Source organism: Danio rerio, chromosome 8 (genome assembly GCF_052040795.2).
Source record: "Danio rerio strain M-AB ecotype USA chromosome 8, GRCz13ab, whole genome shotgun sequence".
NCBI lineage: Eukaryota > Metazoa > Chordata > Actinopteri > Cypriniformes > Danionidae > Danio > Danio rerio.
Window position 1 is genome coordinate 717,501 of NC_141028.1, and position 127,500 is coordinate 845,000.

Genomic DNA, 127,500 nt, shown 5'->3' on the forward strand with positions numbered 1-127,500 from the left:
CTTTTCGTGGGCTGCTGGCTGTAACTGTGATCATTTTTTTGTTGAAAAAAAAACAAAACAAATGATGTGTGCTGGTCTATAAAGAATTTACTGTTTAAAAATGCGACGCAAAACTAGAAAATTACTGTTGCGCTGGTCTGAAAATAGCAACACATCGCGCCATGTACATCTTGCTCCTTAATGCGCAGAGTGTATGATAAGGCCCTCTGTGTGTTTGTGTGTTTCAGGCCGTATCAGTGTGGTCACTCAGTGTGTGTGTGTATATGTGTGTTTCAGGCCGTATCAGTGTGGTCACTCAGTGTGTGTGTGTATATGTGTGTTTCAGGCCGTATCAGTGTGGTCACTCAGTGTGTGTGTGTATATGTGTGTTTCAGGCCGTATCAGTGTGGTCACTCAGTGTGTGTGTGTATATGTGTGTTTCAGGCCGTATCAGTGTGGTCACTCAGTGTGTGTGTGTATATGTGTGTTTCAGGCCGTATCAGTGTGGTCACTGCTCTCAGTCGTTCTCCCAGCCGTCGGAGCTGCGGAATCACGTGGTCACACACTCCAGCGATCGGCCGTTCAAATGTGGATACTGCGGCCGTGCTTTCGCCGGTGCCACCACACTCAACAACCACATCCGCACACACACCGGGGAGAAGCCTTTCAAGTAAGTACAGTGAGTACCCGCCCTTCACTTCTGCATCACAGCGCACTGGACACACACACACACACGCATGCACACACACACACACACACATTCATTTATTTACATTATATATATATACACACACACACATAAACACAAATGTTTCTATCATAAATATTATTGTATATGTTTTATTATGGGCAATGCAGTGGCGCAGTAGGTAGTGCTGTCGCCTCACAGCAAGAAGGTCGCTGGTTCAAGCCTCGGCTGGGTCAGTTGGTGTTTCTGTGTGGAGTTTGCATGTTCTCCCCGTGTTGCCGCGGGTTTCCTCCGGGTGCTTCGGTTTCCCCCACAGTCCAATCACGTGGTATAATGGAATCGGGTAGGCAAAAATTGACCGTAGTGTATGAGTGTGTGTGTGTGTGTGTGTGTGTGTGTGTGTGAATGAGTGTGTATTGGTGTTTCCCAGTTATGGGTTGCAGCTGGAAGGGCATCCGCTGCGTAAAACATGTGCTGGATAAGTTGGCGGTTCATTCCGCTGTGGCGAGTCCTGATTGATAAAGGGACTAAGCTGAATATAAAATGAATGAATGTTTTATTATTATTATGAATGTTTTATCATTGTAAATATAATAGTAAATGTTTTAATTATGCTTAATTATTAGAAATAATTTATTATTAATAATTGGATTAAATGTTTTATTGTTAGAAACACTTTTTAAAAGATTTTATTATTATAAATTTTTTCCCTTACTTTATTAAGACTGTCAGTGGTCAGACTCTGCTTCATCCACAGCTCAGAGTGCGTGCGTGTGTGTGTGTGTGTGTGTGTGTGATTATGTTTGTGTAATAATTGAAGGCGCTCATCGATGCATTCTAACAGTCTGAACACACACACACACACACACACACACACACACACACCTGAGCAGCTCCAGAAGTGTGTTTTAACACTGCCAACAAATCAAGCATCTAATGAGCGATCAGAGAAACACAATAGTGTCATCAGCGTTTCACAAACACAATCATCAGAACACTGAGAGATCAATAGCGGATCAATAACTCACTTCTACTGATCGAGCGGACGAGCCTGACAGAGTTCAGTCCTCCGTCAGCAAAAACACACACATTTACATTCACACGACACACACTTCAGCGCAGAAACTCTCTTCTTCACTCGTTCTCAAGTATTTCACAGATGATGTTTAACACCCGCAGCACGCTGGCTCAGTGGTTGGCACTGTGGCCTCACAAGCAAGGTCGCTGGTTTCGAGTTTCTTCTGGATCAGTTGGTGTTTCTCTGTGGAGTTTGCATGTTCTCCCCATGTTGGCGTGGGTTTCCTCAAGGGTGCTCCAGTTTCCCCTACAGTTTAATCACATGCGCTATAGGTTGTTCACATGACATCACTGAAATTCAGATGGAGGACATCATTTAAGAATATGAAAGGTCTGGTTTGGTTTGATCATATCTGTGAACATTGGGATATAATAAGGGATATGCCCACCATAATGAGGAATTATCCCCCCCCAACCCCAAAAAAATTCCCAAATCACTAAATATATTCGTCGGGAAGTGTTTCGCTGTAAATAAGCAGTTAAATGGTCAGTAATATGTGTTATTATTATTCTTTACAAAAGAAAAATAAATATATATATATATATTAGCAGCAAATACATTAGCGAACAATTCAGCTTATTAAAATTAATAGCTATTTTAAAGAAATAGATTCAAGTTATCAAACCTCATTAGCCGTTTCTTCACTGTATAACTCACACATTCTGTTTAACCCTTTCAGACCTGAATTATGTTCCAAATTTCAGAAAAATGGGCTGTCATGTGATGTCCACTGTAATGGACGCAGGGTCTGAAGGGTTTAAAGAGAAGCGAATGAATCTCTTATTTATTTAGATTCTTCGTTTGATTACATTAAATAACAGGTGTCATCAGGGCCTCTATGGATGCGCTGGCCTTGGGTGTCACTTTAAAGATGCATACATCTAACGTTGTAATAAAGGCATTTGACTGCTTTCCTAACTCTTTATGCTCATTTAGAACAAAATTAGTTAGTTTAAAAAAAACCTCACTAAGATCAACATCTTTAGATATTATTATTATTAATTATGTGCATATGTGTGTTCAAACACTCACCCAAAACCCAGACTTTTGCTCCGCTTCAAATGGCATGTACAGAATCCGTTTGGGAAACAGTGTATATTGATCACTACGGAGCGGGTCAGCTGACAGTCACGCACCGCTATGTGACTGTTTGAGGATTGCACAGGAGGGGAGACGATACCTGTAACGAAAAGGAAGGGAATCCTGCCGTTTTTATAATTATTTCAAAGTGTTTTCATGCCTAAATAACACTAAAGCACAGCACAGACTCACATTTAAGAGCAAGGGGTGTCTCCTGGTGGCTCGGCGGTATGGGTTGCTTATAGAGAGGATCGGCTCTTTATTGCCGCTCTTCAGAGAAAGACTGAAAATATGGGAGAAATACAGGAAAACACCTTTACGGGATGATAGCGGGATAGAACTGTAAAATACAGGATAATCCCGGGAAAAACAGGAGGGTTGACAGGTTTAATTTTGATAGATATTGCTGAGCAACAGTTATTTATTAATTTGCAAAAAGATACTCATTAGAGTAAAGCATTACAAAATCCATGTCTACATTAAATCATACCTGTCAACATTGTGATGTGAAAATAAGGGATATGCCTACCATAATAAGGGATTCCCCCCATCCCCCTTCTTAAAATAATCCCTAAAGTACTAAATATGTTCATTTGCAGCTGTTTCATTGTAAATAAACAGTTAAATGGTCAGTAAAATGTTTTAAAATTATTATTAACAAAAGAAAAATAAATATATACATCAGCAGCAAATACATTAGCAAACAGTTCAGCTCATTACAATTAATAGCTATTATAATGAAACAGAATCAAACTATCAAATCTCATTAGCCGTTTCTCCACTGTAACTTACACATTCTGATTAAAGAGCAACGAATGAGTCTCCTATTTAATAAGATTTTTTTTATTACATTAAATAACAGCTGTCACTTTAAAAATGCACACATCTAACGTTATAATGAAAGCATTCGACTGCTTTCCTGACTTTTTATGCTCATTTAAGACGAAATTAGTTGTGTTTGGGAAAAAAAAAACCCATCAAGATCGACATCCTTAGATGTTATTATTATTAATTATGTGTGTATGTCTGTTTAAACACGCACCCAAAGGCCAGACTTTCTCTCCGCTTTAAATGGCGAGTACAGAATCTGTTTAGGAAGCAGCGTCTGTTTCTCAGTATGGAGCGCGTCAGCTGACAGTCACGCACCGCTATATGACTGTTTTGAGGATTGTATAGGATGGGCGACGGCACCTGTAATCAAAAGGAATCGCGCCATTTTTAATATTTATTTATAAGTGTTTTCATTCCTAAACAAAGCAAAATCACAGAAGACTCACATTTTAGAGCAAGGGGCGACCCCTGGTGGTTTGGCAGTATGGGTTGCGTATAGGGAGGCTCGACTGTTCAAACACCGAAAATATAGGAGAAATACGGTAAATACCTTTACGGGATGATAGCGGGATAGAACAGTAAAATACGGGAGAATCCCGGGAAAAACGGGAGGGTTGACAGGTATGACATTAAATATATATGTATATATATATACACACACGCACTAAAACTCATCAGTCAACTTTATCGAATGAAATGAGTGTAGTTAACTCAAAATTGACTGAAAGTTATTTCTACTCATTTGAAAAGAGTTTTGAGTGTTGGAGGTAAGGAGTTAATTACACTGTAAAAAGTGATTAGTCATTTAAAGCGAATAAAGCAATTGCCTGAAAAGCAACAGGTTGACTTCACAATAATAATGTAAGTAAACCCATTTTAATTAGTCAACTTAATTTTCATGATTATGCTAATTGTACTCACCTTTTTAAAGTTAACTTGTCCCTTTTTACAGTGTCAGACTTTTTTTGCACACCTGTTTTCAAATAATTACTGTAATTATCACAATATTACATATTTGGTGCGTCATAAAGTCTATAAAATCTAAACGTAGAGCCTGTATTGAATTTAGAGGACACACTGGAGTCTGGAAGAGCAGATTTATTTTAGTTACGGTCATTGTGATAGATCCAGAAAAGCTTAAAAATATACATGATAAATGTGTATTGGAGAAGTGTTTACTTTTATTTAGAAAAGTGAGTACAATTAGCATAATTATAAAAATTCAGTCAACTTGACAGTTTCAAGTTACACTGGGTTTGGCCAACTCTCACATGCTCGCCCACTGAAGCTAAGCAGGGCTGCGCCCGGTCAGTACCTGAATGGGAGACTACATGGGAAAGCTGGGTTGCTGTTTCAAGTGGTGTTAGTGAGGTCAGCAGGGGGCGCTCAACCTGCAGTCTGTCTGGGTCCTAATGCCCCAGTATAGTGACGAGGACTATATACTGCTCTAAGCATCGTCTTTCTGATGAGACGTTAAACTGAGGTCCTGACTCTCTGTGCTCATTAAAAATCCTAGGATGTCCTTCGAAAAATAGTAGGGGTTTCACCCCGGCATCCTGGCCAATTCTGCACTCTCTCCATCATGGCCTCCTCTCCGTCCCCATATCATGATTGGCTTCATCACTCTGTCTCCTCTCCACCAGCTAGTGTGTGGTGTGCGGTCTGGTGCAATATGGCTGCCGTCGCGTCATCCAGGTGGATGCTGCACACTGGAGGTGGATGTGGAGATTTCCCCCTATGTGTAAAGCGCTTTGAGTGGCCAGAAAAGTGCTATATAAGGGTGCTTTCACACCTGTGAATCGATTCTCTTGTTCTGAAACAGGGATTAAAATTGTTACCGCTCTTGGAGAGGTTCGCTTTCACACTGCAAAGTTTTCTAAATGGACCAAAATAGCTAAAACAAGTCACGTGTGAGTAAACTCTCCTCACATTGCTCAGAGTTTCAGGGTTTATTTTGCAGAGTCCCGCTCAGCTGTCAGGGGGATGGTGGTGGTTTGGTGGTGATTGACAGGGTGCGCGCGACGTGTCTGAAGGAGGGATGCGGTGGAGAGGGGTGAAAAGGGTGCGCGACAAATTTGAGGACCAGGAGGGAGACGTGCAATTACCGGGAGATTATCACTCGTTTGCGGGCATCCGGGAGTCTCTGTGCATTTGCCGGAGACTCCCGAAACTTCTAGGAGACTTGGGATGTCTGTTGAATGACCTCCTGCCCTTCTCATAATTGTCTCTTCATATAGCCGTATGCCTATACATATCCATAAAACACTGATATAACCAGGCTCAAATCGTTTGCTTTCTCACTTCTCCGGAGTTTGTTTCAATCGAGCCGAGACCATCTCATTCAAGCGATCTCAGACTGATTGTTTTGGCACGGATTGCTGGATTCACATATGCCAAACAAATCGCGCTAACTGGGCAAACAAGACAGGTTCCCAAACTAAAGTCTAGGTGTGAAAGCAGCCTAAATGTACAGAATTATTATTATTATTTACATTATTATTGTAAAGTCATCTAGTTGCTTTTAAGGCAGTTGGTTTACTCGCTTTAAATGACTAATCACTTTTTACAGTGTAAATACCTCACTACTCATAACTTAAATGGAGTGAGTTCACAGTACAAATATAGATTAGTTTTTGTTTTTTAACTTAAACGGTTTGAGTTGCCTTAACCTATTGGGTTGTACAGTACTCAGTTGGTTTGAGTTCATCTATCAGGTTTTACTGTGCTCAAATGGATTAAGGTAACAGTACTCACTCAGATTAGTTTTTGAACCTAAATGTTTTTTTTTTGTGATGGGTTTTCTCAAATGGTTTGAGTTACCTCAACTTATTGGGTTTCACATATATAGACTGTAAAACTCAACAGTCAACTTTATCAGGTAAAATGAGTGTAGGTAACTCAAAATTGACTGGAAGTTAATTCTACTCATTTGAAAAGAGTTTTGAACCTAGTTTTGAAGGTAATGAGTTTATTAAATATCTCATTACTTAAATGGAGTAAGTTCACAGTACTGACATAGATTAGTTTTTGAACCTAAATGGTTTCCTCAAACGGTTTGAGTTACCTTAACTTATTGGGTTTCACAGTGTGTATATATATATATAAAAGAGGTTGGCGACGCAGTGGGTAGCACGTTCGCCTCACAGCAAGAAGGTCGCTGGGTCGCTGGTTCGAGCCTCGGCTCAGTTGGTGTTTCTGTGTGGAGTTTGCATGTTCTCCCTGCGTTTGTGTGGGTTTCCTCCGGGTGCTCCGGTTTCCCCCACAGTCCAAAGACATGCAGTACAGGTGAATTGGGTGGGCTCAATTGTCTGTAGTGTATGAGTGTGTGTGTGATTGTGTGTGTGGATGTTTCTCAGAGATGGGTTGCGGCTGGAAGGGCATCCGGTGCGTAAAAAACTTGCTGGATAAGTTGTTGGTTCATTCCGCTGTGGCGACCCCGGATTAATAAAGGGACTAAGCCAACAAGAAAATGAATGAAATATAAGAGGTTAAATTCAAATTAAATACCAGAAAATGGACAGAAAAAGATTGTGTGTGTGTGTGTGTGTGTGTGTGTATGAAGGATTGTGGAGCTGTAACAAGGAGGAGGAACCCAAAAAGATAATAATCTCTCTCTCTCTCTCTCTCTCTCTCTCTCTCTGTGTGTGTGTGCAGGTGTGAGCGGTGCGAGCGCAGCTTCACTCAGGCAACTCAGCTCAGTCGACACCAGCGGATGCCCAACGAGTGTAAACCCATCAGCGAGAGCAGCGAGTCAATCGAGGTGGATTAACTGAGGATGCAGTATCAGGAAATAAACACACATTCACTGATGATGCAGGATCATGAGTCAACATCACGGACACTTCAGCAAAACCAAAGAAACACTCAAACACACACAGACAGCCACACGCAGCAGTCAAACCAGGCAGAGACTGAGCACTGAGGGGCGGAGCCGGGGGCGGGGATTAAGATGCAGGAGATTATTTATTTATGAGCACAGCAGAAACTCACACTCGCTCCGTGATGGTCTCGCTCTCCAGTATAAATCAGCTTTCTTTTAAAGTCCACATGAACCGGAAGCTGCTATCGTTGTTTTTTTTTTCATCTTGTGACACAGTTCCCAGAGAAACAGAATATTAGATAAGCAGTGGGCGTGGCTTGTTTTTTTCTACTGCAAGCTGATTGGATGAAGTAAAGTAGGCGTTTCTTTCAGAAAGATTGGGTAAAAGAGATTGGGGAGAGTTGTTACAAGCTAACAGACTCCTCCTCCTCACTATTTCTGTTTGAAGGGGCGTGGTTAAGTGTGTTAGCCCCACCCCATACCTCAGACAGACCTAAGCTGAGAATTTAACTGAAAACAAACACTGCATTTGCAGATTTAAAGATTACAAGAGGAAACTATTTTATTAATGACAAGCACAGATGAATTCTTCAGCACTAAATTAGCAGTGTGAGCTAACAACACCAATATGGTTAGTTTTGATTTCATGTGGACATTAGTTTATTAACACAGAGGAGATACCACTCAGATTTATTAAAGCGTATCAGCATCATATAAATGATGAAATATTGTTTTAGATGTGTATGTAAACATGCTTTAGATGTATTTGAATCATTTCAAATCATGTAAGTAAAATGAACAGATTATGAAGCTTTATTAAAATATCTGAACTCTCTTAAATCAAGATATATTTACCTGAGATTGACATATATAGATGCATGTAGGATTTAGGAGGTAGAGACAGTTAAAAATGTCTTATAATGGCACCTATTATGCAGAAATGACCTTTATGCAAGGTTTAAACCCAGTTGTGTGTCAGCAGTGTGTGGATATCTCCAGCAGTCTCTAATGCTCAACATGAGTGAATTGTGTTTGTTCTAATCAGACTTGCTGAATGAAACACTTTGATTGACATTCTCCCTTTGTACGTGTCATCAGAGGGGGAAAGCCCCGCCCACTAGTGCCCATCTCTCCATCTCATTAGCATAAACAGCAGCCCTGAGTGAGAAGCAGCCGTCTGTCCATTAGCCATTAGAGTGTTTGAGCTGCTGAAGATGGTCAGCATAGACTAAGAGGATTACAGATGTGATGAACAGCGACAGGAGCGACATAGACTGACAGACTCACACGGAAGCACACCTGACCAGCACTGCTGTTTTACATCTGCCACCATGCTGATGCATTAGCATTTGTAGCCCCGCCCTCTTTCAAAAAGAGCACAATCTCATTTGCATTTAAAGCGACAGTCACCAAAACACCACAAGTAGAATCAAATCCTGAAAGGGTGAGTTTCAGAGAGCTGGAGAACACTATCTGTGTGTTACTCTCAGCTCAAACTAACACACACACACACACACCCGAGGCTTATTTTAGACCAGCGCAAGACAAAATGTCCCTAAATACACAATTAAAGATTATTTTTAGAGATAACATATATCTGTTTGTACTGGAGAGCGAGGTGAGCAGTGGGTCATCATCAGTGAGTGTTTAGTCTCTGCTGGTTCTTCTTCAGGTGTAAATCACAGTATTATTCAGACTAGGCATGATTCACAGGGGTAGCTTCACCAAAAATGACTTTACTTTGTACAAAATGTAAATTCTGAATATTATATTTCTCCCATATCATGCTGAATGGCACTTTTGACAATTATTACGATGATGATTAATATTATTGTTATTTAATATGTGGACTCGGCAGCGTGTAGAGAATCACCGCTGAATGAACGTGGGTTTCATAAAACACCTTTACTTTCTTACTGGTGGAAGATCTTTATATCCGGAGCTTTATGATGATCACACACTCTTTACACGTGTCTGGAGGACAGTTTGGTCTTGTTTGTAATCTAAACATTACTAATTCTGAAGTCAAGGAGCATTTTCTGGACAAGTCAAAATCTAGTCTCCTTGGTAGAGCACCCGACTCCCATGTGGAAGGTTGCCGGTTCGATACCAGCTTGGAGCGGGTTGGGTGGTGTTGAACCGGCGGGGCTACATTGGTGCCGTGACCCGGACGGGAGTGAGGTTTAGGGGAGTGAGTGTAACAGAGGCCAGCTAGTGAGTGCTGTGCAGGTAAACCTCACTCCTCTGACCTCTAAAGGTGCTCTAGCGACAGACACTAGAGGCTATGGTCTTTAGCCTCCTTGGTAGAGCGACCGACTCCCATGCGGAAGGCCGGCAGGGTTACATTTTCACAAAATATAGAGAGTTTCTTATTAAAACAAGCACAATTATCAGACAATGGAGGAGTGAACAAATCTTGTTTCCAGTTTGAGATAACATTTTATTTCCCGCACTGACTGCTTATTTAGTTCGTATTAAGGAAAAACTCTCTTCATCTTGAATATTTTTTAATACAAAACAATAGGTCTCATTCACTAGCCATGCGTGCGCACAAATGTATGCATGAACTATGACGTTTTCAATAATAAATCATGATTCATCAAAACTTTCGTACTAAAATTGATTCTAAATGTAAGAAAAAATGAACGAACAACTTTTTCAATAACCCACGTACGCAATAATCATGTATGCTGTTATGATCACCAGTGATCTAGCGGCTGCAGATTGCTGGAAAACACGCGGTTTGCTGGTGAACTACAAATCTGCCACATTTTGGACTACAATTCCATACATGCACTTCGCACACACACACACAACTGTTCCACTTTTGGTTTATTACACACACACACAGCCAGAGGATGATTATAAATGGATTACAAGGACTATTTATACAGCGCGCACACACACACTTCATGGCTGAGATGTTTCATGGCTTCTGAAATGTGAAGTGGACGCTGACAACAGAGTGCAGATCCAAATGCAGAGTTCATTAGGAGAACAGTTAGGCAAGCCACGGTCAACACAGGGGCAAACAGATGTGTACAGGTGAATCCAGAGTTGTGGTCATACAACATGGCCAAAAGGCAAGCAGCAGACAGGGTACAACAAACAAAACAAAGCAAGGGTCAAACACGGAGGGCAAGGAAAATGTGATGTAACGTTCAGAAACAGCACAACAGGACTCGGCTGCTTCTGTGTGTTTGTGTGCTGTGTCCAGTAATCAGTCCATGAGCAGCTTCAGCTGTGGGAGAGTAATCTGTGGACACTTGGAGCAGGTGTGTGTATGTGTTGCATGACTGGAACTTGTAGTCCATATACCAGCAGATTTGTAGTCTGCTCTTACGTGTTTAAGTTATTAAATTGGATGAGGCGTAACATTCAGTGAGTCTCTAATGGTGCTGGGTGTAAATGAGAACACACAACCGATGATAAGTGAAACAAAAGAATTAAGTATTTATGAAACAGAGCATGTCAAACAATGAATAAAGGAAATTACAATGTAATTTTAAATAACCGAATCAAACGAAATACAGGAGTGTTGCCAAAACAAAGAAATGAATATAACAAAATGATCTAATTAAACCTCAACCCACTAAACTAACTAACCAAAGAGGAATCCAGAAACAAGACCGTAATTTTAAGCGCGACACTTAACTAAACTTCATAACTATTCCAAGCACATACATACAAATGTGGCAACACCTCCATAAACTACAAGAAGAATACTATGCTGCTCAAAAGACTAGATTTCTCATGAACACTGTTAGCCATTAGCAAAACAAGAGCTCTGATGATCCAATTCCCATAAAGATCGTTCAACTTCTCAATAACTTCGCCAGCTTGCCTAAAAAATAGATCACTTAATCGAGAGAAACTAAACACAACAGCAGTAAAACTACACATACACAAATGAACAGGCCAGTCGGCGCAAGTGAGGAGTTTGGCGGTGGGCCAAGCGCTCCTGCTGAACAGCGCAAGCGCACGCCTTTTATACTTGGCGGACCAGCTCCTGATTGGTGCACCGATTGCGTCATGATGGTGATTGACAGCTTTCTCAACCAATGGTTGCACACCTAGAACAGGACAGAGTACGCACTGAAGTGAGAGGAGAACGCAAAACAGAAAAGAAACAACAAAACACCACAAAACGTAACATCTGCATTAAGGTTCGTACACTCCGGGACGCTTTTCGTTTGTGTTTATCGTTAGCATTTTACGAGACGTTTTTCCGCATTTAAACCCAAGCGATATTCACCGGCGTCAAGCAGAAGAGGATGCAAAATCACTGCTTGACGATAGATGGCGCTACACAACTTTAAGCTTCCAACACCCGCTTGTAACACGGAAGAAGAGGAAGAGGGAAAGTTTTTACGCTTATTGTTAAGGTTACTGGTGACTCGAACAAGCATGGATGGTTCAAGCAGCAGTTCCAGCTCTAGCAATGAAGAAATGATGATTGTTCACAGAGCAATAAGCAGCTCCCTGTTCATATCGACCCTGGGCAGCTTCTTCAATGTGCGCTCGCATTGATAGTTTTGCACTTGAGCGCCTCCAACTGTTTACGGTAACTTCTGCAGCTCTGTGCACGTGAACAAATGTGCCAAGCTGATTGGCGGAGAAGGTTTTAGCGCGGTGCGTCAAAACAAAAAAACAAGCATGACGTTGACGCTGACGCACATTGACGCACTTTATATAGTCACGAGGTGTTAAACGTTGACAGAAAACGCAAGCAAAAAACGTCTCGGTGTGCACAGGCCTTTATAAACATTTAAAAGAGCCTAACATTAGATATGCAGTGAATGAAAAGTAACTACAGATTAAAAATATGTATATATATATATATATATATATATATATATATATACACACAGTTGAATTCAGAATTATTCGCCCCGTTTATTTTTTTTCCCCAATTTCTGTTTAACAGAGCAGATTTCTCCAGCATTTCTAATCATAATAGTGTTAATAACTCATCTCTAATTACTGATTTATTTCCTCTTTGCCATGATGACAGTAAATAATATTAGACTAGATATTCTTCAAGACACTTCTATACAGCTTAAAGTCACATTTAAAGGCTTCACTAGGGTAATTAGGCAAGTCATTGTATAATGATGGTTTGTTCTGGAGACTATAGAGAAAAAAAAATAATGCTTAAAGGGGCTAAGAATATTGACCTTAAAATGGTGTTTAAAAAATTAAAAACTGCTTTTATTCTAGCTGAAATAAAACAAATAAAACTTTCTCCTGAAGAAAAAATATTATCAGACACACTGTGAAAATTTCCTCAATCTGTTCAACATCATTTGGGAAATATTTAAAAAAGAAAAAAAAATCAAAGGGGGCGAATAATTCTGACTTCAACTATATATATATATATATATATAGGAAATGTGCAAAAAAATTATTGCAGTATTTGTATACCACCAAAAAGTGCCAGAAATGCAAGCCTGTTCCACATCTAACACCAAAACCTTTATTACAGTTAAAGATATTTTGCTTTTGTTTCGTCTCTTCTCAACTCATTTGACTTATTATTATTTTCTCTGGACGAGTGCCACTTTGAAGAGAGCCCTTACGGTGTTCAGCGTAATTGAGCACACCCCATTATTAAAATGAATATTGTCCTCCATTTCTCAGTGAATATGGGCAGTGCATTTAAACAAAACAGATATATTTATTAAAATAAGCATTTAGTCACCAAACATATTCAGAAATAGAAAGATAATACAATTAAATTCAAGAAGAAAAAATACAACCTACAAAAATGTTTCATTTTTTTGCTTCTCTTGATTTTTCTTCTTTTTTAAATTTGTATTTGATATTTTTCTACTAGTTTTTGCAGCATTATCGTACGTCATTTTGTTAGATCAGCTCCAGATTTGGCTTCAGTACTGAATAATCTAATGTATATGCACAAATATAATATTGTAGAGCATCTTATTAAAATATTAATTTAAAGAGAGATTTGTGAGGCGTGTACTTATATATGCTGAGCACTGTCTATGGAGCTGCTGTGGGCGTGTCTTATGCAAATTACTGCACGAGGACACCCCCTCAGAACTAATCAAATTCACTAACAGAAGAAGTGTTGTGAAGATGGCGGACAGTTTTTGTGAGGTTCAAATGTGCATATAAATATGAAAAACATATGCAATTATTAGTGGATGAAACCCAGTGTCTCAATTACTAAACGTGTGTGAAATATGCGCACGGATGTTTTCACAAATAAATCATGATTCATCAAAACTTCTGTGCTAAATTTATTTTAAATCTGAGGAAAAAAAATTCAAAACTTTTAATAACACGAAAATATATGCAATAATCATGTGTAATCTTATAAATACCAACAAAACGTGACATATAATTAGATATTTTATTTACAGGGTCAATGAAAAGTACACAGATAATTTATATTAAAGAGTAATTCATTACAGTCTATATAGCAGCGAATTTTCTCTGGACGAGTGCTGCTTTGAGGAGAACTCTTATATGGCGCCGTGTGGGCGTGTATTATGCAAATGACTACTCCTCATGCATATGCTAATTTAGAACACTAATAGAAGAACAAGTTTAAATACAAAGTGATGTGCGTACGCATGTTTTCATTATCATGCGGAAAGTTCAAATGTGCATATAAATCTGAAACACGTACGCGATTATGAGTCAATGACAGCCAATATTTTTGACTTGTCCAGAAAATGCTGCTCGACTTCAGAATCTGTGGATATGTGGACTATAAACAAGAGTAAGTCTCTGAGTCTTCAGTGTTTTGTGGTCTTCTTCAATCCTCTTCTGTCTGCATGAGTTCAACACTTTTGTACATAAAGCATAAAAAGGCCAAAAGATGTTGTTGTGAATAAAGTCATGACCGAACTTTCATTAACACGCAGTGGATATCTTGATTTCAGTGCAGTCTGGGAAACTCATCTGGAGACAAATGAAGATGATTATAATCTCTCAGTTCTTCATTGTTGATTCTGTGCAAAATATGTAAATACTCTGGTAAACTTCTGAAGAAGTAAACACTTGTTTAATGAAACCATTTCAATAATACATTTTTAAAACTAAAGAAAAAGTACTTTTTTATTGGAAAATGAGGTCATTTTTATTTTATTTTTTAAACAAAATAAAATTTGATTTTTTTAATGAGCTTATTAAGTTTTTTATTAGTTTGAAGCAGAGAGTGATACTTAATGTCAAGATTTTATTTAACCAATTATGTTTTCTATTGGAAAACAGTTTCCAGTAAAGAATGTTAGTTGTGTGTAGGAGTTTGTGTTCCAAAAGAAAATTTATTTTATGCAAAAAAAAAAAAAAAAAAATGTATATATATATATATATATATATATATATATATATATATATATATATATATATATATATATATATATATATATATATATATATATATATATATATATATGTATATATCAGAGGTCGTGTTAGACTTTCTCATTGTCTGTCATTTTGACGGAGAGGGTTGTAAAAATTCTGTCATAACCTATCACTGCCCGTCCTTTAATTTGCATATTTTTTAATCATTTTTTTCATTCATACTTTAATAATGAACTTGCACGATGAGCATATAGGCTAAACTATTCATTTACTTTTTTGACAAATGAACAAAAACTCTAACTCTAATTTATTGTTCAACAATATGTTTTTTTTTTTTTTTTTGCACTGACAGCAGAGGGATTTAAAACACGACCATTTGTGCCTGAACACAGGCAGATATAAACAACAAAATACAGTTGAAGTCAGAATTATTAGCCCCCCTGAATTATTAATGCCCGTTTATTTTTTTCCCCCCAAATTCTGTTTAACGGAGAGCAGATTTCCCCAACACATCTCTAATCATAATAGTGTTAATTACTCATCTCTAATAACTGATCTATTTTCTCTTTGTCATGATGACAGTAAATAATATTAGACTAGATATTCTTCAAGACACTTCTATACAGCTTAAAGTCACATTTAAAGGCTTCACTAGGGTAATTAGGGTAACTAGGCAGATTAGGGTAATTAGGCAAGTTATTGTATAACAGTAGTTTGTTCTGTAGACAGTCGAAAAAAAAAAGGCTTAAAAGGGCTAATAATATTTTTTTTCTCCCTAAAATGGCTTTTAAAAAAAATTAAAAACTGCTTTTATTCTAGCCGAAATAAACAAATTTTCTCCAAAAGAACAAATATTATCAGACATACTGTGAACATTTCAGTGCTCTGTTAAACATCATTTGGGAGATATTTCAAAGGGTTGCTAATATATATATATATATATATATATATATATATATATATATATATATATATATATATATATATATGGCAACAAGTTGACGCAGTGGGTAGCATTCTGACCGTACATCAAGAATTGTTTTATTCTGAATAGACATTTCACAATTTCAAAATAAAAAAGCATTATGGGCGGCACGCTGGTTTTTACTTTGGCCTCAGAACAAGAAGGTCGCTGGTTCCAGTCCTGGCTGTGTCAGTTGGCGTTTCTGTGTGGAGTTTGCATGTTCTCCCCGTGTTGGCGTGGGTTTCCTCCGGGTGCTCTGGTTTCCCCCAAAGTCCAAACACATGCGCTATAGGGGAACTGATCAACTAAACTGGCCATAGTGTATGTGTGTGTGTGTGAATGAGTGATTATGGGTGTTTCCCAGTACTGAATTGCAGCTGGAAGGGCATCCACTGTGTAATACATATGCTAGAATAGTTGACGGTTCATTCCGCTGTTGCGACCCCTGATGAATAAAGGCACTAAGCCGAAGGAAGATGAAAGTAAGTATATATTTTTATTTATTTTACTGGTAGACGGATCTGTAAAAGTACATTATTTTATTGAAAAACTATAAAAAAATGCAGGACTTTTACTTAAAAACAAACATTTTTGTGCTGTAAAACAAGGAAAAAAATTTCAATGAAAACAGAGACAAAAGTTAAAAAATACTCTTTTTTTTAAAAAAGGAAAATAACTAAAGTACTTGCATACTTACAAAAAAAAAAAAAAAAAAACAGCCAGAAGTACATTTTTATTAGAAATCCAAACACAATTATATATATTATATATTATATATATTTGTGTGTGCATTTCTTTGTGTAAATTTGTGTGTATATCTATGTGTGTCTGTGTCTAAATGTCTATATGTACTGTAAGTCTGTATAAGTGTGTGTGTGTGTATCAGGTGCTCCTTAGATCTCGTCCCTCAGCATCTGTGCTGGGTCACTCCTCTGGGTCACCAGAGGCGCTGTGATTGATGGTTGGGTCGGCTGCTCCTGGATCAGCTCTTCATGTGGATCATCAACCTTATTATTCCTGTGTGTGTGTGTGTGTGTGTGTTTGCGTTGGCGGTTCGCTCTGCTCTTCACATACTCATTCTGTAGGCTTTGGACTCACCGCTGCTTTTCTTACCACAATTACACACATATTACTGGAGGTCAAGGCTCTGCGGTGACCAGAGCGACTGTATTACTGTATTTCTGACAGATCAACTGCAATGACCTGCTGATTTATATTCACACTCGTGAGAAACTGTGCTCAGATCAGTGTGACACCACTTCACTGGATTATTTCTGTCTGGAATTTGCTGGAAGTTTGACTCTGAGGTCATCACTGCGTTGCTATCTGAACACAGTTACGGTGCTTCTCTGTCACTGTTGTTTAAACCCACTGTTGGGTTAAAATTTGGCTATACGTTTAATGTCTGAAAACAAATTAAAAACAAACAAAGCACTTTTACTGGAAAACTAGACAAGAATAAGTTTTTACTGGAACACCAGACAAAAGTACTGTTATTTTTACAAGATCACCAGACAAAAGTAGTTTTTTACTATATCACTAAAAAAGGTACTAATTTTTAGAAGATCCCCAGACAAAAGTAGTTTTGTTACTAGATCACCAGACAAAAGTACATTTTTTTTACTAGATCACCAGACAAAAGTACATTTTTTTTACTAGATCACCAGACAAAAGTACAGTTTTTTAAAAAGATCACCAGAAAAAGTACTGTTTTTTAAATATATCACCAGACAAAAGTGCTGTATTTTTACCAGATCACCAGACAAAAGTAGTTTTTCACTAGATCACCAGACAAAAGTACTGTTTTTTTACTCTATCACCAGACAAATGTACTGTGTTTTTACTAGATCACCAGACAAAAGTACTGTTATTACTAGAACGACAAACAAAAGTACTGTTTTTAGTAGATCATCAGACAAAAGTAGTTTTTTTTACTAGATCACCAAACAAAAGTACAGTTTTTTAGCAGATCCCCAGACAAAAGTAGTTTTTTTACTAGATCACAAAAAAGTAGTTTTTTACTAAATCACCAAAAAAGTAGTTTTTTACTTGATCCCCAGACAAAAGTACTGTTTTTTACAAGATCACCAAACAAAAGTACTGTGTTTTACTAGATCACCAGACAAAAGTACTGTTTTTTTTTACGAGATCACCAGACAAAAGTACTGTTTTTTTTACTAGATCACCAGACAAAAGTACAGTGTTATTACTAGATCACCAGACAAAAGTAGTTTTTTACTAGATCACCAGACAAAAGTACTGTTTTTTTAATTGATCACCAGACAAAAGTACTGTATTTTTACTAGATCACCAGAAAAATCAGTTTTTTTTAATAGATCACCAGACAAAAGTACTGTATTTTTACCAGATCACCAGACAAGTATTTTTTTGTACTAGATCACCAAAAAGGTAGTTTTTTAGCAGATCCCCAGACAAAAGTACTGTGTTATTACTAGATCACCAGACAAAAGTACTGTTTTTTTTACTAGATCACCAGACAAAAGTACTGTGTTATTACTAGATCACCAGACAAAAGTACTAATTTTTATTAGATCACCAGACAAAAGTACTGTTTTTTTTACTAGATCACCAGACAAAAGTACTGTTTTTTTACTAGATCACCAGACAAAAGTACTGTGTTATTACTAGATCACCAGACAAAAGTACTAATTTTTACTAGATCACCAGACAAAAGTACGTTTTTTTTACTAGATCACCAGACAAAAGTAGTTTTTTACTAGATCACCAGACAAAAGTACTGTGTTATTACTAGATCACCAGACAAAAGTACTAATTTTTACTAGATCACCAGACAAAAGTACGTTTTTTTACTAGATCACCAGACAAAAGTAGTTTTTTACTAGATCACCAGACAAAAGTACCGTTTTACTTAAAATTAAATTAAATGATACTTCTCTCACTTTTTAGATTATGTATATACAGTATATTGAAAGTGTTTTACTATAGTATGGTGCAAAAACACAATATTATTTACTATAATACTTCATACAGGTTTAAGAAGCACAGGTTACATGACTAAAAACAGAAAACTTTTTCCTTTCCCATATTAAAAACTACTGTAGTAATTTATAGTAAAGATAGTATTTTTGAACCATACTAGAGTACTTCAATTAATCTGTTAATGTAATTCTACAATAGCCATGGTAACACAACTATAGTAATTGATCTGCTGTGGTGATTCTACAGTTGCTATGGTAACACAACTATAGTAATTGATCTGCTGTGGTGATTCTACAGTTGCTATGGTAACACAACTATAGTAATTGATCTGCTGTGGTGATTCTACAGTTGCTATGGTAACACAACTATAGTAATTGATCTGCTGTGGTGATTCTACAGTTGCTATGGTAACACAACTATAGTAATTGATCTGCTGTGGTGATTCTACAGTTGCTATGGTAACACAACTATAGTAATTGATCTGCTCTGGTGATTCTACAGTTGCTATGGCAACATCTAAGTAATAAAGCCATGAGCCAATACTGTAATTTTCTACAACTTTAGGGAATATTATACTACAATACACCACAGTTTACTGTAGTAAAATCTAAAGTATAGTACAGTAGTTTATTAGTTAATACTACAGTATGCTGGAGCATTCATTAAGAGTAGTAAATACAATAATATAGAGTATAATACTATAGTGTGGTTCAGATAATGTACACACTGAAGTTCTCAGTGTGTGTGTGTGTGTGTGACGTGAAGAGAGAAAAGGAGCTCCACCTGTTTTTTCTAGCTCAACACTTTTAATAATTCTTCAGACAGCCGAGTTTTCCCAGTTCTTCAATATTGTTCCCAGCGGAGCGTCGTACATTTGTAAAGCAAATAATGTAGATTGTGTGCATCAATCACAGCCCTGCAAAATCAAGATCGTCTGCAAACATACATGAGAAAACAGCCTGAGGAATTTCCTGCTTAGAGACCCACTGTCACAAGCAATCAGCACATCCAGCTGAAAACCTGCTGAAAACAGAACAAGCAGAAGAGCTGGACTACATAACATGGATTATCTCGTCAGATTACAAAAATCGAGTACCTGTAATTAAACTAATCAGATTACAGTTACTTTCATGGATTACCTCATAATTATATATTATCGACAAAGTTCACAATTCACTTTTCTCGCAATAGGAATGGATTTTGTTATCTGGATTATGTCAGACTCCAAAAATCAATTACTTGTAATTAAACTACTTTTTAAAATACTCGTAATCAGACTACAGTTACTTTTATGGATTATATCAAGATGACATATTATTGGAAAAAAATGACAGTAAATTATACACAGTGCATTGATTCTACAGTTCAAAAGTAATCTAAACATAATCCAAAAGTAGTCAGATTACATTACTTTACATGTGTAATCTAAGAGATTGTATTACTGACCAAAAACATTGTCATGTAATCTGTAATAAATCATTGAGGACAGTTCAAAAGTAATCCAAATGTAATCCAAAAGTAGTCAGATTACCATAAATGTGTAATCTAAGAGAATATATTATCGATCAAAAATCTTGTCATGTAACCTGTAATCAGTAAAGGAGTACAGTTCAAAAGTAATCTAAAAGTAATCCAAAAGTAGTCAGATTACCATAAATGTGTAATCTAAGAGATCATATTACAGACCAAAATCTAATGTAATTTGTAACCAGTAACTTAGTATTGTTCAAAAGTAATCTAAATGTAATCCAAAAGTAGTCACATTACATTACCATAAATGTGCAATCTAAGAGCATATATTACTGAACTGGTTGCAATGTAACCTGTAATCAATCGAGGAGTTCAAATGTAATCCAAAAGTAATCCAAAAGAAGTCAGACAGTTCAAAAGTAACCCAAAAGTAGTCAGATTACAATGAATGTGTAATTTAGGAGAATATATTACAGACCAAAATCTAATGTAATCTGTAACCAGTAACTTAGTATAGTTCAAAAGTAATCTAAATGTAATCCAAAAGTAGTCAGATTACATTACCATAAATGTGTAATCTAAGAGAATATATTACTGAACTAAAGTTGCAACCTAATCTGTAATCAATCATTTAGGACAGTTCAAAAATAATATAGTCAGATAACCATAAATGTGTAATCTAAGAGAATATATTACCGACCAAAAATCAAATATAATCTGTAATCAGTAACAGAGTACAGTTTAAAAGTAATCTAAATTTATTCCAAAAGTAGTCAGAGTACATTACTGTAAGTGTGTAATCTGATAGACTATATTACTGACCAAAAATCTTGTCTTGTAATCAGTAACTTTACAGTTTAAAAGTAATCCAAATGCAATCCAAAAGTAGTCAGACAGTTTAAAAGTAATCCAAAAGTAGTCAGTTTACCATAAATATGCAATCTAAGAGATTATATTACTGACCAAAAGTTGTCATGTAATCTGTAATAAATCATTGAGGAGAGTTCCAAAGTAATCTAAATGTAATCCAAAAGTAGTCTTACAGTTCAAAAGTAACCCAAAAGTAGTCAGGATACCATAAATGTGTAATTTAGGAGAATAATTAATTTAGTACAGTTCAAAAGTAATCTAAATATAATCCAAAAGTAGTCAGATTACATTACCATAAATGTGCAATCTATTATATTACTGACCAAAAACCTTGTCATGTAATCAGTAACTTTGCAGTTCAAAAGTAATCCAAATGTAATCCAATAGTAGTCAGGTTACAGTAGAGGTTTTGTAAACAGTGAGCAGTTGATCAGTAATGCGGTGTGTGTGTGTGTGTGCGTGTTCACTGCCGTTAGCGAACAGGAGTTCAGAAGTTCAGAATAACAGCAGATCTGTGTGTGTTTCTGGAGGCCGATGATGAACCACATGAAATACTCAGACTGTCAGCGTCTGCGTGTTATTCTACATTTCTCTGTACTCGAGCCCTTTTTTAAATCACTTGCAATAATATTAGTTCATCAAACACTGCAGCGAGTAAGAAACGTCCACAGAGAGCAACACGATGATGATTTGTTTTGGGCTTTTGAACTGAAAAACACACACAGACGTTTCCATTTACAGCTTTCTGCAGCTCTTGAAAACATGTAATTCATAATAAAAGCATTCCACTATCATTAAAAAAATACCATAATCATTATAATTCAGTCTGACGCTCAGTAAGCTGAAGGATTTTCACTAGTAATCAATAAAACAGCAATAATGCAGCCCTTTATGAGCTCTCCTGACAGACAGGTTTCCCTAAATGTGACGCTTCAGTGCTTTTTTTAAATTCTAAATTACTTTATAATTTGTTAAATTAATAATAACCACATTCAGGACATTCTTCAGCACAATATGAAGAAAAGAATGTAAACCTTTACTCATTGTGTCAAACTAAACATAATATGAATAGTTTCATATTCATTCATTCATTCATTCGGTTTCTTTTGGCTTTAATCAGGGGTCACTACAGCGGAATGAACTGCCAAACTTATCCAGCATGATATACGTAGCGATTACCCTTCCAGCTGCAACCCCGGTACCGGGAAACACCCATACACTCCCGCATTCACACTCATACACAACAACCAGTTTAGTTGATCAGTTCCCCTATAGCGCATGTGTTTAGACTGTGGGGGAACCCGCAGCACCCGGAGGAAACCCATGCCAATATGGGGAGAACATGCAAACTCCACACAGAAACACCAACTGACCCAGCTGGGACTCGAACCAGTGACCTTCTTGCTGTGAGGTGACTGTGCTACCCACTGCGCCACCATGCCACCTTCACCTACAGTTTTTAAGTGTACATTAAAAATTTAAGCAGCACTGCGGCCTCACAGTAAGGTCACTAAATCGAGTCCCGGCTGGGTCAGTTTGTGTTTCTGTGTGGAGTTTGCATGTTCTCCCCGTGTTGGTGTGGGTTTCCTCCAGGTGCTCCGGTTTCCCCCACAGTCCAAACACATGCACTATAGGGGAACTGATCAACTACACTGGCCGCTGTGTATGAGTGTGTGTATAAGTGAGTGTGTATGGGTGTTTTCCAGTACTAGGTTGCCGCTGGAAGGGCATCCGCTGTGTAAAACATATGCTGGAATCATACACATTTTCATCACTAAAATTCCATGACCTCATGTTTCATGCAATGTCTACATTCATTCATTCAATTTCTTGTCGGCTTAGTCCCTTTATTAATCCGGGGTCGCCACAGCGGAATGAACCGCCAACTTATCCAGCAAGTTTTTACGCAGCGGATGCCCTTCCAGCCGCAACCCATCTCTGGCAAAGCAATGTCTACATATGCATGGTAAAAGAAAAACAATGTGTTCATATTTATAACAGCATATCAGAAAACACACAGAAATCTATTCAGTTTCAATTTATATTCATATCAATGTATAAGTGATTTACATAATGATTACACCACTAATAATGTTAAAGTATGTGATTGGCCAAGGACAGAATAGAATTTAAACAAGTAAACCTATATTCAAGTATACAGATCTCTGTTTTCCATGACTTTTCCAAACGTTTTCCACGTTTTTCCAAATGAACCCTGTGGAATAGTTGGTGGTTCATTCCGCTGTGGTGACCCCTGATAAATAAGGGACTAAGCCGAAAAGAAAATGAATGAATGAATAAACGAATTCTAAATTTGGTGTCGACCATTTTAATTTGGTGAAGTTGATTCATTTTGTAAGTGGACTCCATAATAAAGCCACACAAAATAAAGTGTCAGACGATGATGAACGGCAGGAAAATATTTATTAAGCATATTCATAAATGAAGTAAAAACACTAAGAAACACTATAAATAAAGTCAGATATGAAGCCCTGATGAGGAGTCTGTAATAAAGTGACCTGTTGAGAAACAGCGCCCCCTGCTGAACACACACACACACACACTCGGATTTGAGGAAGAGTGTGTATATGCACATCTGTGTGTGAGTTCATGTATGTGGGCACGTATGTGTGAGTGAGTGTGTGCATGTACATATATGTGTGTATGCATGTCAATGCGAGTGTGTGTGTATATGAGTGTATGAGTATGATTGTGAGTGTGCATGTGTGTGCATATGTGTTCAGGAGGGCTTGATGGCCTGTTGGATCTGCCGGTCCAGCTCAGCGATGATGCGGTCGTGGTGTGTGTATACGCCGGTGCGCAGCAGTGTGTCTCTCTCCTCCAGCAGACGCGTCACGTGTTCATCTGCGCCCTCCGTCACACACACCTGTGCTGCGTCTGTCCAACCATGCGGCGGATCCTCCTGCTGCTTCAGCCTGGATCAATCAATCAATCAATCAATCAATCAATCAATCAAAAAAAAATCAATGTTAGTGCATGTGTGTGTGAGAGGGTGCATTAGTATTAGTGTGTGTATGCATGAGTGTGTGTGTGTGACCTGTTGAGCTGGTTGCGTATGTCCTGCAGCTCTTGTTTGTCGCTCTTCACCGTCTCCTTCTCTTCAGCGGCCAGAAAGCGCAGACGCATCTGATCCAGCTCCTGCTGCTGCTTCTTCAGACGACACAGAGCGCTCTCCTGCTCACGCTGAACACACACACACATGCACACCTATTAGTTTGACTTGATGATGTTCACAGATTTTCATTGTAATGAGATAGAAACGAGACTCCTGTTCCTCCAGCAAACGCATCATCGATCTGGGATGTTTGGATATTTGTGCTGCTCATAACGTAAAGATGATGACGATGATGATGATTTCTGGATGCTCTCAGACGCACGTTTACATGCCAGTGATCAGAGACTGTGGTAAACTGGTGGTGGTGTGGAGAGACCCCCCTCATGATGCCGAAGCACTTTGGGTGTATGGCCATACATGCGCTACATAAATACACATTACATTACATGTCATCTGCAGTCTTTCACAGAGAAACACACACAGATATCCTGCAGACTGGAGGAGTCTGCTTCTGTCTCCTTAACACACACACACAATCTGCTTGTGTGTGACCAGCAGATGACCCACAGACACACTGCAGATGAGGAAGACTCCACAGTGAGCGGAGAGAAACATCTGCACTCATTCTGCTGATTTACATTATAGAGAAACTGCAGAAACTCTCTCATCTCTCAGAAAAAATAAAATAAAATCACAGTGAGAACGCAGAGTTACATGAGGAAAAACCCGGAATATAGAGGAGTGAAGACAAAGATGAAAAAAAGTAATTAAATCAGAAAAAAATTAACTAAAATGGGGAGATTAAAATACTTACATTTAAACAAATAAACTCAAAATCAGGAGATTAAAGTGGAAAAATAATATTTAATTAAATATTTAATATTTGATAAGTGGTAAAAATCTTCTCAAGACTGGATGCATTACAGCTGCTAGGATGATACCACGTAATGGAAGTGTGCCAGAATGCCAGAAATGAAAGAGTGGATTAATGGGATGATTGAAATTGCATCATATGCTGGGGAGATTGAACAATGAAGGAGAAGTACAGGTATATGTATGTGATGTATGTGAGTATATGAGTATGTACATTCACACCACAACCTTAATTTCCATATACAGTTGAAGTCAGAATTATTAGCCCCCCTGAATTATTAGCCTGCTTGTTTATTTTTTTCCCAATTTCTGTTTAGCGGAGAGCAGATTTCTCCAGCACATTTCTAATCATAACAGTGTTAATAACTCATCTCTAATAACTGATTTATTTTCTCTTTGTCATGATGACAGTAAATAATATTAGACTAGATATTCTTCAAGACACTTCTATACAGCTTAAAGTGACATGTAAAGGCTTCACTAGGGTAATTAGGGTAAAGTTAGGGTAATTAGGCAAGTTATTGTATAATGATGGTTTGTTCTGTAGATTTTCAAGAAAAAATATATCTTAAAGAGGCTAATAATATTGACCTTAAAATGAGGTTTAAAAAATTAAAAACTGCTTTTATTCTAGCCGAAATAAAACAAATAATAGTTTTCCCAGAAGAACAAATATTATCAGACACACTGTGAACATTTCCTGAATCTGTTCAACATCATTTGGGAAATATTTAAAAAAGAAGAAAAAAATTTGAAGGGGGTCGAATAATTCTGACTTCAGCTGTATGTTTGCTAAACGTTGTTTTCCTTGTTCAGCCACCTGTCACACCAAAAAAAAAAACATGTAACATGTATCATATGTATGTGTAGTGTGACGTGTGTTCTTTGTTCTTGGCTGTTGAACAATAAAAAAAAAGTTGAACTATAAAAAAAATTAAAAATCAAAATTTTGAAAATAATTGTGACTTTTCAATTCAGCCCTTAAATAATTCTATATGTACACTCAGAATCAGGAGAAAGACATCAATATTGAGTATTAAAGTCCTGCTAGAGAAAAATACTAGTACTAAAAAATACTAAAAAAAACTGAATTCTGTGTGGAGAAAGAAACTAAATATATAATAATAATAATAATAATAATAATAATAATAATAATAACAATAATAATAATAATACATTTATATATTTTGTAAATCTGAATTTTGAAAAGGCACTGTGTCCTCAGGTTCGATTTCCAGCTGGGTCAGTTAGTGTTTCTGTGTGGAGTTTGCATGTTCTCCCCGTGGGTTTCCCCAACAGTCCAAACACATGTGCTGTAGGGGAATTGATTAACTAAATTGGCTGTAGTGTATGAGTGTGTGTTTGTGAATGGGTGTTTCCCAGTACTGGGTTGCAGCTGGAAGGGCATCTGCTGTGTAAAACATTTGCTGGAATAGTTAGCATTTCGTTCCGCTGTAGCAACCCCCTGATGAATAAAGGGACTAAGCCAAAGGAAAATTAATGAACGATTTGTGAAAAAGAAATTGTGAAATGTCAATTCAGAATTTAAGAAAAATTCTCTAGATGCACACTCAGAATAAGGAGAAAATGAACTCAAAATTGAGACATGAACATTCAGAATTTTTGCTGGGAGAAAAAACTCAGAATTCTATTGAAAAATAAAAAAATATGAATAAAAAAAATCAAAACTTTGTGAAAAAAAACACCCTGAAAGATAAAAATTAAGAAAACAAATCTGAATTTGATTTGTGAAATGTCAATGCAGCCTTTAAAATATTCAAACAACTGAATTTTGATAAATAAATGTAAAATAAATTAATTAATAACAAATAAATGTAAAACTGAGAGATGAAACGTCAGAAAAGTTTAAAAAGGAAACTTTTGTTAAAAAAATAAAAATTCTCTTAAAAAAATAAATAAAAATTAATTTGAAACGTTTCTTTTTAATACTTTGATTAAATAAATTGTGAAACGTCAATTCATAAGTAAAAAAAATCATTCTAGATATACACACATTCAAGAGAAAAAATAAAAGAGATAAAGACAAATTTAAGAGAGAAAAAATCTGTGTGAAAAAACCCTTTAAAAATAAACATTAATTAAACAATCGAAACTTTGAAAAGATTTGTAAAATGTCAACTAAGCCTTTAAAACATCTAGACGAACACAGAATCAGGAGCGGAAAAAATAATTTTGAATATAAACGCAAACTCAAAATTAAGAGATGAAAAGTCAGAACTCCTGGTGGGAGAAAAACAAGATAAAAAAATCTGAATTCTATAATAATAATAATAATAATAATAATAATAATAATAATAATAATAATAATAATAATGATTCATTAATTTACCTTTGGCTTAGTCCCTTATTAACCAGGGGTTGCTACAGCCTAAAGAACCAACAGCTACAACCCAGTACTGGGAAACACACACACACACACACACTCATACACTACAGCCAGTGTAGTTGATCAGTTCGCCTATAGCGCATGTGTTTGGACTGTGGGGGAAACCGGAGCACCCGGAGAAAACCCACGCCAACACAGGGAGAACATGCAAACTCCACACAGAAACACCAACTGACCCAGCCGGGACTCAAACCAGAGACCTTCTTGCTGTAAGGCCACAGTGATAACCCCTGCGCCACCGTAATGCCCCTAATATTTCTCATAATTTTGAAAAGAATTATAAAATGTCAATGCAGAATAAATAAACAAAATCTAGATGTACAGTTAGATTTAAGAGAAAAAAAAAGAATTTTGACAAATAATCTCCAAATTGAGAGGTCAAAACTCCTGAAGGAAGAGAAAAAGAATTACAATTTGAAAAAAATCTGAATTTTGTAAAAAATAAAAAACAAAATAAGATAAATAAATAAATAAATATACTTAAAAAAACTGAATTTTGTGGACATAAAGACAAAAAAATGTTAATTAAAATAATTAAGATTTCTAAAATTCTAGATGTCCACTCAAAATCAGGAGAGAAAACATTATAATTTTGACAAATAAAAGTAAACTTGACAGATGAAAAGTCAAAACTCCGGGTGAGAGAAAAAAACAAGTTGAAAAAAATCTAAAAGATGTAAAATAAAATACTAATACACATTTAAAATGGTTTGTTTTAATAGTTTTTATAATATATTTAGAATTTTTAAAAGAATTGTAAATTTCTGTAAAAATCCAGACGTGCTTGGAAAAACTGAGGAGAACATCAGTGTGGGAAACAGTCTGAAGCTTTGATAAAAACGCGACGTGAAAAAGTATCCACTTAAAGATGTTTCAGCAGGCCGGGCTGATATTCAGATGTTTAATGTTAAACATAATACAGCGCTGATTTACAGCTCAATATCAGATCTGTGTTCTGCAGAGCCGAGCTCATAAATCATCGTCTGCGAGAAGAGAAAAGCAGCTGCTCTACGTCTGCAACAGTTATTAGCACACCATAAAACTGTTTATCCTCACAAACTGCAGCTTTTACATCATTACAGATCTACAGGCGGACTTTTCAAGCGGAACTATTCTGCAAAAATCACTTCTATAAGAGCTTTAAACCCAGTTGTGTGTCAGCAGTGTGTGAATATCTCCCGCCACTAATGCTCAACATGAATTCCTTGGGTTTGTTAGAATCAGACTTGATGCAGAAACACTTTGATTGACATTCTCCCTTTGTATGTGTCATCAGAGGGGGAAAGCCCCGCCCACTAGTGCTCATCTCATTAGCATAAACAGCAGCCCTGAGTGAGAAGCAGCCGTCTGTTCATTAGCCATTAGAGTGTTTGAGCTGCTGAAGATGATGTCAGCATAGACTGTTTAACTGCATTTTCTAGACAGTTTAGGAAAAATTAAGTTTTATTTTATACTATGGAATTTAAACTTTTTAAAAACCCCTTGTGCAAAAACTAACAATAAACAACTTCAAAAATAAAAATAAATACTGTATGCGTGAATGTGTTGTTCATTGTTCATTCATGAAAGTAATTACATTAATTAACAATAACTAATATAATCTTACTGTTAAAGGTGCCATGAATGATTTTATCAATGTAATCTCTTTACTAAAACATGAAGAGAAGGCGGGGCATAAAGCAGCTCCTCCCCTTCAAAAAAACAAAACAAGCCTTAAATAGCATCAAATGTATGCAAATGACAAAAAGAGGGTGGGGCATGTGAGAAACTGAAGTATGAGGAGAATTTAATCTGATTGTCTGGCTGGTGTCCTGCAGATTTTAGCTCCAACACACCTGTAGGATGTTTCTAGAAAGCGTAGCTAGAGTTTGATTATCTGATTGGGGTTGGAACTAAACTTTGCAGGACACCGGTCCTCCAGGACTGAGTTTAGGCGGACATGAAAAAGGGGGATTTTTATATGTTTATATACGCTGCATGTGAATTTTGGCTCTGTTTTGGACACACTGGATTATAGATATCATTCAGACTAACACACTCATTCCAACATCTAAACAACTTTATTTTAATTTTACAAAAACTTTAAGAATGACCAAACTTCTAAGTTAATATATATATATATATATATATATATATATATATATATATATATATATATATATATATATATATATATATATATATATATATATATATTATTCTGCTAAATATATAAATGAATTTACAAGTACTCTTCTTTTGTGAACTGATTTACACAGAACAGTTTAACTTATTCACAGTATTTAAAGCAAGTACAAGTAACTGTTCCTAAATGCTCTATAAATGAATAATAATCCCTTACTGTACTTTTTTCAGCATATCAGAGATTGAATAATAAAACAGTAACGTCTGACCTGTTTGAATCTGGCCAGCTCCTTCAGCGCTCGCCCCCACTGCTGCTTATAGTGCAGCTTAGATTTAGTGGCCGACTCCAGCTTACGCTCCAGCTCCACCTGCACAAACAAACAAACAAACAAACAAACAAACAAACAAACAGTGAGTGAGTGAATGAAAGAGTCAGTGAATAAAAAGGTCAATGAATGAAAGAGTAAATGAGTAAGTGAATGAGTCAGCAAATGAATGTGTGAGTGAATGTGTAAATGAGTGAATGCATGGCTGACTAAATGAACGAGTGAATGAACGAATGAGTGAATAAGTGAATGAATGAATCAGTGAATAAATGAATTGATGCTGAATGAGAGTGAATTAATGAGTAAATAAATGAAAAATGAGTCAGTGAAAGAAAGAGTGAGTGAATAAATGAATAAGTGAATCAGTGAGTCAACGAGTGAATAAATGAGTGAATAAATGAATGAGAGAGTGAATGAATGAGTCAACAAGTGAGTAAATGAATGAGTGAATGAGTCAGTGAATGAATAAAAAAGAGTGAATGAGTGAATGAATGAATGAATGAAGTAAATAAATGAATTAATGAATGAATAAATAACTAAATGAGTGAAGGAATGGGTGAATGAATGAATAAACGAGTCAGTGAAGGAATTATTGAATGAGTGAGGGAATTAATGAGTGAGTCAACAAGTGAGTGAGTAAATGAATGAGTGAATCAACGAGTAAGTAAATAAATTAATTAGTGAATGAATGAGTAAAAAAACTGAATGAGTGAATGAATGGGAGAATAAATTAATAAATAAGTCAGGGAATGAATTAATGAATGAGAGAATTAATGGGTGAGTGAAATTAGTGAAAGAAAGCGAGTGATTAAATGAATGAGTGTACTAGTGAGTTAACGAGTGAGTAAATAAACAAGTGAATGAGTGAATAAATTGAGCGAGTGAATTAATGAGTGAGTCAATAAGTGAATGAGTGAACGAATGAGTAAATGAGTCAGTGAGTGAATGAAAAAGTGAATGAGTGAGTAAATAAATGAATTAGTGAATGCATGGGTGAAAGAATGAATAAATGAGTCAGTCAATGAATGAATGAGTGAAACAACGAGTAAGTAAATAAAGGAATTAGTTAATGAATGAGTGAATAACTGAATGAATGAATGAGTAAATAAATGAATGAGTCAGTGATTAAATGAATGAATGAGTGAACTAATGAGTGAGTGAAATTAGCGGAAGAAAAAGCAAGTGAGTCAACAAGTGAGTAAATATAAAATTAATGAGCGAATCAACAAGTGAACGAGTAAATGAATGAGTGAGTGAAAGAGTAAATAAATGAATTAGTAAATGAATGGGTGAATGAATGAATAAATTAGTCAGTAAATGAATGAGTGAATGAATTAATGAAAAAATGAGTGTGTGAATGAATGAGTGAATGAATTAATGAATAAATGAGTGAGTGAATTAATGAACAAGTGAAATTAGTGAAAGAGTGAGCGAATAAATTAATGGGTGAATCAGTGAGTCAACGAGTGAGTAAATAAACGAGTGAATGAATGAGTGAGTGAAACAACGAGCAAGTAAATAAAGAAATTAGTTAAAGATTGAGTGAATAACTGAATGAGTGAATGAATGAGTGAATGGAGTGAGTGAATGATCATCATCTCAGGATCATTAAGCTGTTGTCTGACCTTCTCCAGGGTCAGCAGGTTAATCTCGGACTGCAGTCGGGCCTCTGGACGGACACTCTGCTGATCCCGGAACTGCTGGAACTCTTTCTCCAGATGACGGTGTTTACTCTCAGCCTCCTGCGTCTGCACGGACACACAGAGTTAATGGTTATACATCACCATTATTCATTTATTTAATTGATGTAAAAGAAAATCTATAAACAATAAAACAACGGACAAGCGAAGAAAACATGTGGAATAATCAGACTTTCTTCCTACTGTTCACTACACTAAAGATCAGGGTGCATGTACTGAAGGTGTGTGTGTGTGTGTGTGTGTGCAGCTCTTCCAACAGCTCTGCTAGTCCTGTAACTCCTCAACAGTGTCAGACAGCAGTGTTCAGTCCTGCTAAACTCCTCCAGCTCTCCATCTCAGTGTGTGTGTGTGTGTGCGTGTCTCCATCCCCTGACAGAAAGCAGATGCGCTGAAACCTGACACGCGCAAACCAGAAGAAAGCAGCAGAAGAAGACGGCGGGAGGACGGCGCTGGATAAACCGGTCAGAGTGTGTGTCGGCATGGGACAGATGTATGTTTACATGATCCTGACACACACACACACACACACACACGCATCACGGCCGCTCTCTCTTCACATGTCAGAAACCTACTTTGCTTGATTTGTTAGCATGGCGGCGGCGGCCAGATGTTTTCTGGGAAGAAATGAGACGACAGACTGAAGTATTTCAGTAGGTGGGCTGTCTGAGATCTTCAACACAAAACACACACGCTGCAGAAAACACACTCACTTCTTCCTGATTCACTACATCAGTGTGATAATGAGAGATTGAATACACAGAAATACACCAATCACTTAAAGTCAGGATCTTTATATTTACATATATACTTAAAGCTGCGTAGTAACGAATTACATAATTATAGTTCAAAAATTAAGTGCTTGGAAACTATAAGAGGAGCTACTAATAAAGATACTATAAAACTGACTACAGTTACTTCTATGGATTACATCATGATTACATATTATTATTATTTCTGACAATGTCAGACAGTTGTTCATATGGGTAGTAATGGACTCTATGTAATCTGTAATCAGATTACAAACACAAAGTAATTGTAATGAGAGTAAACTGCTTTTGAAAATACTCATACACAGATTACAGTTACTGTTACATCAGGATTACATCAGGATTACATAGTATTGTTAACATGATGACAGTAAGTTGTTCACAATCAATTAATTAATTCTCATAATTTTTCTTGCCATTCATATATAATTATATTACATATGAATGGAGTAGGGCCAGACCGATTCTGCGAATGTTTTTTGCCATTTCTGCAGAGAATTTTGGTAAAAGTCTGGGGATTTCTGCTGAATTATTTTGGGAGTATCATAACTAAAACCCTAATATGTAAAATAAAAATGAATACATTTTAAACTTTTATTTAATGTTTAAAATGCAAATGCAATTACATTCACTTTATTTGGGAAATAAAGCAAGTTTGTTATATAATATATCTAGTAAAAAATAAAAAATATGACTGTACAAACTGCATTGTGCATAAATCAGATGAACATTTTCATATTAGTCAATAATATTACTGAAAATAATAAAAAAAACTGAATAAATATAGATTTACACATTTACTCAAGTAAACAAACAGAATTAATGATGGGCTAAAATTCTGTGGAAATCCGCGTAATTCTGCGCGCGCAGATTTCGGGTGGGCCTAGTCATGACATATGAATTACTGTTTCTGGGTCCAAGCCACTACTCATTAGATTTGATAAAATATTTGTTTTTGACCACTTTTTGGTCGCATCACACATTAAAATGAATTTTATATTAAATAATGGGCTACTTAACAGTCTCTGGACATCAATATTTTAACAATAAAAAATAAATAAACCACTTTCTGGTCACTGCACTGAAAAAAATTATTCAAGGATGATTCCTTGGATTTACTCAATTTTTTACGTTAAGTGGTTGTAAACCCTTTAATTGTGTTGAATTTAAACAAAAAATTAAGTTGAACATTATTCAATTTAATTTGTTTGTTTAAATTCAACACAAATAAATTGTTTGCAACAGTTCTGCATGCAACACTTTTTTTTAGTGTGGGTATTAGGCAGGTTATATATATATATATATATATATATATATATATATATATATATATATATATATATATATATACTGCGATTGTGATTTTCGAAATTATTACAGCGCTTTGCAACTGTTTATTATAACCATTTGATGAGTCTCCCCATGCAGTTTGATAGTAATGGATTATATGTGACCTGGATTATGTAATCAGATTACAAAAATCAAGTACTTGCAATCAGAGAAATCAACTTTAAAATACTATTAATCAGATTACAGTTACTATTTATGGATTACATCATAATTAGATATTATTATTGATATGATTTCTAATGCTTATATATTTTTCCTAATAAATCTCCCTCTTATAAACGTTCATCATTCTTCATGTTCTTTCAGAAGAGAAGGGTTATATGACGTGAATTCTGTCATCTGCACTTCTAGCATTTGTAGATAAAATATTTGATGATATTGCTGCTGTGAAATTATCAATCAATAATAATATAATGTGAAGAAAATGTGCATTTTATTACCCTTTTATTATTTACTGTTACTCTTATCAAACACTTACAGTGAGATATATTGGTGTGAGTATTGTAAAGTATCAACTGTCCATCATTGCACTTTAAACAATCTAATGTAATCGAAATGTAATCCAAAAGTAGTCAGATTACATTACTGTAAATGTGTAATCTAAGAGGTTATATAACTGACCAAATATTGTCATGTAATCTGTAATCCGTAACATGTTACAGTCCAAAAGTAATCTAAATGTAATCCATGAGTAATCATTACATTACTATAAATGTGCAATTCAGGAGATTATATCGTCACAGAATTATAAGGCTCTATCTGACATTTTTGTCAAAATTGAGTTATTGGCATTTTTATTAAATGACAATTTATTTACATTATGGGATTTTTTTATAAGTTGTTTACATTAAGACTTTTTATTGATCTTAATTTTTATTTATTACTTTTGGATTACATTTGGATTTTAATTAATCTAAATGTAATCCAAAAGTAGTCAGATTACATTATTGTAAATTTGTAATTTAAGAGATTATATTACTGACCAAATATTGTCGTGTAATCTGTAATCAGTAACATGTTACAGTCCAAAAGTAATCTAAATGTAACCCAAAAGTAACCATTACATTACTATAAATGTGCAATTCAGGAGATTATATCGTCACCTTAGAATTATAAGGCTCTATCTGACATTTTTGTCAAAATTGAGTTATTGATATTTTTATTAAATGACAACTTATTTGCATTATGGGATGTTTTCTAAGTTGTTCACATTTTAAGACTTTTTATTTAAAATTGCTATATGTAATGCAAAAACTTTGAAGCTTAATATCTTAAAATCATCCAGAACGTATAGAACCTTATAATTCCAAGGTGACGATATTACTGACCAGAAATCTCATGATGTAATCTGTAATTAGTCCGAAATTAATCTAAATGTAATCCAAAAGTAGTCAGATTACATTATTGTAAATTTGTAATTTAAGAGGTTATATTACTGACCAAATATTGTCAAGTAATCTGTAATCAGTAACATGTTACAGTCCAAAGGTAATCTAAATTTTATATCGAGATTATATCGTCACCTTAGAATTAAAAGGCTCTAGTTATTGACATTTTTATTAAAAAACAACTTATTTACATTATGGGATATTTTTATAATAGACTTTTTTTTTTATTGCTATATGGAATGCAAAAACTTTGAAGCTAAATATCTCGAAATAATTTAGAATGCAGATAAAACCTTATAATTTCAAGGTGATGATATTACTGACCAAAAATCTCATCATGTTATCTGTAATTAGTCCAAAATTAATCTAAATGTAATCCAAAAGTAGTCAGATTACATTACTGTAACTGTGTAATCTAAGAGATTATATTACTGACCAAATATTGTCATGTCATCTGTAATCAGTAACCGAGTACAGACCGAAAGTAATCTAAATTTATTCCAAAAGTAGCCAGATTACATCCCAATGAATGCGTAATCTAAGAGATTATATAACAGATCAAATATTTTCATGTAATCTGCAATTGATTACAGTTCAAAAGTAATCTAAATGTAATTTAAAAGTAGTCAGATTACATTATCATAAACGTGTAATCTAAGAGAATATTTAATTGACTACACATTTCATCAAGCAATCTGTTGTCAGTAACGGAGTATAGTTAGTAATAGTCAGTAATAGAGTATAATTAGTAATCCTCCAGCTCTAGTGGAAAGAAATTAAAGTGGATCTTTCATCAGTGCATCACATTCATCAAAATCAATCAAAAAATGCATTAAAAAACCTGATGATGCAACAAGAGCTGATCTAAGTGTGTTACTGCAATCGACAAGATTCACAAAAAAAGTTCCTTCATTCTGGACATGTTTTTAACTCTTATCTTGAATTTTGATATTTGTGTTGACTTTGGAGGTATTTTTGGCTCAAGCCCTGACCCAAATAAAAGCTCGTCTTCAAAAACAGACAGCAGAGGAAAAGCAGATGCTCCAACATAAACACTGGCAGACGCTTCAAACAGAGAATCACTGAGAAACGCTCAACACCAGGAATACTGCTGTTGATGGATGTGTGTAAAACCAGGCGTGAGTGCAGTCATGTCAGCAGGAGTATAAGTGCTGAAATTACACCAGCAGTGAGAAATTACACACGTTTTTTCCTCATTTTTCTTTACAAACTGACTTTAAGGGACTGATCACCCAGACATCCAAATTCTGTCAATTCTGTAAAACTACTCTGATTCTGAGCATGTTTTTTTTTTTTTTTTGCTTGATCTTTTATTTCAGTATAAGAAATTAATGTAAAATAGAGTACAGAGCATGTTAAAGTGTTATTAATAATCAACAGAAATCAAACCGCAACACTGATGAGAAACATTTGTTCTGTTGAACACAAAAGAAGATTTTTTGAAGAATGTTGAAAACCTGTAACCATCGACTTCCACAGTATTTGTTTTCCTACAATGGAAGTCAATGGTTACAGATTTTCAGCATTCTTCAAAATATTTTCTTTTGTGTTTAACAGAACAAACTTTTTTCACCAGTGTTGCAGTTTTATTATTAATAACACTCAAATTCACTGATTTACATTTAGTCATTTAGCAGATGCTTTTATCCAAAGCGACTTACAAATGAGGACAAGGAAGCAATTTACACAACTAAGAGCAACAGTGAAGAAGTGCTGTAGGCGAGTTTCAGGTGTGTAAAGTGGAAGAAGCAAAACATTAGTATTTTTTTTCTGTAGTACAGTTAGCGGTGGAGCCAGAGAGGCAATTGCAGATTAGGAAGTGAAGTGGAGACTAAATAGTTGAGTTTTTAGTGGTTTCTTGAAGACAGCGAGTGACTCTGCTGTTCTGATGCAGTTAGGGAGTTCATTCCACCAACTGGGCAGATTGAATGCGAGAGTTCAGGAAAGTGATTTCTTCCCTCTTTGGGATGGAACCACGAGGCGACGTTCATTCACAGAACGCAAGTTTCTGGAGGACACATACATCTGCAGAAGTGAGAGCAGATAAGAAGGAGCAAAGCCAGAAGTCGCTTTATAAGCAAACATCAGAGCTTTGAATTTGATGCGAGCAGCAACTGGCAGCCAGTGCAAACGGATGAGCAGCGGAGTGACATGTGCTCTTTTAGGTTCATTAAAGACCACTCGTGCTGCTGTGTTCTGGAGCAGATGAAGAGGCTTGATAGAGTTAGCTGGGAGCCCGGCTAGTAGAGAGTTGCAGTACTCCAGTCTGGAGAGAACAAGAGCTTGAACAAGGAGTTGAGCTGCATGTTCAGATAGGAAGGGTCGGACCTTTCTGATTTAACATATGCATTTCATTTATTCACAGTTTTAATACACTTTGTGCTGTACTTTTATTTCTTAAAGTGAGAGATCATCAAGAAAAAAAAATTAGGCTAAAAATCAGCAGTTTTCTTACGAAAAATATGCTTTAAAAACTATAATACTGTAATAAAACGCAAAATATTCAGAGTTCCATATACACTATATATATATATATATATATATATTTATATACACATACATGGAGAACCTTTAAACTATTGTTAAAGTGAGGAAGAGAATTAAACCATACAGGTAAATAGAGTAAACAAATAGAATGTTTATTGAGCTGTATTGTTGGATGCGTGTTTGAAATGCGTTATTTTTACTGTTGATCATCAGTTGTCAGCATTAACCCTTTAGATATGCCTGTGCTGAAGAGTTTCTGGTTTTTATAGACCTTTTTCTTGGAACACAAAATTACCCATGATGCTTTGCGTGTATGCGCAAGGAGAATGCGAAGAACTTCCGGTCGGCAGCTGATGCGTGTAAACAGTCACATTTGGACAGCTTTGAAACGATAGTTTTACTCTATTTTACCTGCTTTTATCCTCTTTATCTAATACTGTTGTCCATCAGCAGCATCTCCTGGACTGATCATTTACAGAAATGTGATCTAATAGGATGGAAAACAGCTGCTGTGAGGCGTTTCCCCCTCGGTGTCAGACGGCATCTTCTGCTGTTTAAATGAAGCCTCGTCATCGCTAAAGTCAACATTTTCTCTTTATTTCAAATATATAACCAGCCCAAACACATGTCATTCAGCAAAATGTTTGACACACACACGTAGCCTGTACTGTGCCACTGACACACTGATTTAATAACTGTGACAAAGTGAAATTACAGGCGAGTGTCATTTCGAAATGACAGAAAAACACAAACCGTGGTGAAAACAACACACCAAATAAAACACAAACGGCTCGAGATTACATTGAACAGCAAATCAGCAGCAGAGGATCAATAACAGACTTTTATTGCTCATTTTTGTAAATTGCACGACTTTCATACCTGTTAAGTTTCATGCCAGTACTCTGGTTTGCTCTCTCTCTCTATCTGTGTGTGTGTGTGTGTGTGTGTGTGTGTGTGTGTGTGTGTTAGGCCGGGAACACACACACACTGTATTTCTGACGGCAGACACGTGAACTAGGAGAACGTTTTTCTCGTATTTCTGACGCTCTTGAACCACATGTGACAGATTATAACGGCTTTAACAGACACATTTCTAAGTTGTGTCACAAAAACACTCTGTTATCCATTAAAAACGTCATTGAAACCCATTTTCGGAGCGCAAATTACCAGTTGTACACGCTGTAAACGGAAGTTTTTAGCATTCTACCGGAAGACGCTGGTCGCTATGGCGCCCTCCATGCAGCAGCCATGAAAAAGCTCTATATGGAGTTCAGTGGAGTAAAACAGCAGATTATAGATTACACACACACACACACACACACACACACACACTTTTAATTCTTCATGTTCGATAATTGGTGACATTTTTTCCTCGCCGCTGTCGCCTTTAGCTTGCATGGTTTGGGATCTGTAGAGCTGCGCATTGATAGGTTTGCTCTTCAGTGTTTGGACTCTCAGTAGTGATTATTAAACCACACTGAACTGAACTGAACTGAACTACACTGTTTACATTTACTATGATCTTCTATGTGAAGCTGCTTTGACACAATCTACACTGTAAAAGCGCTGTACTAATAAAGCTGACCTGAATTGAATTGAACTATTGCGGATGCAAACACTGCAGTATTGATGCTGAAACCATATATTGTGCAGCCCTAAAAGAAACTATGATCGACAGTAAAACTTACACATTGCTCAACAGGGAATCCAGCAGCAATCAAGCATGCATGATTATCTGCTGTCATGGCTTTGCCATCAGTAAATGTGATCATAATGGAAGTCAATGGAGCAGAAACAGCACCAACAGCACCAAAGGGGAGTCAATCTGAACAGAGTGTATAGTTGGAAAAGTTTCAAAGCTTTTTCCCAAAATATGTGCTAAAATAAGATTTGTCAGCACAAATCATCACATTTGAGCGTGGCTGAATTAGCCCTCAAAATCAGCCCCGAGTAGATGAGAATGACCCAACAGCACACAAGACGTAAATCTAGAGCCCTGACACTAGCCCATCAGGATGTGAGTGTGTGACTTCTGTATTAGAGAGTATAGACAGCCGTCACTGACCCCTGACCTCGTGACCCCGGGGTCGTGTTCAGTGTGTTCACCTGCTGTCGCTGTCGGGTCAGCTGATCCTCCAGCTGCGTGACCTTTGCCCTCTGCAGCTCCAGCTGATGTTGGCAGTCCTCTCGCAGACGCCGGCCGCTGTCCTGCAGCTCCCGCAGACTCAACTCATGCTCACAGCGCAGCTCTCTCTGCAGCCGCTGCGTCTGGAGGACACACACACACACACACACATCACGTCAGCGGCAATACAAAACACAAGGAAAAAAATCTATGCAACTTTCTCTCAGCACACTGCCCATCACACTACTATATTTAACTGTATACCTTGACTGTACAATTACCGATCTAATCATATTGATCTGCAAAATATGTTCATAATGTTCTGCTATAGTGTACATCCATGCTCAATGCATCTGTATACTAGATCTTATCATGCTTGTATAATATTAGCAGCTATCAACAGACCTTATTCAGGGTATAGACAGGAATCAGTATAATTTGATATATACAATGCAATTCAATACCATTTTAAGACTCTTTCCATACATCTTAAGACCTTATCGCCTCTGTAGGTTCCAACTGGTAACATTATACAAACATAGATATTTAAGTGTATGTGTGTGTATATATATATATATATATATATATATATATATATATATATATATATATATATATATATATATATATATATATATATACACACACAAATATTATTATATAGAGATGAACAAACATTCTTAAACATGTGCATGCGTGTATTTACATGTACATACTAAATATACACTCTACACACACTTGAATTACATCAACACTGACTTTTATTTCGGATGTGGTTAATCACGATTAATTTTTGCCCAGCACTAATTTTATTAAATGAGGAGGTCAAATTGAAAATGACAAACAATGTCCTGACTTTCCATGACTTTGAAAAAACCAATATAAAAAACCCCTGACTCTCAATGTCTTTCAAACACTTTCAAAGTGTTTTACTGTTAAATAAATAAAGATTTATAAAAAAATATATATTAAAAAAATTTAAAATAAATAAATATTAAAAATTAAATAAAAATATAAAAATAATGAAAAATTAAAAACAAGTAAATATAACAAATAAATTAATTAATTAAATAAAAATATTAAAAAATATTTTTCGAACCAGCGACCTTCTTGCTGTGAAGCTATTGTGCTACCCACTTTGTCACCGTGACGCCTCAATAAATAAATCCATATATAAAAAATGTATAAATAAAAAAAATAAATAAATAAAAATAAAATAGAATAAATAAAATAAAAAAATTAAATAAACAATAAAATAAAGAATAAATAAATAATAAAAATAAATAATAAAAAAATCTATAAATAAAAAATTTAAATAAAAAAATAATATTAATAATATAATATTTTATATTATATATAAAATAATAATATTATTTTATATTTTATATATATATATATATATATATATATATATATATATATATATATATATATATATATATATATAAAAATATATATATATATATAAAAAAAAAAAAAAATATATATATATATATATATATATATATATATATATATATATATATATATATATATATATATATATATATATATATATATATATATAAAAAAATGGATGGATGGAAGATGCCTGACCTCCATCTCGGCGTGGGCCAGGGCTTTCTCTCGGAGCTCCAGATCGGCCAGTGTTTTCTGCAGCTGCTCCTCCAGCAGACTGAACTCCAGCTCCTGACACAAACACACAACAGGTAAAATAACCAGCATTAACAATTAATATAATAAATAAACCTGTGAGCCAGTCATAAATCATTAAATGATCAATAATAAAATTATTATCCGAAATATTAATTAATAAATAAACGTGCGATTCAATCACCACTCATCAAATAAAAAAAATATACAGCTCATACTATGCTGAGTGTGTGTTGAATGGTTATGAGTGAGTGTATTTGTATATGTATGTGTGTGTGTTGAGTGTTAGTGTGTGTGTATGTATGTATATATGTATGCATGTATGTGTTCAGTGTGCATGTGCGTTAAGAGTTTATGCTGAGTGTGATAAGTGCATGTCTCTGTGTTCGTCTTTGAGTGTGCATATGTGTGTTTGTGTGTGTGAAGAGTATGTGTATAAATGTGTGTGTGTTTTGACCTTCTTCTTGATGAGCGCCTCCCGCTGGTGATCTCTCTTCCTCCACTCCTCCGCCAGCGCCTGCATGTGGTTCAGCTCCTTCTGCTTCAGCTGAACACGCACACGCACGCAAAATTCACAAGATTATTGTTAATTAGCAAATAATAAAAATATGTGACCCTGAATGACAAAACCAGTCATGAGCATCAATTTTTGGAGATTGAGATTTAAACATTGCTCGAACGCTGAATAAACAAGCTTTCCATTGATATCTTGTTTGCTAACCTTTAATCGAGAAACAACAAACAAATTAATTGTTAAAAAATAAAAAAATAAAATGGACGCAGAGAAAATCTAATTCTATTGTCAGCAATCCATATTACTTAGATAATAGTATTATATATATATATATATATATATATATATATATATATATATATATGAGCATTATCACACGAGTAGCAGTGTGCTATGGCTGTATATCAGCACTGGTGGGAGGCGTGCGTTGGCACGAGGCCGCAGGTGTATAAACGCAATATCACACTGCTACGAGTGTGATATTGCTTTTATACAACAGTTCGACGGCACAATCTTGAATATAAAACAGAAAATCCAACACAGAGAGTCTAAAACCCTTTTGTATGAGGAACTACTTTTTTCCGCCATTCATTCACATCTGCAGCTGACGTCAGAACAGCAGAAACCGTTACTACTTCACCAATGCCACTTTAGAGCTGGTGTTTGAATGATTCTCTATAGCGTAATGTGAAGCAGCGCTTCTGGTGTGTGACCCCCTTAAGGTGATGACAGAAAACAGAAAATTTTGCTCACATTTTAAGATTATAAGGCTGAACGTGACATGAAATGCCATCAGTCTACAGAGATTTCTCACCAGACTGCTGTTGTGTTTGCGATAAGGAGGGACAAGGCTGAATCCTGCTTCTTATTCACTGCTTCTTATTGACTCTATCCGGTCCACCTTAAAAACCATGAGGCCTTCGTTTTTCAGCTTTTTAATTCACGCTCAAGAAAACACACTGAGCAAGGGCTTATTATGCGGTTCTGGCACCATCTTGTGGATAGACAACGTCAACTGTCTAAAGCCGTCGATGAGCTTTCTCAGAAATTGTCAATATTTTAAAATAGGCACTATTCTTACAAATAAACTGCAGTTGCAATCTAAACAACTACATTCTCCACTAAACAAAGCCTTAAAAGTACATTTTGCTGTCGAACAGCAGTAATATTTGTCAAACTGTAGCCTGCTTGTTGCTTGCTGTATGTGGGCGGAGTAATACACAGAGGTGAAGAGGCCTTGTGTGATGTTACTGGCAAAATAGATTCAAGAACCAGATAAAACTGTTGTTTATATATATATATATATATTAATATCCATATATATACTTAATAAAAATGAATAAATATAAGATTTTGTTTTACGGAAAGAAATTTACAAAATGTCTTCATGGGATATAATCTTTAGTTGCATTTCATCCAAACAAACACTCTTGCACACACAAACACACAAACCTGGTTATCGAACAGGTCCTCCTGCATCTCCTTCCACATCTCTAGCTCCAGCGCTGCCTTGTACTCAACGGTCTCTCGGGGTCGAGTGAGAGTCTCACTGGGGCCCTCAGGAGGAGCCGCTGCTGCTGATGGCCCCTGACACACACACACACACACACATGCACACGCACACACACGACATCTGTTCATCAAGAAAATTAATGGCGTTGGGTGCAACTCAATCAGCACCCTTGTTTACTAGTCAGTGCACTGATCAGGGCGTCAGATATTTTTAGTGCTGTCTCAATAACAAAATTACTTCAGTGAAACGAATCGCTTCCACCCTGAAATGTCCCACAATGCAACATGAAAATCAGGGCGCAGTGATACACACTACTGCATGTGCCCTTATATTATACAGAAGTGCAAAATATGAATGTCGTGACCAAAATCATCAAACGTAACGAGAATCGAGAGATGTTTTCTAAAATAAACTTGTTCCTTATTTATTTTTCACACAAACACACAGAGCTAGATACATCCTATTAAACATTTATAATAGTTTAATGATTGAAATGTTTCTGGTTTATGAAACACATTACATTATTCAGCTGTAATGTGCTTTTAATATATATATTATACATTACATTAATATATGAACATGATTAGAACTACTGTTGTCTATAAACTCCAGTTTGATGATGAACAATGAGGATGTGCTCATGTCACGCTCAGTGTAGTGAACCGAGATCATTATTAGTGCACATGACCTGCTGATGAATGACCTCAGGAGCTAGGGTGATTGAGACGCAGCCCTTATTCTTAAAGGAATCTTGTTCGCTTGCATTGTTTTCAGAGGTTAAAGACAGCTTGTTCTGCTGTTGATGCTGCAAACTGATATTTTCCTATTATATTATTCTACGTTTTATGTATAGTCATGAACACACTTGTTTGTAGAGCAAGTAGTTTGACCGTTTTTTACCATTTATTATTCCTAGTGATAGAAAACTGAATAAAATTTTCTCAAACAAACCAGAAAAACAGAACAGCACAGTGGGAAGCACAATCACCTTACAATAGGAAGGTCGCTGGTTCGAGCCCCTGGAGAGTTAGTTGGCATTTCAGTGTGGAGTTTGCATGTTCTCCCCATGTTGGCGCGGGTTTCCTCCGGGTGCTCCAGTTTCCCCCACAGTCCAGACATGCGGTGAACGGGGTAAGCTAAATTGCCCGTAGTGTATGTGTGTGAATGAGAGTGTATGGATGTTTCCCAGTGATGGGTTGCATCCGCTGTGTGAAACATATGCTGGATAAGTTGGCTAATCCTGGCTATCCTAAGCTGGATAGGTTCATTCCGATGTGGCGACCCCAGATTAATAAAGAGACTAAGCCGAAAAGAAAACGAATGAATCAGAAAACCAGCGCACTTCTGCATTCCAGAGTAAGGTCAAAAACAGCTTTGCTTTTTAAAAAATGAGTCTTATTTCTAAGCTATTTTTAAGTTTGCTGTACACTTCAGTTTAGTGTTGGTTTGTTTCATTAATGGCTTTGTTTATTTATTATTTATTTATTGCCACATCAGCAACTTGTGGCAATGTCAGGGAAAAATGAATATGAATAAAATATTACACGAAAAAATTAATTTTCTTGTCGGCTTAGTCCCTTTATTAATCCGGGGTCGCCACAGCGGAATGAGCCGCCAACTTATCCAGCAAGTTTTTACCCAGTGGATGCCCTTCCAGCCGCAACCCATCTCTGAGAAACATCCACACACACCTGTACCACATGTGTTTGGACTGTGGGGGAAACCGGAGCACCTGGAGGAAACCCACGCGAAGGCAGGGAGAACATGCAAACTCCACACAGAAACACCAACTGAGCCGAGGTTTGAACCAGCGACCCTCTTGCTGTGAGGCGACAGCACTACCTACTGCGCCAGTGCAGTGCAGTTAGACAAACATGTAAAATATAAATACATAAAATTCACCCAAAAATATACTCATAGTTGAATATGATTTATCAGGTATGCCTTTTCATAATTTAATATTCTGGTTCTGGAGTGTGCCAATTTGGGTTCAGTTCAAAACACAATTCAGATTTTTTAGTTATAATGTGTAACTGTATAATGCTGTTTGTGTGTTAAAGTGTCTTCATCTGCTGGTTTCTCTAAACAGTTCAGATTACAGTTGAAGTCAGAATTATTAGCCCCCCTGAACTGTTAGAGCGCTTGTTTATTTTTTATTAGATGAGAGAAGACTTTTTCAACACATTTCTAATCATAATAGTGTTAATAACTCATCTCTAATAACTGATTTATTTCCTCTTCATCATGATGACAGTAAATAATATTAGACTAGATATTCTTCAAGACACTTCTATACAGCTTAAAGTGACATTTACAGGCTTCACTAGGGTAATTAGGGTAACTAGGCAGGTTAGGGTAATTAGGCAAGTTATTGTATAATGATGGTTTGTTCTGTAGATTATCGATAAAAAATTTAGCTTACAGAGGCTAATAATTTTGTGCCTAAAATGATGTTCAAATGATGTTCAAATGATGTTTCTCCAGAAGAACAAATATTATCAGACATACTGTGAACATTTCCTGAGTCTGTTCAACATCATTTGGGAGATATTTAAAAAAAGGGGGCGAATAATTTTGACTTCAACTGTATACAACACAGTGATTATTAATTCTAAAAAATATTGTTTATTAAACAATAAATAAGTTGTATTCGTTATTATTTTATTTAGTTTTTCAGTGACTGTTCGTAGTTTTTAACATATTGTGAATATTTAATTTTATGACAGTGAATTAAAATGTTTTTAAGCGATAGTTTTAGCGTTCGTCTTCTAGAATAAGCTGTTCAGTGCAGAGTCGAGACGCACCTGTGAGGATTCAGAGACGAGGATGTTTTGAGTTTTCACGAAGCCCAGATCTTCAAGAACGGCCACATAACAGAGCTCAGCCAGCTTCTCAGACCTGCACATGCACACACATTTGTTTTTGTGAAAAGTGGGGACATTACATAGGTTTCCATTCATTTTATACAGTCCAAACCGTATATTATATTGCCCTCACCCTACCCCTAAACCCAACCATCACAAGAGACTGTGCAGCTTTACTCTCTGATTAAACTCATCCTGTAGGATTTATAGGCATTTTGAGAAACGAGGACGTCACCAATGTCCTCATATTTCACCTGCTTTTTGTGATACCTGTGTCATACCCATGTCATTATACAGATTTGTGTCCTGATATGTCACAAAAACATGTACACACACACACACACACACACACACACACACACACACACACACACAGAAGTAATGCTCCCTACAATAATCATCCATCAAAATGATTCTCATATACCAAAATTTATATATCAAGAAATAAGATCCATTAGTAGTGATCTATAGTGTCCAGAGAGATGCACTCTCTTTAGATCCGCATCAGATTCACATTTCCTCATTGTGTGTTTTGTGCTGCCATCTGCAGGTCAGATCAGTGTAGTGCTGGCCTCTACATCAACTACACTGGAAAAAGTGAACTATGATACTGTCCAGCTGAGGGATACACTCTACATACTGTGCAGTGTGTGTGTGTGTGTGTGTGTATGTGTACCCGTCTGCTGTCCTGATGGGGACTCTCTCTGTGCAGCTCCTCCTCCAGTGCTGTCGGCCGGACGCGTCCAGGAATCGAGTTTTCTCTGAGCTCAGCAGCCGAGACAGAAGAATACTGACTGAACCCAGCAGAACATCCCCAGAACCCGGCTCTCGGTGCCACATCTCCACCAGCAGAGGAACCCTGAACACACAAACACACACACATTAGGTGTTCATGTTTTATGGTCTTTCCTCACAGCTGTAGTGATGTGTGTGTGCTGTACAGACTGTATTTTCTCCCTCACACACACTCTCTGCTCTTCTCCATCTCCACACTCCTTCATTCTGTCTGATTTATCAACCCTTTTTCTCATAGAAACCACAACAATCAACACACAACATCAACATTTACTGCTGCTGCTGGGGACGTTTGGTGCCCAGAACACCATGAATACCAGCCCCACTTACACACACAAAGGTTTGGAACCACTTGAGGGAGAATAAACAGTGATAAAATCTGTATTATTGGGTCTCCTTAAAGCCTTTAGAAATGCAGGCATGATATCTGACGTGGTCTGACCTGAGGAAAGTGTCCTGCAGCTGATTGGGCAGCGCTGCGAAGTCGAAAGCGCAGTAAGACTCTGGTAAAAACACCTCCGTGCTCTTCTTCACCTCCACCGCCGGGCTGGTCATGATGGGAGCTGCACTGCCGAAGAACTGATATGCATATCTGACAACAGAAAACCGGGTTACAACACCAGCAGGAACACTGTCATTAGGTATTTCTACATTTAATTAAACATTTGTCCTGAAGTTCTAAATAAAGTGAGAAATATGAGTCACACTTTACAATAAGGTTCATTAGTTAATGTTAATTAATGCATTTACTAACATGAACAAACAATAAACCATACATTTACTACTGTATTTGTTCATGTTAGTTAACGTTAGTTAATGAAAATACAGTAGTTCAGTGTTAGTTCATGTTAACTCATGGTGCATTAACTAATGTTAACAAGCATGAGTTTGGATGTTAATAATGCATTAGTAAATGTTCAGTTATGATTAATAAATGCTCTACATGTGTTGTTCATGATTAGATCATGTTAGTAAATGCATTAACTAATGAACCTTATTGTAAAGTGTTAGCGAAATATGATTATATATACTTTAGAACAGTGGTTCTCAAAGTATTTTCACCAAGTACCACTTCAGAAAACATAGTCTCTCCAAGGCAAGGCAAGTTTATTTATATAGCACATTTCATACACAGTGGCAATTCAAAGTGCTTTACATAAACAAGAATAAAAAAGACAAGTTTAGGACATAAAATGCAGACAATAAACATGATTAAAAACAGATAAAAACAAATTAAAATGTGTTAAAATAGGTTATAAAAGAATGAAAAAGAAAACGAAAAAAAATAATAGTGCGATCTGTCGGACGCAGCACAGTGCTCATTCAGTAAAGGCACAGCTAAACAGATGAGTTTTCAGTCTGGATTTGAACCACGTGAGTAGGGGGAGGCTGCAGACTTGGATCCAGACAGATCTACGGCCCAAGCAGTTTTACGGCCCTGTTGTTCCTGTTGTGTCCAGTAGAGGGAGGCAGTACAGTATTATTTTAAGCCTCCAGAACTTTATCACACCCAACCAAACGCAACACCATGAAGAGGTATCTATGTTAAATACGTGTTTAAAACATTAGCAAACATGAAACTTAAACCTTTTTTATTAGATTAAGGTCGATATGAGTGTATGTCAACACAAACAAATTGGTGTAGTATAACAGCAGTGTGTTAGTTTGACTCAATTTTAGCTAACTATGTGCAGGCCAGCTACATGTTTTACATCAACAAAAGAGTAAAAGAACATTAAGCTACATAAGAAAGTGTGTTATGTAGGCGAATTTTCTTTTACCTTTTTGTCTCAGCAAGGGAGTAATTATTATATATTTTATAATTATTTAAAGATATATATTTTCCTCATAGATTAGAAAATACACTTGCATGGTCTGGGTTGTCAGCCAAATCTACACTTCAACAACACTACATTATTCCTACAAATTTGACTTTCTTAAATATTGAAATAAATCGAAACAGATCTGAAAATTTAATTGATTTTATTTTAAATTTTAAAATTGCATTGCTTTCAATTACAATCAATATAATACAATCCTGTTCTAGTTTAAACAATTAAACTATCCTTTATCTATAAATGTATATAGAAACTCACAATTATAAATGGTCTACTCATTTTTGTTCATATAGCTATAAAGTACATTTTATATATTACCAATGAAGTTTGCATTGTACATGCAATCATATTGTTTATCCCTTATTTTTTCATAATATTTATTGTAACAATACCTCTTCATTCTTATTAAAGCATATCATTACTCCATATTACACTGTATTGTTTGGTTATCATTTTGTTATTTTCAAAATGCAAATTTACATAGAAACAATACAACAAATGCATATCTCTAAATGAAAACCTATTGCTAGGCTACAATTAACCATTACAGTATCCAACAACTTGTGTTTTTAATTTTTTAAATTAAATTAATCTAAATTAATTTGCAATAGAGCTTTTGCAAATCTGGAATTATTTGGTAAGTGTATCAATTCTGCATGTTTTATAGTAAGTTTATAACTCACTTTATGATACATTAATCTAGCGTTCATATTTAGCGTAATCTAATTAAAATTATATATATTTATTACCAGGACATTTAATAATCTGGGAGCGTTGACTTCAAATGTATTATGTGGTCATGTATCTTTCATCCCCCCCCCTACTGAACACATTAGGAACAACAGGGGCGTAAAGCTGTGGGGCGTAAAACTGCCTGGATCCATGTCTGCAGACGCCCCATACAGAGCCTGCGTTTGAGTGAAGGTCTTGGCCGTTAGATCGCCCCCTGGGGGCTGGCTGCAGTACAAGTCATAAAGCCCGCCTCCTCCGTGTTAATGAAGGAGACTTGAGCCCAAATAAAAAAATGTATTACACTTGCAATAAAATGTCCCGAAAGATGGTTCTGGTGGATTAAGGCACTGGTTATTGTGCTGAAATAGGTGCAGATCTTCATTTGTGTAAACAGTTTGTTTTTAGCAGTAATTTAATGCTGGGCGTGTCATCGTGATTGACAGCTGTGATTGACAGATTCTCAAAGCGCGGCGTCTGAGCTTCAGCAGGAGACTGAAGGGTTATTATTCGATTTCTGTGTTATTTTACCATGACAAAATGAGTTCAGCAGTAAACTACAGTTTCTGACATACATGATCCTGGTGGAACACTGTTTATTCGCTAAGGTCAGGGCTTTTTTCGGGCTTTATTAGTTTGCTGATACACGCCTAGCCACCCAGATAGCAAAATACTCTCGGGCCAGTTCCAGCTAGATTCTCGCCTGTCGGAGATTTACCCCTCAGAGCTCAGACTGACTACCTCTGCTGGACCTACTCCGGATGCCTGTACTCACTCCAGTCAATCGAGGCAGATGCGGCGGCCGAGCGAGCCGGCGCTGCCGCATGCGAGCCGGAATTAGCCCGCGACGCCACGAGTAGGTTATGCTCTGCGGCCCGGAGCTGGCGAGATTGAATATATAAAACCCTCATATTTGTTAACGTTATTACATCTATTTGTGTTGATATGACAGCAAACGCATGCTGAGAAGTTCGGGGGGCGTGGTTGATTTTACATAAAGCGTTTGGTTGGAAGCTCGACTCCGCTCATTTTCGCGGCTCCTCCTCTGGCTCCATCAGACAGTCCTTCTGCGCATGTCAAGGCTTTAGTTTCAGCAGTCTTTTGCGACAGTTTGTGCCCGTCAAGCAGGCGTTTTGCCCTCAAGGCGTTCAATAGGAAAAGGGGCTGTCGCGTCGTCCATATTTTTTACAGTCATTGATTTGAACATGCCTAATGTTGGAGCACATCTGATCATTTCTGGAAGCTGATTCCAGCAGCGGGGGGCGCTGTTAGTGGCTGAAGGCAGATTCACCCTGCTTTGACTGAACTCTTGGAACTTCTAGTTTATTTGATCCTAAAGATCTGAGTGATCTGTTAGGTTTGTATTCAGTGAGCATATCTGTAATGTATTGAGGTCCAAGGCCATTTAGTGATTTATAGACCAGTAATAATACTTTAAACTCTATTCTGAATGTAACTGGGAGCCAGTGTAGAGACCTGAGGACAGGTGTGATGTGCTCTGATTTTCTGCTTCTGGTCAGAATCCTGGCAGCAGTGTTCTGGATGAGCTGTAACTGTCTGACTGTCTTTTTAGGAAGACCAGTGAGGAGTCCATTACAGTAATCCACCCTGCTGCTGATAAAAGCATGAACAAGTTTCTCTAAGTCTTCACTGGAAACAAGTACCACCATAATCAACAGTATTGAAATAAAGTAGCACAGTTGGCAAAATTAAGCAGCTACGTCTCTGCACAGTTAGAAAACAAGATAGAGTCATATTCATTCAACGAAATTATATTCCATACAAAACAGGGCTCGAAATTAACTTTTTTATTTGGTAGCGCCGGTGCTCCCAACTTCAAAAATTTAATAGCACCAGAAAAAATTTAGAAGCACCCACCAAAAATGATTGAGCACCGCTGCAAATTGTATTTTAAGGGACTTATTGTATTTTAAAACAACATTAATTAGGACTAACAAAAACCAGAAACAACTATCTAATGCTGAGATGACATTGATATTTGTGTGCAATAATTCCAAAATGTGTATGTATTATAATTCTAGAATATTAATGATGATGAAAATGACAATAATAGTAACAATGAATTACATTTCTCATCATCATGCTGCCTTCAATGTGCTTGAATGCAAGTTATCTGCTATAAAAAGTTTGTTACTTTATGAAAAATAAATGTATAGTTTGCATCAAACAAAAATGAAGCATTGCAGTAAGAAATATTTATTTTGTACTGCTAAACAGCATATATATGCATGTCAGTTTAATAAATAATATTTCTGCTGCAAAACAAACAAAAGATTATAATAAAATATTAAATTCAAGACTGAAAGCTGCAAAACAGTCATCAGTAGCCTAACTAAATAAAAAAAATAATATACACCTCAAGAAAGAATAGGCAAAAGAAAGTAAGTAAAGTCTCACTTCTATCACTCTTTAAAAATTTTGGTTTCAGTTTGTGTCAATTTAAATGTTCCGTCGGAGCTGATTTTCATTTTTCTGTGTTTGTGGAAAAGCAGGCGAGTCAGCCGACCCAATTTATGAGCAGGTTGAGCATCGGCGCAATACCGCTGTTTGTTATGAGTCGCAGTTTCAGTGTAAACTTAGTAAAGGCGAGCTTCTTTGGCGATGATACAGTATTAGATTTGACTTTTAGCGGACATTTGCGCTGAACACGCAGTGAATGCAACGCATGATGATTCGGGCACCTTCTCCAAGAAGCGCGTACTCGATTGATCTCAGCAGGCGGATCAATATTCACCACGTGTCATGATCGCTCTCATCTGCGCCTCAACTTTAGGTGGGGTTTGCACTTTGCAAACCTGCGTGCGTTTTAGTTTTAAAGCGCATAAGTTTGGCTACGGTTACGCCATCCGTCCACCTACGCCGCAGTTTTCGTGCGCCGAAAACAGAGCATTTTGGAAACGCCAAAGACGCCGTTTTCATTCTAAAACGCTGCTGCTCTGTGTCAGTGTGGTTGAGGGAAAACATCCAATAAAGCAGCAGATTTCAAAGCCTCACCTGAGGTAGCAGTTAACAGGTGAGCTGGTCCTCAGGTCTCGGATGCTGCGCAGGTCCAGAGAGAAGCAGAAGTGATGAGCGGAGGCTGGGATGGAGATCTTTGGGGCAGAAACAGAGACGGAAGAGTCTGCGGCGTCAGCTTCAGTTCGTACGAGCACATCGGGAACATCTGAAAACACACACACATTTACTTAGTACTGGCTGTGGATAAAAAAGAAACACACAGCAGAAAGAGCAGTGGATGAATTCCCATCATCAGAAACGTCAACATTCAATTATTCACTGCTATTCTGAGGAACTGAAATAAACTGCGCAATTGACCAACTAACAGCTGCTCTAAAGTCCAGCAGAGCGTGTTAGTTATGTGTCTTAAACACTTACACACAGCTGAATACACACAGGATGATCAGCAACACACAGATATCTTTAAAGATGAACAATTAAAGGATTAAAATGACCCAGAAATGAGGATTTCCTCCATCAATATAAACAGCACTGCCTCCATGCCTTCTTCAGTTTATTGATGACGGTCTGCATCTGTATAATGAGATTATTATGATCAGTATTATTGATTATCTGCACATTTATAATAAACACAAGTGTAGATGTGTCCAGCTGTGGGGTTTTGGAGACGTCTGCATCAGCATATGAGGATAAGAACAGGACGTGTGTTTGGATATCACTCAGTTTTCTGAGCACACTTCATTATTATTGTTCATTTATTCCTCTGCTGGAGATTAGAACTGAATTTAGACATAATTTTGAAGCAAATCTTTGAGCTTATCAAAGGAGATTAAACATGTGGGCTAATGGATGTGTTTAGTGGAGAGAGTTTCCACCGCGAAGTGAGGAAGGGGGGAGGTAGGGGGGCTGCACCAAGTGAAGAGCGGTAGGGGGGGGATGTTGCATGTTGGTCTCGGTGCCCATGGGGACTGGACTGTACCAAAAAGCTGAGGAGCAGGGGGGGTGGGGGTTGGGCTGGTATTCCGGGAGTTTTCTGGGAGACAGAACAATAGGGGAGATGGCCAGGAGCTGGGTCTGAAATACGGGAGACTCCCGGGAAGTGTTGGCAGGTATGCAGTAGAGGTCTGCATTCCCGCGGGCGCCGCAGGACCAGACCAGATTTCTGCTGTGCGGGAATAAATTTCCGAATAAATCGCGGGAGCGGTCGGTATCGGGTTTAATTTGGGACGGGAGCGGGCTGTCTAGCAATATCGCGGATATTGCAATGTGAATGAGAGAGAGAGAGCTTTGCCTGTGTGTGTGCTTGGTGCTTGTGTGTGTGTGTGTGTGTGTGTTAGTGCGAGCCCGAGAGTAATGTGCGCTGCGGCCCGGAGCTGGCGCGACTCAGTATTTATATACCTTTATATAAAACTTTTTGGTATTACACTGGTACTTGATACATGGTATTACAAGCCTTTGAGTTGATATAACAGCAAACGCCTGTGTGTCTGCTTGGTGCTTGTGTGTGTGTTAGTGCGCGCGCATGCGTATGAGAGAGAGAGAGAGAGAGAGAGAGAGAGAGAGAGAGAGAGAGAGAGAGAGAGAGAGAGAGAGAGAGAGAGAGAGAGAGAGAGAGAGAGAGACAACAAATTCTTAATATAAGCGGGAGCGGTCGGGTTCGGGCTAAAACCTGGCGGGTGCGGGATTCAAAATTTAGTCCTGCGCAGATCTTTAGTATGCAGCAAAGTAAAGAAAAGTAAAGAGAAAGTAAAGAGGCTGAATGGAGGAGGCTGGTTCTTTATCCTCGTGCTGCAGATGCTCTGTTTAACAGTTTTCTCGCCAGTGAAGCGTTCAGTTTTTACACTTACAGAGTCGCCATGTAAATAGCAAATACACCATAGAGCGACACAACTGACTCTTAAAGGGAGTGAGAGACGAGACTCTGATTGGTTTAATGCAGGTTATGCTCAAAACACACCCAGAACTCATGAAGAGAATCAGCACAGCCCTGTTAGAGCATGCGCCGGGCCCAGAGCGGATTTATCCATCCTCACAATAGCAAAAGCGGATTCAGACACGGCCTTAATGCTTTTGTGCCATGAGCTGCAGACTTAATGATCTAGACTGCATCTAGATTGTTAAAATAGTGCCTATAGTGAGATCCAGGACACTTCAAAATACTTTGAGTAGCTATTTATTATTAATCTTTTAAAGTGATTTCTAAAAATATCCAGACTGTTTTCAGACTGTTCAGCATTGAATGCTTGGAGACTTAATTGGTCAATTACCGTAATAGTTCAAAGACGAACATTTCCATTTAAATCTGGACATGCTGAAAAACTGATCAAATTATTTGACTATTTACATTGGTTTTGTACATTAACACTCCAATAATTAACACCACCTAATCTACCTACATTCACCTTGAAAGCTTATTAATATTACAGGTGATGCTAATTTCTTTGCCTAATTGCCTAATAATAATAGCTAATACAATTCAGTTGTACTTTTTAACTATTAGCAACGGAGTAGCTGTAATAAATCTAGCTTTGTTACTGTTGGATTTAATTCATAAACTAACATTAACTAATGAGACTTTATTGTAAACTGTTACTAACTGAGTGGCGCAGTGGGTAGCACGATCGCCTCACAGCAAGGACGCTGGTTTGAGCCACAGCTGGGCCAGTTGGCATTTCTGTGTGGAGTTTGCATGTTCTCCTCGTGTTGGCATGGATTTCCTTTGGGGGCTCCAGTTTCCAACACAAGTCCAAACACATGCGCTATAGGGGAATTGATTAACTAAATTGTCCTTACTGTATGAGTGTGAATGCAAAGGTGTATGGGTGTTTCCCAGTGTTGGGTTGCGGCTGGAAGGACATCCGCTGCATAAAACATATGTTGGAATAATTCATATGTTGGCGGTTCATTCCGCTGTGGTGATCCCTGATGAATAAAGGGACTAAGCCGAAAAGAAAATGAAGGAAACTGAGTAACAAAAGGGGAAACGCTTCGAGATTTATAAATCAATACATTAAGTATTTTTATTATCACTCCTGTTAAATAATAATGTTAGTGTTTTTTTGCAGCTTGGGTCAATTTCCTAATGCTGAGTAATACTGAGTGATGTAATGATAAAAACTTCAGCAATAAATCAAAGAAAAAAAGATCTGAAACCATCATAAAGCAAATAAACACTTAACACTTGCCATGTGTTGTGGGCGGAGCCAGCCTGTCATCTGATATGGGTGGAGCCAGTCTTTCATGTGTTGAGGGCAGGGAATGTCTGTCATGCAATGTGGGCGAGGCCTGCCGGTGATGGGCTGTGGGCGGGGCCTGTGTGACATCACCTGACAGACTCTCGGCTTCGCTCTCAGAGTGCCGTTGTTCAGGTGAAGTGTGTGGAGACCTGTGAGGAGGATCTGGAGATCTGCTGAGCGCTGACGGGCTCCGCAGGGAAACACACTCCTCCTGACGGCCGGCTGGAACACGGCCTTTCTTCACTGGAGTTTTAAGGCCATTCTCAGTGGGCATGTCTAGCTGTTTACACAAAGATCCTTGTTAAAAACACTGAAGGCTGTCCACAGAATTACATCCCATAGACAACTAGATCAGGAACGCAACAGATTAAACAAATTATCAACAGACATTAGGCAATACATATTAAAAAGCAGCGTTTTTAAAATAAATGCACATGTAAAACTCAAGCACACCTGATTATTGACGTCTTCAGGTCTCAGTGTTACTGAAATGCCCACTGTGGGTTGCAGCTCTGCCGGGACCGTCTGCAGGCTGGGTTTGGAGCGGTTCGGAGGCTGCAGGATGAACGCGCCCTCAATAGTGCACGAGTGTTTGTTCAGATCAGAACTGCTCTTTATTAAACCCGCCAGACTGATGTCAGTGCTGCCCAGAGACTGATTTCCACAGCAGAGATGAATCTGAGTGTGAGAGACAAGCAACATCACATTCTGTACCTCACAGCTGTCAAACTCAGTTCCAAAAGGGTCGCAGCTCTGCACAGTTAAGTTCCAACCCTAATAAAACACACCTGAATTAACTAACTGAGTCCTTCAGGCTTGTTTGAAACCTACAGGTAAGTGTGTTGGAGCAGGGTTGGAGCTAAACTGTGCAGGGCTTCGGCCCTCCAGGAATTGAGTTTGACACCCCTGCTGTACATACAGTTGAAGTCAGAATTATTCGCCCCCCTTTGAATTTTTTTTTCTCTTTTAAATATTTCCCAAATGATGTTTAACAGAGCGATGAAATCTTCACAGTATGTCTGATAATATTTTTCCTTCTGGAGAAAGTCTTATTTGTTTTATTTCAGCAAGATAAAAGCAGTTTTTAATTTTTTAAACACCATTTAAGGTCAATATTATTAGCCTCTTTAAGCTGTTTTTTTCCGATAGTCTCCAGAACAAACCATCATTATACAATAACTTGCCTAATTACCCTAACCTGCCTATTTACCCTAATTACCCTAGTGAAGCCTTTAAATGTCACTTTAAGCTGTATAGAAGTGTCTTGAAGAATATCTAGTCTAATATTATTTACTGTCATCATGACAAAGAGGAAATAAATCAGTTATTAGAGATGAGTTTTTAAAATTATTATGATTAGAAATGTGTTAAAGCAGTGGTTCTCAAACACAGAGGAATCTAATATGTCATATGTACATGCAACATATATTTCAAAATTTATAAAATGGATTCAAATGTGAATATTAGGACATATAGCCAATATTTATGGGGTCCAAGCAACATTTCCAGGTTTTGATGAACAGAATATTATAGATTAACACTTTACATTTAAAGTGTTCGACTCGCATTCGACCTCGGTTCCAGCTCGCATCTCAGCCTGCCTGTTGGATATTTCACACTGGATAAAAGATCATCATCTTCAGCTGAACCTCGCAAAAACGGAAATGCTTGTAGTTTCTGCCAACCCAACTCTACACCATAACTTTTCAATCCAGATGGATGGGGCAACCATTACTGCATCCAAAATGGTGAAAAGCCTTGGAGTAACGATTGATGACCAACTAAACTTCTCTGACCACATCTCTAGAACTGCTCGATCGTGCAGATTCACACTCTATAACATCAGAAAGATCCGACCCTTCTTATCTGAACATGCAGCTCAACTCCTTGTTCAAGCTCTTGTTCTCTCCAAACTGGATTACTGTAACTCTCTACTAGCTGGGCTTCCAGCTAACTCTATCAAGCCTCTTCAGCTGCTCCAGAACGCAGCAGCACGAGTGGTCTTCAATGAACCTAAACGAGCACATGTCACTCCGCTGCTAGTCCGTTTGCACTGGCTGCCAGTTGCTGCTCGCATCAAATTCAAAGCTCTGATGTTTGCTTACAAAGTGACTTCTGGCTTTGCTCCTTCTTATCTGCTCTCACTTCTGCAGATCTATGTGCCCTCCAGAAACTTGCGTTCTGTGAATGAACGTCACCTCGTGGTTCCATCCCAAAGAGGGAAGAAATCACTTTCCCGAACTCTCGCGTTCAATCTGCCCAGTTGGTGGAATGAACTCCCTAACTGCATCAGAACAGCAGAGTCACTCGCTGTCTTCAAGAAACCACTAAAAACTCAACTATTTAGTCTCCACTTCACTTCCTTATCTGCAATTGCCTCTCTGAATATCACACTAACTGTACCAAAAAAAAAAAAAAAAACTAATACTACTAATACTTCCCTTCTTAGACTTTACAGACCTGAAACTCGCCTACAGCACTTCTTCATTGTTGCTCTTATAGTTGTGTAAATTGCTTCCTTGTCCTCATTTGTAAGTCGCTTTGGATAAAAGCGTCTGCTAAATGACTAAATGTAAATGTAAATACAGGAGGTTTTTTTTTTTACTTTTTAAGAACAGTAGCCTACCATTTTTAATCAACTTTTAAAAGCACATTTTAATTTAAACATTGATATTTTATTTTGTTTGTTAGTTTTTTGCATAAGCACAGTACAGTGTTAATGTTCAAACTATTTATAATGTTTAAAGTGGCTGATACTAAAAATGTTCTTAATAATAGTAGTTAATCTGCCACATTTTTAAACTGTGCAGTGCTGTAGCTGCTTTACTCGGCCTACTACGCTACTGTACTTCAATACCGGTCATTATGGTGGTACTTGAAAGGACACTTTTTTTTTTGAGGTGGTACTTGATGAAAAAAAGTTTGAGAACCCCTGTGTTAAAGAAATCTGCTCTCCGTTAAACAGAAATTGGGGGGAAAAATTAACAGGGGGGTGAATAATTCTGACTTCTGATATATTTATCCTCATGTTCTGCTTGGGGTAAACAGCATCTTAAGCCTCACCTGTGTCGCTGCTTTGTTACGGTTAATGTAAACTTTATTGCACCCTTTTGGGGCGATTTGTTTTGCATTGCATTAGATTAACATATATATATATATATACACACCAAACCACACACTTCAGACAAACACCAAGCAACATTAATAGACTCAGACTCAACACTGACTCCTCCCATTAAATTCAGCAAATCAGTAGCACAAGGAACAAATGAGAATTTAAGTCTGTTGGTCCTTGCCAAAAAGAGCAAGTCGCAAGATCCTGAAGGAAGGGGTTGAAATCAATCAAAAAGAGGATGGGAGATGTCAGATGAAATCTGATGAGCTTTCTTTAATACCTGAATTTCATACAAATTGGATGACCCCGGCGCTCCCACCCCTGATACTTTACCGCAGGTGTTTAAAACCTTAGACAGTGAACTCTTCTGTTTTACTGTTAAAAAGTAAACCAACAAATCAGTAAAAATAAGCCTGATAAAACAGAACCATCAGATTCCTATCAATGTTAAACTTCACTAATTTGCTTTGACGCACTCTACATTGTAAAAGTGTTATATAGAGATGAAGATGAATGGAAGTTAACCTGTAGGCAGGGCTGCTGGCTGAAGAAGAGCCTCAACACTGGCTCAGAGCTGCGGATGCGGACCGACGCTCGCTCCGGCTCAAAGTTTGGACTCAGCAGGTTCTGGAACGGTTCACTGGTGACGTCGTTTCCCAGCAAAGTGTAGTAGAAGAAGAACTCGGAGCCCTCGCTGGACAGCTTAGCGGAGCTGGAGATCAGCTGCACACGCAGACGGTTGAACACAACATTAGAAGCCCTCCGGAGATTTTCTTTTTTTCAATTAATTGTATAATTCATTTGATAAAAACTATAGTTAAAATATTTTAAACGCTTATTTTTTATTTATTATTGGAATATATATACACATCAGAAGGAGGTATGTTTACACATATGAGGAATTTGTTCTCGTAACCGAAGTTTCCACAGTGCAACAGAATGACAGTGGCAGGACAAAGACAGATAATAGAGGAATAAAAATAAAATTATACAATTTGACTTTACTATATACAATATAGTAGCTTGACACCAGAGCTGTATAGGCTGTGTGTAAACCTATCGTGTTTGGTGGTAATAACGCATATCGTGTTTGCTGGTAAAGGCTTTTCACATTTTCACTTGGACTTTCTTTTTGATGATTTGTTTGTTTATCTTTATCAATCCCTTACCCAAAGCCAGCACATGAATCACCCCTAAAGCACTTTGAGTTTGAGTCCAGATTAAAATACAGTATGTTTGCAGCTCTTCTACCTGCTCCAGTTTGGTGGCAAACGCGACCGTCACCGACAGCACGAACATCTCAGCGCAGACGTCTGCAGGACCGATCTGATGAAAACCTTCCTCCTCATTCAGAACCGCTCTGAGTTTATCAGCGTCCAGCGGAAGCAGAGCTGGAGAACCTGAAGGATTACAGAGACATCAACAACACTATCCTCAAAACAACACTCACAACACGTCTATCAGCTTCAGCGCATTACACAGCATCTGGAATACTTGATTCTGATTGGTCAATCATGACATTGCATGGTATGTTCTTCCCAGATATATGGCTGAACGATCTAGGAAAAATCTGACATTGCGATATTTCGTTTTGCAACATTATAATTAACATTGACTTACAAGATTCATTTATTCATTTTCTTTTCGGTTCAGTCCCTTTATTGATCAGGGGTCGCCACAGCGGAACAAACCATGTGTTTTATGCAGTGGATGCCCTTCCAGCTGCAACCCATCACTGGGAAACACCCAAACTCTTCCATTCACACCCATACACTACGGGCAATTTAGCTTACCCAATTCCTCCTATAGCGCATGTGTTTGGACTGTGGGGGCAAGCGGAGCAGCCGTAGGAAACCCACACTAACATGGGGAAAACATGCAAACTCCACACAAAAACGCCACCTGACCCAGCCGAGGCTGTAATACAGTGACTGTTTTCTGCCGTTTATTATTCCCAGTCTTGTCTCCCGTAGGAAACTGAATAGGAAACAGAAGTTCTAAAACACAAACCCAGGCACGCTTCTTCACAGTAGAATAAGGTGAAGTAGAGCTGTACACCAACATAGCAGGACTGTTCTGATGTGGTCCTGTACCTGGTCTCGGTGGAGCTTTCTTGGCTTTGAAGGTTTCTGCTGTTTGTTTGTTGTCGTTCTCTAAGATCATGCCGATCAGCAGCGCGGGCTTCAGTTTGGTGTATTTACTGCTGAGCAGAGGATGCCATTTAGGAGCCTGAAAAACACAAATGAAATGATCGAATCAGTCAGAGCAGACAGAACATAAGCTTTAGGTACTAATAAACAACCAATATCTTAATAATAGGCAGGTAATACAATATTAGTTAATAGTGACAAATAGTACTTAAAGTTTGCATGAACCTAAAGATGCATAGGTTTTTTTTTCCCGTATTGTGACGCAGTTCCTAAAGAAACTAAATATTAAATAAGAAAACAGTGGGCGTGGCTTGTTTTTTTACTGTGAGCTGATTGGATGTAGTAAAGTTAATGGTAATAAGTCTTATTTATTGTAAAAAATCTGTTTGTGTGTGTGTGCTGCTTCTCCTTTTTACACAAGTAATATTTAAATAATAATGCATTATTCATGTTTTCTCATTACATTATTCATCAATTCATTTTTAAAAAATCCCTTTTGATATTTTTACAGTGAGAAATGTACTAAATAAATGAATTGAACACAATCTTAACTTAATACAAAATTAAATCATTTTGACCCATTTAGTGTTTTGTTGGCTCTTGCCACAAATATACCCCTGCAACATAAGATATTTCGGACCTGCTTGATCTCCTGCACTGATCTCAGGTCCAGGACGATGTATCCCACACTCTCTCTGGCAGACGTGCTGGAGTCCACGGCGTAGCACTGCAGTTTGATTGGTGTCCTCTGGAGTCTGAGGGAAACAGGACACTGAGCGACAGTGGAGGATTATGGGTAGCGACCGATGCTTTACAACCACTGCTTCATGAAACTTCGAAACCTTTATGAATCTTTTGTTTCAAATCCGTGGTTTAGAGTGCGTTTGAAATTGCCAAGATCAGGTGATCACAGTACATGAGCCTTCGTTACGTTTTTATTGTCAGGGCGATCAGTGTGTACCATAAAATCCAATAAAGCATGCGGGTCCACTCAGATCACCCCCGAGTGGCGAATCACTATACAGGTTTCATAGTTTTTACCTGATCTCAGCTCAGTTTTATGAGTTTGTAGATGCTTTTAAGACATTCGCAAAAGAAAAAGAACTAATAATAGTCAATAGTCTCTGTCTGGCCGGTTTAGCAGAGCCTACTGTGGAATAAACAGCATGTAAGCCTAAAAAGCTAACTATGCATACTCTAAATATGTTATAATATTAGATGATTTCCACTTCACTTCCTAATCTGCAATTGCCTCTTTGAATATCACACTAACTGTACAAAAAAAAAAAAAAAAAAAAAAAAACTACTAACACTTCCCTTCTTAGACTTTACAGACCTGAAACTTGCCTTTAGTACTTCTTCACTGTTGCTCTTAGTTGTGTAAATTGCTTCCTTGTCCTCATTTGTAAGTCGCTTTGGATAAAAGCGTCTGCTAAATGACTAAATGTAAATGTAAATGTAGATGATGAGATGAGTGTATTTATAGGTTATACTTTCAATTTAAAGTTTGCAATATACTTGAAAAAGTCATTTGTAATGCATGTTTTGCCTGCGATTTTGATGCATTTGCATGGATTTGACCACCAGGTGTCTAATGCACTTGCTGTTTTCGAACACTTGGAAATAGTGAATCATTTTGACAAGCAATTGGTTCAAAGCTACTAATTATGAGTAATTATGAGGGGTATGAGACAGACACACACACACACACACACACACACACACACACACATGCCCACACAAGCACACACACCTGTGCTGGTGAAGGGTCTTGCGGTCCAGCTCCCAGGCCAGCTCAGTGCAGAACTGAGGCTGTTCCTTGTGCTCCACGGGGTCTGTGGACAGAGTCTCTCCATCAAAACGAGCTTCCACCACCAGAGAGAGCCGCGGACTTCTGGGAAACTGACGACCTGAAGAAATACAACAAAGCGACTCAGTTTGAACATCAAAATAATACTCCGATTACTTTATTACACCTTATTGCGCCAGGTGTATGATAGGGGCCTAGAAGTGCAGATGACAGTGATAATCACATATAACCCCTCTCTGCAAAAAACAAAATAACATACAAATGGTTTAATATAAAAAAATAAACATTGAAAAAATAGAAAATTGGGAAGAATCAATGAATTGTGAACAACTGACTGCCATAGTGTAAATAATAAGTAATCAAGATGTAATCCATTAAAGTGACTGTATTCTGATCAGAGGTTTTTTTCTGATTATTATTATTATCTGATTACTTAACTTAGATTACACAATCCATTATTACACAGTTCAAAGTGGAATACATCTTTAACATTTCTCAATAAAAAAAAAAATTACTATAATGCATACCAAAAATGACCAGAATACAGACATTAAATGAGCTAACAGGAGATTCAGTGTCCAAAATTTTCTTTAGTAAAATTGATCTATTTGTTTTTGTGCCTTATCAGCAGCACTGGCTATATTTATGGAAATACTAAGTACACAATATATCATTTACAGATCATAACAGTTTCTAAATAGTCAATGTACAAAAAATAACATACAATAAACAACAACAATGCTAATAAAGTCATAGAAGTTACTTCAGTTTGACCAATAATAAATATTCAAAAATTCCTTTAAACATTGAATATCCTGAATAACAACGATCTCTAATATCACTTAAAAATGTACATTTTAACTAAATATGTTTTCTCGTCAGTTATATTTGGAGCAAAAATCATTTGCTGACATATTAAAATACTATTTAATAAAGTATTCTTCGTCACTTTCCTTTAAACCAGCAGATTTCAGACATTTGACAACAAGAAGACTTTCATTACTTCAAACACATACACATTGAGCATGATAGGTTCATATATATATATATATATATATATATATATATATATATATATATATATATATATATATATATATATATATATATATATATATATATATATATATATATCTCAATATAATAATGTAACAACTAGGGCTGGACCATATATCATTTGAGCATCGACATCACAATGTGTGTATCCAGAAGTCGCATCACAGGAGTATTTATTCATTCATTCATTCATTTTCTTGTCGGCTTAGTCCCTTTATTAATCCGGGGTCGCCACAGCGGAATGAACCGCCAACTTATCCAGCAAGTTTTTTATGCAGCGGATGCCCTTCCAGCCGCAACCCATCTCTGGGAAACATCCACACACACACACATTCACACACACACACACACACACACAAACTCATACACTACGGACAATTTAGCCTACCCAATTCATATGCTGTTTAAAACAAATGCTGGATAAGTTGGCGGTTCATTCCACTGTGGCGACCCCTGATTAATAAAGGGATTAAGCCAAAAAGAAAATAAATGAATGAACCATTATTTCATATTTTCGTAATGTCATATTTTTCCAATATCATATAGCCGTAATATTACAGTTTTTCTCAGTGGCTTTGGTGCATTTCTCACAACACTATTTACATGTATAAGTCTTACGTAAAAACGAATAGACGAATGATGTACGTGGTAACGGGGTGGGAAGATAGTAAGCTTGTGCTTCATCCCGCTTCATTTTCGGACCATGTCGAAATGTATTTTTTGTTAATGATATTTAATGTATGATATTTTTGCTCGAAAATAAATAAATCAAATCAAAGGAAGTGTATGTTTGTTGTAAATAAGGCTGTGTTTATTATTTTGCACAATGCTGTGAATAAATTAGAATTTTAAAGAGCAAATGCAGTAAACATGTGACACACACATTTTCAGTGTCTTGTACACAGATACCTCCCTAAATGCAGTGATGTCTGACTTTACTGTAGTCTTCAAATGGCTGTGCTAATAGTATATAGTGCTGTCTTGAGCATTTTCAGGAAGAGTCACCGAAATCTCATATTTTGGCGTTGGAAAAAATGTGGAGTATAATAACTGTCATAATGAAGACATGACAAAGCCTTTTGACTATCTTCATAAACAGATAGTTCATAACAATGGTGTCAGGACTCTTCATCTTGTTGACACTGACACTTTCATTGACATCAGTACTTGCTCTGAGGAATGAGCTATCCATTTTGAGCAGCTAGGCTTTGCAGTTTGAACTAATTGCCTTAAATGCATGAATTGTTGTGCAAATGTAAAAAGTGATGTGAGAAATGCACCAAAGCCACCGAGAAAAACTGTAGCATTATATTAATACATAGTACAGTTACCTTTTTTTCATTATAGTGAAGTTATTTCTCCTTTATGGCTCCTACACTCTGGAATAGCCTTCCTGATAACGTCCGAGGCTCTGACACACTCTCTCAGTTCAAAACTAGATTAAAGACCTATCTGTTTATTAAAGCATACACTCAGTGCATCACTTAGCGGGTTTCCACACAAGTTTCTACAGCTTGTTTATATACACTATGAACAGCAGCTACGCTAATTATTCTCTTTATTCTCCATTTCCACCTGGAGATGCTCATCCCGAGGCCCTCAGATTATGCGGAGTCACTAATTCGACCCAAGACCAGCGACGAGATGATCCCAAGGTGTCCATAATCCTGGACCAGGCCATATCCTGAGCTGCTGCTGCGCTGTTGGTCATGAGGGAGTGGAGAGCATGAGACTGATTCCTGTGATGCTCCAGGGAGTCTTTGCTGAGGCCAGCTTCCAGCCTCCACCGCTGAGACTGCAGCTCTGCACAAGACTTTGGCCAGCGGAGAAATTAAAATGGTCATGCCCAACTGAGTCTGGTTCCCTCTCCGCTGTCGCCACTGGCTTGCATGGTTCAGAATCTGAAAAGCTACTCATCGATGAATTTGCTCTTCAGTGTTTGAACTCTCAGTAATGATTAAACCACACTGAACTGAGCTAAACTGAACTGAACTTAAACACTAAAAACTGAACTACACTGATCCAGTTACTATGACCATTTAAGTGAAGCTGCTTTGACACAATCTACATTGTAAAAGCGCTGTACAAATAAAGCTGAATTTAATTGAATTATTCAAATCATTAAAAAACAGAAGTTGGTTTTATATTCGCACATTGGTTCATTTAGCAGTCTACACATTGTTTACCATGTTACTTTGGATATTTGATCGGAATGAGCATGCCAGTATGACTTGTTAACAACATTAATGTCAATGTCAATTTTATTTATATAGCACTATTAAACACAACCTAATGTTGACCAATGTGCTGAACAATAAATCACAAAGAACAAGTGTAAAATTATAGCTAAAACAAACAATTCTCACAAATAGTTAATATAGGTAAAAACAACCAAATCTCACTAATAGTTATTGTAGCTAAAAACAAACAATTCTCACTGATAAAATATCAAAAAGGTAAGTTTTCAACCTAGATTTAAAAACAGACAGTGATGATATAGACCTAATACAGAGGGGCAGAGCATTCCACAAAGTAGGAGCAGCTACTGTGAAAGCCCGCTCACCCCTGCATTTCAGCCTCCACTTTGGAATGTATAAAAGTCTCTGGTTTGATGACCGAAGAGACCGACCAGGCCAGGGCCGGATTAACCAATGGGCCTTATGGGCACGGGCCCAGGGGCCCATGCGCACTAGGGGCCCCTGCGAGGAGGGAGAAAAAAAGACAATTTCAGAGTGTCTTTTTTGGCTAATTGCAAATAGCGCATCTAGATGGAATAAGCTATAAGGGTTTTCGCCCATCGATGCCTGATTGATAGAGACAACATGAGTAAAGAGCAGTTAATCATTACAGCCGCAGTGGCGCACCTTGTAAGGCGCACAGTATCATCTTTTGACGCGTTAATCATAAACTTGGTTCGAATCCACCATCAGCTGAACTCGTGCTACGTTTTTTCTCCCCATTACATATCAGATTGGAAATATATTTATTTTTAACAGGAAGGAAACATTTTTTAAAAATAATGCAAATGTGATATAAAGTCACAAGTGTCTCGTGGGTATTTAATAAAGTTTAGCCTTATTATAGGCGCCTCCCTCTCTGCAAAAACTATATTGCTCAGACAACTGTATTTCCTCTGAGCAAAAAAAAAATCGCGATCACATATTAATATTATTATTATATTTAAACTGCCTTTTTTCGTTAACTAAACAGAATGCTGTAATTGGTCAAGCGCGGAAACGTCAGTTTTGTAATAACCCGCACTAAACTGAGCGGACTGTAGTGTAACGTTATATCTGTCATAGATCAAAAATAAGTGGACAAGTGGATTTAGCAAACTCGAGAGAAAGAGGAGAGGAGGCATCTTTATTGAGGCATTTTCCATACACACCATCTTTAAACAGACCCATGATCAGGAGAATGAGGGTACAGAAGAAGATGTTATGGTAACTTTAAATGATGAGAAGCTAGCATTATCCAGGCGGAGGAGGCTAACGGCAGCGCAGCGCAGACTGGATTCATCGTGTGAGAGACAGACTGAAAAGGAGAGAGAGAGAGAAAGGCCCAGAAGAGGAGAGAGACGGGAGAGAAGAGGTATAGTGTGTGTGATTTCGGATACTTTTAGGTTTATAATCAAGTCTTCATCACGAGAAGAGTAGAGAAAATACAGGGAGAGGAGGAGAGAGACAGTAAATCAGTGTTTGTATTTTATTAGTATTTTTATTCAATGCTTTAAAAAATAAGTTAAATCTTTGTAGACTATAAATACATATGTACTATATATCATTTATTTAAATGTGTGGGCAACAAATTATAGATTCATTTTATTTAAATATTCAACTATATAGGGGTGCGGCCAGGTAGGGGGCCTTACAAGACAATGTGCCCAGGGGCCCCTGGGTTCTTAATCCGGGCCTGGACCAGGCTGATGTTCAGTCAACAGGTCTGACAGGTAGGAAGGAGCTAAGCCATTTAGAGATTTAAAAACCAGGAGAATAATTTTAAAAGTGACACGATAGTGCACAGGCAACCAGTGCAAAGAGCGCAGAGAACACTGTCTAATTGACTGTGAACCATGCTGTACTTTGATAGTCATTTGCTGCTAATATGATTTCCCTAACTAGAATTTGCAAAGATTAATTTTCTGACATTAAGGAGAATATCTGAATATCCCAATATAACACCAACTTTACCTCTATCATTAAAATACAGCAACTTAACGTTACTGATGCTGTCAGTGAAGGGAGAAGTTAGGTCAGCACAGTATATTTTGGGACTCTTTTATTAGCAAAATATCTGTACGATACATATTATAATTAAGTTTTAGAATCACTGAGAGTGTCATAACTGTGCAAACACATCTGATGTAAACTCGCTGTCATTAATATGACACTGTATTCGCTTTGATTCAAATGTTTGGAGTCTTAAATCTCTAATTCTCACTCTTACCTTCAAGAATGGAGACGACGATCAGCAGCTGCTCTGACTTTGAGGCCATGTCATCATTTCTCTGCGTTATTTACTGAAGATCATGATGATTTGAGGATGCTGTTCTGCTTGTGTTTGTGTTTAGCGCGTCTGTTGTGTTTAAACGACGGTAACTGTCACTCGGTGGCACTTCCTCCGGAAATAACAGAGGCATGTGTTTGAGGCGCGCGCGCTCCCCCTGCAGGAAGGAAGAGCGCGCTACACGTCTCTCTTTAATCATACATCTATTGTTTTATAGAAAATAGACTGTAGCTGAGGAGAGTCACTGAATGTACTTTAATCAGAAGTATTAGCTTAAAGGCCAGGGATTTAGTCATTCTGCAGTGTTACCGTGAACTGCTTTGAATCGCTTTTGATATAGTTAACGTTACCATGGTAACGTTAACTGCCGCCAAAAATATGCTAAATACTAAGTGTTTGCTAATTTACAGCGAAAATATCACGGTATTCATTGAAATATAGACTACTTTAGTACTTTGAAAATCATTCATAGGCTACCATCAGACATCAAAATACCATCCCTGCTGAAAAATCCAGCTTAAACCAGCCTAGGCTGGTTGGCTGGTTTTAGCTGGTTGACCAGCCTGGTTTTAGAGGGGTTTTGGCCATTTTCAGGCTGGTTTCCAGCCATTTCTAGCCTGGTCTTAGCTGGTCAAAAACGTTTGAGAGTACATTTCATAACCATAACAAAACGTAAACATAACCAGGTGTAACCATAACATAACATACAAGTTTTAAAACAATAAAGCACAAGTTCGGCACCTTATTCTTTAAAACAAAAGTTCTATTAACGTAACTAAAAAATGTTTTGAGAATACTTTTCGAAACAATAACATAATGTAACCATAACCAGGCAAAACCATTACAGAATGTACAAGGTTTAAAACAAAAGCACACAAATATGGCACCTTATTCTCTGAACAAATGTTCTATTAACGTTGCTAGTAAAATGTTTGAGAGTACATATCGTAACTATAACCACGTGTAACTATAACAAAACTTAAAAATTTTAAAAGGAAAACGCACAAGTACGGCACCATAATCTCTGAACAAATTGTCTATTATAACTAAAAAAATGTTTTGAGATTACATTTCGTAACCATAACAAACCGTGCAAGTTTTAAAGAAAAATGCACAAGTACGGTACCTTATTCACTTAACAAATGTTCTATTAACGAACGTTACTAGAAAAACGTTTGAAAGTACATTCCATAATCATAACAAAACGTAAACATAACCAGGTGTAACCATAACATAACATACAAGTTTTAAAACAATAAAGCACAAGTTCGGCACCTTATTCTTTAAAACAAAAGTTCTATTAACGTAACTAAAAAACGTTTTGAGAATACATTTCGAAACAATAACATAATGTAACCATAACCAGGCAAAACCATTACAGAACGTACTAGGTTTAAAACAAAAGCACACAAATATGGCACCTTATTCTCTGAACAAATGTTCTATTAACGTTGCTAGAAAAATGTTTGAGAGTACATTTCGTAACTATAACCACGTGTAACTATAACAAAACTTAAAAACTTTAAAAGGAAAACGCACAAGTACGGTACCATAATCTCTGAACAAATTGTCTATTATAACTAAAAAAATGTTTTGAGATTACATTTCGTAACCATAACAAACCGTGCAAGTTTTAAAGAAAAATGCACAAGTACGGCACCTTATTCTTTGAACAAATTATCTATAAAATGTAAAAAAATATATGTTTTGAGATTAAATTTCATAACATAACAAACCGTACAAGTTTTAAATAAAAATGCACAAGTACTGCACCTTATTCACTTAACAAATGTTCTATTAACGAACGTTACTAGAAAAACGTTTGAGAGTACATTCCATAACCATAACCAAACGTAAACATAACTAGGTGTAACCATAACATAACATACAAGTTTTAAATCAATAAAGCACAAGTACGGCACCTTATTCTTTAAAACAAAAGTTCTATTAACATAACTAAAAAACGTTTTGAGAATACATTTCGAAACAATAACATAATGTAACCATAACCAGGCAAAACCATTACAAAACGTACTAGGTTTAAAACAAAAGCACACAAGTTGGCACCTTATTCTCTGAACAAATGTTCTATTAACGTTGCTAGAAAAATACAAACAAAACTTCTGCCGAAACGCGTAGGTTTTTAGAGATTTAGCCATGTGAATAAAGGCTTTTTAATTTTTTCACTTTACTCGAGTGCCTTGGACTGATTCTTGTTGTTGCTAGAAAAATGTTTGAGAGTAAATTTCGTAACTATAACCACGTGTAACTATAACAAAACTTAAAATTTTTATAATGAAAACGCACAAGTAGGCACCAAAATCTCTGAACAAATTGTCTATTAACGTAACTAAAAAAAAAATTTGAGATTACATTTTGTAACCATAACAAACCGTGCAAGTTTTAAATAAAAATGCACAAGTACGGCACCTTATTCTCTTAACAAATGTTCTATTAACGAACGTTACTAGAAAAACGTTTGAGAGTACATTCCATAACCATAACAAAACGTAAACCAGGTGTAACCATAACAAAACGTACAAGTTTTAAAAGGAAAAATCACAAGTACGGCACTTTATTCTCTGAACAAATGTTCCATTAATATAACTACAAAAACATTTTAAGAATATTAAGAATATTAAGAATACATTTCGAAACGATAAAACAAAATGTAACCATAACGCCACATTCAAAGGTATTCCCATTAAGAGGCAGCAGTTGGCATGTAAAAACAACCTTGTCTTTTTATTTGGATTGCCAAACATGTTAAGGCAGAGACAGTATAAAAAGCAACTGCAGATTGATGATATAGCAGACATCAAGAAAAAAACCTAATGACGCGACTCGACCGACCGACACCACTGACCTCTGTCCAGAACACCACTTGTAAACATATTTAATTATGCATTACTACTGAAGTAACGAAGGGCTACGTCTGCCGTGTCGGTGAGGTGGTAGACAACCATACATTGCACTGAGTCAATACAAAGGTACATAAGCTAATTATAGTCGCCATTGAGCTTCGTTAAAGTATGTACAGCTATATACATCACGATAATACAGTATGGCACTGAGATGAACTGTTGATTAACATCCACTTTATACGATACAATAGATTAATGGCTGTTAATAACAGTGTATTCATGTTAATAAGTCAGAGCGAGCCACTTTAGAGTCACTTATAATCTATTGCAAACCGTCCTTTACCACAGAGGTGATGAAATAGCAAATACATTCAATAGTATGGTTACACAACGATATAAGTGCATACAAACAGCTAGATGTAGCCATTTACAGGCAAAGTCCAACGATTTACAGGGACCGAATGTTTATCATCAGGCTTCTCTCTGATTGGTCCTCCTCGATTAGTACATTCATTGGTTTAAAATGAAATTAGTCGCTGCCTCCATATGGAGGCGATGAGAAACACCATGGAATTGATGTCTGTGAATCCTTGTGAAGCGTCTCACATCTTCCCGTCATTTTCTGCAGAGATTAAACAGAGATTATTAAACACTCGCAGCATTACGTGCCGATTCAATCAAACGAGGCTGCAATGCCAACATCCCTGATAAAAGTGTTCGAGTCAGTTTGTTTACTATTTTAATCATTCATTCATTCATTTTCTTTTCGGCTTAGTCCCTTTATTAATCTGGAGTCACCACAGCGGAATGAACCGCCAACTATTCCAGAATATGTTTTACGCAGCGGATGCCTTTCCAGCTGCAACCCATCACTGGGAAACATCATATTCACACTCATACACTACGGGCGATTTAGCTTAGCCAGTTCCCCTAAAGCGCATGTGTTTGGACTGTGGGGGAAATCGGAGCACCCGGAGGAAACCCATGCCAACACGAGGAGAACAAGCAAACTCCACACAGAAATAATAACTGATCCAGTCAAGATTGTAAAACCATGATACTGTGATATTCTTTCTCCAAGGTTATCATATCGTTGGACACTTATACTGGTACTACTCAAGGCCCCACGCCCTGTCTTCGTGTTTTTGTTGAGATTATGTCAAACATCCAATGAAAAAAACACACTTCAAAATTTCTCAGGGACCTTAAAGTCAAGTCAGCACGAGGTCTGGTCATGCATTCTCTGGGAATCAAACCTACAGTATAACATTGGCTTTGCTGGCACCATATTCTGCTGTCCTGAGCTACAGGAGTTAATTTAATGGCAGTGCTAATTGCACTGGTTTTCTCACCACTGGAGCAGGTCTGTGTTGTCGTCACTTGCTGGTTTCCAACCAGTGCCGCAGAACTCAAACCTTGAGGATCACAGATTACACAACATTACAATCAGCTCCTACAGCACCCTAACTATTCTTCTGTCTTCACTGGAAATGCATCCGTATTTGTGTAATGTTGTTTTCTACAGTAAGTCTTAAAGGAGTCTTAAGAATTTATTGGGGCAAATTGTAAGTGTAAATTAAGCATTAGTGTGTAAAATAGACCCTGCTAAAAGCAGTTTTTAAATTAAAATATATTTAAGGTCAATAGTTCTATTATCGCGCTTTAGAATATATTTTTTAACTTTTAAATTGCAGTTGCTAATACTAGTGTCTTGTAAAATAACTAGAAAAAATATTTCGTACTCTCATCATGGCGAAGACAAAATTTAGTTATTAGAAATTAGGAAAATATTTGTACATATAAATGTGGAAAAATTAGTATAACAACCACTTTTCATGAATGATTTACGCACAACTTTGTTTTGCTGATTTAATAAATAAAACACATTAAACTCATGCTTTACATGATCATGCAATATGATAAGTCAGAATTATTAACCCTCCTGTAATTTTTTGATTCCAAATATTTCCTGTATGATGTTGAACAGATTCAGGAATTGTTCACAGTGTTTCCTCTAAGGTTTGTTCTTCTGGAGAAAGTCTTATTTGTTTTATTTCAGCTAGAATAAACAGTTTGTTTGTTTTAAAGCCATTTTAAGGTCAATATTATTCGCCCTCTTCAGCAATATTAGTGTTGGATTGTCTCCAGAACAAACCACTGTTATACAATGACTTGCCTAATTACCCTAACTTTACCCTAATTACCCTAGTGAAGCCTTTACATGTCACTTTAAGCTGAACACTAGTGTCTTGAAGAATATCCAGTCTAATATAATGTGCTGTCATCATGGCAAAGAGAAAATAAATCAGTTATATAAAATGAGTCATGAACACTTTTATGTTTAGAAATGTGTGGAAGAAAATCTTCTCTCCGTTAAACAGAAATTGGCAAAAAACTATACAGGAGGGTGTATAATTGTGACTTCAACTGTATGTGTACTTTAATAGAGGCTGTATTGAGTAGTGTAGTGTATTTCAGCTGATTTTGACCTTTTCACCTTGGAAGGGGTCGTATTGTCCGGACACCAGCGTGTAGCTCATGCCCAGGTGTGTCAGGTGATGTGCCTGAAGATGTCGCCCGAACGGCGCTGATTCTCTCTCCCGCTCAGACTCGCGCTCCTGTTCTGGAGATCCTCTTTCTCCAGGCTGAAGTAGAGAAACATAATATCCGTAAGCACCACTGTGAAGACCATGCGCGTGTCTTTGACAGCACACTGTAAAAATGTACATGACTTTCACGCTTGCCCTTGACTTTGAATGGGTGTTGTCAGGCGTTGCCGAACTGCATTGTGGATCCGTCGGCGCCGCTTCAGAAGCGTTGCTCGCTGCAGAAGTTGGGACTAGTTCAACTTTTCAAGCGCCGACGAAAGCGTTAGCCAATCAGATCGCTGTATGCAAATACACCAGCTAGACAGTGGCCTATTGCTGACTGAATTTCATTGGCTGATGCTGATATGACGATCGCTTCAGCCCCAACTTCAGACACGCCTTCAGTCAAGCGTTGACAATGGCGCAGCACACAGACGTCAGACGCTTTTACCTGCTCATATCCGCCTGCGTTTATTGACTCTCTGTCTCTCTGAAACAGTAAATGTGTGACTGTGCTAATCAAAACAACAGCTCCTGTAAACATTCCCTGTGTGCTGAAGAGAGGCGATACAGAGCATCTACACACTCACATTCATCTTTAATAAAGCTGCAAAACCAATGCGACACTTTGTTGTCCATGTTAGCTGGATTGGTCACATGACCGGCAGCTCGCTCTCTGCAACTCTCTCATAGTCGCGCACTGAAGCTAAGCAGGGCTGCCCCTGTTCAGTACCTGGATGGGAGACCACATGGGAACACTAGGTTGCTGCCGGAAGTGATGTTAGTGAGGCCAGCAGGGGGCGCCCAACCTTCGGTTTGTGTGGGTCCTAATGCCCCAGTATAGTGACGGGGACTCTATACTGCTCAGTGAGCTCCGTCCTTCGGATGAGACGTTAAACCGAAGACCCGACTCTGTGGTCATTAAAAATCCCAGGATGTCCTTCAAAAAAAAGAGTAGGGGTTTCACCCCGGCATCCTGGCCAAATCTCCCATTGGCCTCTGTCCATCATAGCCTACTAGCCATCCCCATATCATAATTGGCTTCATCACTTTGTCTACTCTCCACCAATCAGCTGGTGTGTTGTCTGGCACAATATGGCTGCCGTCACGTCATCCAGGTGGATGCTGCACACTAGTGGTGGATGAGGAGATTCCCTTTATCTTTTGAGTGTCTAGGAATTATTAATATTATGACTAAACTGCCTCATCGTTTTCCAAAAAATGTTTCCACATTTATCCACTTAAGACAGTGTTTTCAAAAAGATATGCATTAGTTTCCGTCTCAGTGTAGACAGAAGGCTGAAACTGAGAAACAAATCTGTGTGGACATGCTTAAAGTCTGAGTGAACCATAAGTTGCTGAGACTTTTATTTCAGTATGTTGAAGCACTTAACTAACTAAAACAGAATTTTAAGTATGGGGTGGGGAAAAACAAAAAGGGTGTGGCTAAGAATATTGTGGCTGAAGTGTCAAAGACATCAACAGAGAAGGAACCAATCCGAACACAGAAGCAGGTGCTCAAGATTACCAAAACAAACCAATTAATTGTTCATGTTAAGACAAGGGTGTCCAAACAGGCCGGTGTCCTGCTGAACTTAACTCCAACTTGTTTCAACACACCAGCCAGGAAAATTCTAGTATGTCTAGTAAGAGCTTGAATAGCTGGTTCAGGTGTGTTTGATTAGGGTTGGAGCTAAACTCTCCAGGACACCAGGGCTGCGTCTGAAACCACATACTTCCATACTATATAGTACACTAAAATCAGTATGCGAGCTGAGTAGTATATCCGAATTCATAGAATTCGAAAATCAGTATGCGAGAAGTACCCAGATGACTTACTACTTCCGGCGAGATTCTAGAGTGCGCATCCCATGCACGCTGCGCTATCTCCCATGATGCACCGTGAGCAAATTTATGAATGGGAGTAAAGCGACGCAATTGACGCAGGTAGGTCACGTGACCATTACAAAATGGCGGATGTAGTACGTCCGAATACCATTTATACTTTTCACGTTCATACTGTATAGAACGCACTTTTCTAACGGCCGAGTAGCACGTTTAAATTCAAATGCAGTACCTACTGAGTGGTAGGCGGTTTCGGATGCAGCCCAGCCCTCCAGGACCGAGTTTGGACACCCACCCCTGCGTTAAGAGTAACAATGTGCACTAACGAAATAAACGTTGCAATATTTGGCTTTATTATATTGATAGACTATGCAAGTAATTCTATGCAAGATGTTTTACTTTCATTTTCCATCTAATGAAATTCAGTTCGAAGATTTCAGACAATTTTATTTAGTGTGATTGAGCTATGACAACCATTAAACCAGCAACCAATAGGAGCACAGAAGCTGATGTCGCAATTAGAGCTTAAACTTCAAATTGCCATGGGGAAATGTTTAAATAGTTTTTTTTAATTATTATTCTCAAGGCATATCATTAGCAAGATTGTTTATGTTCGCTATTAGCACTCATGTCAGAACGCGGGTTACTTAGTGTTAAACTGCAAAACTGCGGAAAATATTAACGTTATGTTCATGATTTTTTTTATATTTGAAAGAAAGAGCAGAGCAGTGCAGTCCAAAATACACACAATTCATTCCCAACACATATATGTAAGAATTAATTATATATATTGTAATATTTGTGACCATGCATGGACCAGAAAACCAGTCATAACTGTCTAAAAACTAAATAAATAAGCTTTTCAATAATGCATAGGTGTTTTATCATAAGACAATATTTGGCTGAGATACAAACAATTTCAAAATCTAGAATCCGAGGGTTCAAAACATCTAAAAAAAAAGTATTTTATTGCCTTTAAAATTGCTCAGATTAAGTTGTTAGCTGATCAAATTAGGTTTTGATATATTTACAGTAATAAATGTACAAAATATTGTCATAGAACATAGATCCTTACTGGCATTAAAGTAAAAGCAGTCATTGTGACCCATACAACAATTTCAAATCCACATTAAACTCACTTGTGCAGCATAAGACTGGTTTTGTGCTCCAGGGTCATCATTATTATTATTAAAATCGTCATTTATTTGTAGTGAGATACATACAACAGGAGATTTGCCGTGATAAGGCAGGAGTGGATGTGACAGAAGCTCTAATGCTGTCGAATCTGTCACCGGTTTACTGCTTTGAGCCCCTTCTGAATCCTCCCTCCCTGCTGTTTTTCCATACAAAGGGTAATGGAAACCTAGAATGGAAAACACACAGCTTACTCTTTACAAGCAGTTTCTCATACAAGACCTCTGGTGTCATGTTTACGCGGTACAGAAGATGATTACCTGGGTAATTGTGCACCAGAGCTGGAGACATCACTCTGTATGCGTTGCTGCCCGTCTCGCACAGGTGTAAATACGGATAGGAGTGTTGATACTGGAGGAAGGACGGTTGGGGCGATGCTGCGGCGGTTCTTGCGGAGTCTTCAGACGTCTCGCCTGATGTTTCGTCGCCCTCCGCCCGGGTGTTTTCTTCAGAACCGTCAGCAATCGTCTCACACTTTAGTTCAGCCTCCAGCCGGGACTCAGGCTCTATGTGCCAGTCTTTCCCCTTTTCTGGACTGAGACTCAATTCCTCAGAGATCTTGTTGACCTCGTGATTTTGCTGCTTCACATATTTGGACTGATAAGAGTGGCTCCAGGACTGAGATTCTGAAGCCTAAACCCAGAGGAACATCTACCGTCAAACTTGGGTCTGACAACCAAGGAAATTAAACACCTTACAGGGAAGCCCTTATGAAACAGTAGCCCTGCGAAATTAAGCGTTTAATATGCGGAAAATCTTTAGAAATCAGTATGATCTCAATCAATCATCAAAAAATCCTGGCATACTCGATCGTTTGATGATTAAGGACCATATTCCCCCCAAACAATCAAGCATGCGTTTGGGTTGTTATCCCACCATAATCAAGGACATTTCTAGAAGTCTGTTAATGTCTTTTACTAGAACATTTCCTCAGTAAATGATAAGTAACATCAGTAACTTACATTCAGAAATGTTACATTTGTGTCCACATTTGATTTTGAGTTTGAACTCTCCAAACTGAGGTCTTCAGACTCCTTGAGGACCGCTTGCTCTTTTGGCCGCCCCTGCTGCTGAAACGACATCTGCTTGTCCAACTCCACATAGATGAAGCCAGGTTTCGCACAGTTAATCTTAACAGAGTTCGCCGCCTTGTGACTCGCCTGAGGAGAGCCTATAAATTGCTTTTGCTCTTCCTTTGTTCGGTCCTTTTGCTCAGATCCGCGTCTAACCTGACCTCGGCTTTGTTTACTGTACTGCATTTCCTCGCAGCATGCTTCAGTGAGCGGTCTGTGGGAGTCGGGCATCATCAACACCTTCTGGTTCATGGAGACATTGCGACTGTACTGTCCGTAGTACAAGGATTGAGCCAGCGCGGTGTGTGTTTCAGCGTACTGAAGCTGGCTAGAAGATTCTGGGCTTTTTATATCCTCATCTAAATCTCTCAACTCATCCTTTGTCCGACTGTAAGGTGAAGCCACCTTGTGGAACGAAGTAGAACTGGCTTGGCTAGAGTGCATGAATCCGGGTATGCAATGAGATTCGTAGGCATGAGCATGAGATTGGACGTCTTTACCTGGGGTCACTGTTGGTGCAGTGCTTATTAATGGTATTTTGGGATTGCCGTTTGATTCTTGCGTTGAGTTCCGTCTAGATCTCGAGTTAGATCCACCGTCCTCTGTGGCATCAGATATGTCAGAGTATGCAGGGCTGTTTGTTTTAGTAGTCGCTCCATCTCCGTTAGTTAGAGTGCCGCAGTCTATTCGCGCAGAACTCCCGATTGACGGACTCGGGGCGTTGTCTGAAAACGTGTACACCTTGTCGGCTTCAGCTCGGATACTCGCCATGCGGCTTTCTTGAGTTTCACTCGGACCATTCAGAACATCTTGCTTGCTCAAGTGCTCCTTCAAGAGGCTCACAGGAAAGTCCTTACTGATGCTTTTTGTGTCCTCCATTTTTTGGTATGTCGGATCACTTTTGGGACTCCGTGGATCTTTGCCATTTCTGTCCTTTAACCTGTGCTTCTCTTTTCTCTTACTGTCTTTGCTCAGGACTACGGTAGTGTTGGACATGTTGACTTGTGCAATTACATCCAGCTTTGGCTTAATGGGTTTCAGCGTGAGGTTCTTGGCTTTTGTGAGGGAAACAGTCGGAGACGCCTGATGAGAAGAAACTTCAGTGATTTTAGTTGAGAACGCAGCCGGTGGGATGGCGGTCAGCTTCGGAGGAGCAGGAGCAGCATTGACGAGTCTGTTGTTTCTAGACTTTCCCGAACATCTCTCAGTAAACCCACTTTCCTTTTTAATTTTGCTACAGACGTCTCTTTTATCAATCGCACCTTCAGCCTCAAGTTTAGGCATTTCCACGGATGTGTTACGATCCGTCATGAGGCAGTTCTCAAGGACAACAGACATGTTGGAAATGAGCGGGAGGTTGCTTAGATCATCTATGGATGCGTCTTTATTTACCACATTCTGCCGTAGTTTTGCATTGGCTACAGAACTGCTATCATTGCTAATCAACGCTTTCCTGCTCTTCGGAGAACCGGCTGCATTGAGTTTATACATGCCTCTGGGCTTCTTAGACACAATGTTCTCGGAGGATTCGAAAGGTACAGAGTTGATCGCTTCATCAAAATCTGAAAGTCTGTCCTCGCTCTCCACCTCGAACTCCTGTTTGCTGTCGTTGTTCAGATGAGCGTGTGATTGGTGGTAACGGAGCCCGTTGATGTGTTTGTACTTCTTGTTGCAGTTCGGATGTGGGCAGTCTATTAGCATTGGAGATGCACACACTTGATCAAGAAACACCGGGTCGGATTTACCCTGAGGTGTGGAAGGAGCGCTCCTAGATTTGGCTCGTATCCTTTTCCCGTTCCCATTCCTAATGTCCTCCGAGACCAGGCTTAAATCCAGATCGGCAGGGGCTTTGCTTTTTCTCTTCCCACATATAAGTGGACTGGATTTGATGTCCTCTACGGCGTAGTATCCTGGTGTCCTGCAGCCACTGAGGTTCAGGCTCCCTCGTCTGCCTTTGTTGCCGATTCCCACGCCACGCCTCTTGTGGGTTAATCCTCGCATCTTGGAGAGACTTGGCTCAGCGTTGGGTTGATCTGGAATGGCCAGTCGCATCCGTTTACCACGTCCACGCGCACAAGGCATTTCAGAGTCACTCACTGGGGATTCACAAAACCTGGGTGAAAAAACAGAGTCAAGAGCTTATGTGAATAAATAAACCTGATAAATAAACCAGACAATCATATATGCTGCTGAAGTCAATACTATTAGCCCTCCAAGAAAAAATAATAATATTTTTAATATATCGGTTAACAAGGGCGACGCGGTGGTGCAGTAGGTAGTGCTGTCGCCTCACTGCAAGTTCGCTAGTTAAGCCTCAGCTCGGTCAGTTGGCTTTTCTGTGTGGAGTTTGCATGTTCTCCCTGTGTTGGCGTGGGTTTCCTCCAGGTGCTCTGGTTTTCCCTACAGTCCAAACACATGCGCTATATGTGAATTGGGTTGGCTACATTGTCTGTACTGTATGAGTGTGAATGAGAGTGTGTGAGTGTTTTCCAGAGGTGGGTTGCAGCTGGAAGGGCATCCGCTGCGTAAAACATGTGCTGGATAAGTTGGTGGTTCATTCCGCTGTGGCGACCTCAGATTAATAAAGGGACTAAGCAGTGGCGTAGCGGACAGGCCCGCAGGGCACGCACCGCTGGGGGGGCCCCGCGTGATTAGGGGGCCCCACGTCGTCGCGATTTTCAATAATTGAAAATCCTGGAACCGCAATAATCAAACTCTTGGGAACAACTGTGGTCGGAACCAAAGTTCACAGGTCTGTGTTCTCTGAACTCCTCTCAAGCGGTGGACTACTTCATTCTGATTGCTTGCCGCCGAACCGCATCATAGCCAATGAAGACTGTTCATTGGCTGTTTCTCGCCGCCAGTTCTCGTTAAAAAATGAATGACTTCTGTCTACTTTGATGAATAACGTTTAACAGAGCAAGGAAATTTTTATAGTAATTCCTATTATATATTTTCTTCTAGAGAAAGTCTTATTTCTTTTAGCTTGGCTAGAATAAAAGCAGTTTGTAAATGTTTAAAAACATTTTTATATTATATGTTAATATTATTAGTCACCTTTAGAAAATGTTTTTCAATTGTCTCCAGAACAAACCACAGTTTAAAATGTGTATTTTAATTCCCCTCAGTGATATTTTAAACCCAGAAGATGGAAGATGGTCTTAATTAATGTTCAAAAATGTTAAAATCTCAGAAAATATAGTCCAGGGTTTCATGACTCTCAGTGGCGTAGTGCAAAATGCGGAGGTCCCCCTGCCATTTAACTGGGGGCCCCGTCAGTGATCCCTGCAGGGGGGCCTCCGCATCCCTGCAGGGGGGGGGGGGGGTCAACGCAGGGGAGCGATCACAAATTGAGGAGCGGGGAAAGGCGGCGGGATGGAGCGACAACGCGTAGAAGCCTTCACAAACTGAGGAGCGATCACAAACCGAAAGCGGCGAGAGCGTCAAAGTAACCAGAAGTCATTCATTTATAACGAGAACCGGCGGCGAGAAACAGAGGCGCTTCTTCTTCTGTGTGGGCGTCGAGGAGAGTTGAAATCAAGTCAACTTTATGGTATGAGCTATGACGCAGTTCAGCGGCAAACAATCAGAATGAAGTAGTCCACCGCTTGAGAGGAGTTCAGAGAACACAGACCTGTGAACTTTGGTTCCGACCACAGTTGTTCCCAAGAGTTTGATTATTGCGATTGCGACGACGTGGGGCCCCCTAATCACGCGGGGCCCCCCCTGCGGTGCGTGCCCTGCGGGCCTGTCCGCTTCGTCACTGATGACTTTTTAGATTTCACAGGAGGGCTCATAATTTTGACTTGTGTTATGCACATTACCTTGGTGGAGCCCAGTCATGCTTGGTACAGTCCAAAAGCGTGCCCACATAGGTCCGTTTCCTCCATGTGACGTTCACAACCAGAACCCCTGAAATCAAACACAATCATGAGTCCCTCAGCAATATCATGCAGAGGTTGAAAACATGTTGCACAATGATCAAACTTAAAAACGTTGAATTTTTAGCCATGCATAGATTGATGCGACCCGCTCATTCAAGTCGTGACAAAGAAAAGAGATCAAACACAAAAACATAATTAATACAAATTATTTATAATAAACAAAACTAATATAGCAACAATAAGTCAGAGCAAGGCAACACGGTGGCACAGTAGGTAGTGATGTCGCCTCCCAGCAAGAAGGTCGCTGGTTTGAGTCTCGGCTGGGTCAGTTGCTGTTTCTGTGTGGAGTTTGCATGTTCTCCCTGTGTTGGCATGGCCAAACACATGCAGTACTGGTGACTTAGGTAGGCTAAATTGTCTGTAGTGAATGAGTGTATATGGATGTTTCCCAGAGATGGGCTGCAGCTGGAAGGGCATCCGCTGGGTAAAACATATGCTCGATAAGTTGGCGGTTCATTCCGCTGTGGCGACCCCAGATTAATAAAGGGACTAAGTAAAAAAGAAAGTGAATGAATGAATGAATGTCAAAGCAACAGGATAGAAAAACTGAGAGTCAATTTTTCTTCTCAGGATAATAAATAAACTAAGATGTAATTGCAGTAAACGTTAACTACATGACATAAAGATTGCAAATAAAGTTACTTCTGAGTAACTAGACAAGCGACATATACCCTACACTGAAAGAGGTGAAACTTCTGTGTCTTTCATTTAAAGCACATGTTTCATATAGGATTAGGTAATTGAAGTAATAAATTTGCCTTAAAGCACAGGTCTCAAACTGGATTCCTGGAGTGCCGCAGCTCTGCACAGTTTTGCTCCAAACCCTAATCAAACACAGCTGATTACGAACTAATCAAGCCAACACGGGGAGAACATGCAAACTCCACACAGAAACACCAACTGACCCAGCCGAGACTCGAACCAGCGACCTTCTTGCTGTGAGGCCACAGAGCTGACCATTGAGCCACTGATCTTTTTTTATTGGAAACTTTTTGTAAATTAATCAAATTAAAAAGCATACATTTTTCAGCCATATGCAAGTATTTTTTAATATTATTGGATTCATTGTGTGCTTGATCTCAGTGATGGAAGTTAAGATGGTGGTCTGCAATTTTAATTTGCTCAATCAATATGCATCCAGTGTCTCCTCCTGCTTCCAATGATTCAGTCTCACAGCTGCTTTGAAAACGCAGTCCTGTGGAGCTCATGACAAAACTCGCCCTTCAACCCACATCACATTTACAAGCAAAATCCCTTCCAATAGACACATTCATAACATGCTGAAGAAGAAAAGGAGATGCAGTACGCTGACTCAAGCCAGAGCCTTCATTCAAACATGTATTTCACAGCACACTAACAAATGATTCACTCTTGCTTGTTCAAACTCATTCATTCCTTTCCGTATTTATCAGAGGTCGCCACAGTGGAATGAACCGCCAACTTTTTCAGCATGTGTTTTACGCAGTTCGTAATAATGACCAAAAAAAATACTAATTTGTGGATCTCCTTACTTCCAGGTTCTGTAAAACTGCTGTTGTAGATGGTGTATTCGGGGAAATGTTCTTAGCCCTTGGTTTTCGAGTGTGGTCCTGAAAAACCTTCGTTCAAAAGGCTGTTCACCCGTTCCCCTTAGCCCTACGCCTTCAAGCTAAAGAGAATTGGGACGACACTACCCCTTAATGTGAATGTGCAAAACAAGGGGTAGGGGTAAGGGGAAGTGCTAAGGGGTAGAATTGGGATTGAGCGTTGGTCTGTATGATTATGCAAACACTTGTTTGGCCATTTTCTGCAGTTTATTATTCCTTCATTTCTCCTATAGGCGACTGAATTGGAAGTTTTAAAACAATCGCAAAAACGAAGTGCACATCCACATTAAAGAATAAGCTTATGATTTACTTTCTAAAATCTACCTTTAGATCTGATTATAATCTTGCTTACTCTGTAAAAAATGCAGAGCTCCACACAATTCATTCATGTTGTCCCAACACAAATCGATTGTCACATAACCAGCAATCTGTTCCCGAAAGATCGCTGGCATACTACACATGTCATTCATGAACTACATATCCCAGTGTCACCGACTCGGTCCCAGTCACTCCCCTCGCTGGCCAGCAGAGGCCACCATCTCCGGACTTCTAAGCATTACATCATCCACTTACACTGATCCAGCACACCTGAACTGAATCAAGCTAACGACCCACGTACCCTTTATAAGCTGCACTCAAACACTCAGTCTTTGCGAAGTCTTGTTCAGCCCCGGCCAGCATTACTGAGCGTTCTATCCTGCCTGATCTCCTGTGTATTACTCCAGCCCGTCTCTGACTCTGCTTTGCCTTCTGCCTGCACACGACTTAAGCCTATTACACTGACTCTGATACTCGCTGCCTGCCCTCGACCCAAGCCTGTTATACGGACTCTGATACTCGCTGCCTGCCCTCGACCCAAGCCTGTTATACGGACTCTGATACTCGCTGCCTGCCCTCGACCCAAGCCTGTTATACGGACTCTGATACTCGCTGCCTGCCCTCAACCCAAGCCTGTTATACGGACTCTGATACTCGCTGCCTGCCCTCAACCCAAGCCTGTTATACGGACTCTGATACTCGCTGCCTGCCCTCGACCCAAGCCTGTTATACGGACTCTGATACTCGCTGCCTGCCCTCAACCCAAGCCTGTTATACGGACTCTGATACTCGCTGCCTGCCCTCGACCCAAGCCTGTTATACGGACTCTGATACTCGCTGCCTGCCCTCGACCCAAGCCTGTTATACGGACTCTGATACTCGCTGCCTGCCCTTGACCTAAGCCTGTTATACACTCTCAGAAAAAAAGGTACAATGAGGGTACAATTTTGTTCCTAGAGGGAACAAAATATAAAATTGTACCTTTAAAGGTCCCATATTGGTCCTTAGGGTACAATTTTGTACCCAAATGGGCTATAAAGGTACAAATGTCCAGATTTAGGTTTGAAAGGTACATTTTTGTACCTTTTATAGCACATTTGGATACAAAATTGTACCGTAAAGGACCAATTTGGCACCTTTAAAGGTCAGTTATATATTTTGTTTCCCTATAGGAACAAAATTGTACCCTCAGCTCATGATAAGATCAAGACACTATATAACACTAATTTAAATGTATTAATACTAAACATTAATACTAAAATACATAATTTAAAAATATAATAAATAAATAAATTGATTGAATTAAATATTTTAATAATAAATTTTTTTCATGTATTTAAAATACATTTTTTTTCAAAAATGTTAATAATTTAATTTATAATTAAATGTAATTTTAATCATTAAAAACGTAAATACTGGTCTTTGCTTACTGTTTAAGTCCTTATAGTATATATGGGATGTAGAATAAGAACCATGCAGAGGGACAGCATCTTCATACAGGTGGTGATGTTGCTGTCTCTTTAAGAATTTGGCTTGTTGAGACGTTATAGTAGTGTTTGTTACTGAGGCGGTCGGTCGAGTATGCTGGCTGTTTACACAGAACTTCACACGCTTTTCAAAGAAAAGTCTATTTTGGAGTCCACACTTTTCAGGTAAGAATGTATTAAAGATATATTTTCAGTCTCATTTTTACATGTGAAGCCGTGTTCTGTTGATTTTGTCTGACTCTCTGGTCTCGGCTTTCCCCCGCTTTGTGCTCCGCGCTGGCTGGTGTACGTTGGCCTGCAGGATGGAGTTTGCTAAGATGTCTGCAGCTTATTAAAGAAGTTAATACAACGTGATATCGAAGTCACCGAGGGACATAACGTTATAGAAGGTAAGTACTATATGCTGTTAGTTTTCTCGGTGTAAAAGTTCCCTTTATCGCCTACGTTACGTATTCGCGCCTTATATGTTACGTTACGTTACTGCTTTATTAATAAGTGTTGCCACGGCGGAATATAATCGCAACCCAGATAGCAAAATACACTTGGGCCAGTTGCGGCTAGATTCTCGCCTGCCTGAGTCCGTCTGCTGTATCGTTACTCGGGCCAGATGCGGCGGCAGAAGCGAGCCGACGCTGCCGTAACCGTGCACCGGAATCGGGCCGTGAGTAATGTGCGGTGTGGCCCGGAGCTGGCGCGACTGAAGTCTTCATATACCTTGATATAAAACCTTTTGTTATTAATACTGGAATTTGTAATTATCGATAATGTTTTACATTTTGAGGCCATTTTCTAGCCACGGTTGACCGCGGAAATGTAATTTTAGACGGTTATATACACCGCCATTTTGTGAAGAAAAATCACAACTTTGTCACCGGCAAAGCGACTGATTATGTAAACGTGGCTAGTTACAAACGTGGCGTGTGTATGCTTGTACATATCTTCGTTTCAGTGTCTAACGTTAAGTTACATTAATGTTGAGGAGTGTCCACAAACTCTCATGTCCAGAATTGTTGGTGCTTTACTATCGTTTAACGTTATACTTATATATAAATAAAATACTATAAATAAATAGTTATTGCTTTATCTTATTGCTATCCTGAAGTTTATGAAGTTTCCAATTGTATTTCAGGACAAGATTGAACAACATAATGCAGGCTAACAGCATCAGAGCAATGAAGGCATGTCATATGAAAGCATGGCTCAGTTACAAGATGTAAGTATGTCTCATTATCTATACCATGGTTTTAATGGCTTACATACTATTTTAAATTTGTAGGTTTTTACTTACAAACAACAATAAATGTACACCCACGTTTAAAATTATTTTCTAGGTTTTCATCGAAAGATGAGAGATCAACTGAAGAATGCTAAGGACCTGACTTTAAGGTACTCTTTCTAAACTTTCTCCACTTGATTAATATTATTAAATTCTAGCTTTGGATGGATTCCTTCATATTTGTTTGTATGCCACATCTTATGTTCCAGGAATTGATTTTACAGCAGCACTTCTCATGTTGCCAGCCTTGTTAAGCGAGACACTTCAACATTTCGTTGTGCTCAGGTGCGTATGTTGTTTTCTGTTCAGTATATGCTGTGATAAATGCATTTTATAATGCTTGATATTCTTTATATTAGGATGATGCAGTGGGTAGTGCTGTCACCTTACAGCAAGAAGGTCGCTGGTTCGAGCCTCGGCTGGGTCAGTTGGCATTTGTGTGAGGAGTTTGCATATTCTTCCAGTGTTCGTGAAGGTTTCCTCCAAGTGCTCCGGTTTCCCCACAAGTCCAAAGACATGCGCTATAGCTGAATTTGGTAAGCTTATTTGTCTGTAGTGTATAAATGTGTGTGTGAATAAGTGTGTCTGGATGTTTCGTAATACTGGGTTGCAGCTGGAAGGGCATCTGCTGCATAAAACATATGCTGGATAAGTTGGTGGTTCATTCCACTGTGGCGACCCCAGATTAATAAAGGGACTAAGCCAAAAAGAAATTGAATGAATGAATGAAATTTATATTAGTCTTTTAATCTGTGATACTTTTTTTTTTAAATCGGTGAATATTAATTATTTGACTTTCTATGCATGTTGATTTTCTCTTCATCAGTGATAGAGTGACTGATATTAAAGTAATTATTGCTTTGTCATTTACAGTGAATCATCTTCACCACATCCAACAGTTCAAGTACAGGAGGAGGCCACCGACTGGACAACTGTGTTAACAAGACGAGTCACGGCAGTCTTCAGAGTTGATGGGATTGTGATTGGCCGGGCTAATGGTGTGGATGAATATACATTTTTGACATATCCATCTTATTAGAAGATCACCTTGATGTTTCTGCAGTGGAATGTTTTGAATGAACGGTGGACGGTGACAAGCCTCGATCTACTCCAGTTACCAGAGTGATCTACCTTGTTTTTTGTTTCTCTACATGCTCTTGGGATAATCACAATCAAGTTAATCCAGCACACTGCTATCATTCATGCATAAAGCAAATTTTTAAATAACTTGTGGTCCTAATGACTATCAAAGAACATTTTCCAGATATGAGTGCCTTACATGTCATGTTTATCAAAAGCATAAACACATATTGTGTTACAACAAATTAAAACTCCACTTGAGGATGATGAGGAGTAATCTACTGGTGTTGAGGAAGAGGCTACTGATGTATTTGGTTTTCTGCACTGTTGAAGCAATTTATAGAGAAACATTGCCTTCATTCTGAAATACAGAGAAAATTTTGATGACAAATTATTTATTATGACTGGGTATTCTGACTAAAGACAAATACTTTGGACTTTATAAAGTGAAGTACTTGATGTAGCCTGTGTAATGTGTTTATAAATCTTAAACAGTATTCTTGTGGTCTTTGTATTAAGGGTAGATTATATACTGTACAGTGAGTGAACAATTTTTATTTGTTTTCTAAATTGTTCTTTTTACTGTTTTACATGTCTGCTTTATATTTACTGTGTAATTTTATTTCTTGACACATTCAGTTGTGAGTTGTAATGAAATATTTCTACATTAATAAATAAAAATGGACATCTGCGAACCAAAATATTTTATTTATTTATTTGTGCATGCAGTCACCAAAGGATCAAAATGCCTGGGTCAGTACCCTGAAAATGCTATATAATATAAAAAGGTACATTTTTGTACCTTCGGTGGGGGTACAAAATTGTCCCTTAAAGGGTACAAATGTAGAAGGTACAATTTTGTACCTTAAAATAGAGGTACAAATTTGTACCCTTAAGGGTACCACCCCAGTGACGGGCCATTTGTACCCTAAAAGGTACAATTTTGTACCTTTTTTTCTGAGAGTGTACGGACTCTGATACTCGCTGCCTGCCCTCAACCCAAGCCTGTTATACGGACTCTGATACTCGCTGCCTGCCCTCGACCCAAGCCTGTTATACGGACTCTGATACTCGCTGCCTGCCCTCAACCCAAGCCTGTTATACGGACTCTGATACTCGCTGCCTGCCCTCGACCCAAGCCTGTTATACGGACTCTGATACTCGCTGCCTGCCCTCGACCCAAGCCTGTTATACGGACTCTGATACTCGCTGCCTGCCCTCAACCCAAGCCTGTTATACGGACTCTGATACTCGCTGCCTGCCTCTGACCCATGCCTGGTAAATCACTCTGTGTCTGTCAGCCGCCAGCCCTAAGACCTTTATTGCTGTTATTGTTGTATGTTCGCACCTTTGTGCGTGTTGATTGTTTGAGTAAAAGTGTGACTAATAAATACTGCATAATGGATCCCTCCGTGTCAGTCTCCCCGTTACACCCAGCATGCCTTTGCACAAACCAGTCACCATTAATCACACACAGCTGAATATCGTCATCATCAATTGTTTGGACTATTTATACACATTTATGCACACACCAGTCATGGCAGAATCTTTGTTTGTAAGTATACCTGTATGGTTTCAGTGAGTGTCGTCCTGTTTAGTTTTTCTAGTTATGTTTTGATGATTGTTTTGTAACTTTTTGTACTTTGATCATCGCTTTGTTTTTGCATTTTTTGATGCCCTTCATGATACCCGAGTTCTTGTTTTTTTTGACCTCATTTGTTTTTGCCTGCACGAATAATCTTTTTCATTATAAATTGTATTTGGATCCAACCTCTTGTCTTCGCTCCCTTGACACCCGGTGATATCGATTAAGTTAACACATATATTTATGTATGGATTGAACATAAATTAGGTTGTCCCAATGAAATCTCAAGAAGTGTGTTTCAGCTCATTTTAAATAAATAGTTTAAACAAGTGTAGGACCGACCTAAAACATTACCGTAATCGCTTACAGCTGAATATATAAATTACCCTCTGTTTATACAGTAGTTTTGACTTGGTCAAAGATGAAAAATGTATTTTAATAATATTAAAAATATTTATTCTGCCCGAGGGAAAAATTATACTGTCTTAAAGGTAAAATATTGCTTTTAAAGATGAATTAATTAAACTACTTTGATCAAAATCCTAGTGATATAGTATTTTGGACTAAACTATAATAAATACATACAGCTGAAAGCAGAGGTTTACATACACTGTATTAAAGGCACATAGGCATTTAAATGAAGGTCAGCTGTTAATGTGACTAAACTTTTCCTCTTTTAGGTAAGTGAGGATGATCATGTGTTTCTGTTCTGCTTAATAGCAGAATAATGAGAGAGATATTTGTTTGGGAAATTGTTCTAACTCTTCTTGAAAGTCAAGTTTACACACAATCAGATTATTCTGGCTCTGGAAAAGCTCAGATGATGATGTCAGGGTTTTGGAGGTTTCTGATTGGCTAATGGACAACATTTGAGTTAATGTGAGGCACAACTGTAGCATAGTGTTGAAGGAAAAGCTCAAACACACTGCTTCCTTGTGTGACAACATGGAGAATCAACAAGCCAGAATCAACAACAAAGCCAGATTACCATTAGCTGAATGACACTGGGGAAAGACTGATGTGTGGAGACATGTGCTGTGCTCTGATGGAGCTAAGATTGAACTGTTTGGCCATAATGAGCAGTGTTACATCTGGAGGACAAAGGGGAAAGAGCACAAGCCTAGAACACCATCCCAACTGTGCAGTATGGGGGCGGCAGCATCATGTTGTGGGGCTGTTTTGCTGCAGGAGGGACTGGTCCACTTCACAGCATAGATGGCATCATGAAGACAGAACATTATGGAGAAATACTGAAGCAACATCTCAACACATCAGCCAGGACATTACAACTGGCCACAAATGGCTCTTCCAAACAGACCACGAGACTAAGCACACTGCCAAATGAGTTCTTTAAGGACAGCAGAGGGAATGTTTTGGAGTGGCCATCACAAAGCCCTGATCTCAATCCTATAGAACATTTGTGGGCAGAGCTGAAAAAGCTTGTGCGAGCAAGACAGCCTACAAATCTGACTCAGTTACAGCAATTCTGTCAGGAGGAATGGGCCAAAATTCCTGCAAACTATTGTGAGAAGCTTGTGGAAGGAGACCCAAAACATCTGACCAAAGTTCTACAGTTTAAAAGCAAAGCTAAAATATACCAAGGAAATGTGGGTAAACTTTTGACTGTCGAGAAATTAATAAAAAATTCTCTGATTATTCTGGCGATTAGCAACAAAAAAAAAGAAAAACGCCAATTTTTCTGTAATACGAACGGGGGTATGTATAAGAATTTTTATTTAAGTTTTTTTTTTTTTTTAGGAAAACAGTATCTCCAGCAGAACAGATATCCAAAGATGCTGTTTTAAATTTTAAAAAATATTTTTGAAACTAATGAAGACAGCAGAAGTAAAAGAATTATTTGAATTATTTAGTCTGACATGTTTACTGCTCCAAAATATTTTTCAAAATTAAATATATTGTGTTTAAAGGGGAAAAAGTTGTTGTTTTTAACCCAGACATTTAAAAAGAGTTTATTTTAGAGAGGTAATCACAATACTGTGATATTTTCATCCAGGATTATCACACCGTCAGAATCTTATACTGGCACATACCTAGCTATTGCTAACATGTGTGGGCCAGCATAAGTTTCTGACAATATGATAACCTTGGATAAAAATATCATGGTTTCACAATATCACTGTATCATGATTACTGCTCTAAAATAAGCTCTTTATAAATGTCTTTTATAAACAACAGTCCCCCCTCCCCCCCATTAAACACAATATATTTCTGCTTAGGAAACATCAATAATATATTGGAACAGTAAAGATGTCAGGATAAATTAAATAAATCATTGACTTTTTCAAACCATGGTAAACCTTGATACCGGTTATCGTCCCATGCATAATTGCTGGGCATTTTATTTTCAATAGTGATGTAAACTATCTGCTGCTGCTTTCAGTACGGATAAAAGTCATCAAACTCACAATAGAAATAGACAAAACCGAAAGCACATACACTGAAAACAATTACATTTGGTATTTATTCAGACTACTTATTTAAAATGAGCTGAAACAACTCAGTTCTTGAGGGATTTTTGAGACAACTTAATTGTTTTATGTTCAATCAATTTTAATTTGTAAAAACAAATTCAATAAACATGTCGGGACAACATGAAGGAACTGTGTGAAACCCTGCATTTTTTTACAGTGTTCAACATTTTTGCGTATGCTCACGACATGAAAACGGCTGGCTTAAAGTGAAAATATTACTTTGAGAAAAATGAATGTTTTTAAGTTCAACTGGCTGGTTTGTTTTCTGCTTTAAGGCAAATTAAATTAAATAAGTTATAATCAGAAACTATCATTTGTCACTTAATCCAATACAAAAACCACACTGGAAAAATTTTGATTTATTTAAGTGTTTTACTGGTTGTAATTCATTTATATGCACTGAATTAAATCAAAGAAATTATATGTAGTGATGTTCGGCTTGTTTAAATGCAGCTCATATCAATTGTTTGCAACCATTAACCTTAAAAAAATATAGTAAATTCAATGGACCCTTTTCAGAAGACTGTTATGATGCGTGGCGATGTAGTGGTGCAGTAGGTAGTGCTGTCGCCTCACAGCAAGATGGTCGCTGGTTCGAACCTCGGCTCAGACGGCGTTTCTGTGTGGAGTTTGCATGTTCTCCCTGTGTTCGTGTGGGTTTCCTCCGGGTGCTCTGGTTTCCCCCACAGTCCAAACACATGCGGTACAGGTGAATTGGGTAGGCTAAATTGTCCGTAGTGTGTGTGTGTGGATGTTCCCCAGAGATGGGTTGCGGCTGGAAGGGCATCCGCTGCGTAAAAACTTGCTGGATAAGTTGGCGGTTCATTCCGCTGTGGCGACCCCGGATTAATAAAGGGACTAAGCCGACAAGAAAATGAATGAATGAATGATTTTCTTGTCGGCTTAGTCCCTTTATTAATCAGGGGTCGCCACAGCGGAATGAACCGCCAACTTGAGGGTTTTTTGAGACAACTTAATTGTTTTATGTTCAATCAACTTAAATTTGTAAAAACAAATGTAAAAAACATGTCGGGACAACATGAAGGAAAAACCGAGCCAAAAACCCGAAGCCAAAAGCCGTGGTTTTTATATTGTTCGACTGAATAACATGAACAGCACACTCTTACCTTCCTCCGTCTCATGCCACACAATACCCTCTAGATTGACGCTGGTTCCCGGCTGACAGGGCTCCATGTAGCTGGACTCCAGAGCTTTCTCTGATTCCTGTGTGTTCGTTCCGACGGACCGTGTCTTTACACCCAGCTGAGGAGAGAAGACAAACAAGACAAACTCAGTGAGAGCTGAAGCATATGCGCTGCCCTTACAGCAAAACACAGGACACTTTTCAGTGCCAAAGAATGCTTGTCTTAAATGCTTCTCGATTTAAGATTCTTTGATATTTGTACTAGAAACAAGACAAAAACTCAAAGTAAGAAAAGCGTTTGCAGTGTTGGTCAATTCCTTGACAATTAATTAGCACTGATGTGGAATGTTTCACTAATACCGATAACTGAGCCCACACAGAATCTCAACATGCAGAAATTCATTCATTCATTTTCTTTTCGGCTTAGTCCCTTTATTAATTTGGGGTCGCCACAGCGGAGTGAACCACCAACTTATCCAGCACGCTTTTACGCAGCGGATGCCCTTCCAGCTGCAACCCATCACTGGGAAACATCTATTCACACTCATACACTACGGACAATTCAGCCTACCCAATTCCTCCATAGCGCATGTGTTTGGACTGTGGGGGAGAAACACAGGGAGAACATGCAAACTCCACAAAGAAATGGCAACTGACCCAGCTGAGGTTCGAACCAGCGACCTTCTTGCTGTAAGGCGACAGCACTACCTACTACACCACCGCAACATGCAGAAATCATCTAATCTATTTTTTACTTAGCACTGTGGCTCGGTGGGTATTAAGATCACCTCACAGCAAGAAAGTAGCTGGTTCGAGCCTCAGCTGGGTCAGTTGGTGTTTCTCTGTGGAGTTTGCATGTTCTCCCCGTGTTGGCGTGGGTTTCGTCCAGGTGCTTCGGTTTCCCCCACAGTCCGAACACATGCGCTATAGGGGAACTGATCAACTAAACTGGCCGTAGTGTATGAGTGTGAATGAACGTGTATGGGTGTTTTCCAGTGATGGGTTGCAGCTGGAAGGGCATCCGCTGTGTAAAACATATGCTGGATAAGTTGGTGGTTCATTCCGCTGTTGCATTCCGCTGTGACTAAGCTGAAAATAAAATGAATGAATATATATATACTCTGTTTTTAAACATTTTACTCAAATTATTTAATAATAAACACATTTTTTTGATAGATTTTGTGCAATACAATTTCACTGTAAAAAAACGTTTTCTTAGTTTTTGTCTTTTTTCTTGTATAAACATTGTAAATTAGTCATTTGATATAATACATCTTAAAGACATAGCCTAAATGTCTATTTAACATCTGGTAATTGACTTCTAATAGATGTTTTATGAGCAAACGCTTTTCCAGATGTAAACACAAACATTAAATAGACATCTCACCATTAATCAAAGTCTGACATTTCTCAAGTCTCAAAAATATCTCTAAAAAATACATTTTAACTTTTAAACATCTTAAACACATACTCAGTTGAGGTCAGAATTATTCGCCCCCCTTTGATTTTTTTTCTTCTTTTTTTTAATTTTTTCCAAATGATGTTTAACAGAGCAAGGAAATGTTCACAGTGTGTCTGATAATATTTTTTCTTCTGGAGAAAGTCTTATTTGTTTTATTTCGGCTAGAATAAAGGCAGTTTTTAATTTTTTAAACACCATTTTAAGGTCAATATTTTAGCCTCTTTAAGCTATATTTGTTTTCTGATAATCTACAGAACAAACCATCATTATACAATAACTTGCCTAATTACCCTAACCTGCCTAGTTACCCTAATTACCCTAGTGAAGCCTTTACATGTCACTTTAAGCTGTATAGAAGTGTCTTGAAGAATATCTAGTCTAATATTATTTACTGTCATTATGACAAAGAGGAAATAATTAGCTATTAGAGATGAGTTATTAACACTATTATGATTAGAAATGTGTTGGAGAAATCTGTTAAACAGAAAAATAAACAGGGTGGTTAATAATTCAGGGGGGTGATAAATTCTGACTTTAACTGTAAATGTCTATTTAACATCTGAAAATTGACATCTTAAATGTTTTGAAGATGATCAAATGATCAAATACAGTAAATAGGCTACATCCTCCAGATGTAAACACAACAAATAATCAGATGTCTCTGCTGCAGTCCATCGGGGAATGTCTTCAATCACATTAAAAACAGCCCTAAAATCTAAGTTTCAGGCCTGGGAAACATGTAAACAGTCAGAGATTCTGCATTCCCGTATTCAGAGGGCAGAGATTTCCACAATTCAGGAGCCAGCAAAGAAGGAGAGGCCCGACCAGGCATTAGTTTTTATCTGATGATGACCATCATGCAATGACAGAATTGCTCAGATTCAAATGACAAGAGGGACAAGAGCACAATCTGACCCAAACCACAAGGGGGTGGAGCCACTCAACATTTAAAACTGTAAATATCACACGAAAGCATCTTGCCTTTACACAAGCAGCCTGTCTTTGTCCAAAACAAACAGAGGGAAATAATAAGGATGCTTGGGTTTCCAATAGCAACAGAATCTCTCTGAGGGCCGCGTTAACAAAGCAAATGGCTGACAAACAAAAGAAAACCTGCTAAAATTGAAATCCGAACGCAAACATGAGCCGACGAGTGCACGAGATTTCGCGGAATATATCATAATGAAGCGCAAAGCATCAGCTCACATTAGCGGTGTACTGGCTATCCCATCAGCCGATTTATATACCGTGCTTACCGTCCTCAAGCTGTGCTCCTCCGCGTCGTCAACAATAGCCGCCGCGTCCATTCCGCCCCTACCGACCAGACCCTCCGAGCCACCGAATGCGCTCCCGTTCTCAGTCGCCGATCCTCCGAACTCATCGCTCGGCTTCTCCTTTCGCGATTTCGTCGACTCTTTCTCTCGTCGAACTGCCTTGTTTTTGCCTTTCTTCCCGTCTTTAGGTCTCGCGGGCGCCGCTTCGGGGCTGCTGTCCGTCGGCGACGGTGCTGAACTCATATCTCCGCGTCCTTGAGCCTCGCGCCGTTTACCGACGCATGCTTTAGGAATTCCGCTCACAATCTCCACCGACGCGAAGCGATCATTACTTGAATTCCTCCGTTTCAGCTTGAATTTCTTGGTTTCTTTGCAGTGGAACGGTTGCTCGTGATTTAGGCCGTCGAACGTACGACCAGTCGCGCATTTATATTCGAGCTCGTCGCGACCTTCGACCGCGCTTTTAACGCTCAAAACGCGATTCATCTCCGATGTCTGTCGATCCTTCTCCAAATCCGCGTCCAGGTCAATGATCAGATCCCCGACGCCGATCTCCCATTCCTCCTCCTCGGCGCTGTCGTCGGGCTCGTCTCCGTGCGTCCTGGTGCTCTGCTGGAGGGAGGAACTGACTGACATTCTCCAACGCAGGATTTCTGACAGAAAACGGTGATGAATCCTAAATCAAGTGGATGGGAGGGTATTAATCACACACACATACACACACACACGCGCGCGTCTGCTAATGGAAACCGCATTACCGTGGAGAAGCAGATGACTGAAGTCTGTCCATATTAAAACTTATTAAACATCTCAGATCAACATGTTGTTAAAACAAACGCTGGTAACACTTTACAACGAGCATGCATTAGTTAATGTTAGTTAACTGTGTTAACTAATGTTAGTTAGTTCATGTTAACTCATAGTCAGTGGTGGAAAGAGTACTAAAAAAATCATACTCAAGTAAAAATACCATCACTTGCCTAAAAGTGTATTGCAGTAGAGTAAAAGTATCTGCTGTAGATATTACTCTAAGTATGTGTAAATAAGTAGAGCTTTCAAAAGTACTCAAGAGCAGAATATTACACTACATGTAAAAAGCTGATGCATGTAAATAGTGCATGTGTAACATTCTGTAGTGCATTTAGTTATTGCCCAGCAGACACACAATATCATAAGACGTTAATATTAGGTTAGATTTAGGTTGTCAGGTGACCAAAGATTAATGTCTAGCCAGCATCTGAGGACAATGCTATTTCGATGTCCTATATTGATGTGATGGGCTTGGCACTACATTTCAGTCTGTAGCAGAGCGTAACATAGCGTAATAGGTGTCAGTTCACTATATAAATAGACGCACAATAGCATAGCGTGCTTTTGGTTGTCATTCGGTGAGGCTACAAACAAGCGGGTACCAAGCTCAAATTCCCACCCGTGTTAATGGTGATTGGCCTGGTGACACAGTTGTCAGATTTTAAGCGATATGCTACTTGTGTGAATTATACTCAAAAGTTTTTCAAAGAAGAACTAGCATGACTATTGTTACTACTTTTTTTTTAATCCCTGCCGACTATGCAAAATTGTAACCCATCGTATGATGATGAGTGAATAACTAGCCACAAAACATAATCAGAACTCTATGACTTACTCAAAAAAGTTTTATTATAAAGTACAAAACCAGTTACTAGTTAAAATATCCCATAAATTGGGCAATCTCAATTTAAAAAAAGGGATTCCAAAGAAAACAAACACAAAGAAACAAAACATTCAGGGCAAACCACACTCAAAAAAAAAATTTGTTGAATAAACATGATTTAATCGTGGCACCGTTTATGCATCTAATCCAATCAAGTAAACCTGAACTGCTTTGAACATGTTGCATGAACACAAAGCACATTTGTAGATAAAACATGGTTTCAATATGTCAGTCTAACTTCTTTGCAACTAATTGACTCAAAATGTTTGTATTGTGTTATTCTAATTAAAATGATTCTAATTTACTCAATGTAACACTAAAGCTTTACTTTAACAAAATTATGTCTTGTTAAATCAGCTAGTAAATTTCTTGGTGAATATTGTTGTTTAAATTACATTTTTTAAATGACAATACTATGAAGCAAGATTTAAAATTAAGTAATTCAACACAAAAAGGACAGAAAACATGTTATATATATATATATATATATATATATATATATATATATATATATATATATATATATATATATATATATATATATATATATATATATATACAGATATATTTACATGCAATTTGTGTATATATGTGTGAACGTAACATTCTGTAGTGCATTTAGTTATTGGCCAGCAGCCACACAATGTCATAAGACGCTAATATTAGGTTAGATTTAGGTTGTGATGTCAGGTGACCATAATTTAATGTCTAGCCAGCGTCTAAGAACAACATTATTTTGACATCCAATAATGACAATAAATTACATTGATATTTGGTTGATTTTAGGTTGGACATTGATATCAGGCTGATGTTGAGTTCTGATGTAAACCCGATTTTCATTTCTAAACAAAATGCAGCGTCTCCACGACATTAGGGAACAATTTCAATCTGACGGCATGTTGACGTCTTGTGCCTGCTGGGTGTTTAATCCCATTTGGGTCATCATACAGTAAACATCCGTCATCTTCTCATCAGTGACCTGCATCTAAACCAGGGGTGCCCATACTCGGTCCTGGAGGGCCGGTGTCCTGCAAAGTTTAGTTCCAATCCCAATTAAACACACCTGGACTAGCTAATCAAGCTCTTACTAGGCTTTCTAGAAACATCCGTGCAGTTGTGCTGAGGCCAGTTGGAGCTAAAATCTGCAGGACATCGGCGCTCCAGGACTGTGTTTGGGCATCCCTGATCTAAACAGTCTCTGGGTCAGTGCGTGTAAAGATTTTGAACATCTTCTTGGACACTTTTAATGCTTCCAAATAGTTTGCTGCAATGTAAAGTGCACATGTGTTGAAGTAGTTCATTATGATGTGGTTTATCTTCAATGTGTGATTTGATTGGACGGGAATTACAGGACTGATCTTTCTAATCTCCATAAACAAGAAATAATACAGTAGTGACTGCAGGTTGAAGGACAGTAGTGGAGTAACAGTACAGATACTGCACTAAACATGTACTCAAGGAAAAGTACACATGTTTAAAACTAGTAAATTACAATTCCTGAGAAAAACTACTCAATTACAGTAACTGGAGTATTTGTAATTATTTACTTTACACCACTGTTTGTGTCTTGGCTTGTGTTTTAAAGGTTTCTGTCAACGTTTTCAAACAATAATATTTCATTTACACAAGTCACACAAGTGCCAATTTCACATCTGTCACATCCATAACAGAGCATAAATGCTAAAATCTTAAAATAAAACAGATCCAACTCTTATCCTTTGGATTAGTAGCTATTATTGATTTTGGGTTGTGCAGTTTAATTCACACTATATGTTTTACTGTAACCTCGCATACTTTTTTGGTCACATCAATAACGCATGTTTCAAGAGTTGACACTCAGCTGATGATTGATTATAAAGCGTGTTTGGCATGCTGTCCCGGGAGAGAGCCCTGAGCTCATAAGATCCCCGAGCCTGGGGCTCCCCCCCATTTGCAGGGCGAGAGGGGAGTTTGAGCTCAGGTAGATGTGGAGAACTCCCCTGCTGTACTACTACTAATGAACAGAGAGTGATCGCTCTTAACAGATAACTACTGGCTAGCAGCATGTCTGTGGTGTTGATTAGTCAATTAACTTAAGCTGCATGTTTTTGGATGGTGGGAGGAACCCGGAGGCAACCCATGTGAGCACGGGGAGAACGTGCAAACACTGCACAAAAACATCAGCTGACTTGATAAGGACTAGAACCAGTGAAGTCTTGCTGTGAGGCAACAGTGCTAACCACTGGGCCACCCATCTAGGAAAGGAGGAGGAGTAGGGCTGGAAGGGAGATTCTTCAGAACAAAGATGGCTGTGATGTGGAATTGAGGGTATTTATAGTGGCTTAGGAATCGTCTGAATCATCATGAACTGAATAATGCGGGACCACCCGCAAGCAATCATAAGATCCTCTCACCATTACTCTATTAATAAACTTCACTTATTTCCCTCAATTAAGATTACAGTTTGACATTGTTCTGATCTCCTAACTATCTGGTTACTTTCATGTGTTGCTGTACTAACATGTGTTTAAATAAACTTGCATTCTCTGTTCATGTTACAAGTTGTTACTGCAAATGTATCACCCATAACACTGGAGTTGCTCTAAACTAATTAAATAATTTTGTAAAAAATCAAATAAAATAATATGACACTGAAACAAAACCTGTCACATTACTCATTCATTCATTTTCTTTTCGACTTAGTCCCTTTATTAATCTGGGGTCGCCACAGCGGAATGAACCGCCAACTTATCCAGCATATGTTTCACGCAGCGGATGCCCTTCCAGCCGCAACCCATCTCTGGGAAATTTATGGTACATTATCTGAAAGCTAACTGATAAGCTTTCTATTGACGTACGGTTCGACGATATTTGGACGAGACACAACTATTTGAAAATCTGAGTCATTAAAAAATCCCAAAATAATTGCAAATTAAGTTCTTAGCAACACATTTTCCTTATCACAAGTTAAGTTTTGACACCCAGAAGGACATTTACTAAATATCTAAATGGAAAACTCATGTTAACTTGTTTTCCAGAGATGGGCTGCAGCTGGAAGGGCATCCGCTGCGTAAAACATGTGCTTGATAAGTTGGTGGTTCATGCTGCAGTGGCGACCCCTGATTAATAAAGGGACTAAGCCGAAAAGAAAATGAATGTTTACATGTGATTATTGGCATAAAAGAAAAATCAATAGTTTTGACTCATGCAGTGCAGTGGCTGTTGCCAAAACTGTACCTGTGCATCATAAGAGCTCCGGGGTCACAAATATGGATTTGCTTCTTATAAATTGAGCCTTTTTTTACTTGTCCTGATAAAACAGTGGCACTGGGCTTTTCAAGCATCGAAACAATAACATAGGAAAACAGCTAGCATCTACTGTTAAAATCATAATTAGTTTATTTTTGTCTAAATATTTTGTGTGTTTTGTTTTCAAATTTAAGTGAGTTTTTCCTTAAATGATCTTGTTTTTGGTCTGAAATGAGTTTGAATAAACAAAATACTCATCTGAAGTCTTTATTTTTTTGCCATGCTATAAACCACTAGATTTTAATATTGTCATACAGAATTACAATTGATATGATCCCTCATTCTTTGATATATTTTTAATAGTTCAGCACAGAGTGAGTGCCACTGATTTACCTGTATTATATTTCCACTAGATAATTGGAAACATTAAAATACTATATGCTTCCCATGTATATATAAAATCACTTTTGTAAATGTACTTTGATGCCCAGATAGCATACGAATGTGGGCCACTTTAGGCAGTTATGCGGCCCTGCTGGTCTTCCTTCAGCCCAGACAAAATGAATGTAAGCCTGAAGTGGCCCAGCTGTATAATAGTAAAGGGGGGACAAAAATTCAAATCCATATATGAGCCATTTAAGGCAAAGATTCGGCACTTATGGCAAAACATAATCTAAATGAGAGGCTAATGTGACCCATGTGGAAAATGATCAATTTGTCCCAAATGATGGAGGACAGATGGGGGCCACAGTTGGCAAATAGTGGCATATTCATTTAAGATTAATTCAATTCAATTCAGCTTTATTTGTACAGTGCTTTTACAATGTAGATTGTGTCAAAGCAGCTTCACATAAATGGTCACAGTAACTGGAACAGTGTGGTTCAGTTTGTAGTGTTTAAGTTCAGTTTAGTTCAGTTTAGCTCAGTTCAGTGTGATTTAATCATTACTGAGAGTTAATCTGGGTCTAAACCTACAGTGGCTCACATGTGTAGGTGCAAATGTGGCCCAGTTATCTTAAGACATATGTGGGCCACTTTTGGCAAATATCCAGTACAGTTAGCTCTGGCTAATGTAGATTTGAGCTTATTATGGCCCAGAGAAGATTTGGCAAATGTGGCCCAGTTATCTCAAAACAAATGTGGGGCCACTTTTGGCGAATATTCGACACAGTAAGCTCTCACTACTATTGCTGTGAGCCTCATGTGGCCCAGAGAAGATATGGCAAATGTGGCCCAGTTATCCTAAAACAAATGTGGGCCACTTTTGGCACATTCGACACAGTTAGCTCTGGCTAATGTGGCTTTGAGCCGAATGTGGCACAGAGGAGATATGGCAAATGTGGCCCAGTTATCAGAAGACATATGTGGACCACATAGACTAAAGTCCCCATCAAGGAGAAAAGTGTTTGCTTTAGTTGGGCTCATAGCCCTCAACCTCTTTATATAAATGCTCTTTGCTTGAAAAGTTTATTCATTACAGCAAACAATGTGAAGTTAGGCACAACCTGTGAAGAAATAATATAATTCACTGATGTTCACCAATGTTTAATCCGTTATTAGAAGAACCATAATATCATGCTTGCACATGCCACACAATTGTAAAGGTTTATAAGCTAAAACAATTCTATGGTTCAGCTTCTGCTCACAGAGACATCAATAATCAGAGTATGAACCTCAACAACAGTGACAATAAACAAAATGAAAACTCAACAACATCCCGAACAGGAGACTAAAGGTGAAAAAATCAACAACGTCCACATGAACAGCAGAATCAACAGCAGATGATGAACATCAGTAAGCTGTAGAATGTGTTCATACTGCAATGCATGCTGGGATTTTTGCAGTTTGCCACACCCAGCAAGTGTAAGATGTAGGCCAGAAAAAAAGCAAACTGTGGCCCAGAATAGGGTCAGTTCTGGTTCATTTGGTTGAATTCTGGCTAATATGTGGTATTGCTATGGCTTATTTGTGGCCCAGGTCTGGAAAACAGGAGTGGACCGCCCTTAGAGCCTTCATTCCATTCAGTATAAGGTCCAGATGTAATTAACTGGTGTGGACCAGATCTGGGCCAGGATAAAATCAAACTGTGGCCCAGGATAGGGTCAGTTCTGGTTCATTTGGTTGAATTCTGGCTAATATGTGGTATTGCTATGGCTTATTTGTGGCCCAGATCTGGAAAACAGGAGTGGGCCACCCTTAGAGCCTTCATTCCATTCAGTATAAGGTCCAGATGTAAGTTTGTGGTGTGGACCAGATCTGGGCCTGGATAAAAGCAAACTGTGGCCCATGATAGGGTCAGTTCTGGTTCATTTGGTTGAATTCTGGCTAATATGTGGTATTGCTATGGCTTATTTGTGGCTCAGATCTGGCAAACAGGAGTGGACCACCCTTAGAGCCTTCATTCCATTTGGTATGTGGTTCAGATGTAATTAACTGGTGTGGACCAGATCTGGGCCAGAATAAAAGCAAACTGTAGCCCATGATAGGGTCAGTTCTGGTTCATTTGGTTGAATTCTGGCTAATATGTGGTATTGCTATGGCTTATTTGTGGCCCAGATCTGACAAACATGAGCGGCCCACACTAGAGCATTCATTTCATTCAGTGTGGGCCGGATTTAAGCCGCTTGAATATTGCTAGCTGGGTGCAGACTCTAAAAATGGGATGAGTATGAGACAAGATTATTTGCTGTCCTATGAAATTAATAATATTGGTATCAATTGTTTACCTTGTACATTTCGAATAATAAAAATGTCTTTTAATTCAGATGTCTTTAACTTCCCTTTACACATAATATAACATAAATGGAAACCATGAACAGCATCATATAGGTGAATCAAGGGCATTTATTAATGCAGTGTGTTTATCAGTTTCCCTCTGATCCACAGTAGAGTTTTTTGAAGGAGTGAGGGGGGGCACAGAGATGTGTGCAAAGCTTCTCCGGGATTATGAGTGTTAGTAAGTGTCAGTTCTTTGCAAAGTATTTGACTGAACAGAGACTGTGATGATCTGAATGTGTCCTCTGTTCAGAGCCAGTTTCACTGCAGGAGGCAATAAGTCCAGGATTGGCAACGAGAAACAGCATCAGTGTGGTGGATCAAGCAGAGTAACAGGTTTTACTCTTATGTTAGAGTAAAAGTCAACAAATGTGTTTCAAAAGTTAGTCGTGTCCCAAACAACACTCTACATCCTCTTGAGCACTGCATGTTCAGCATCTGTTAGATCATTTTCCACAATACAAAATAAAGCGTACCTGTTTCAGTGCTGATAGCCCCTCCCCTTCACTATAAGCCCCTCCCCTTTTTAGCATCAGTCCCTCCTTTTTCCTATGTAGCTCCTCCCTTTCATAGGTAGCCCCTCCCCCTCATCAGTAGCCCCTCCCCCTTTCACTATGTTAGCTGAGCCGTGAGTGTTGATTGCATGATGTATTTCACTCTGCTCTACTTCAACATCATTCACCATCAGAACACTTTGGAATCATAATGGTAAACCAAAAATTCAAAATCGTTTCTAAGTTTACGTATAACGGATACAAAATTAGTGAAATAAATGATCAAACTGTCAAACAGAACCTGTCATGAGTACAACTGCATTCACCATCAGGAGGTGGCAGTCATCTTCATTGGAGAATTTTGTTTGCACAATCCAAAATAAATGAAGTCATCTAAATGTAGTGCATATAGTCTAAAACAGCTACTGTCAGTAGCTTCACACCGTAATCAGTAACCCCTCCCCTTAACCAGTAACTCCTCCTCTATCAGTAGCCCCTCCCCTTAACCTGTAGCCCCTCCATCTCATCATCAGTTCCTCCCCTTCGCCATCAGCTCCTCCTCTATCATTAGCTCTTCCCCTTTGTCAGTAGCTTCTCACCTTAATCAGTAACCCCTCCCCTTAATCAGTAGCTCCTCCTCTATCATTAGTCCCTCCCCTTAACCAGTAGCTCCTCCATCATATCATCCACTCCTCCTCTATCATTAGCTCCTCTCCTTTGCCAGAAGCTCCTCATCTTAATCAGTAGCCCCTCCCTTTCACCATCAGCTCCTCCTCTATAATTAGCTCCTCCCCCTAACCAGTAGCTCTTTTATCTCATCATCAGCTCCTCCCCTTTAGCATCTGCTCCTTTTCTATCATTAGCTCCTCTCCTTTGCCAGTAGCTCCTCATCTTAATCAGTAGCCCCTCCCCTTCACCATCAGCCCATCCTCTATCATTAGCCCTTCCCCTTAATCGGTAGCCCTTTAATCTCATAATCAGCCCCTCTCCTTCACCATCAACTCCACTTCTATCATTAGCTCCTCCCCTTAATAATCAGCTCCTCCTCTACATCAGTAGCCCCTCCCCTTCACCATCAGCCCCTCCTCTATCATTAGCCCTTCCCCTTAATCGGTAGCCCTTTAATCTCATCATCAGCCCCTCCCCTTCACCATCAACTCCACTTCTATCATTAGCTCCTCCCCTTAATAATCAGCTCCTCCTCTACATCAGTAGCCCCTCCCCTTCACCATCAGCTCCTTCTCTATCATTAGCCCCTCCCCTTAATCAGTAGCTCTTCCATCTCATCATCAGCCCCTCCCCTTCACTTTAAGCTCCTCCTCTATAATTAGCTCCTCCCCTTATTCAGTACCTCCTCCATTTCATCAGCCCCTCCCCTTCACCATCAGCTCCTCCTCTATCATTAGCCCTTCCCTTTAATCAGTAGCTCTTCCATTCCTTCATAAGCCCCTCCCCTTCACCATTAGCTACTCCTCTATCATTAGCTCGTCCCCTTAATCATCAGCTCCTCCTCTACATCGGTAGCCCCTCTCCTTCACCATCAGCTCCTCCCCTATATCAGCAGCTCCTCCCCTTAATCAGTATCTCTTTTATCTCATCATCAGACCCTCCTGCTCACCATCAGCTCCTTCTCTATCATTAGCTCCTCCCCTTCGCCAGTAGCTCCTCATCTTAATCAGTAGCCCCTCCCCTTCACCATCAGCCCCTCCTCTATCATTAGCCCTTCCCCTTAATAGGTAGCCCTTTAATCTCATCATCAGCCCCTCCCCTTCACCATCAGCTCCTCCTCTATCATTAGCCCTTCCCTTTAATTAGTAGCTCTTCCATTCCTTCATAAGCCCCTCCCTTTCACCATCAGCTGCTCCTCTATCATTAGCTCCTCCCCTTAATCAGTAGCTCTTCCATCTCATCATCAGCCCCTCCCCTTCACTTTAAGCTCCTCCTCTATAATTAGCTCCTCCCCTTATTCAGTAGCTCCTCCATCTCATCAGCCCCTCCCCTTCACCATTAGCTACTCCTCTATCATTAGCTCCTCCCCTTAATCATCAGCACCTCCTCTACATTAGTAGCCCCTCTCCACCATCAGCTCCTCCCCTATATCAGCAGCTCCTCCCCTTAATCAGTAGCTCTTCCATATCATCAATAGCCCCTCCCCTTCATCATTAGCTGCTCCTCTATCATTAGCTCCTCCTCGTCACCCATAGCTCTTCATCTGAATCAGTAGCCCCTCCCCTTCACCATCAGCTCCTCCTCTATATCAGTGGCTCCTCCCTGGCGATGTGAAGTGTGCCTCTTCTTTCGGAGTTATTATTATTTGATCATCAGCATGAACGCACACGATTTATCCTGAAATATGGCGTAGAATAGTGAATAAATACAGGATGTGGGACGCACCTACTGCTTCACATGCTTCTTCTAGAATAAGAGTCATTAATAAACATATTTACAAATAACTGAGAAGATCTGAGCTCAGTGTGTTAGATGTTAGAGCAGTTTTGGGGTTAGGAGTTCTGCAAGTGTCCTGATTGTGTCTGTGTTCAGGAGTAGAAGGTCAGAACGCTCTGATGGTTTCCTCGGACCAGAAGAATCGGAGGCAGATCTTTGGACAGCGTGTCCAGCCAGGACATGTAGAGCGCGCTGGACACCGTCCCCTTTCTGGCCAACGGCATGGTGCTGATGAGACCAAACAAACACAAACATCAGCCAGAGACTTCACATGTGCAGGTCAGTGCATATTCAGTGTGTATTGTATATTTATACAACAGTTCTGTCCGGTTCTCTCATTGGCTAATAGCCATGTAATATTCTTCAATAACAGAACTCTTACATCTTCTTCTCTCTTGTGTATCCCTCCGCCCACATAGAGTGACAGCAGATCAATAAACTCACTACAGTTTGACTAATATTGCAGCTGCTGGACAACAGCACGGACTGTTGAGGCTTTTTAGGTGAGAATGTAGTTTAGACTGCAACAGTTTCTTTATAAGGACAGTGCCTATTTTAAATATTTATATTGGCATCCATCAGTCTATCATACTGAGCTGAGCGAAAATGGTTGGGGTTCCACCACAAGATGGCGACAGAGACCGCATAATAAGACCTTAGAGGAGAAAAAAAGTGACACTCTAAGGCCCAATCCCAATTCTAGCCCTTCCCCTTCCCCTTACCCCTACCCCTTGTTTTGCACGTGCACGCCAAGGGGTCGGGGAGTCCCAATTCTCTTTAGCTTGAAGGCGTAGGCAGTGGCGTAGCGCAAAATGCAGAGGCCCCCCTGCAGAGATCGCTGACGGGGCCCCCTGATGAAGTGAGGGGGGATACGTATACGCCAATTTGCATATCACTGACGTCATCACATTCTACCGTTTCTGTTTGTTTAATAGCCTATGGTTAATAAAGGGGTATTTATAACTGCACTACACTTTATATATGCATGTTTATTTAACCAAATGTATTGCTGTTTGAATACAGCATGTCATTATAGATGTGTAGTGAATGTGCAGTAATCTCTCATATGTAATAAACTCAGACAAGTTCAGAATCTGTCACTAAAATATCTGTGATTGTGAACAAGAAAAGAATAAACGGTCCAATTAAATTGTTAAAATAAAGTAGAAGTAGATTGGTTTGACAGTAGGGAAATACCTTCACACTGCCTGTGCTAAATCATTTGTCGTCAGTACGCGGAGGGGTGATCTGCTCTCGGGCTGCAGGTGGGAGAGGCGGCTGTAGAGGACTGACTGGGCCGCCTGTCAGTGCTGTGAGGCGGGGGAGGGGCCGGCGGCGTCACACACAGCTCGTTGCGAAGAGTAGGGACGGTACAGTGTGGACAAATGACAGTCTAAAAAAATCTCCAATAACACACAAAAAAGTCGCTAGATTTGTCGCTGGGGGGGTCTGAAAAGTCGCTAAATCTAGTGAATAAAATTGCTAAATTGGCAACATTGGCGGCAAGCAATCAGAATGAAGTAGTCCACCGCTTGAGAGATGTTCAGAGAACACAGACCTGTGAACTTTGGTTCCGACCACAGTTGTTCCCAAGAGTTTGATTATTGCGGTTGCCGGATTTTCAATTATTGAAAATCGCAACAACGCGGGGCCCCCTAATCACGCGGAAATGAAAGCCATCAACAGTGCCTTAAATGTTAGCGCGAAATTGCTGTTTTTTCTTTTAATTCAGTATCGTGACGAGTCTAATATAGTGAAAGAATCAGTTTATTAACTCAAGTTTGATAAATGGCATCTAAAATGTGTGTTTGGGAAAGAAAAAATTAGCTAACTAGTGCCATTAACTGAGCTGAAAATGAGCTCTGATATCCCTTTTTATTTTTACAATTCATTCAGAATGGACCTTCGGGTCACCCAGAAGGCAGAGAAGTGATAAATTTGTGTCACTTTATCTTCGCTGCTAAAATATACAGCCAAGTACACAACGTTCCTTTGCAACGCCTAACGATACTTCTGGGTTTCTTCCCACCGCAGCCTCGATTTCGCTTTTGAAAATGGCGGCCGCGTGAAATCAGTCAATGGGCTTTTTACAGTGTCTGCTATAATGTTAATGCTGTTTTCGTATGTTTACAGATGAATATGGCCACTGTGTAAATACACAGTACAGTTATGATCTTATTGCCACATTAGATCATTATGATAACATAATACATGCCTTCAGTGATGTTCTGAAGATAAATACTAAAAAATAGCACAACTGCAGTGGCGTAGCGGACGGGCCCGCAGGGCACGCACCGCGGGGGGGCCCCGCGTGATTAGGGGGCCCCGCGTCGTCGCGATTTTCAATAATTGAAAATCCACCGGCAACCGCAATAATCAAACTCTTGGGAACAACTGTGGTCAGAACCAAAGTTCACAGGTCTGTGTTCTCTAAACACCTCTCAAGCGGTGGACTACTTCATTCTGATTGCTTGCCGCCAATGTTGCCAACTTAGCGACTTTGTCACTAGATTTAGCGACTTTTCAGACCCCCCCAGCGACAAATCTAGCGACTTTTTTGTGTGTTATTGGAGATTTTTTTAGACTGTCATTTGTCCATACTGTACCGTCCCTACACTTCTCAACGAGCTGCGTGTGACGCCGCCGGCCCCTCCCCCGCCTCACAGCACTGACAGGCGGCCCAGTCAGTCCTCTACAGCAGCCTCTCCCACCTGCAGCCCGAGAGCAGATCACCCCTCCGCGTACCGATGACAAATGATTTAGCACAGGCAGTGTGAAGGTATTTCCCTTGTACAGTCAAACCGATCTACTTCTACTTTATTTTAACAATTTAATTGGACCGTTTATTCTTGTTCACAATCACAGATATTTTAGTGACAGATTCTGAACTTGTCTGAGTTTATTGCATATGAGAGATTACTGCACATTCACTACACATCTATAATGACATGCTGTATTCAAACAGCAATACATTTAGTTAAATAAACATGCATATATAAAGTGTAGTGCAGTTATAAATACCCCTTTATTAACCATAGGCTGTTAAACAAACAGAAACGGTAGAATGTGATGACGTCAGTGATATGCAAATTAGCCTATGACGTATCTCCCCCCCCTCTTCATCAGGGGGCCCCGTCAGCGATCCCTGCAGGGGGGCCTCCGCATTTTGCGCTACGCCACTGCACAACTGGAATCACTACAGCAGTCGCCATCGTATGATCTCTCATGAAGCATCAGATCGCAAGGACATATGATGACGTGTGCAGGTGGTGTAGTGCTGTCCTAATTCTTAGGGGTACATTTTGAAGCCCTTCCCCTTCACACTCGGTTGTAAGGGCCAAGGGGAAGGGGTACAAAAACAGAATTGGGATTGGGCCTAAGTGGATCTCTCTCTTGTGTATGTTGTGGTGCTGTGTTTATATCTGCTAGTGTTTGCTTTGGCTTTTTCACGATTAATTATTGTGATCTCCCGATTGCAACAGAGGAATACTGCGAAATCTTTGTAGACTGATGGCATTTCATGCTGTTCAGCTGTATAATCTTAAAACGTGAGCAAAATCAGCTGTTTTGTCTTCACTTTAGACATTATGCTAGAGAATCATTCAAACACTAGCTCTGCAGTGATGTTAGTGAATGAGGTTTCTGCTGTTCTGACGTCAGCTGCAGATGTGAATGAATGGCGGAAGAAAGTAGTTCCTCTTATAAAATGATTTTTTAGACTCTCTGTGTTTGATTTTCTTTTTTATACACAAGATTATGCCGTCAAACTGTTGTATAAACGCAATATCACACAAGTAGCAGTGCAATATGGCTGTATATTGTCACTTGTCGAACACTATTCGGCCTGTGGCCTCGAGCCAACGTACCACTCCCATCAGTGCCATATACAGACATGTCACACTGCTACTCGTGTGATATTGCTCATATATTATGTCAGTGCTCTTACATGACGATGAGGTTGGCTGTGCTGGAGTGCTCCTGCAGAAGCTCGTTGAGTCTGATCTGACGATTCGACTATAAACAAAGAACACAAGAAATGACGTCACTGACATGCAGATGCTTTTACACATCATTTCTGTACTCACTGAAATTGGCAATGATATGCAGCGCCTGAATGTCTGCAGTATCAATCCTACCAACCCAGGCTCATTCTGATTACCCCCAGCCCCAACCCCCATGTGTACATTTCTGGAGAACGCCAAATATGTCTCTGGAGCTTCGTTTTTTCAATAATATCCAGCTGCAGGCCCGCAGAACCGCACACGTTTTAGGCACACACAATCTAGGACACACAATCTAGGCAAACCATATATAGTTACGACGGATGTTAAAGTTATAACGTCTTTTTGGATATCGTCATCGATATATTTTGATATATATGATTAATAAATATTGTACACAATTAACAATAGTGTTTACTTTACTTTATTTCGCAAATATTGCGATTGAGATGGCCGAATGGGGAGCATTGTTTCCGATCGCCATTCAATATAATAGAGTGAACAGTTTTTAATCAGTCATTATAGCTGATCAGTCATTATTATCTGACAATAATATGGCAGATACTCGTTTGCTGGCCTTGCGGAATGATCTCATTTGGACAGATTTAATTTATATAATGCATTAATTTATGATGAAGGAAATAATAGCAAGTTAATATAGGCAATAATACATTATATGTAATAAAAATCTTTTTACATGTAACAAATGTATAACACTATATTAATATTTTACTCAAGCAATTTAATAGTGTTTATTAGCTTAATTTTCTAATAACCTTTTAATTAATGATTTTCCACATTTAATACTGTAGTAATTTAATACTACAGTTATAGGAAACAAATAGAAACAAATTAACTATTAATAAAAAAAATCACAAGTGTATACACACACACACACACACACACACACACACACACACACACACACACGCACGCACGCACACACACAAACACACACACACACACACACATATATACATATACATATACATAACAGCTTTAACAGTGACAGTTTAGTAAAAGATAGTAGTTTATATATAAACTTCTAATTATAATCAATTAAGATAATCAGTTTATAACTATATTTATTGTTTAAATGGTTAACTATAGTAGGCTAATTTATTTTAAAGTAATATATTATTGTTTGTTTTTTACATTTTATAACAAAGTGATTTTAACCAAGTATGATAATATTAAGAGCTTGAATTAGTTTATTACACTTAATCCAACAATTAGACGGTCTATTATGTTTTCTTTGTGTATATGGACACATTAGTAAAGTCATAAGTGTCTTTAACCAGTTATTTTTATTTACATAATTTAAGTTCAAAAACTGCAGAGATGTTAAAATGATCGTCACGATATAATAATAATCATAATGACTGAAATGGGAAACCATATTTGTGAAATTCAATCGGTGGCGATAATGCTAAAGAGTTAGTTACCATATATGATTTGCCTAGATTGTGTGTCCTAGATTGCGTGTGCCTCAAACGTGTGTGGTTCTGCGGGCCTGCAACTGGATATATCTCCGTTTTTTTGCAGTTTTTTGTTTTCGAGAATCCTCTAGAGGCTGCTGTGTGCGCTTTTTTAGCTCTTAAATTTCTGCCATGCTCGCCTGCTGTTCTCATGTAAATCCACTAGAGGCCGCTGTTGTCTGACTGACTGACTGATCAACCGATCCCCATCCCCTTCCCTAAACCCAACCAACAGTGTTTTGAAAAGCAATCAAGAAAAAAAAAAACCCTCGTCTGAATTTTACCATGTTTTCAGATTTTACCACATTCTCACCCTGTTATGTACTTGTTTATTTAAAGTTTTGGCTTCTGTTTAAGTCTAGCTGCTTTCTGGAACCATTCTTCGCTGGACTGTCGCCTCGGTTAACTCCTCTCTGCATCCCAAGTCCACAGACGTACGTGTCGAGCCACTGGACAAACTTGTAACAGCGGAAAGGCATGCAGTTAAGCGTAAAAAGGAACGGCGTCATACCGCCCTGTAGCATTGGTTTTAAAGGTAAAATGCAGCCACACGCACCTCTGGCTACATAATTGGCGATCTCCAGAAATGTATACAGGGCTACATTTTCACAATGAGCCTGTGTTGACTCCCACACTTGCACCACCAGTTAGAATCGGTGTAATATCCAACCATGCCCATTGAAGATACGTACCCAGGGCTACATTCATGAGAACTGACAAATATGTACCCTGGACTACTTTGTCTTGTAGTTTTTGTTTTCACACATCCACTAGAGCAGGGCTATTCAATTGGCGGTCCCCGGGCCGAATCCTGCCCCCGAGGCACTTTGTTCCGGCCCTCCAAACAGTGTGACCAAGACATCAAAAATTAAATTTAGTTCAGTCGACAAACGGCCGCTATGGTTATAAAGTGACGTGCGTCTGTTCAATAACAGCACGAGCTGCAGTTAAAGGCTGCACAGAGCGCGAGTCATCATAAGCGAGTGGTGCGGGCAGCCGAAAACATGTCTGTAGAAAAGGCGATTAGTACAATGCACTGATATCGTTAATATGGATGCAACGATTAGCCGATTCCACTATTAACTGCGCTTTAATTCGTCACAGTTTATTAATCGTAAAGTCTTCTCTAAGCCGCATTTCTGTTAAACAGAATGAAACGAAACTGCTGCAAAATGCCAAGTCGTCTGTGCGCCAGTTTTAAGTTTGAAGTACACCGAGGCTAATACGCACGCACACAGGATTAACTATAGCAGCGGCCGTTCCCACATCACGTCTTTTCTGCTTGCAAGTTTGTTATTTCTAATGTAAGAATATTTGACAATATGCGGGCGCCAGCAGAGCGATGCACTTGCGTCTTTCTGGGCGCACGCAGTAGAAAACATCCCACGGTGAGAGTTGTGCGTGTCTTCCAGTGCAATGTAAACAAAAGATCTGCTAGACGAGTTATTATTAAAATGATTATGTATGCATGAATGCAGATGACAACAGTTAATCTAAATAGCTACTTCCCTAATATAAAGCTTGAATTTACAGTAGACGTGATAACAGTGAAAGCATGATTATTCTTCAGACTATATAATCGTACAACCAAAATCTAGAATTGTTGCATCACTAATTGTAATGCAGTTCATAATACAACATATGAATGTGTCTGAATGTAGAAGAAGCCTACTTCAGCAATCAACTGCTTTTGTTGTGCTCTGATATACAACATTCGAATGTTTGTAAAAAAAAAGGCTAATGTACAATGTCACTGATATAATGTAGTTTCAAAATACAATATATTGACATTTTAATGTAGAAAAAGCCAACATGGGTGTCTTAAGAAGCAAATATACAGCATATGGGCTCTTATATGCTGCTGTGTCATCACTCATACAGCAAGTCATACCTCTCCGGCCCTTCGTTTGAGATGCTTTTCATGAACCGGCCCCCATGACAAACTAATTGATAAGCCCTGCACTAGACGGTGCCTTGTGTATTTTTTAAAACCTCAAATACATTACTGAGGCACGTTTTCTCATACATACAGACCAATTGGTGAAGTTTGTCCCTCCACTGTTTCCACTGGCTTGCTTGGTTTGGGTCGTGTGGAGCTGCGCATTGATGGATTTGCTCTTCAGTGTTTGGACTTTCAGCAGTGAATATTAAACCACACTGGACTGAACTGAACTCTGAACACTGAACTGACAGCTTCAGTTTACTGGAACTGCTGTGTTCAGCTGCCGCCACACAATCTACACTGTAGGCGCGCTGGAGGAATACGGATGAATACATCAACATACTGAAATTAAAGTCTCGGCAACTTCCGGTTCACGCAGACTTTAAGTACAGTAATGGTTTGCTCTGAAGCTCATAACAGCAGGAGTGGCAGTGATGTGTGTCTGACCTTTGACCTGTAGAGCTCCAGCTCGTTATCTGTGATCCTCCAGGGCTCGTCAGCTTTCAGCTTCTCCGCCGCCTCCTGCTCCATATCATCCTCCCTCAGTCTGTAGGGCTCCGTCATCTCCTGAAACACCTGCTTACTGAAACACAGCAGAACAGATGAGTCTCTCACACACACACACACATACACAAAGCCTTACTCACACACTCACTTGTGTTTCTTGGGCTTGATGTTGATGTCTCCGAGAACGGTGATGTCCGAGAAGTCAATCCTGAACTTACTGAGTAACGCCGCCATTCTGTGGCAGAGCAGAGATTTAGTGGCTTTCAGTGTGATCGCAGTATAAAAAAAGCACACACAAATGAATATGTTGTGTTAATAAACAGAATAAATCAAGCAAAACATAAAAAATATCAAATTTACTTGGGTTTTTTTGTAATAACTGATTTGAATGTAAATGTATTTTCTTTGTTTATCTTAAAGATGTTCGGTGACCAAACTCTGGATAAAACTGATTGGGTTAAGGTTGGCACGGTGGCTCAGAGGTTAGCACTGACGCCGCACATCTAAAAGGTCAGAAGGAATGCGCTAAATTGTGTGTGAATGAATGTGTATGGGTGTTTCCCAGTGCTGGGTTGCAGCTAGAAGGGGAATCCGCTATGTAAAATAAATGCTGGAAGAGTTGTCGGTTTGTTCCTATGTGGCGACCCCTGGTAAATAAGGGACTAAGCTGAAGGAAAATGAATGAGTGTGTAAATGCACCAACATATATACATTCACTGAGAAATTAATTTATTTACTTTATACTTAACTGATAAAGACCGAAAGCATTTAGAAGCTAAAAACGATTTCAAATTTGATTTACTGACACATTTATTTCAAGCTGTAATGGTCAAATGAAAGCCATTACACTCAATAGTTTATTTCGCCCTTATTTCAGACTATATTTTTAACGTTTATTTAGTAAATTAAATTATATTCATAAGCTTGTATCAACAATTAAAGACAAATGACTTGCATTAAATATGCATTAGTTTTATGTAAATGTAGCTCAAAAATAAAACACGGTCAACAAATTAATTTTTAAAAGTGTATGTGTGTTGTGAAAGGGATAGTCCATCCAAAATGACAATTTACAGTTAATTAATTCACTCTCCGGTCATTAAAATGTTAAAGGTGCTGTATGTAAATGTAACCCCCAGTGGATAAACTAGGTACTGCATTCCTGGATCCAAACACATTTTCACTGGGCTCCTCATCTCACCAGCCCACACAAGGTTGCCAGATTGACGACACCAACAGGACTGTGCCTGACTATAAAACTTTTAGGCTAATTTGAACCGTGCTCTAACTAAAAGCAGCGGCACACGTCAGAAGGACTGTTTTCCATACTAAAAGGAGTTTTTTCCTAACCAACACCTGAAATGTGTATGTTAGAAACGGCTTCTATTTGTCACAAGTGAACAACACATTCTCAGAAATAAAGGTACGCGAGCTGTCACTGGGGTAGTACCTTTTCAAAAGCTACAACTTTGCACATAAAAACTCCATATTAATACTTCAAGGGTGCATATTAGTACCTAAAAAAAGTGTAAAAGTGTTCCTCTTAAAATTTTTAGGTACTGATATGTTCCCTTGAAGTATTAATATGAACCTTTTAAGTACACATTTGGGCGACGCAGTGGCGCAGTGGGTAGCACGTTCGCCTCACAGCAAGAAGGTCGCTGGGTTGCTGGTTCGAGCCTCGGCTCTGTTGGTGTTTTTGTGTGGAGTTTGCATGTTCTCCCTGCGTTCGCATGGGTTTCCTCCGGGTGCTTCGGTTTCCCCCACAGTCCAAAGACATGCAGTACAGGTGAATTGGGTAGGTTTAATTGTCTGTAGTGTATGTGTGTGTGAATGAGTGTATGTCAATGTTTCCCAGAGATGGGTTGTGCCTGGAAGGGCATGCGCTGCATAAAAACTTGCTGGATAAGTTGGTGGTTCATTCCGCTGTGGCGACCCCAGATTAATAAAGGGACTAAGCCGACAAGAAAATGAATGAATGAATGAGGTACACATTTGTACCTTTCGAAAAGGTACCACCCCAGTGACAGATTGCGTACCTTTATTTCTGAGAATGCAGAAAACTGACAATGATCAGCTCAGGTAGAGCTCATGTGCTTTATCTAGTGATAAATGCTAATAATGTGAGTTTGACATGACATTTATTGCCATATACTGACAGCAGCAGCAGATAGTTCAGCTCAGATCTGGAGAATAAAATAAAGCGTCTGAAACTGATCTTCAGAAATGAGACTCAGTGCAAACCAACACATATCAGTGATTCAGCATCTACATTTAATCATGTTAAAGAGCTTTAATGTGTGTTCATTAGGTTATAAACCTGACCGTTGTGCTGGAGTGCAGTGAGTGCACTATTCTGTGCTCATGAATGACTGTATTTACATTTCTGTCCTGTCTTGTCTGCAGCATACGGCCAAACTGCTCATCACTGTGCATCTCGTCATGTAGTGTGTTGTCAGGACACAAAGTTACAGTGTAACATGCTCACCCAATGTTTACGCTCCTAATATTTATATTATTTGCTAATTAATAACCTCATGTGGAACTCTGAATCTGCGTCTCATTTCAGAATCTGCTATTGTCCACCGGAGGTCTCGTCTTAGCCACGGACACATGCTTTGAGAGTCTTCCTGACTGAATGAATGAATGAAATACGCCGTTTTCCACAATCTGGCAACCCGGGTGCTGAAATATAATTGGCTTAACTGGCATTGGGCGGGTTCAATGACCAAAAGTAAGACAGCCGCTCTGGCAAGTAACACACATGTTCAAAGCAGAATATCTGACTCCAGCATTGTTTCTCAGATAAACAAGAATATTCACTGAGCATGTTTCTGAGTATCTGCAAACATATGATGTGTTTTTATGCTTTAGAAGAGTTGAAAACTTACACACAGCACCTATAAAGAAGATGTTTAGCTCACTCTGTGGTCTTGGTGATTCATAGTACAAGCCATTGGTCGTTGCTCGTTTTTAAGAATAAAAAATAAACATTTATATCAAACGTCCAAATCAATTCCCTGATGATACACAGAGCTCTGATGAAGCAAAAGCATCAGTCTGTGCAAGAAATTGAACATCATTTACAATATTATTTGCTCCACAGCCGGATAATACTCACGCTCTGCGGTCGTGGTCGATCCTGTTTATCTTTCCTCCAATAAACACACGAATCTTACAGTCGCGCCATTTCTTTTTATTGGTGAGCAAATAAGGAATCAAAAGAGTCAAACCTACAACAGTCAAATATCAATCACAGCGTCATTCACCGACATCAACATTCTGATCAACATTTAAATCAAACCAATGTTTTAAAACAGTGAACTCCACAGTGAAGTGAACTCTACAGTGAAGTGAACTCTACAGTGAAGTGAACTCTATAGTGAAGTGAACTCTACAGTCAAGTGAACTCTATAGTGAAGTGAACTCTATAGTGAAGTGAACACTATAGTGAAGTGAACTCTACAGTGAAGTGAACTCTACAGTGAAGTGAACTCTACAGTGAAGTGAACTCTACAGTGAAGTGATCTCTATAGTGAAGTGAACTCTACAGTGAAGTGAACTCTACAGTGAAGTGAACTCTATAGTGAAGTGAACTCTACAGTGAAGTGAACTCTACAGTCAAGTGAACTCTATAGTGAAGTGAACTCTACAGTGAAGTGAACTCTACAGTCAAGTGAACTCTATAGTGAAGTGAACTCTATAGTGAAGTGAACTCTATAGTGAAGTGAACTCTACAGTGAAGTGAACTCTATAGTGAAGTGATCTCTACAGTGAAGTGAACTCTATAGTGAAGTGAACTCTATAGTGAAGTGAACTCTACAGTGAAGTGAACTCTATAGTGAAGTGAAATCTACAGTGAAGTGAACTCTATAGTGAAGTGAACTCTACAGTGAAGTGAACTCTACAGTCAAGTGAACTCTATAGTGAAGTGAACTCTATAGTGAAGTGAACTCTATAGTGAAGTGAACTCTACAGTGAAGTGAACTCTACAGTCAAGTGAACTCTATAGTGAAGTGATCTCTACAGTGAAGTGAACTCTATAGTGAAGTGATCTCTACAGTGAAGTGAACTCTACAGTGAAGTGAACTCTACAGTGAAGTGAACTCTATAGTGAAGTGAACTCTACAGTGAAGTGATCTCTATAGTGAAGTGAACTCTACAGTGAAGTGAACTCTATAGTGAAGTGAACTCTACAGTGAAGTGAACTCTATAGTGAAGTGAACTCTATAGTGAAGTGAACTCTACAGTGAAGTAAACTCTACAGTCAAGTGAACTCTATAGTGAAGTGATCTCTACAGTGAAGTGAACTCTATAGTGAAGTGAACTCTACAGTGAAGTGAACTCTACAGTCAAGTGAACTCTACAGTGAAGTGAACTCTATAGTGAAGTGAACTCTATAGTGAAGTGAACTCTACAGTGAAGTGAACTCTACAGTGAAGTGAACTCTACAGTGAAGTGATCTCTATAGTGAAGTGAACTCTATAGTGAAGTGAACTCTACAGTGAAGTGAACTCTATAGTGAAGTGATCTCTACAGTGAAGTGAACTCTATAGTGAAGTGAACTCTATAGTGAAGTGAACTCTATAGTGAAGTGAACTCTACAGTGAAGTGATCTCTATAGTGAAGTGAACTCTACAGTGAAGTGAACTCTATAGTGAAGTGAACTCTACAGTGAAGTGAACTCTATAGTGAAGTGAACTCTATAGTGAAGTGAACTCTACAGTGAAGTAAACTCTACAGTCAAGTGAACTCTATAGTGAAGTGATCTCTACAGTGAAGTGAACTCTATAGTGAAGTGAACTCTACAGTGAAGTGAACTCTACAGTGAAGTGAACTCTACAGTGAAGTGAACTCTACAGTCAAGTGAACTCTACAGTGAAGTGAACTCTACAGTGAAGTGAACTCTATAGTGAAGTGATCTCTACAGTGAAGTGAACTCTATAGTGAAGTAAACTCTACAGTGAAGAGAACTCTATAGTGAAGTGAACTCTACAGTGAAGTGAATTCAACAGTCAAGTGAACTCTACAGTGAATTGAACTCTATAGTGAACTCTATAGTGAAGTGAACTCTACAGTGAAGTGAACTCTACAGTGAAGGGAACTCTATAGTGAAGTGAACTCTACAGTGAAGTGAACTCTATAGTGAAGTGAACTCTATAGTGAAGTGAACTCTATAGTGAAGTGAACTCTATAGTGAAGTGAACTCTACAGTGAAGTGAACTCTATAGTGAAGTGAACTCTACAGTGAAGTGAACTCTATAGTGAAGTGAACTCTATAGTGAAGTGAACTCTATAGTGAAGTGAACTCTATAGTGAAGTGAACTCTACAGTCAAGTGAACTCTACAGTGAAGTGAACTCTATAGTGAACTCTATAGTGAAGTGAACTCTACAGTGAAGTGAACTCTATAGTGAAGTGATCTCTACAGTGAAGTGAACTCTACAGTGAAGTGAACTCAATAGTGAAGTGAACTCTACAGTGAAGTGAACTCTACAGTGAAGTGAACTCTATAGTGAAGTGAACTCTACAGTGAAGTGAACTCTATAGTGAAGTGAACTCTACAGTGAAGTGAACTCTACAGTTAAGTGAACTCTACAGTGAAGTGAACTCTACAGTGAAGTGATCTCTATAGTGAAGTGAACTCTACAGTGAAGTGAACTCTACAGTGAAGTGAACTCTGCAGTGAAGTGAACTCTATAGTGAAGTGATCTCTATAGTGAAGTGAACTCTACAGTGAAGTGAACTCTACAGTGAAGTGAACTCTGCAGTAAAGTGAACTCTGCAGTGAAGTGAACTCTACAGTGAAGTGAACTCTATAGTGAAGTGAACTCTACAGTGAAGTGATCTCTATAGTGAAGTGAACTCTACAGTGAAGTGAACTCTATAGTGAAGTGAACTCTACAGTGAAGTGAACTCTATAGTGAAGTGAACTCTATAGTGAAGTGAACTCTACAGTGAAGTAAACTCTACAGTCAAGTGAACTCTATAGTGAAGTGATCTCTACAGTGAAGTGAACTCTATAGTGAAGTGATCTCTACAGTGAAGTGAACTCTACAGTGAAGTGAACTCTACAGTGAAGTGAACTCTACAGTCAAGTGAACTCTACAGTGAATTGAACTCTATAGTGAACTCTATAGTGAAGTGAACTCTACAGTGAAGTGAACTCTACAGTGAAGGGAACTCTATAGTGAAGTGAACTCTACAGTGAAGTGAACTCTATAGTGAAGTGAACTCTATAGTGAAGTGAACTCTACAGTGAAGTGAACTCTATAGTGAAGTGAACTCTACAGTCAAGTGAACTCTATAGTGAAGTGAACTCTACAGTGAAGTGAACTCTACAGTGAAGTGAACTCTATAGTGAAGCGAACTCTACAGTGAAGTGAACTCTACAGTGAAGTGAACTCTATAGTGAAGTGAACTCTACAGTGAAGTGAACTCTATAGTGAAGTGAACTCTACAGTGAAGTGATCTCTATAGTGAAGTGAACTCTACAGTGAAGTGAACTCTACAGTGAAGTGAACTCTATAGTGAAGTGAACTCTATAGTGAAGTGATCTCTATAGTGAAGTGAACTCTACAGTGAAGTAAACTCTACAGTGAAGTGAACTCTACAGTGAAGTGATCTCTACAGTGAAGTGAACTCTACAGTGAAGTGAACTCTATAGTAAAGTGAACTCTATAGTGAAGTGAACTCTATAGTGAAGTGAACTCTATAGTGAAGTGAACTCTACAGTGAAGTGAACTCTATAGTGAAGTGAACTCTATAGTGAAGTGAACTCTATAGTGAAGTGAACTCTACAGTGAAGTGAACTCTATAGTGAAGTGAACTCTACAGTCAAGTGAACTCTATAGTGAAGTGAACTCTACAGTGAAGTGAACTCTACAGTCAAGTGAACTCTATAGTGAAGTGAACTCTATAGTGAAGTGAACTCTATAGTGAAGTGAACTCTACAGTGAAGTGAACTCTACAGTCAAGTGAACTCTATAGTGAAGTGATCTCTACAGTGAAGTGAACTCTATAGTGAAGTGATCTCTACAGTGAAGTGAACTCTACAGTGAAGTGAACTCTACAGTGAAGTGAACTCTATAGTGAAGTGAACTCTACAGTGAAGTGATCTCTATAGTGAAGTGAACTCTACAGTGAAGTGAACTCTATAGTGAAGTGAACTCTACAGTGAAGTGAACTCTATAGTGAAGTGAACTCTATAGTGAAGTGAACTCTACAGTGAAGTAAACTCTACAGTCAAGTGAACTCTATAGTGAAGTGATCTCTACAGTGAAGTGAACTCTATAGTGAAGTGAACTCTACAGTGAAGTGAACTCTACAGTCAAGTGAACTCTACAGTGAAGTGAACTCTATAGTGAAGTGAACTCTATAGTGAAGTGAACTCTACAGTGAAGTGAACTCTACAGTGAAGTGAACTCTACAGTGAAGTGATCTCTATAGTGAAGTGAACTCTATAGTGAAGTGAACTCTACAGTGAAGTGAACTCTATAGTGAAGTGATCTCTACAGTGAAGTGAACTCTATAGTGAAGTGAACTCTATAGTGAAGTGAACTCTATAGTGAAGTGAACTCTACAGTGAAGTGATCTCTATAGTGAAGTGAACTCTACAGTGAAGTGAACTCTATAGTGAAGTGAACTCTACAGTGAAGTGAACTCTATAGTGAAGTGAAATCTACAGTGAAGTGAACTCTATAGTGAAGTGAACTCTACAGTGAAGTGAACTCTACAGTGAAGTGAACTCTACAGTCAAGTGAACTCTATAGTGAAGTGAACTCTATAGTGAAGTGAACTCTATAGTGAAGTGAACTCTACAGTGAAGTGAACTCTACAGTCAAGTGAACTCTATAGTGAAGTGATCTCTACAGTGAAGTGAACTCTATAGTGAAGTGATCTCTACAGTGAAGTGAACTCTACAGTGAAGTGAACTCTACAGTGAAGTGAACTCTATAGTGAAGTGAACTCTACAGTGAAGTGATCTCTATAGTGAAGTGAACTCTACAGTGAAGTGAACTCTATAGTGAAGTGAACTCTACAGTGAAGTGAACTCTATAGTGAAGTGAACTCTATAGTGAAGTGAACTCTACAGTGAAGTAAACTCTACAGTCAAGTGAACTCTATAGTGAAGTGATCTCTACAGTGAAGTGAACTCTATAGTGAAGTGAACTCTACAGTGAAGTGAACTCTACAGTCAAGTGAACTCTACAGTGAAGTGAACTCTATAGTGAAGTGAACTCTATAGTGAAGTGAACTCTACAGTGAAGTGAACTCTACAGTGAAGTGAACTCTACAGTGAAGTGATCTCTATAGTGAAGTGAACTCTATAGTGAAGTGAACTCTACAGTGAAGTGAACTCTATAGTGAAGTGATCTCTACAGTGAAGTGAACTCTATAGTGAAGTGAACTCTATAGTGAAGTGAACTCTATAGTGAAGTGAACTCTACAGTGAAGTGATCTCTATAGTGAAGTGAACTCTACAGTGAAGTGAACTCTATAGTGAAGTGAACTCTACAGTGAAGTGAACTCTATAGTGAAGTGAACTCTATAGTGAAGTGAACTCTACAGTGAAGTAAACTCTACAGTCAAGTGAACTCTATAGTGAAGTGATCTCTACAGTGAAGTGAACTCTATAGTGAAGTGAACTCTACAGTGAAGTGAACTCTACAGTGAAGTGAACTCTACAGTGAAGTGAACTCTACAGTCAAGTGAACTCTACAGTGAAGTGAACTCTACAGTGAAGTGAACTCTATAGTGAAGTGATCTCTACAGTGAAGTGAACTCTATAGTGAAGTAAACTCTACAGTGAAGAGAACTCTATAGTGAAGTGAACTCTACAGTGAAGTGAATTCAACAGTCAAGTGAACTCTACAGTGAATTGAACTCTATAGTGAACTCTATAGTGAAGTGAACTCTACAGTGAAGTGAACTCTACAGTGAAGGGAACTCTATAGTGAAGTGAACTCTACAGTGAAGTGAACTCTATAGTGAAGTGAACTCTATAGTGAAGTGAACTCTATAGTGAAGTGAACTCTATAGTGAAGTGAACTCTACAGTGAAGTGAACTCTATAGTGAAGTGAACTCTACAGTGAAGTGAACTCTATAGTGAAGTGAACTCTATAGTGAAGTGAACTCTATAGTGAAGTGAACTCTACAGTGAAGTGAACTCTACAGTGAAGTGAACTCTACAGTGAAGTGAACTCTATAGTGAACTCTATAGTGAAGTGAACTCTACAGTGAAGTGAACTCTATAGTGAAGTGAACTCTACAGTGAAGTGAACTCTATAGTGAAGTGAACTCTATAGTGAAGTGAACTCTATAGTGAAGTGAACTCTACAGTCAAGTGAACTCTACAGTGAAGTGAACTCTATAGTGAACTCTATAGTGAAGTGAACTCTACAGTGAAGTGAACTCTATAGTGAAGTGATCTCTACAGTGAAGTGAACTCTACAGTGAAGTGAACTCAATAGTGAAGTGAACTCTACAGTGAAGTGAACTCTACAGTGAAGTGAACTCTATAGTGAAGTGAACTCTACAGTGAAGTGAACTCTATAGTGAAGTGAACTCTACAGTGAAGTGAACTCTACAGTTAAGTGAACTCTACAGTGAAGTGAACTCTACAGTGAAGTGATCTCTATAGTGAAGTGAACTCTACAGTGAAGTGAACTCTACAGTGAAGTGAACTCTGCAGTGAAGTGAACTCTATAGTGAAGTGATCTCTATAGTGAAGTGAACTCTACAGTGAAGTGAACTCTACAGTGAAGTGAACTCTGCAGTAAAGTGAACTCTACAGTGAAGTGAACTCTATAGTGAAGTGATCTCTATAGTGAAGTGAACTCTATAGTGAAGTGATCTCTATAGTGAAGTGAACTCTACAGTGAAGTGAACTCTACAGTGAAGTGAACTCTGCAGTAAAGTGAACTCTACAGTGAAGTGAACTCTACAGTGAAGTGAACTCTGCAGTAAAGTGAACTCTACAGTAAAGTGAACTCTACAGTGAAGTGAACTCTACAGTGAAGTGAACTCTACAGTGAAGTGAACTCTGCAGTGAAGTGAACTCTATAGTGAAGTGATCTCTATAGTGAAGTGAACTCTACAGTGAAGTGAACTCTACAGTGAAGTGAACTCTGCAGTAAAGTGAACTCTACAGTGAAGTGAACTCTATAGTGAAGTGATCTCTATAGTGAAGTGAACTCTATAGTGAAGTGATCTCTATAGTGAAGTGAACTCTACAGTGAAGTGAACTCTGCAGTGAAGTGAACTCTATAGTGAAGTGATCTCTATAGTGAAGTGAACTCTATAGTGAAGTGATCTCTATAGTGAAGTGAACTCTACAGTGAAGTGAACTCTACAGTGAAGTGAACTCTATAGTGAAGTGATCTCTATAGTGAAGTGAACTCTATAGTGAAGTGATCTCTATAGTGAAGTGATCTCTACAGTGAAGTGAACTCTATAGTGAAGTGAACTCTATAGTGAAGTGAACTCTACAGTGAAGTGATCTCTACAGTGAAGTGAACTATATAGTGAAGTGAACTCTATAGTGAAGTGAACTCTACAGTGAAGTGAAATGTGAATCTGACCTCCATCATCGAACAGCCACCACACATCGATGGTTCCTTTGCTCTGCTTCTTCTGGAACTGCTGACTGGCGGACAGGAGCTTCTCATCCGCAGCGCTGAGCTTCAGCTGAGGCTTCTTACTGTCTGATAGTCAACACATTTACATTTAGTCATATAGCAGACTCTTTTGTCCACAGCGATTTACAAATGAGGAGGCATTCAGTGATTCAACAAGAAGAGGTACTGATCATACAGAGGAACTGTGTGTGCTCAGAGGATTCAGTGCTAGAGGAAGGAGAGGGAAGGGGTAGGGTTTTTTAGAGAGAGAGAGTGTTTCTACAGGTGATTTGTCAAGCCTACTCGCCTGTGTGAAGCATTTATTCATTCATTCATTCATTTTCTTTTCGGCTTAGTCCCTTTTATTAATCAGGGGTTGTCACAGCAGAATGAAACGCCAACTTATCCAGCATATTTGTTTACACAGCAGATGCCCTCCCAGCTGCAACCCATTTCTAGGAAACATCCACACACATATTCACACTCATACACAACAATCAATTTAGCCTGTATCCAATCCCCCTATAGCGCATGTGTTTGGACTGTGGGGGAAACCGGAGCCCCCAGAGGAAACCTACGCAAATGCAGGGAGAACATGCAAACTCCACACAGAAATGCCAACTGACCCTGTGTGAAGCACACTTCATAAATGTTTTCTGTGCATTTTTCTAACATTGAGTGATTGTAAACTTGTGTCTGGTGTCAGAAATCAGTCTGAAAACTCAATTTTGACTCATGCTTTCTCAAATTAAAACAATATATTTAATTCTCTATAATTGTGTCTATTGAGTTTTTTGTATTTGGACTATACACAAGACTAAGGCTGCTTTCACACTTAGACTTTTGTTTGGGAACCTGTCTCGTTTGCCCAGTTAGCGTGGTTTGTTTGGCATATGTGAATCCAGCAATCACTCTCGGATCCGCGCCAAATCAATCAGTCCAAGATCGCTTGATTGAGATGGTCTCGGCTCGATTAAAACAAACTATGGAGCGGATCGATTGTAGTGAGAAAGCGATACGATCTGAGCTTGGTTAAATCACAGTGTTTTATGGATATGTAATAGGCATACGGCTATATGAAGAGAGAATTATGAGCAGGGCAGGAGGTCATTCAACAGACATCCCAAGTCTCCTAGAAGTTTCGGGAGTCTCCGGCAAATGCACAGAGACTCCCGGATGCCCGCAAACGAGTGATAATCTCCCGATAATCGCACATCTCCCTCTTGGTCCTCAAATTCGTCGCGCACTCTTCTCACCCCTCTCCACCGCATCCCTCCTTCAGACACGTCGCGCGCACCCTGTCAATCACCACCAAACCACCACCATCCCCCTGACAGCTGAGCGGGACTCTGCAAAATAAACCCTGACACTCTGAGCAATGTGAGGAGAGTTTACTCACACGTGACTTGTTTTAGCTATTTTGGTCCATTTAGAAAACTTTGCAGTGGGAAAGCGAACCTCTCCAAGGGCGGTAACAATTTTAATCAAGAACAAGAGAATCGATTCACATGTGTGAAAGCACCTTAAAAGGGCTCTATTTTAACAAAGTCTGCAGAGGCCGCAAAGTCTGCAGCTCATGATGCAAAAGCATTAAGGCCGTGTCTGAATCCACTTTTGCTATTTTAAGTACGGATAAATCCGCTCTGTGCCCCGGCGCATGGTCTAACAGGGCTGTGCTGATTCTCTTCATGAGTTCTGGGTGTGTTTTGAGCATAACCTGCATTAAACCAGTCAGAGTCTCGTCTCTCACTCCCTTTAAGAGTCAGTTGTGTCGCTCTATGGTGTATTTGCTATTTACATGGCGCCTCTGTAAGTGTAAAAACTGAACGCTTCACTAAGCGAGACAACAGTTAAACAAAGCATCTGCAGCGCGAGGATAAAGAACCAGCCTCCTCCATTCAGCCTCTTTACTTTACTCCTTTACTTTGGTGGAGAGAGGAAACGGTGGAAACTCACTCCACTGAACACATCCATTAGCCCACATATATTTAATTTCCTTTGTTAAGCTTAAAGATTTGTGTGTAAATTATGTCTAAATTCAGCTCTAATCTCCAGCAGAGGAATAAATGAACAATAATAATGAAGTGTGCTCAGAAAACGGAGTGATATCCAAACACACGTCCTGTTCTTATCCTCATATGCTGATGCAGACGTCTCCAAAACCCCACAGCTGGACACATCTACACTTGTGTTTATTATAAATGTGCAGATAATCAATAATACTGATCATAATAATCTCATTATACAGATGCAGATGCTCATCAATGAACTGAAGAAGGCATGGAGGCTGTGCTGTTTATATTGATGGAGGAAATCCTCATTTCTGGATCATTTTAATGCTGTAATTGTTTCATCTGTAAAGATATCTGTGTTGCTGATCATCCTGTGTGTGTTCAGCAGTGTGTAAGTGTTTAAGACACATAACTAACGCGCTCTGCTGGAGTTTAGAGCAGCTGTTAGTTGGTCAGTGGTGCTGTTGGTCTATTTCAGTTCTTCAGAATAGCAGCGCTCCAACAATGCGCCGTAACACACCTCCTCTATAGACCAGCACAGTCATTAGTGCACAGAGCGCCGCAGATGGATTTGCTGTTTAAACGACATGAAGCAAACGTGAAAATTACCAAC

General features: G+C 38.6%; 4 protein-coding genes and 1 long non-coding RNA gene across 9 annotated transcripts in view; 2 read left to right on the forward strand and 3 right to left on the reverse strand.

Moving 5' to 3' along the window:
• The window catches only part of prdm6 (PR domain containing 6), a 68,258-nt gene extending 57,213 nt beyond the window's left edge, over positions 1 to 11,045 (forward strand). For 2 of the 3 annotated variants that reach the window (XM_087264128.1, XM_087264129.1), the window contains exons 7-8: positions 473 to 649; positions 7,311 to 11,045. In XM_087264128.1, coding sequence (XP_087120254.1) covers positions 473 to 649; positions 7,311 to 7,425 — 292 coding nt within the window. In that variant the 3' untranslated portion in view covers positions 7,426 to 11,045. Of the gene's footprint in view, positions 1 to 472; positions 659 to 7,310 lie in introns of all 3 variants that reach the window. The other variant, XM_087264130.1, reaches the window with a different exon arrangement.
• A 12,439-nt stretch (positions 11,046 to 23,484) lies between these two features.
• cep120 (centrosomal protein 120) lies at positions 23,485 to 68,578 on the reverse strand. Its single transcript, XM_087264107.1, has 20 exons — positions 68,422 to 68,578; positions 62,863 to 63,019; positions 61,750 to 61,864; positions 61,053 to 61,188; positions 60,211 to 60,359; positions 59,485 to 59,682; positions 56,298 to 56,522; positions 55,794 to 56,124; positions 52,645 to 52,813; positions 47,505 to 47,654; positions 46,944 to 47,126; positions 46,208 to 46,301; positions 43,343 to 43,477; positions 41,834 to 41,923; positions 41,320 to 41,412; positions 39,705 to 39,866; positions 31,511 to 31,633; positions 29,829 to 29,927; positions 24,138 to 24,283; positions 23,485 to 24,015 (listed from the first exon to the last, which is right to left on the reverse strand). Exons 1-20 carry the CDS (start codon positions 68,468 to 68,470, stop codon positions 23,820 to 23,822), a joined length of 3,000 nt encoding a protein of 999 aa, XP_087120233.1. The 5' UTR covers positions 68,471 to 68,578; the 3' UTR covers positions 23,485 to 23,819.
• Positions 68,579 to 71,207: 2,629 nt separating this feature from the next.
• On the reverse strand, positions 71,208 to 96,348 carry znf608 (zinc finger protein 608). 2 transcript variants are annotated; one of them, XR_015497383.1, is made up of 9 exons: positions 95,676 to 96,348; positions 92,941 to 93,076; positions 81,870 to 81,957; positions 77,935 to 80,158; positions 77,233 to 77,605; positions 77,002 to 77,141; positions 73,835 to 73,990; positions 72,698 to 72,760; positions 71,208 to 71,967 (listed from the first exon to the last, which is right to left on the reverse strand). XR_015497383.1 is itself a non-coding variant. In XM_087264092.1 (9 exons), the coding sequence occupies exons 1-9, from the start codon at positions 96,327 to 96,329 to the stop codon at positions 71,948 to 71,950; spliced, it is 3,846 nt and encodes a 1,281-aa protein (XP_087120218.1). In that variant the 5' UTR covers positions 96,330 to 96,348; the 3' UTR covers positions 71,208 to 71,947. The 2 variants fall into 2 exon arrangements, 1 of the variants encoding a protein (XP_087120218.1); XM_087264092.1 differs by having other exon boundaries at positions 73,843 to 73,990.
• LOC147835475 (uncharacterized) lies at positions 85,440 to 88,437 on the forward strand. The gene is made up of 7 exons (XR_015497439.1): positions 85,440 to 85,545; positions 85,682 to 85,769; positions 86,510 to 86,593; positions 86,712 to 86,766; positions 86,866 to 86,941; positions 87,016 to 87,192; positions 87,530 to 88,437. It is a non-coding gene; the product is annotated as an uncharacterized LOC147835475 (long non-coding RNA).
• Positions 96,349 to 106,414: 10,066 nt separating the features above from the next.
• slc12a2l (solute carrier family 12 member 2-like) overlaps positions 106,415 to 127,500 on the reverse strand; it is a 52,327-nt gene continuing 31,241 nt past the window's right edge. For both annotated transcript variants that reach the window (XM_087264105.1, XM_087264106.1), the window contains exons 21-26: positions 124,840 to 124,962; positions 117,378 to 117,489; positions 114,405 to 114,491; positions 114,197 to 114,332; positions 110,275 to 110,342; positions 106,415 to 106,556 (exon numbers count right to left, since the gene is read on the reverse strand). In XM_087264105.1, coding sequence (XP_087120231.1) covers positions 106,421 to 106,556; positions 110,275 to 110,342; positions 114,197 to 114,332; positions 114,405 to 114,491; positions 117,378 to 117,489; positions 124,840 to 124,962 — 662 coding nt within the window. In that variant the 3' untranslated portion in view covers positions 106,415 to 106,420. The remainder of the gene's footprint in view (positions 106,557 to 110,274; positions 110,343 to 114,196; positions 114,333 to 114,404; positions 114,492 to 117,377; positions 117,490 to 124,839; positions 124,963 to 127,500) is intronic.

Bases quoted from the DNA above. Each gene is read 5' to 3' on its own strand.
- znf608 (XM_087264092.1), bottom strand. From the start codon at position 96,329: ATGTCAGTCAGTTCCTCCCTCCAGCAGAGCACCAGGACGCACGGAGAC. The intron at 93,077-95,675 runs GTAAGCACGGTA...TTCTCTCCTCAG, and splicing joins AGGAGCACAGCTTGAGGACG to CTGGGTGTAAAGACACGGTC. The intron at 77,606-77,934 runs GTAAGTTACTGA...CTCTGGGTTTAG, and splicing joins CAAATGTAACATTTCTGAAT to GCTTCAGAATCTCAGTCCTG.
- cep120 (XM_087264107.1), bottom strand. From the start codon at position 68,470: ATGGCCTCAAAGTCAGAGCAGCTGCTGATCGTCGTCTCCATTCTTGAA. The intron at 47,127-47,504 runs GTCAGACCACGT...TTGTGTGTTCAG, and splicing joins CTGCAGGACACTTTCCTCAG to GGTTCCTCTGCTGGTGGAGA. The intron at 24,016-24,137 runs GTCACACACACA...TGATTGATCCAG, and splicing joins ATACGCAACCAGCTCAACAG to GCTGAAGCAGCAGGAGGATC.